This window comes from Hemitrygon akajei, chromosome 4 (assembly GCF_048418815.1).
Source record: "Hemitrygon akajei chromosome 4, sHemAka1.3, whole genome shotgun sequence".
In the NCBI taxonomy this organism is placed as follows: Eukaryota; Metazoa; Chordata; class Chondrichthyes; order Myliobatiformes; family Dasyatidae; genus Hemitrygon; species Hemitrygon akajei.
The window spans coordinates 103,768,569-103,912,747 of record NC_133127.1 but is presented as its reverse complement, the minus strand read 5'-3'; the positions used below and the strand labels follow the sequence as shown (position 1 = coordinate 103,912,747).

Sequence of the window (144,179 nt, the reverse complement as noted above, 5' to 3'; positions counted from 1 at the left end):
TGTGGTGATCGATGGACGTGGGGTGGAGTGGTGATTGATGGGGGTGGAGTGGGGTGGTTTGGTGATCGATGGCGGTGTGTGGGGTAGTGATTGATGGGTGTGGTGTGGTGATCGATGGAGTTGGGCGGGGTGGTTTGGTGATTGATGGGGTGGTTTGATGATTGATGGGGGTGGAGTGGGGTGGTTTGGTGATCGATGGCGGTGGGTGGGGTGGTGATTGATGGGTGTGGTGTGGTGATCGATGGAGTTGGGTGGGGTGGTTTGGTCATTGATGGGGGTGGAGTGGGGTGGTTTGGTGATCGATAGGGTGGTTTGATGATTGATGGGGGTGGAGTGGGGTGGTGATTGATGGGGTGGTGTGGTGATCGATGGAGGTGGGTGGGCTGGTTTAGTGATCGATGGCGGTGGGTGGGGTAGTGATTGATGGGGGTGGAGTGGGGTGGTGATCGATGGGGGTGGAGTGGTGATCGATAGGGGTGATGTGTGGTGATCGATGAGGGTGGAGTGGGGTGGTGATTGATGGGGTGGTGTGGTGATCGATGGACGTGGGGTGGAGTGGTGATCGATGGAGGTGGGTGGGGTGGATTTGTGATCGATGGCGGTGGGTGGGGTGGTGATTGATGGGGGTGGTGTGGTGATCGATGGAGTTGGGTGGGGTGGTTTGGTGATTAATGGGGGTGAAATGGGGTGGTTTGGTGATCGATAGGGTGGTTTGTTGATGATGGGGTGGAGTGGTGATCGATGGAGTTGGCTGGGGTGGTTTGGTGATTGATGGGGGTGGAGTGGGGTGGTTTGGTGATCGATAGGGTGGTTTGTTGATTGATGGGGTGGAGTGGTGATCGATGGAGTTGGGTGGGGTGGTTTGGTGATTGATGGGGGTGGAGTGGGATGGTTTGGTGATCGATAGGGTGGTTTGGTGATCGATGGCGGTGGGTAGGGTAGTGATTGATGGGGGTGGTTTGGTGATCGATGGCGGTGGGTGGGGTGGTGATTGATGGGCGTGGTGTGGTGATCGATGGAGTTGGGTGGGGTGGTTTGGTGATTGATGGGGGTGGAGTGGGGTGGTGATTGATGGGGTGGTGTGGTGATCGATAGGGGTGATGTGTGGTGATCAATGGGGGTGGGTGGGGCGGTTTGGTGATCGATAGCGGTGGGTGGGGTGGTGATCGATGGGGGTGGAGTGGTGATCGATAGGGGTGATGTGTGGTGATCGATGGGGGTGGAGTGGGGTGGTGATTGATGGGGTGGTGTGGTGATCAATGGACGTGGGGTGGAGAGATGATTGATGGAGGTGGGTGGGGCGGTTTGGTGATCGATGGCGGTGGGTGGGGTGGTGATTGATGGGGGTGGAGTGGTGATCGATGGAGTTTGGTGGGGTGGTTTATTGATCGATAGGGTGGTGTGGTGATCGATGGCGGTGGGTGGGGTGGTGATTGATGGGGTTGGAGTGGTTGTCGATGGAGGTGGGTGGGGTGGTTTGGTGATCGATAGGGTGGTGTGGTGATCGATGGCGGTGGGTGGGGTGGTGATTGATGGGGTGGGAGTGGTGATCGATGGCGTTGGGTGGGGTGGTGATTGATGGGTGTGGTGTGTTGATCGATGGCGGTGGGTGGGGTGGTGATTGATGGAGGTGGAGTGGTGATCGATGGAGGTGGGTGGGGTGGTTTGGTGATCGATGGAGGTGGGTGGGGTGGTGATTGTTGGGGGTGGAGTGGTTATCGATGGAGTTGGGTGGGGTGGTTTGGTGATTGATGGGGGTGGAGTCGGGTGGTTTGGTGATCGATGGCGGTGAGTGGTGTAGTGATTGATGGGGGTGGTGTGTTGATCGATGGAGTTGGGTGGGGTGGTTTGGTGATTGATGGGGGTGGAGTGGGTTGGTTTGGTGATCGATAGGGTGGTTTGGTGATTGATGGTGGTGGAGTGGGGTGGTGATTGATGGGGGTGGTGTGGTGATCGATGGACGTGGGCTGGAGTGGTGATCAATGGAGGTGGGTGGGGTGGTTTGGTGATCAATGGGGTTGGGTGGGGTGGTGATTGATGGAGGTGGGTGGGGTGGTGATTGATGGGGGTGGAGTGGTGATCGATGGCGGTGTGTGGGGTGGTGATTGATTGGGGGTGGTGTGGTGATCGATGGAGTTGGGTGGGGTGGTTTGGTGATTGATGGGGGTGGAGTGGGATGGTGATTGATGGGGGTGGTGTGGTGATCGATGGACGTGGGGTGGAGTGGTGATCAATGGAGGTGGGTGGGGTGGTTTGGTGATCAATGGGGTTGGGTGGGGTGGTGATTGATGGAGGTAGGTGGGGTGGTGATTGATGGGGGTGGAGTGGTGATCGATGGCGGAGTGTGGGGTAGTGATTGATGGGGGTGGTGTGGTGATCGATGGTGTTGGGTGGGGTGGTTTGGTGATATATGGGGGTGGAGTGGGTTGGTTTGGTGATCGATAGGGTGGTTTGGTGATTGATGGCGGTGGAGTGGGGTGGTGATTGATGGGGTGGTGTGGTGATCGATGGACGTGGGTTGGAGTGGTGATCGATGGAGTTGGGTGGGGTGGTTTGGTGATCAATGGGTTTGGGTAGGGTGATGATTGATCGGGTGGAGTGGTGATCGATGGCGGTGGCTTGGGTGGTGATTGATGGGGGTGGAGTGGTGATCGATGGAGTTGGGTGGGGTGATTTGGTGATTGATGGGGGTGGAGGGGGGTGGTTTGGTGATCGATGGCGGTGGGTGGGGTAGTGATTGATGGGGGTGGTGTGGTGATCGATGTAGTTGGGTGGGGTGGTTTGGTGATCGATAGGGTAGTTTGGTGATTGATGAGGGTGGAGTGGGGTGGTAATTGATGGGGTGGTGTGGTGATCGATGGACGTGGGTTGGAGTGGTGATCGATGGAGTTGGGTGGGGTGGTTTGGTGATCAATGTGTTTGGGTAGGGTGATGATTGATCGGGTGGAGTGGTGATCGATGGCGGTGGCTTGGGTGGTGATTGATGGGGGTGGAGTGGTGATCGATGGAGTTGGGTGGGGTGGTTTGGTGATTGATGGGGGTGGAGGGGGGTGGTTTGGTGATCGATGGCGGTGGGTGGGGTAGTGATTGATGGGGGTGGTGTGGTGATCGATGTAGTTGGGTGGGGTGGTTTGGTGATTGATGGGGGTGGAGTGGGGTGGTTTGGTGATCTATAGGGTGGTTTGGTGATTGATGAGGGTGGAGTGTGGTGGTAATTGATGGGGTGGTGTGGTGATCGATGGACGTGGGGTGGAGTGGTGATTGATGGAGGTGGGTGGGGTTGTTTGGTGATCAATGGGGTTGGGTTGGGTGGTGATTGATGGGGGTGGAGTGGGGTGGTTTGGTGATCGATGGAGGTGGGTGGGGTTGTTTGGTGATTGATGGGGGTGGAGTGGGGTGGTTTGGTGATCGATGGCGGTGGGTGGCGTAGTGATTGATGGGGGTGGATTGGTGATCGATGTCGGTGGGTGGGGTGGTGATTGATGGGGGTGGTGTGGTGATCGATGTAGTTGGGTGGGGTGGTTTGATTATTGATGGGGGTGGAGTGGGGTGGTTTGGTGATCGATAGGGTGGTTTGGTGATCGATGGTGGTGGGTGGGTTGGTTTGGTGATCGATGGCGGTGGGTGGGGTAGTGATCGATTGGGATGGGGTGGTGTTGTGATCGATGGGGGTGGGTGGGGTAGTAATTGATGGGGGTGGTGTGGGGTGATGTTTGATGGTGGTGGTGTGGTGATCGATGGAGTTGGGTGGGTTGGTTTGGTGATCGATGGCGGTGGGTGGGGTAGTGATCGATTGGGATGGGGTGGTGTTGTGATCGATGGGGGTGCGTGGGGTAGTAATTGATTGGGGTGGTGTGGGGTGATGTTTGATGGTGGTGGTGTGGTGATCGATGGAGTTGGGTGGGGTGGTTTGGTGATTGATGGGGGTGGAGTCGGTTGGTTTGGTGATCGATGGCGGTGGGTGTGGTAGTGATTGATGGGGGTGGTGTGGTGATCGATGGAGTTGGGTGGGGTGGTTTGGTGATTGATGGCGGTGGGTGGGGTGGTGATTGATGGGGGTGGTGTGGTGATCGATGGAGTTGGGTCGGGTGGTTTGGTGATTGATGGAGGTGGAGTGGGGTGGTTTGGTGATCAATGGCGGTGGGCGGCGTAGTGATTGATGGGGGTGGTGTGGTGACCGATGGACGTGGGGTGGAGTGGTGATTGATGGGGGTGGAGTGGGGTGGTTTGGTGATCGATGGCGGTGGGTGGGGTAGTGATTGGGGTGGTGTGGTGATCGATGGAGTTGGGTGGGGTGGTTTGGTGATTGATGGGTGTGGAGTCGGGTGGTTTGGTGATCGATGGGGTGGTTTGGTGATCGATGGCGGTGGGTGGGGTAGTGATTGATGGGAGTGGTGTGGTGATCGATGGAGTTGGGTGGGGTGGTTTGGTGATTGATGGGGGTGGAGTGGGGTGGTTGATGGGGTGGGGTGGTGATTGATTGACGTGGGGTGGAGTGGTGATCGATGGAGTTGGGTGGGGTGGTTTGGTGATCAATGGGGTTGGGTGGGGTGGTGATTGATGGGGGTGGAGTGGGTTGGTTTGGTGATCGATGGTGGTGGGTGGGGTGGTGATTGATGGGGGTGGTGTGGTGATCGATGGAGTTGGGTGGGGTTGTTTGGTGATTGATGGGGGTGGAGTGGGGTGGTTTTGTGATTGATGGCGGTGGGTGGGGTAGTGATTGATGGGGGTGGTGTGGTGAACGATGGAGTTTGGTGTGGTGGTTTGGTGATTGATGGGGGTGGAGTGGGGTGGTGATTGATGGGGTGGGGTGGTGATCGATGGACGTGGGGTGGAGTGGTGATATATGGAGTTGGGTGGGGTGGTTTGGTGATCAATGGGGTTGGGTGAGGTGGTGATTGATGGGGGTGGAATGGGGTGGTTTGGTGATCGATGGTGGTGGGTGGGGTGGTGATTGATGTGGGTGGAATGGGGTGCTTTGGTGATCAATGGCGGTGGGTGGGGTGGTGATTGATGTGGGTGGTGTGGTGATCGATGGAGTTGGGTGGGGTAGTGATTGATGGGGGTGGTGTGGTGATCGATGGACGTGGGGTGGAGTGGTGATTGATGTGGGTGGAGTGGGGAGGTTTGGTGATCGATGGCGGTGTGTGGGGTAGTGATTGATGGGTGTGGTGTGGTGATCGATGGAGTTGGGTGGGGTGGTTTGGTGATTGATGGGGTGGTTTGATGATTGATGGGGGTGGAGTGGGGTAGTGATTGATGGGGGTGGTGTGGTGATCGATGGACGTGGGGTGGTTTGGTGATTGATGGGGGTGGAGTGGGGTGGTTTGGTGATCGATGGCGGTGTGTGGGGTAGTGATTGATGGGTGTGGTGTGGTGATCGATGGAGTTGGGTGGGGTGGTTTGGTGATTGATGGGGTGGTTTGATGATTGATGTGGGTGGAGTGGGGTGGTTTGGTGATCGATGGCGGTGGGTGGGGTGGTGATTGATGGGTGTGGTGTGGTGATCGATGGAGTTGGGTGGGGTGGTTTGGTGATTGATGGGGGTGGAGTGGGGTGGTTTGGTGATCGATAGGGTGGTTTGATGATTGATGGGGGTGGAGTGGGGTGGTGATTGATGGGGTGGTGTGGTGATCGATGGACGTGGGGTGGAGTGGTGATCGATGGAGATGGGTGGGGTGGATTTGTGATCGATGGTGGTGGGTGGGGTGGTGATTGATGGGGGTGGTGTGGTGATCGAATGAGTTGGGTGGGGTGGTTTGGTGATTGATGGGGGTGAAATGGGGTGGTTTGGTGATCGATAGGGTGGTTTGTTGATTGATGGGGTGGAGTGGTGATCGATGGAGTTGGCTGGGGTGGTTTGGTGATTGATGGGGGTGGAGTGGGGTGGTTTGGTGATCGATAGGGTGGTTTGTTGATTGATGGGGTGGAGTGGTGATTGATGGAGTTGGGTGGGGTGGTTTGGTGATTGATGGGGGTGGAGTGGGGTGGATTGGTGATCGATGGCGGTGGGTGGGGTAGTGATTGATGGGGGTGGTTTGGTGATCGATGGCGGTGGGTGGGGTGGTGATTGATGGGCGTGGTGTGGTGATCGATGGAGTTGGGTGGGGTGGTTTGTTGATTGATGGGGGTGGAGTGGGGTGGTTTGGTGATCGATGGCGGTGGGTGGGGTAGTGATTGATGGGGGTGGTGTGGTGATCGATGGAGTTGGGTGGAGTGGTGATATATGGAGTTGGGTGGGGTGGTTTGGTGATCAATGGGGTTGGGTGAGGTGGTGATTGATGGGGGTGGAATGGGGTGGTTTGGTGATCGATGGTGGTGGGTGGTGTGGTGATTGATGTGGGTGGAATGGGGTGCTTTGGTGATCAATGGCGGTGGGTGGGGTGGTGATTGATGTGGGTGGTGCGGTGATTGATGGAGTTGGGTGGGGTAGTGATTGATGGGGGTGGTGTGGTGATCGATGGACGTGGGGTGGAGTGGTGATTGATGGGGGTGGAGTGGGGTGGTTTGGTGATCGATGGCGGTGTGTGGGGTAGTGATTGATGGGTGTGGTGTGGTGATCCATGGAGTTGGGTGGGGTGGTTTGGTGATTGATGGGGTGGTTTGATGATTGATGGGGGTGGAGTGGGGTAGTGATTGATGGGGGTGGTGTGGTGATCGATGGACGTGGGGTGGTTTGGTGATTGTTGGGGGTGGAGTGGGGTGGTTTGGTGCTCGATGGCGGTGTGTGGGGTAGTGATTGATGGGTGTGGTGTGGTGATCGATGGAGTTGGGTGGGGTGGTTTGGTGATTGATGGGGTGGTTTGATGATTGATGTGGGTGGAGTGGGGTGGTTTGGTGATCGATGGCGGTGGGTGGGGTGGTGATTGATGGGTGTGGTGTGGTGATCGATGGATTTGGGTGGGGTGGTTTGGTGATTGATGGGGGTGGAGTGGGGTGGTTTGGTGATCGATAGGGTGGTTTGGTGATTGATGGGGGTGGAGTGGGGTGGTGACTGATGGGGTGGTGTGGTGATCGATGGAGGTGGGTGGGCTGGTTTAGTGATCGATGGCGGTGGGTGGGGTAGTGATTGATGGGGGTGGAGTGGGGTGGTGATCGATGGTGGTGGAGTGGTGTTCGATAGGGGTGATGTGTGGTGATCGATGAGGGTGGAGTGGGGTGGTGATTGATGGGGTGGGGTGGTGATCGATGGACGTGGGGTGGAGTGGTGATCGATGGAGGTGGGTGGGGTGGATTTGTGATCGATGGCGGTGGGTGGGGTGGTGATTGATGGGGGTTGTGTGGTGATCGAATGAGTTGGGTGGGGTGGTTTGGTGATTGATGGGGGTGAAATGGGGTGGTTTGGTGATCGATAGGGTGGTTTGTTGATTGATGGGGTGGAGTGGTGATCGATGGAGTTGGCTGGGGTGGTTTGGTGATTGATGGGGGTGGAGTGGGGTGGTTTGGTGATCGATAGGGTGCTTTGTTGATTGATGGGGTGGAGTGGTGATTGATGGAGTTGGGTGGGGTGGTTTGGTGATTGATGGGGGTGGAGTGGAGTGGATTGGTGATCGATAGGGTGGTTTGGTGATCGATGGCGGTGGGTGGGGTAGTGATTGATGGGGGTGGTTTGGTGATCGATGGCGGTGGGTGGGGTGGTGATTGATGGGCGTGGTGTGGTGATCGATGGAGTTGGGTGGGGTGGTTTGGTGATTGATGGGGGTGGAGTGGGGTGGTTTGGTGATCGATAGGGTGGTTTGGTGATTGATGGGGGTGGAGTGGGGTGGTGATTGATGGGGTGGTGTTGTGATCGATAGGGGTGATGTGTGGTGATCAATGGGGGTGGGTGGGGTGGTTTGGTGATTGATGGGGGTGGAGTGGGGTGGTTTGGTGATCGATAGGGTGGTTTGGTGATTGATGAGGGTGGAGTGGGGTGGTGATTGATGGGGTGGTGTGGTGATCAATGGACGTGGGGTGGAGAGGTGATCGATGGAGGTGGGTGGGGTGGTTTATTGATCGATAGGGTGGTGTGGTGATCGATGGCGGTGGGTGGGGTGGTGATTGATGGGGTTGGAGTGGTTGTCGATGGAAGTGGGTGGGGTTGTTTGGTGATCGATAGGGTGGTGTGGTGATCGATGGCTGTGGGTGGGGTGGTGATTGATGGGGTGGGAGTGGTGATCGATGGCGGTGGGTGGGGGTGGTGATTGATGGGGGTGGTGTGGTGATCGATGGCGGTGGGTGGGGTGGTGATTGATGGAGGTGGGTGGAGTGGTTTGGTGATCTATGGCGGTGGGTGGGGTGGTGATTGTTGGGGGTGGAGTGGTGATCGATGGAGTTGGGTGGGGTGGTTTGGTGATTGATGGGGGTGGAGTGGGGTGGTTTGGTGATCGATGGCGGTGGGTGGGGTGATCAATGGGGGTGGGTGGGGTGGTTTGGTGATTGATGGGGGTGGAGTGGGGTGGTTTGGTGATCGATAGGGTGGTTTGGTGATTGATGAGGGTGGAGTGGGGTGGTGATTGATGGGGTGGTGTGGTGATCAATGGACGTGGGGTGGAGAGGTGATCGATGGAGGTGGGTGGGGTGGTTTATTGATCGATAGGGTGGTGTGGTGATCGATGGCGGTGGGTGGGGTGGTGATTGATGGGGTTGGAGTGGTTGTCGATGGAAGTGGGTGGGGTGGTTTGGTAATCGATAGGGTGGTGTGGTGATCGATGGCTGTGGGTGGGGTGGTGATTGATGGGGTGGGAGTGGTGATCGATGGCGGTGGGTGGGGTGGTGATTGATGGGGGTGGTGTGGTGATCGATGGCGGTGGGTGGGGTGGTGATTGATGGAGGTGGGTGGGGTGGTTTGGTGATCTATGGCGGTGGGTGGGGTGGTGATTGTTGGGGGTGGAGTGGTGATCGATGGAGTTGGGTGGGGTGGTTTGGTGATTGATGGGGGTGGAGTGGGGTGGTTTGGTGATCGATGGCGGTGGGTGGGGTAGTGATTGATGTGGGTGGTGTGGTGATCGATGGAGTTGGGTGGGCTGGTTTGGTGATTGATGGGGGTGGTGTGGGTTGGTTTGGTGATCAATAGGGTGGTTTGGTGATTGATGGTGGTGGAGTGGGGTGGTGATTGATGGGGGTGGTGTGGTGATCGATGGACGTGGGTGGGGTGGTTTGGTGATCAATGGGGTTGGGTGGGGTGGTTTGGTGATCAATGGGGTTGGGTCGGGTGGTGATTGATGGAGGTGGGTGGGATGGTGATTGATGGGGGTGGAGTGGTGATCGATGGCGGTGTGTGGGGTGGTGATTCATTGGGGGTGGTGTGGTGATCGATGGAGTTGGGTGGGGTAGTGATTGATGGGGGTGGTGTGGTGATCGATGGACGTGGGGTGGAGTGGTGATTGATGGGGGTGGAGTGGGGTGGTTTGGTGATCGATGGCGGTGTTTGGGGTAGTGATTGATGGGTGTGGTGTGGTGATCGATGGAGTTGGGCGGGGTGGTTTGGTGATTGATGGGGTGGTTTGATGATTGATGGGGGTGGAGTGGGGTGGTTTGGTGATCGATGGCGGTGGGTGGGGTGGTGATTGATGGGTGTGGTGTGGTGATCGATGGAGTTGGGTGGGGTGGTTTGGTGATTGATGGGGGTGGAGTGGGGTGGTTTGGTGATCGATAGGGTGGTTTGATGATTGATGGGGGTGGAGTGGGGTGGTGATTGATGGGGTGGTGTGGTGATCGATGGAGGTGGGTGGGCTGGTTTAGTGATCGATGGCGGTGGGTGGGGTAGTGATTGATGGGGGTGGAGTGGGGTGGTGATCGATGGGGGTGGAGTGGGGTGGTGATTTATGGGGTGGTATGGTGATCGATGGAGGTGGGTGGGGTGGTTTGATGATCGATGGTGGTGGGTGGGGTAGTGATTGATGGGGGTGGAGTGGGGTGGTGATCGATGGGGGTGGAGTGGTGATCGATAGGGGTGATGTGTGGTGATCGATGAGGGTGGAGTGGGGTGGTGATTGATGGGGTGGTGTGGTGATCGATGGACGTGGGGTGGAGTGGTGATCGATGGAGGTGGGTGGGGTGGATTTGTGATCGATGGCGGTGGGTGGGGTGGTGATTGATGGATGTGGTGTGGTGATCGATGGAGTTGGGTGGGGTGGTTTGGTGATTGATGGGGGTGAAATGGGGTGCTTTGCTGATCGATAGGGTGGTTTGTTGATTGATGGGGTGGAGTGGTGATCGATGGAGTTGGCTGGGGTGGTTTGCTGATTGATGGGGGTGGAGTGGGGTGGTTTGGTGATCGATAGGGTAGTTTGCTGATTGATGGGGTGGAGTGGTGATCGATGGAGTTGGGTGGGGTGGTTTGGTGATTGATGGGGGTGGAGTGGGGTGGATTGGTGATCGATAGGGTGGTTTGGTGATCGATGGCGGTGGGTGGGGTAGTGATTGATGGGGGTGGTTTGGTGATCGATGGCGGTGGGTGGGGTGGTGATTGATGGGCGTGGTGTGGTGATCGATGGAGTTGGGTGGGGTGGTTTGGTGATTGATGGGGGTGGAGTGGGGTGGTTTGGTGATCGATAGGGTGGTTTGGTGATTGATGGGGGTGGAGTGGGGTGGTGATTGATGGGGTGGTGTGGTGATCGATAGGGGTGATGTGTGGTGATCAATGGGGGTGGGTGGGGCGGTTTGGTGATCGATAGCGGTGGGTGGGGTGGTGATCGATGGGGGTGGAGTGGTGATCGATAGGGGTGATGTGTGGTGATCGATGGGGGTGGAGTGGAGAGATGATTGATGGAGGTGGGTGGGGCGGTTTGTTGATCGATGGCGGTGGGTGGGGTGGTGATTGATGGGGGTGGAGTGGTGATCGATGGAGGTTGGTGGGGTGGTTTATTGATCGATAGGGTGGTGTGGTGATCGATGGCGGTGGGTGGGGTGGTGATTGATGGGGGTGGAGTGGTGATCGATGGAGGTTGGTGGGGTGGTTTATTGATCGATAGGGTGGTGTGGTGATCGATGGCGGTGGGTGGGGTGGTGATTGATGGGGTTGGAGTGGTTGTCGATGGAGGTGGGTGGGGTGGTTTGGTGATCGATAGGGTGGTGTGGTGATCGATGGTGGTGGGTGGGGTGGTGATTGATGGGGTGGGAGTGGTGATCGATGGCGTTGGGTGGGGTGGTGATTGATGGGGGTGGTGTGTTGATCGATGGCGGTGGGTGGGGTGGTGATTGATGGAGGTGGGTGGGGTGGTGATTGATGGGGGTGGAGTGGTGATCGATGGAGGTGGGTGGGGTGGTTTGGTGATCGATGGAGGTGGGTGGGGTGGTGATTGTTGGGGGTGGAGTGGTTATCGATGGAGTTGGGTGGGGTGGTTTGGTGATTGATGGGGGTGGAGTCGGGTGGTTTGGTGATCGATGGCGGTGAGTGGGGTAGTGATTGATGGGGGTGGTGTGGTGATCGATGGAGTTGGGTGGGGTGGTTTGGTGATTGATGGGGGTGGAGTGGGTTGGTTTGGTGATCGATAGGGTGGTTTGGTGATTGATGGTGGTGGAGTGGGGTGGTGATTGATGGGGGTGGTGTGGTGATCGATGGACGTGGGCTGGAGTGGTGATCAATGGAGGTGGGTGGGGTGGTTTGGTGATCAATGGGGTTGGGTGGGGTGGTGATTGATGGAGGTGGGTGGGGTGGTGATTGATGGGGGTGGAGTGGTGATCGATTGCGGTGTGTGGGGTGGTGATTGATTGGGGGTGGTGTGGTGATCGATGGAGTTGGGTGGGGTGGTTTGGTGATTGATGGGGGTGGAGTGGGGTGGTGATTGATGGGGGTGGTGTGGTGATCGATGGACGTGGGGTGGAGTGGTGATCAATGGAGGTGGGTCGGGTGGTTTGGTGATCAATGGGGTTGGGTGGGGTGGTGATTGATGGAGGTAGGTGGGGTGGTGATTGATGGGGGTGGAGTGGTGATCGATGGCGGTGTGTGGGGTAGTGATTGATGGGGGTGGTGTGGTGATCGATGGTGTTGGGTGGGGTGGTTTGGTGATTGATGGGGGTGGAGTGGGTTGGTTTGGTGATTGATAGGGTGGTTTGGTGATTGATGGCGGTGGAGTGGGGTGGTGATTGATAGGGTGGTGTGGTGATCGATGGACGTGGGTTGGAGTGGTGATCGATGGAGTTGTGTGGGGTGGTTTGGTGATATTGGGGTTGGGTAGGGTGGTGATTGATGGGGTGGAGTGGTGATCGATGGCGGTGGCTTGGGTGGTGATTGATGGGGGTGGAGTGGTGATCGATGGAGTTGGGTGGGGTGGTTTGGTGATTGATGGGGGTGGAGGGGGGTGGTTTGGTGATCGATGGCGGTGGGTGGGGTAGTGATTGATGGGGGTGGTGTGGTGATCGATGTAGTTGGGTGGGGTGGTTTGGTGATTGATGGGGGTGAAGTGGGGTGGTTTGGTGATCGATAGGGTGGTTTGGTGATTGATGAGGGTGGAGTGGGGTGGTAATTGATGGGGTGGTGTGGTGATCGATGGACGTGGGGTGGAGTGGTGATTGATGGAGGTGGGTGGGGTTGTTTGGTGATCAATGGGGTTGGGTTGGGTGGTGATTGATGGGGGTGGAGTGGGGTGGTTTGGTGATCGATGGCGGTGTGTGGGGTGGTGAATGATGGGGGTGGTGTGGTGATCGATGGAGTTGGGTGGGGTTGTTTGGTGATTGATGGGGGTGGAGTGGGGTGGTTTGGTGATCGATGGCGGTGGGTGGCGTAGTGATTGATGGGGGTGGATTGGTGATCGATGTCGGTGGGTGGGGTGGTGATTGATGGGGGTGGTGTGGTGATCGATGGAGTTGGGTCGGGTGGTTTGGTGATTGATGGAGGTGGAGTGGGGTGGTTTGGTGATCAATGGGGTTGGGTGGGGTGGTGATTGATGGAGGTGGGTGGGGTGGTGATTGATGGGGGTGGAGTGGTGATCGATTGCGGTGTGTGGGGTGGTGATTGATTGGGGGTGGTGTGGTGATCGATGGAGTTGGGTGGGGTGGTTTGGTGATTGATGGGGGTGGAGTGGGGTGGTGATTGATGGGGGTGGTGTGGTGATCGATGGACGTGGGGTGGAGTGGTGATCAATGGAGGTGGGTCGGGTGGTTTGGTGATCAATGGGGTTGGGTGGGGTGGTGATTGATGGAGGTAGTTGGGGTGGTGATTGATGGGGGTGGAGTGGTGATCGATGGCGGTGTGTGGGGTAGTGATTGATGGGGGTGGTGTGGTGATCTATGGTGTTGGGTGGGGTGGTTTGGTGATTGATGGGGGTGGAGTGGGTTGGTTTGGTGATTGATAGGGTGGTTTGGTGATTGATGGCGGTGGAGTGGGGTGGTGATTGATAGGGTGGTGTGGTGATCGATGGACGTGGGTTGGAGTGGTGATCGATGGAGTTGTGTGGGGTGGTTTGGTGATATTGGGGTTGGGTAGGGTGGTGATTGATGGGGTGGAGTGGTGATCGATGGCGGTGGCTTGGGTGGTGATTGATGGGGGTGGAGTGGTGATCGATGGAGTTGGGTGGGGTGGTTTGGTGATTGATGGGGGTGGAGGGGGGTGGTTTGGTGATCGATGGCGGTGGGTGGGGTAGTGATTGATGGGGGTGGTGTGGTGATCGATGTAGTTGGGTGGGGTGGTTTGGTGATTGATGGGGGTGAAGTGGGGTGGTTTGGTGATCGATAGGGTGGTTTGGTGATTGATGAGGGTGGAGTGGGGTGGTAATTGATGGGGTGGTGTGGTGATCGATGGACGTGGGGTGGAGTGGTGATTGATGGAGGTGGGTGGGGTTGTTTGGTGATCAATGGGTTTGGGTTGGGTGGTGATTGATGGGGGTGGAGTGGGGTGGTTTGGTGATCGATGGCGGTGGGTGGGGTGGTGAATGATGGGGGTGGTGTGGTGATCGATGGAGTTGGGTGGGGTTGTTTGGTGATTGATGGGGGTGGAGTGGGGTGGTTTGGTGATCGATGGCGGTGGGTGGCGTAGTGATTGATGGGGGTGGATTGGTGATCGATGTCGGTGGGTGGGGTGGTGATTGATGGGGGTGGTGTGGTGATCGATGGAGTTGGGTCGGGTGGTTTGGTGATTGATGGAGGTGGAGTGGGGTGGTTTGGTGATCAATGGCGGTGGGCGGCGTAGTGATTGATGGGGGTGGTGTGGTGACCGATGGACGTGGGGTGGAGTGGTGATTGATGGGGGTGGAGTGGGGTGGTTTGGTGATCGATGGTGGTGGGTGGGGTAGTGATTGGGGTGGTGTGGTGATCGATGGAGTTGGGTGGGGTGGTTTGGTGATTGATGGGTGTGGAGTCGGGTGGTTTGGTGATCGATGGGGTGGTTTGGTGATCGATGGCGGTGGGTGGGGTAGTGATTGATGGGAGTGGTGTGGTGATCGATGGAGTTGGGTGGGGTGGTTTGGTGATTGATGGGGGTGGAGTGGGGTGGTTGATGGGGTGGGGTGGTGATCGATTGACGTGGGGTGGAGTGGTGATCGATGGAGTTGGGTGGGGTGGTTTGGTGATCAATGGGGTTGGGTGGGGTGGTGATTGATGGGGGTGGAGTGGGTTGGTTTGGTGATCGATGGTGGTGGGTGGGGTGGTGATTGATGGGGGTGGTGTGGTGATCGATGGAGTTGGGTGGGGTTGTTTGGTGATTGATGGGGGTGGAGTGGGGTGGTTTTGTGATCGATGGCGGTGGGTGGGGTAGTGATTGATGGGGGTGGTGTGGTGAACGATGGAGTTTGGTGTGGTGGTTTGGTGATTGATGGGGGTGGAGTGGGGTGGTGATTGATGGGGTGGGGTGGTGATCGATGGACGTGGGGTGGAGTGGTGATATATGGAGTTGGGTGGGGTGGTTTGGTGATCAATGGGGTTGGGTGAGGTGGTGATTGATGGGGGTGGAATGGGGTGGTTTGGTGATCGATGGTGGTGGGTGGGGTGGTGATTGATGTGGGTGGAATGGGGTGCTTTGGTGATCAATGGCGGTGGGTGGGGTGGTGATTGATGTGGGTGGTGTGGTGATCGATGGAGTTGGGTGGGGTAGTGATTGATGGGGGTGGTGTGGTGATCGATGGACGTGGGGTGGAGTGGTGATTGATGGGGGTGGAGTGGGGAGGTTTGGTGATCGATGGCGGTGTGTGGGGTAGTGATTGATGGGTGTGGTGTGGTGATCCATGGAGTTGGGTGGGGTGGTTTGGTGATTGATGGGGTGGTTTGATGATTGATGGGGGTGGAGTGGGGTAGTGATTGATGGGGGTGGTGTGGTGATCGATGGACTTGGGGTGGTTTGGTGATTGATGGGGGTGGAGTGGGGTGGTTTGGTGATCGATGGCGGTGTGTGGGGTAGTGATTGATGGGTGTGGTGTGGTGATCGATGGAGTTGGGTGGGGTGGTTTGGTGATTGATGGGGTTGTTTGATGATTGATGTGGGTGGAGTGGGGTGGTTTGGTGATCGATGGCGGTGGGTGGGGTGGTGATTGATGGGTGTGGTGTGGTGATCGATGGAGTTGGGTGGGGTGGTTTGGTGATTGATGGGGGTGGAGTGGGGTGGTTTGGTGATCGATAGGGTGGTTTGATGATTGATGGGGGTGGAGTGGGGTGGTGATTGATGGGGTGGTGTGGTGATCGATGGACGTGGGGTGGAGTGGTGATCGATGGAGATGGGTGGGGTGGATTTGTGATCGATGGTGGTGGGTGGGGTGGTGATTGATGGGGGTGGTGTGGTGATCGAATGAGTTGGGTGGGGTGGTTTGGTGATTGATGGGGGTGAAATGGGGTGGTTTGGTGATCGATAGGGTGGTTTGTTGATTGATGGGGTGGAGTGGTGATCAATGGAGTTGGCTGGGGTGGTTTGGTGATTGATGGGGGTGGAGTGGGGTGGTTTGGTGATCGATAGGGTGGTTTGTTGATTGATGGGGTGGAGTGGTGATTGATGGCGTTGGGTGGGGTGGTTTGGTGATTGATGGGGGTGGAGTGGGGTGGATTGGTGATCGATGGCGGTGGGTGGGGTGGTGATTGATGGGCGTGGTGTGGTGATCGATGGAGTTGGGTGGGGTGGTTTGTTGATTGATGGGGGTGGAGTGGGGTGGTTTGGTGATCGATAGGGTGGTTTGGTGATTGATGGGGGTGGAGTGGGGTGGTGATTGATGGGGTGGTGTGGTGATCGATAGGGGTGATGTGTGGTGATCAATGGGGGTGGGTGGGGCGGTTTGGTGATCCATAGCGGTGGGTGGGGTGGTGATCGATGGGGGTGGAGTGGTGATCGATAGGGGTGATGTGTGGAGATTGATGGGGGTGGAGTGGGGTGGTGATTGATGGGGTGGTGTGGTGATCAATGGACGTGGGGTGGAGAGGTGATCGATGGAGATGGGTGGGGTGGTTTATTGATCGATAGGGTGGTGTGGTGATCGATGGCGGTGGGTGGGGTGGTGATTGATGGGGTTGGAGTGGTTGTCGATGGAAGTGGGTGGGGTGGTTTGGTGATCGATAGGGTGGTGTGGTGATCGATGGCGGTGGGTGGGGTGGTGATTGATGGGGGTGGTGTGGTGATCGATGGCGGTGGGTGGGGTGGTGATTGATGGAGGTGGGTGGGGTGGTTTGGTGATCTATGGCGATGGGTGGGGTGGTGATTGTTGGGGGTGGAGTGGTGATCGATGCAGTTGGGTGGGGTGGTTTGGTGATTGATGGGGGTGGAGTGGGGTGGTTTGGTGATCGATGGCGGTGGGTGGGGTAGTGATTGATGGGGGTGGTGTGGTGATCGATGGAGTTGGGTGGAGTGGTGATATATGGAGTTGGGTGGGGTGGTTTGGTGATCAATGGGGTTGGGTGAGGTGGTGATTGATGGGGGTGGAATGGGGTGGTTTGGTGATCGATGGTGGTGGGTGGGGTGGTGATTGATGTGGGTGGAATGGGGTGCTTTGGTGATCAATGGCGGTGGGTGGGGTGGTGATTGATGTGGGTGGTGCGGTGATTGATGGAGTTGGGTGGGGTAGTGATTGATGGGGGTGGTGTGGTGATCGATGGACGTGGGGTGGAGTGGTGATTGATGGGGGTGGAGTGGGGTGGTTTGGTGATCGATGGCGGTGTGTGGGGTAGTGATTGATGGGTGTGGTGTGGTGATCCATGGAGTTGGGTGGGGTGGTTTGGTGATTGATGGGGTGGTTTGATGATTGATGGGGGTGGAGTGGGGTAGTGATTGATGGGGGTGGTGTGGTGATCGATGGACGTGGGGTGGTTTGGTGATTGATGGGGGTGGAGTGGGGTGGTTTGGTGATCGATGGCGGTGTGTGGGGTAGTGATTGATGGGTGTGGTGTGGTGATCGATGGAGTTGGGTGGGGTGGTTTGGTGATTGATGGGGTGGTTTGATGATTGATGTGGGTGGAGTGGGGTGGTTTGGTGATCGATGGCGGTGGGTGGGGTGGTGATTGATGGGTGTGGTGTGGTGATCGATGGAGTTGGGTGGGGTGGTTTGGTGATTGATGGGGGTGGAGTGGGGTGGTTTGGTGATCGATAGGGTGGTTTGGTGATTGATGGGGGTGGAGTGGGGTGGTGACTGATGGGGTGGTGTGGTGATCGATGGAGGTGGGTGGGCTGGTTTAGTGATCGATGGCGGTGGGTGGGGTAGTGATTGATGGGGGTGGAGTGGGGTGGTGATCGATGGTGGTGGAGTGGTGTTCGATAGGGGTGATGTGTGGTGATCGATGAGGGTGGAGTGGGGTGGTGATTGATGGGGTGGGGTGGTGATCGATGGACGTGGGGTGGAGTGGTGATCGATGGAGGTGGGTGGGGTGGATTTGTGATCGATGGCGGTGGGTGGGGTGGTGATTGATGGGGGTTGTGTGGTGATCGAATGAGTTGGGTGGGGTGGTTTGGTGATTGATGGGGGTGAAATGGGGTGGTTTGGTGATCGATAGGGTGGTTTGTTGATTGATGGGGTGGAGTGGTGATCGATGGAGTTGGCTGGGGTGGTTTGGTGATTGATGGGGGTGGAGTGGGGTGGTTTGGTGATCGATAGGGTGCTTTGTTGATTGATGGGGTGGAGTGGTGATTGATGGAGTTGGGTGGGGTGGTTTGGTGATTGATGGGGGTGGAGTGGGGTGGATTGGTGATCGATAGGGTGGTTTGGTGATCGATGGCGGTGGGTGGGGTAGTGATTGATGGGGGTGGTTTGGTGATCGATGGCGGTGGGTGGGGTGGTGATTGATGGGTTTGGTGTGGTGATCGATGGAGTTGGGCGGGGTGGTTTGGTGATTGATGGGGTGGTTTGATGATTGATGGGGGTGGAGTGGGGTGGTTTGGTGATCGATGGCGGTGGGTGGGGTGGTGATTGATGGGTGTGGTGTGGTGATCGATGGAGTTGGGTGGGGTGGTTTGGTGATTGATGGGGGTGGAGTGGGGTGGTTTGGTGATCGATAGGGTGGTTTGATGATTGATGGGGGTGGAGTGGGGTGGTGATTGATGGGGTGGTGTGGTGATCGATGGAGGTGGGTGGGCTGGTTTAGTGATCGATGGCGGTGGGTGGGGTAGTGATTGATGGGGGTGGAGTGGGGTGGTGATCGATGGGGGTGGAGTGGTGATCGATAGGGGTGATGTGTGGTGATCGATGAGGGTGGAGTGGGGTGGTGATTGATGGGGTGGTGTGGTGATCGATGGACGTGGGGTGGAGTGGTGATCGATGGAGGTGGGTGGGGTGGATTTGTGATCGATGGCGGTGGGTGGGGTGGTGATTGATGGATGTGGTGTGGTGATCGATGGAGTTGGGTGGGGTGGTTTGGTGATTGAGGGGGGTGAAATGGGGTGGTTTGGTGATCGATAGGGTGGTTTGTTGATTGATGGGGTGGAGTGGTGATCGATGGAGTTGGCTGGGGTGGTGATTGATGGGGTGGGAGTGGTGATCGATGGCGTTGGGTGGGGTGGTGATTGATGGGGGTGGTGTGTTGATCGATGGCGGTGGGTGGGGTGGTGATTGATGGAGGTGGGTGGGGTGGTGATTGATGGGGGTGGAATGGTGATCAATGGAGGTGGGTGGGGTGGTTTGGTGATCGATGGAGTTGGGTGGGGTGGTTTGGTGATTGATGGGGGTGGAGTCGGGTGGTTTGGTGATCGATGGCGGTGAGTGGGGTAGTGATTGATGGGGGTGGTGTGGTGATCGATGGAGTTGGGTGGGGTGGTTTGGTGATTGATGGGGGTGGAGTGGGTTGGTTTGGTGATCGATAGGGTGGTTTGGTGATTGATGGTGGTGGAGTGGGGTGGTGATTGATGGGGGTGGTGTGGTGATCGATGGACGTGGGCTGGAGTGTTGATCAATGGAGGTGGGTGGGGTGGTTTGGTGATCAATGGGGTTGGGTGGGGTGGTGATTGATGGAGGTGGGTGGGGTGGTGATTGATGGGGGTGGAGTGGTGATCGATGGCGGTGTGTGGGGTGGTGATTGATTGGGGGTGGTGTGGTGATCGATGGAGTTGGGTGGGGTGGTTTGGTGATTGATGGGGGTGGAGTGGGGTGGTGATTGATGGGGGTGGTGTGGTGATCGATGGACGTGGGGTGGAGTGGTGATCAATGGAGGTGGGTCGGGTGGTTTGGTGATCAATGGGGTTGGGTGGGGTGGTGATTGATGGAGGTAGGTGGGGTGGTGATTGATGGGGGTGGAGTGGTGATCGATGGCGGTGTGTGGGGTAGTGATTGATGGGGGTGGTGTGGTGATCGATGGTGTTGGGTGGGGTGGTTTGGTGATTGATGGGGGTGGAGTGGGTTGGTTTGGTGATCGATAGGGTGGTTTGGTGATTGATGGCGGTGGAGTGGGGTTGTGATTGATGGGGTGGTGTGGTGATCGATGGACGTGGGTTGGAGTGGTGATCGATGGAGTTGGGTGGGGTGGTTTGGTGATCAATGGGGTTGGGTAGGGTGGTGATTGATGGGGTGGAGTGGTGATCGATGGCGGTGGCTTGAGTGGTGATTGATGGGGGTGGAGTGGTGATCGATGGAGTTGGGTGGGGTGGTTTGGTGATTGATGGGGGTGGAGGGGGGTGGTTTGGTGATCGATGGCGGTGGGTGGGGTAGTGATTGATGGGGGTGGTGTGGTGATCGATGGAGTTGGGTGGGGTGGTTTGGTGATTGATGGGGGTGAAGTGGGGTGGTTTGGTGATCGATAGGGTGGTTTGGTGATTGATGAGGGTGGAGTGGGGTGGTAATTGATGGGGTGGTGTGGTGATCGATGGACGTGGGGTGGAGTGGTGATTGATGGAGGTGGGTGGGGTTGTTTGGTGATCAATGGGGTTGGGTTGGGTGGTGATTGATGGGGGTGGAGTGGGGTGGTTTGGTGATCGATGGCGGTGGGTGGGGTGGTGAATGATGGGGGTGGTGTGGTTATCGATGGAGTTGGGTGGGGTTGTTTGGTGATTGATGGGGGTGGAGTGGGGTGGTTTGGTGATCGATGGCGGTGGGTGGCGTAGTGATTGATGGGGGTGGGTGGGGTAGTGATTGATGGGGGTGGTGTGGTGATCGATGGAGTTTGGTGGGGTGGTTTGATTATTGATGGGGGTGGAGTGGGGTGGTTTGGTGATCGATAGGGTGGTTTGGTGATTGATGGCGGTGGGTGGGGTAGTGATTGATGGGGGTGGAGTGGGGTGGTGATCGATGGGGGTGGAGTGGTGATCGATAGGGGTGATGTGTGGTGATCGATTGGGATGGGGTGGTGTGGTGATCTTTGGGGGTGGGGTGGTGTGTGGTTTGATGGTGGTGGTGTGGTGATCGATGGGGATGGGATGGTGTGTGGTGTGGTGAACGTTGGGGCTGGTGTAATGTGATCAATGGGGGTAGTATGGTGACTGATGGGTGTGCTGTGATTGATGGGTGTGGGTTGGTGATTGAAGGGTGTGGGGTGATGTGATTGATGGGGGTGTGGTGATCGATGGGGGTGGTGTGTGATCGATGGGGATGGGGTGGGGTGGTGATCAATGGGGTGTTGTGTGATCGATGGGGCTGCTTTTGTGATTGATGGGGGTAGGGGGTGATTGTATGGTGATCGATTGGGGTGTGATAATCGATGAAGGTGATGTGGTGATCGAAGGGTGTGGTGTGTTGATTGTTGGGGTGTGGTGATCGATGGGGGTGATATGGTGATCAATGGGGGTAGGTGTGATCAATGGGAAATGGGGTGGGATGGTGTGGTGATCAATGGGGAGATGGGGGCAGTGTGTTGATTGATGGGGTAATGTGGTGATCGATGAGAGTGGTGTGTGATCAATGGGGCTGATTTGGTGATTGATGGGGGTAGGGTGTGATGGTCTGGTGATCGATGGGGGTGGTGTGGTGATCGATGGAAGTGGGTGGGGTAGTGATTGATGGGGGTGGTGTGGTGATCGATGGAGTTGGGTGGGGTGGTTTGGTGATTGATGGGGTTGGAGTGGGGTGGTTTGGTGATCGATGGCGGTGGGTGTGGTAGTGATTGATGGGGGTGGTGTGGTGATCGATGGAGTTGGGTCGGGTGGTTTGGTGATTGATGGCGGTGGGTGGGGTGGTGATTGATGGGGGTGGTGTGGTGATCGATGGAGTTGGGTCGGGTGGTTTGGTGATTGATGGAGGTGGAGTGGGGTGGTTTGGTGATCGATGGCGGTGGGCGGCGTAGTGATTGATGGGGGTGGTGTGGTGACCGATGGACGTGGGGTGGAGTGGTGATTGATGGGGGTGGAGTGGGGTGGTTTGGTGATCGATGGCGGTGGGTGGGGTAGTGATTGGGGTGGTGTGGTGATCGATGGAGTTGGGTGGGGTGGTTTGGTGATCGATAGGGTGGTTTGGTGATAGATGGGTTGGAGTGGGGTGGTGATTGATGGGGTGGTGTGGTGATCGATGGACGTGGGGTGGAGTGGTGATTGTTGTCGGTGGGTGGGGTGGTGATTGATGGGGGTGGAGTGGGGTGGTTTGGTGATTGATGGGGATGGTGTGGTGATCGATGGACGTGGGGTGGAGTGGTGATCGATGTCGGTGGGTGGTGTGGTGATCGATGGAGTTGGGTGGGGTGGTTTGGTTATTGATGGGGGTGCAGTGGGGTGGTTTGGTGATCGATGGCGGTGGGTGGGGTAGTGATCGATTGGGATGGGGTGGTGTGGTGATCGATGGGGGTGGGTGGGGTAGTAATTGATGGGGGTGGTGTGGGGTGATGTTTGATGGTGGTGGTGTGGTGATCGATGGAGTTGGGTGGGGTGGTTTGGTGATTGATGGGGGTGGAGTGGGTTGGTTTGGTGATCGATGGCGGTGGGTGGGGTAGTGATTCATGGGGGTGGAGTGGGGTGTTGATTGATGGGGCTGGTTTGGTGATCGATGGACGTGGGGTGGAGTGGTGATCGATGGAGTTGGGTGGGTTGGTTTGGTGATCTATGGCGGTGGGTGGGGTGGTGATTGATGGGGGTGGAGTGGTGATCGATGGAGTTGGGTGGGGTGGTTTGGTGATTGATTGGGGTGGAGTGGGGTGGTGATTGATGGGGTGGTGTGGTGATCGATGGAGGTGGGTGGGGTGGTTTGGTGATCGATGGCGGTGGGTGGGGTAGTGATTGATGGGGGTGGAGTGGGGTGGTGATCGATAGGGGTGATGTGTGGTGATCGTTTGGGATGGGCTGGTGTGGTGATCTTTGGGGGTGGGGTGGTGTGTGGTTTGATGGTGGTGGTGTGGTGATCGATGGGGATGGGATGGTGTGTGGTGTGGTGAACGTTGGGGCTGGTGTAATGTGATCAATGGGGGTAGTATGGTGACTGATGGGTGTGCTGTGATTGATGGGTGTGGGTTGGTGATTGAAGGGTGTGGGGTGATGTGATTGATGGGGGTGTGGTGATCGATGGGGGTGGTGTGTGATCGATGGGGATGGGGTGGGGTGGTGATCAATGGGGTGTTGTGTGATCGATGGGGCTGATTTTGTGATTGATGGGGGTAGGGGGTGATTGTATGGTGATCGATTGGGGTGTGATGATCGATGAAGGTGATGTGGTGATCGATGGGTGTGGTGTGTTGATTGTTGGGGTGTGGTGATCGATGGGGGTGATATGGTGATAAATGGGGGTAGGTGTGATCAATGGGAAATGGGGTGGGATGGTGTGGTGATCAATGGGGAGATGGGGGCAGTGTGTTGATTGATGGGGTAATGTGGTGATCGATGAGAGTGGTGTGTGATCGATGGGGCTGATTTGGTGATTGATGGGGGTAGGGTGTGATGGTCTGGTGATCGATGGGGTTGGTGTGGTGATCGATGGAAGTGGGTGGGGTAGTGATTGATGGGGGTGGTGTGGTGATCGATGGAGTTGGGTGGGGTGGTTTGGTGATTGATGGGGGTGGAGTGGGGTGGTTTGGTGATCTATGGCGGTGGGTAGGGTGGTGATTGATGGGGGTGGTGTGGTGATCGATGGAGTTGGGTGGGGTGGTTTGGTGATTGATGGAGGTGGAGTGGGGTGGTTTGGTGATCGATGGCGGTGGGTGGCGTAATGATTGATGGGGTGGTGTGGTGACCGATGGACGTGGGGTGGAGTGGTGATCGATGGCGGTGGGTGGGGTAGTGATTGGGGTGGTGTGGTTATCGATGGAGTTGGGTGGGGTGGTTTGGTGATTGATGGGGGTGGAGTGGGGTGGTTTGGTGATCGATAGGGTTGTTTGGTGATTGATGGGGGTGGAGTGGGGTGGTGATTGATGGGGTGGTGTGGTGATCAATGGAGTTGGGTGGAGTGGGGTGGTGATTGATGGGGGTGGAGTAGGGTGGTTTGGTGATCGATATGGTGGTTTGGTGATGGTGTGGTGATCGATGGACGTGGGGTGGAGTGGTGATCGATGGAGGTGGGTGGGGTTGTTTGGTGATCGATGGCAGTGGGTGGGGTGGTGATTGATGGGGTGGTGTGGTGATCGATGGAGTTGTGTGGGGTGGTTTGTTGATTGATGGGTGTGGAGTGGGGTGGTGATTGATGGGGTGGTGTGGTGATCGATGGAGGTGGTTCGGGTGGTTTGGTGATCGATGGCGGTGGGTGGGGTAGTGATTGGGGTGGTGTGGTGATCGATGGAGTTGGGTGGGGTGGTTTGGTGATCGATAGGGTGGTTTGGTGATAGATGGGTTGGAGTGGGGTGGTGATTGATGGGGTGGTGTGGTGATCGATGGACGTGGGGTGGAGTGGTGATTGTTGTCGGTGGGTGGGGTGGTGATTGATGGGGGTGGAGTGGGGTGGTTTGGTGATTGATGGGGATGGTGTGGTGATCGATGGACGTGGGGTGGAGTGGTGATCGATGTCGGTGGGTGGTGTGGTGATCGATGGAGTTGGGTGGGGTGGTTTGGTTATTGATGGGGGTGCAGTGGGGTGGTTTGGTGATCGATGGCGGTGGGTGGGGTAGTGATCGATTGGGATGGGGTGGTGTGGTGATCGATGGGGGTGGGTGGGGTAGTAATTGATGGGGGTGGTGTGGGGTGATGTTTGATGGTGGTGGTGTGGTGATCGATGGAGTTGGGTGGGGTGGTTTGGTGATTGATGGGGGTGGAGTGGGTTGGTTTGGTGATCGATGGCGGTGGGTGGGGTAGTGATTCATGGGGGTGGAGTGGGGTGTTGATTGATGGGGCTGGTTTGGTGATCGATGGACGTGGGGTGGAGTGGTGATCGATGGAGTTGGGTGGGTTGGTTTGGTGATCTATGGCGGTGGGTGGGGTGGTGATTGATGGGGGTGGAGTGGTGATCGATGGAGTTGGGTGGGGTGGTTTGGTGATTGATTGGGGTGGAGTGGGGTGGTGATTGATGGGGTGGTGTGGTGATCGATGGAGGTGGGTGGGGTGGTTTGGTGATCGATGGCGGTGGGTGGGGTAGTGATTGATGGGGGTGGAGTGGGGTGGTGATCGATAGGGGTGATGTGTGGTGATCGTTTGGGATGGGGTGGTGTGGTGATCTTTGGGGGTGGGGTGGTGTGTGGTTTGATGGTGGTGGTGTGGTGATCGATGGGGATGGGATGGTGTGTGGTGTGGTGAACGTTGGGGCTGGTGTAATGTGATCAATGGGGGTAGTATGGTGACTGATGGGTGTGCTGTGATTGATGGGTGTGGGTTGGTGATTGAAGGGTGTGGGGTGATGTGATTGATGGGGGTGTGGTGATCGATGGGGGTGGTGTGTGATCGATGGGGATGGGGTGGGGTGGTGATCAATGGGGTGTTGTGTGATCGATGGGGCTGATTTTGTGATTGATGGGGGTAGGGGGTGATTGTATGGTGATCGATTGGGGTGTGATGATCGATGAAGGTGATGTGGTGATCGATGGGTGTGGTGTGTTGATTGTTGGGGTGTGGTGATCGATGGGGGTGATATGGTGATAAATGGGGGTAGGTGTGATCAATGGGAAATGGGGTGGGATGGTGTGGTGATCAATGGGGAGATGGGGGCAGTGTGTTGATTGATGGGGTAATGTGGTGATCGATGAGAGTGGTGTGTGATCGATGGGGCTGATTTGGTGATTGATGGGGGTAGGGTGTGATGGTCTGGTGATCGATGGGGTTGGTGTGGTGATCGATGGAAGTGGGTGGGGTAGTGATTGATGGGGGTGGTGTGGTGATCGATGGAGTTGGGTGGGGTGGTTTGGTGATTGATGGGGGTGGAGTGGGGTGGTTTGGTGATCTATGGCGGTGGGTAGGGTGGTGATTGATGGGGGTGGTGTGGTGATCGATGGAGTTGGGTGGGGTGGTTTGGTGATTGATGGAGGTGGAGTGGGGTGGTTTGGTGATCGATGGCGGTGGGTGGCGTAATGATTGATGGGGTGGTGTGGTGACCGATGGACGTGGGGTGGAGTGGTGATCGATGGCGGTGGGTGGGGTAGTGATTGGGGTGGTGTGGTGATCGATGGAGTTGGGTGGGGTGGTTTGGTGATTGATGGGGGTGGAGTGGGGTGGTTTGGTGATCGATAGGGTTGTTTGGTGATTGATGGGGGTGGAGTGGGGTGGTGATTGATGGGGTGGTGTGGTGATCAATGGAGTTGGGTGGAGTGGGGTGGTGATTGATGGGGGTGGAGTAGGGTGGTTTGGTGATCGATATGGTGGTTTGGTGATGGTGTGGTGATCGATGGACGTGGGGTGGAGTGGTGATCGATGGAGGTGGGTGGGGTTGTTTGGTGATCGATGGCAGTGGGTGGGGTGGTGATTGATGGGGTGGTGTGGTGATCGATGGAGTTGTGTGGGGTGGTTTGGTGATTGATGGGTGTGGAGTGGGGTGGTGATTGATGAGGTGGTGTGGTGATCGATGGAGGTGGTTCGGGTGGTTTGGTGATCGATGGCGGTGGGTGGGGTAGTGATTGATGGCGGTGGGTGGGGTGGTGATCGATGGGGGTGGGTGGGGTTGTTTGGTGATCGATGGCGGTGGGTGGGGTGGTGATTGATGGGGTGGTGTGGTGATCGATGGAGTTGTGTGGGGTGGTTTGGTGATTGATGGGGTGGTTTGGTGATTGATGGGTGTGGAGTGGGGTGGTGATTGATGGGGTGGTGTGGTGATCGATGGAGGTGGTTCGGGTGGTTTGGTGATCGATGGCGGTGGGTGGGGTAGTGATTGATGGCGGTGGGTGGGGTGGTGATCGATGGGGGTGGAGTGGTGATCGATATGGGTGATGTGTGGTGATCGATTGGGATGGGGTGGTGTGATGATCGATGGGGATGGGATGCTGTTTGGTGTGGTGAACTGTGATCAATGGGGGTAGTATGGTGACTGATGGGTGTGCTGTGATTGATGGGTGTGGGGTGGTGATTGAACGGTGTGTGGTGATGTGATCGATGGGGGTGGTGTGTGATCGATGGGGATGGAGTCGGGTGGTGATCAATGGGGTGTTGTGTGATCGATGGGGCTGATTTGGTGATTGATGGGGGTAGGGGGTGATTGTGTGGTGATCGATTGGGGTGTGATGATCAATGGAGGTGATGTGGTGATCGATGGGGGTGGTGTGTTGATTGTTGGGGTGTGGTGATTGATGGGGGTTATATGGTGATCAATGGGGGTAGGTGTGATCGATGGGAAATCGGGTGGGATGGTGTGGTGATCAATGGGGGAGATGGGGGCAGTGTGTTGATTGATGGGGTAATGTGGTGATCGATGAGAGTGGTGTGTGATCGATGGGGCTGATTTGGTGATTGATGGGGGTAGGGTGTGATGGTCTGGTGATCGATGGGGTTGGTGTGGTGATCGATGGAAGTGGGTGGGGTAGTGATTGATGGGGGTGGTGTGGTGATCGATGGAGTTGGGTGGGGTGGTTTGGTGATTGATGGGGGTGGAGTGGGGTGGTTTGGTGATCTATGGCGGTGGGTAGGGTGGTGATTGATGGGGGTGGTGTGGTGATCGATGGAGTTGGGTGGGGTGGTTTGGTGATTGATGGAGGTGGAGTGGGGTGGTTTGGTGATCGATGGCGGTGGGTGGCGTAATGATTGATGGGGTGGTGTGGTGACCGATGGACGTGGGGTGGAGTGGTGATCGATGGCGGTGGGTGGGGTAGTGATTGGGGTGGTGTGGTGATCGATGGAGTTGGGTGGGGTGGTTTGGTGATTGATGGGGGTGGAGTGGGGTGGTTTGGTGATCGATAGGGTTGTTTGGTGATTGATGGGGGTGGAGTGGGGTGGTGATTGATGGGGTGGTGTGGTGATCAATGGAGTTGGGTGGAGTGGGGTGGTGATTGATGGGGGTGGAGTAGGGTGGTTTGGTGATCGATATGGTGGTTTGGTGATGGTGTGGTGATCGATGGACGTGGGGTGGAGTGGTGATCGATGGAGGTGGGTGGGGTTGTTTGGTGATCGATGGCAGTGGGTGGGGTGGTGATTGATGGGGTGGTGTGGTGATCGATGGAGTTGTGTGGGGTGGTTTGGTGATTGATGGGTGTGGAGTGGGGTGGTGATTGATGAGGTGGTGTGGTGATCGATGGAGGTGGTTCGGGTGGTTTGGTGATCGATGGCGGTGGGTGGGGTAGTGATTGATGGCGGTGGGTGGGGTGGTGATCGATGGGGGTGGGTGGGGTTGTTTGGTGATCGATGGCGGTGGGTGGGGTGGTGATTGATGGGGTGGTGTGGTGATCGATGGAGTTGTGTGGGGTGGTTTGGTGATTGATGGGGTGGTTTGGTGATTGATGGGTGTGGAGTGGGGTGGTGATTGATGGGGTGGTGTGGTGATCGATGGAGGTGGTTCGGGTGGTTTGGTGATCGATGGCGGTGGGTGGGGTAGTGATTGATGGCGGTGGGTGGGGTGGTGATCGATGGGGGTGGAGTGGTGATCGATATGGGTGATGTGTGGTGATCGATTGGGATGGGGTGGTGTGATGATCGATGGGGATGGGATGCTGTTTGGTGTGGTGAACTGTGATCAATGGGGGTAGTATGGTGACTGATGGGTGTGCTGTGATTGATGGGTGTGGGGTGGTGATTGAACGGTGTGTGGTGATGTGATCGATGGGGGTGGTGTGTGATCGATGGGGATGGAGTCGGGTGGTGATCAATGGGGTGTTGTGTGATCGATGGGGCTGATTTGGTGATTGATGGGGGTAGGGGGTGATTGTGTGGTGATCGATTGGGGTGTGATGATCAATGGAGGTGATGTGGTGATCGATGGGGGTGGTGTGTTGATTGTTGGGGTGTGGTGATTGATGGGGGTTATATGGTGATCAATGGGGGTAGGTGTGATCGATGGGAAATCGGGTGGGATGGTGTGGTGATCAATGGGGGAGATGGGGGCAGTGTGTTGATTGATGGGGTAATGTGGTGATCGATGAGAGTGGTGTGTGATCGATGGGGCTGATTTGGTGATTGATGGGGGTAGGGTGTGATGGTCTGGTGATCGATGGAGGTGATGTGTGGTGATCGACTGGGGTGTGATGATCGATGGGGGTGGTGTGGTGATCGATGGGAAATGGGGTGTGGTGGTGTGGTGATCAATGGGGGAATGTGGAGGTGGTGTGTTGTTCGATGTGGTAGTGTGGTTATCAATGGGGTAGTATGGTGGGGTGGGTTGGAGTGGTGATCAATGGGGGTGGTGTGGTGGTGTGGGTTGGAGTGGTGATCAATTGGGGTGATGTGAATGATAGGGTGGTGTGGTGATCGATGGGGTAGTGTGGTTATCAATGGGGTAGTATGATGGGGTGGGTTGGAGTGGTGATCAATGGGGGTGGTGTGGTGGGGTGGGTTGGAGTGGTGATCAATTGGGGTGATGTGAATGATAGGGTGGTGTGGTGATCGATGGGGTAGTGTGGTGGGGTGGGTTGGAGTGGTGATCGATGGGGTAGTGTGGTGGGGTGGTGTGATCAATGGGTGTGGGGTGGAGTGGTGATCATTGGGTGTGGTGTGGTGTGACTGATGGGATGGTGCGCTGATCGAATGGGTTGGGGTGGTGATCAATGTGGGTGGAATGATGTGGTGATTGATGGGTGTGGGGTGGTGATCGATGGGTGTGTACAATGTCCTGTGTATGTTACTAAAAAGGGCTTCTTTGGTTTGTTACGAGTAGGAATGCTTCTTTGTCTGTTAAAAGTTTCTCTTGCCGTTGTTTCGCTTTAGAATGGCTGGTATGGTAATTGTATTCATTTTTTTAATCAATGGGGAATGTTATTGTGTTTGTGAGGCTGGGAACTTGGGGGAGGGGTTGCGCGGGCTTGGGGTGTGAGGGGGGTCCGGACGGAGACGCCGAGGAAGGAGGACGTGCGCTCGGACGACCACCGGGGAGTCCGAAGTGGGAGTTTCGGGAGGACGACCACCGAGGAGTCGAATGGTTCGCTGGATGAGCTCCACCCATGTGCACTAAACTGACTGAACTTTGATAAGTTGGTGCCTTTTGTTTTTTTCTTGTATATATATATATATATATTGTATTGCCTAATACTCTTTTAATTTTAGTAAACTCTTTAAGGTGTATTTAATAACGGAATTTGTTGTGGGTTTGATACTGTTGGCAGGCGCGAGGCATAAACGCGATTCTCACAGCACCTGTGTGTACGGGAGGTGGGTTGGTGTGTGGCTGGATCTCTTTTTCCCCTAGACATACACCAGCCTGTTGGGTAAGTGTTACATTTGTGGGGTGCTGGTCCGGGATTGGATTGTCAGGGGGCTGTGGAATCGCGGAAATTGAGAGAGAGAAAATTGTTCGCTGGTGCGGATTTGAAGGTGTACCGGTACAGTACGCATGCGTAGTGAGCGGAGTGGATTTTCGAGTTTCGGGAGACGCGGTAGTGCGGGGATTAAGTTTGGTGAAGGGTATGGGGCAGGTAGAATTGGTAGCTAGACGGTGTGGTAAAGAGGTGGAGTCTAGCTGGGTGTTGGTTAGTACGAGTGCTGATGTCAGGACGTTGGAACTGCCGGCGACGGTCAGTGTACCGGGGGAGGAGGGGCTGTGGGGACTCCACACTCTCTCCGAGGATGAGGCTGAGGAGACATCGGAGGAGGAGCTAGAGCTAGAGGAAAACCCCGGAGAGGTGGCAGGCGCTAGCAAAGGGAGGAGGGAGGAGGGAGTCGTGACTAGGCCCCGCTCCCCAGGTAGGGTGGAAGCCTCCGAGCTGGCAGCCGCACTTAACTCCCTGGTGGGAGTGGCCGAGAGGCCACGGCTGAAGCTGGGGGTGTTCTCCGGAGCCAAGCCTACTCCAGACGGGGAGGTGGACTATGAGACCTGGATCGAGCATACGTCCTTGATGTTAGAGTGGCCAGGCTCGGAGGAGGAGAAGCGGCAGCAATTGGTGTGAAGTTTGAGGGGTTTAGCAGCCAAAACAGTTCGGGAGTGGAAAGCTGAAAAGTCTGGGGCCTCAGTGGAGGAATGTATAGAAGTTTTGGAGGGAGCGTTTGGGTTGTCAGGGGAACCCTGGCTGCTTTTAGCAGAGTTCCAATGCCTGGAACAATGGAGAGGGTAAAAGCTCTCCGAGTACATATTTAGGATGGAGGGGATGCTCTCGGGGCTGCGGCGCCGGGGGGTAGTGAAGGCGCCTGACGTGGCTAGCGTGAGGATGAGTCAGTTATTCAGTGGCTGTCTGGAGGAGGACAAGGTGGCGTGGACTATTAGGCAGGTTTATAGGAAAGGCCCCCTCCATCGTTCGGGCAACTGATTAGAAAGGTGCGGGAGGAAGAGAGAGCGTTGGGGCGGAAAAGGGGCGCGGACCTACGGGAGCGATCCTCAGTGATACAGGAAGTGGTGGCTGGGTGGAGGAATGACAACCCACCGAGGGGTAGAGAATCCCCTCTGGAGGGGAGGGACAGGGCAGGTACCCACTCTCAGGGGCGACCAGTGCCGTGGGTTGGGAGTGGGAGTCGTCCTGGGAGAGGAGGGGTGGCAGGCAGCGTGTGCTTTAACTGTGGTAAAGAGGGGCATTTCAGGCGGGACTGTGGGTGGCCAAGGGTGTGCTATAGCTGTGGAGAGGAGGGACACTTTAGGTGGGATTGTGAGAGACAAGGAGTTCCGCGGAGGACAAGTCCCCCTGCGACTAAGAAGGGGGAGGTGTCGGGAAACTTAGGAGAGGCTCAGTGAGGGAACGGACTGGAGCCTCTGGAGGAACACGTTCCCAGAGATCAGCCAGGGGACCACCGGGTGCCCACCCCTCTATTCCAGATGGGCTGGTAGGACCCCGTGCCAGTGTGGGTCTACGGATAGAGGGAGTTTACGCAAAGGCCGTTCTGGATACGGGATCGCAGGTGACCTTATTGTACCAGTCTTTCTACCACCAATATCTAAAGCATTTGCCCGTAACCCCATTTGACGCCCTGCAGATTTGGGGTGTGAGCGAGGGTGACTACCCGTACGATGGGTACCTATCGGTGAGATTGGAGTTCTCGGAGGGCGATGTGGGAGTGTCCGAAGCTATTGAGACGTTGGTGTTGGTGTGTCCTGACCCGGTGGAAACTGGTGGTGCTGCCCTCCTGGTGGGGACTAATTCCCCCGTTGTGCGACGGCTCCTGGGAGCTTGTAAGGAGAAAGCGGGGGAAGACTTTCTGGAGACCCTCTCGGTGCATCCAGTGTTTCGAGCAGTGTTCGAAGAAGGGGTTGCCTCACTAGGACTGGACCCGGAGTGTAAACGAGGGACGGTGTGGTGTACGCAGGCGAGGCCCAAGGTGATCCGACCCGGGGAGGTAGCACTAGTGATGGGGACCCCCAGATTCCCAGGAGTGCCGACAGGCGAAGCCCTGTTAGTAGACGCCCCGGACGATCTTGAAGGGGAGACACGATTTCCGGCGGGGGCGCTGGTGAGGCCCGAAGTGCAGAGACCAGGGGCGGTACATGCGAGGCGTATAGCTATAAGAGTCAGGAACACCACGGCAAGAGAAATCACCTTTAAGAGGGGAATGCCGCTGGCACATCTGTTCCCGGTGACGGTAATGTCTTGCGCACTAGTGAGGACCTCTAACGGGGAGGGATCGGAGCATCGAAGGGAGCTGACCGCTGAAGTCTTTAACTTCGGGGATTCCCCTGTGTCGCCGGAGTGGAAACACAGGCTAGTGGAGAAGATGCTGAAGATGGAAGCTGTTTTTTCTCGGGGCGAGTTTGATGTTGGCTGCTCCAAAAGCACTCGCCACACCACCCATGTGACGGAGGACACCCCGTTCCGAGAGAGATCCCGGCGGCTGGCTCCGGCAGATGTTGAGGACGTGCGGCAGCACTTGTGCAAGTTGAAGGAGGCCGGAATCATAGCTGAGTCCCGAAGTCCTTATGCGTCCCCAATAATGGTGGCACGGAAGAAGAATGGACGAATGCGCATGTGTGTTGACTACAGGACATTGGATCGGCGAACTGTCCCTGATCAATATACTGTCCCGAGAGTCGAGGATGCGCTGGCCTGCCTGAGCGGTGCGAAGTGGTTCAGTGTGTTGGATTTAAGAAGTGGGTATTACCAGATCCCAATGAGTGCGGGCGATAAAGAGAAGACCGCTTTTATCTGCCCGCTGGGGTTCTTTCAGTTCGAACGAATGCCCCAAGGCATATTGGGAGCCCCAGCCACCTTCCAGAGGCTCATGGAGAGAACTGTGGGGGATATGAATCTGTTAGAGGTGCTGGTGTACCTGGATGATTTGATAGTGTTTGGATCGACTTTGGAGGAACATGAGGAGAGGCTATTGAAGGTGTTGGGCCGGCTTAATGAAGAAGGGTTGAAGCTTTCCCTGGACAAATGCCAGTTCTGCAAGTCGTCGGTCAGCTACGTTGTCCATATCATTTCGCGAGAGGGAGTGGCTACTGATCCAACCAAGATAGAGGCCGTGACCACCTGGCCGAGACCCCAGAAAGTGGGTGCTCTGCGCTCATTTTTGGGGTTCTTTGGGTATTACTGGCGATTTGTGAAAGGATACGCCAAAGTGTGTCACCCGTTGACTCAGCTGTTGTGTGGCTATCCCCCGGTGGGAAAGAAAAGGACGGGGGACCAGAGGCAGGACGCTGGAGGATTCTGGAACCCGGCGGAACCTTTTGGCTCGAGATGGGATGATCGATGTGAAGAGGCGTTCCAATCCCTGAAGAGGGCACTGACCCAGGCCCCGGTGTTGGCTTTTGCCGATCCCCAGAAGCCATATGTGCTGCACACGGATGCCAGTCGAGAGGGTCTGTACCAGGAGCATGGCAAAGCATTGAGGTCGGTAGCCTTTGTCAGCCGAAGCTTGTCGCCATCTGAGAGAAACTATCCCACTCACAAGTTGGAGTTCCTGGCGCTGAAGTGGGCGGTGGTGGACAAGTTGGGTGATTACCTGTACGGAGCCAAGTTTGAGGTGCGAACGGATAACAATCCGCTCACTTATATTTTGACTCCGGCAAAGCTGGATGCCACAGGACATGGGTGGCTGGCGGCCTTGTCGGTATATGATTTCAGCCTGAGGTACCGGCCCGGAAGCAAGAATGTCGATGCGGATGCTTTGTCTCGTCGGGAGCCGGGGGAACAGGAGAGGGATGAGGAGTGGGAGAGTGTCCCTGCCCCTGGAGTGAAGGCGATGTGCCAGTTTGCTATCACCGTGAAGGTCGAGGGAAGAGGGAGGCTGGAATGAGCCGTGGACCATTTGGGGGGTTTTGACGACGCCATACCCCTAGCTTACTGTGATCTGACTGCACTGCGGACTAAACAGTTGCCGGAACTGAGTCCGGGGGAAATGGCAGCTGCTCAGCAAGATGACCCGGGCATTGGCACAGTGTGGAGAGCGGTCGAGAGGGGGGATGGGGCGTTGGCTGAGAAGGCGAAACACCCATTCGTGCCCCTGTTGTTGAAGGAGTGGTCTCGGTTGAGGTTAAAGAACAAAATCTTGTACCGGGTAACGGCGCCTCCGGACCAACCCCACTGTTGGCAACTGGTCCTGCCGGAGGAGTATCGGCAGGCTGTACTCCAGGCCCTACATGATGATTCTGGACACTTGGGGGTGGAAAAGACCTATGGATTACTCAAAGACCGGTTCTACTGGCTCCGGATGAGGGGGGAAGTCGAAGAATACTGTAGGGGCTGCAGTTGTTGCATCCGGAGGAAGACCCTGCCCGCGTTGGCAGCTCCACTGTCGCACTTGCAGAGTGCGGGACCTCTGGACCTGGTATGTATGGATTTTCTGTCGATTGAACCTGACACCAGCAACTCCGCGAATGTCTTAGTCATCACCGATCATTACACTCGCTATGCTCAGGCATTTCCCACTAAGGATCAGGCGGCGACGACAGTGGCGAAGGTGTTATGGGAGAAGTATTTTGTTCATTACGGCCTTCCCAGGCGAATCCATAGCGATCAGGGGCGGGACTTTGAGAGCCGCCTTATCCATGAATTACTGACTATGCTTGGGGTTGAGAAATCCAGGACTACCCCGTATCACCCACAGGGAGATCCGCAGCCAGAGGTTCAACCGGACCCTGTTGGATATACTCGGGACGCTGGAGATTGGGCAGAAAAGCAGGTGGAGTCGTCATATTGGACAATTGGTTCACTGTTACAATTGTACTCGCAATGATGCTACAGGATATTCGCCCTATTATCTGATGTTCGGGCGGGAAGCGAGGTTGCCCATTGACTTGTGTTTTGGGGGTGAAGTGGGTGAATTACCCGGGAAGTCCCATCTAAAGTATGTGACCGACATGAAGAGGGAGTTACAGCGGGCGTACGAGTTGGCCGAGGCGGCAGCTACCAAACAAAATTGGAGGAATAAGATGCGGTATGATCGGAAGTTGAAGTTTGTTCAATTATTGCCGGGCGACCGGGTCCTTTTACGGAATTTGGGACTCCCTGGTAAGCACAAGTTGGCAGAACGATGGGCGGCCAGCCCCTATGTAATAGAGAGCCAGATGCCGAACCTGCCAGTTTACCGGGTGAAACCTGAGGATGGGAATGGGCCTATCAAGGTACTCCATCGGAATCACCTGCTGCCGCTGGGTCAAGCGGTGCAGGTGGATACGGAGCCAGAGTGGGAGGTTACGCCCAGTACAAGGACTCTGCGAGGGCGCAGAGAAAGGGAAAAGACCGCTGCTGAAGAGCGGGGACGGGTCCCTCGGCCGGAAATGGCTACTGATTCGGAAGAGGACGACTCAGATGAGTGGCCCCTGTTCCCATTCGATGGTGCTCCAGTACCCGGAGAGGAGGCTCCTGGCCCTTCCCATACTGAATTGGGTGAGAGGAGGGAAGGTCTTGAGGGTCAGATGGAGAGGCAGCCAACAGTGGTGGGAGAGAGGGTGGAGCCCGAGCGTGAGCCGGAGAGATCTCAGGTGAGGGAGGACCCCCGTGAGGAAGGGGGTGAGGGTCTGTCAGGAAGACCTGGGGTGTCCGAGACAGTGGGTTCGCAGGTGGAGAGGGAGCCCAGGGGGGCAGAAGGGGTATGGAGATCTCAGAGGATTAGCCCCCCCCCCCCCCCCCAGAGCGGTTGACATATGTGGTACCAGGAGAACCGAGTGTGATTTCTACTGCTCTGGGTAGTTATGTCACTGCTTTCTGCACCTGGGTTGGGTTTTGGGTGTTGCAAGAAGCTTTGGGGAACTCTAGTAATGCCATGAGGGCATGACATTTGCTGGTGGGGAGAGAATGTACAATGTCCTGTGTATGTTATTAAAAATGGCTTCTTTGGTTTGTTAAAAGTTTCTCTTGCCGTTGTTTCACTTTAGAATGGCTGGTATGGTAATTGTATTCATTTGTTAATCAATGGGGAATGTTATTGTGTTTTGTGAGGCTGGGAACTTGGGGGAGGGGTTGCGCGGGCTTGGGGTGTGAGGGGAGTCCGGAGGGAGACGCCGAGGAAGGAGGACGTGCGCTCGGACGACCACCGGGGAGTCCGAAGTGGGAGTTTCTGGAGGACGACCACCGAGGAGTCGAATGGTTCGCTGGATGAGCTCCACCCATGTGCACTAAACTGACTGAACTTTGATAAGTTGGCGCCTTTTGTTTTTTTCTTATATATATATATATATTGTATTGCCTAATACTCTTTTAATTTTAGTAAACTCTTTAAGGTGTATTTCATAACGGTATTTGTTGTGGGTTTGATACTGTTGGCAGGCGCGAGGCATAAACTCGATTCTCACAGCACCTGCGTGTACGGGAGGTGGGTTGGTGTGTGGCTGGATTTCTTTTTCCCCTAGACATATACCAGCCTGTTGGGTAAGTGTTACAGGTGTAAGGTGGTAATTGATAAGGATGGGGTGGGGTGGTGTGTTGATCAATGGGGGGAGGTGGTGATCAATGGGGGTGATGTGATCGATGGGGGTAAGGTGTGATCAATGGGTGCGGGGTGGTGTGTGATCGATGGGGCGGGCTGGTGCAGTGATCAATGGGGGAAGGTGTGATCGATGGGGGTGGTATGTTGATCGATTTCTTTTTAGCCAGGGAGTAGTGAATCTGTGGAATGCTCTGCCAGAGACAGCTGCAAAGGCCAAGACCGTAGATATATTTACAGAGAAATCAGATAGTTTCCCGATTGGTCAGGGCATCAAAAGTTATGGCAAGAAAGATGAAATAGTGGAGCAGACTCGATGGGCTGAATGGCCTGATTCTGCTCTTATGTCTAAGTGGAAAGAGTGGGCAATTTCAAGTTCCTGGGTGTTAATATCTCTGACGATCTAACCTGGTCCCAGTATATCCATGTAACTATAAAGAAGGCAAGACAGTGGCTATATTTCATTAGGAGTTTGAGATTTGGTTTGATATCTAAAACACTTGAAAACTTCTACAGATGTACCATTTTGAGAAAGCATTCTGACAGGCTGCATCACTGTCTTGTGGAAGGGAGGGTGCTATTGCACAGGTTTGAAAGAAGCTACAGAAAGTTGTAAAATCAGTCTGCTTCATCTTGGGTACTAGACTCCGTAGTAACCAAGACATCTTCAAGTAATGGTGCCTCAGAAAGGCGGCATCCATTATTAAGGACCCCATCACCTAGGATATGCCCTCTTCTCATTGTTACTGTCAGGAAGGAGGTACAGAAGCCTGAAGGCACACACTCAACATTAGGGACTCTCATCACTCAGGACGCCCTCTTCTCATTGCTACCATCAAGGTGCTGGTACAGGAACCTGAAGGCACACACTTCAACAACAGCTTCTTCCCCTCTGCCATCAGATTTCTGAATGGACAGAACAACTCAGGAGTAGCTTCCTTCCCTCTGCCATCTGATTCTTAAAATGGGCATTGAAACCATGAACCCTTCCTCACTTTTTATTTCACATTATTTCTGTTTTTGCACTATTTTTAACTATTTAAATACTGTAATTGATTTATTTACTTTTTTCTATATTATCATATATTCTATTATACTGCTGCAGCTAAGTTAACAAATTTCATGACATATGCTGGTGATATTAACCCTGCTTCTTGTACGAATGCCATCATGTTTTCCCCAATTTCAATTCATCTTCTCTCAACATTAGACCATCCAATCCAACCCTCTGAAATGTACTTTTTAGGGAATATGGGTTCCCTTGTACTGTGGTTGACAGAGTGCACTCAAAAATATATTTGTTCTTTACTCTGCCTCCCTTCAGACAAAACAGGGCTACATTTCTCTGAGTCCTCACCTTTCACCCAGTCTCTGCATCCAGCACATCATCCGTCATCATTTCCACTAGCTAGAATTGGTACCCATTACCAGTCACATCATCTCCTCACTACTCCTTTGCATCTTCCACAGGGACCACTAACTCCCTAATCCATCCTAACACCTGGCACTTTTTCCTGCTCCACAGGAGTGGCTGTTCTTCTTTCTCCTCCCTCACAACCAGCTAGGAATTCAACAGCCCTTCCAGGTGAGGCACTTTCATGCATCTCAACCAACCTCATCTACTGCATTTAGTGCTCCCAGCCATAGTAGCTTACAGGTTAGCGCTACACTATTACAGCTCAAGGCAGGGCATCCTCTGTAAGGAGCTAAACGACTGTTTAATCCTTTCAATGGATGTTACCTGGCCTGCTGAGTTCCTCCAGCATCTCTTGTTTTATGTTCTCTGTAAGGAGTTTGTACATCCTGCATGGAATGTCTCGGTTTTCTCTGGGTGCTCCAGTTTCCTCCCACAGTCCAAACACCTACTAATTAAGTAGGTTAATTGGCAATGGTAAATTGTCCTGTGATGAAACTTAGGGTTAAATTGGGGGTCACCGAGCGGCATAGCTTGAAGGGTCAGAAGTGCCTATTTCATGCTGTATCACCAAATAAATAAACCTGGCTTCCTCCAAATGCATAATGATTGAATGATTTGTAGAGCACCTGTACAGTTAACAATGGCCATCCCAATCCAGAGGAACAACTCATTCTGTCTGGGTAGTCTAAACTCAATGGCATGAACATTGAATTTTCCACTTTCAGGTAAGCCTCATCTCAGGGTTCTCACTCTGCTGTTTTCTCCTTTTAATCCTCCTATGGTTCTCACCCCCCCATCTTAGTCCTCTTTCTTGTACCTTCCAACTAGCCTCTCTGATCACTCCACCCCATCTCTCCCACTCCTGGTCCCAACCATTCACACAATTCACTCACTGGCTTTCTCCTAACTCTCTGTTAATTGCTGTTCTATAAACTAGGTGGAATTGATAATAATGTGGGTGGATTAAATGGGAAAGCGTAAATAGGTGCAGACTCAGTGAGGTTAAATCTGTTTCAATGGTGAATCTATGACAAGTTGTAATAGTCTATATAACCAGTAATGGGTATAACTGAATAATGAAAACTTGACTTTCCTAATACATTTCCTCCCCAATATAGAGTAAGTAACAAAACAATGAAATATGATTGGAGGTCTGTAATTCTTCAATTATAGTACTGATACTAATGACATCGCTAATGTATAAGTGTAGATGGACAAAATATAGTTCATAACCTAAAGTTCAAAAAATACAACATTTAGCAATAATTTTCATAAAGATCAGCTGTGCAAACACCAACAGTTCAGAACTTATCCATAAACTATGCTATAAGGTATCAAAATCTTACCTAGAAGATTTAGAGCTGATCAATTACTAAGTTATTTTTTTCTTTAATTTGCAGATTGGTTGTATTTCTGGTGATTCGTGATGCTTTATATTGGACTTTGAGTATAGTGCAGTTGACAAGGTTAGAGTTTAGATCAGCAATAAGGAAGAAATGACAAAATATTTTCAAAGTAATATAGCAGGTGAAAGTGGTGTGTGTTTTGTTAATATACACAACACCCAAATACATTGTCATGGCATAGTTGATAAGGTGATGATTAAGCCTTGTTTTACTTCCTACACCCTAACTGTTAACACTGGCTGGTGGTGCATAGGCATCGGCGCAATGGCATCAGTGCCAGACTCCGAGTGAAGGCTTCCGAGTTCGAATTCAAGTTTGGCTACCCCCGAGCCTGCTAACCATCCGTGCCGGGTTGAGTGTCGAGCTAGCCACCTGGCCTCGTAACCAAAAAAGGGTCGAGTCAGGAATGTTCATATCATGACCTGGTTAATCCGAAAGGAGACCAATCCTGACACTACGCGCCAGACAAGAATGGCTGACTGTCTGGTGTGACATGCTAAACATCTTCCTACATATGCCTCATATGCTATGTCCAGCATTTTCTATTTTTGTTTTTGATGATCAAGAAACTTCCTTACTTGGATAGTGTCAAACATCTTGACAGTTATTGAAAGTGCAAGTGGAGAGAATTCCTTCACATTCTCGATTTTAGCCTTGTAGATTATAGAAAGATATTGTGGAAAATAAACTTATCCCAAGATCCCTTATAATCTTTTCTCACTTTTTAAAAAAATGATTTTGATTTTCTACCTCATTACCTGCTGTCTCGTTATATCACTGTCATTGTCAGATTTGTACAATTTATTATAGGGTGCAATGTATAACCAAGATAAACTAAATTTGAAACATTTCCAGCCAGATGGAAAACAAAACTGCAAGAAATTAAGTTCTTAAAATCTCTTCCTTTTGATGATCTCTGGTTTCCAGTTGACAGGGTGAGTTTCTTCAGTCTAGGATTAAAAAAACAATATTATCCCACCAGATCAAAAAAATATATTCAAGTTAAAACACTGCAAATTTTAAGGCTTTCCTAGCAAAATGAAACATTACAGAATGATTTGCCCAACCCAACAATGACTGATTGAAAATATAAGATTCATGGATTAGTTTATCATGTGATACTCAAATAATTAGAACATAAAACAGTACAGGCCCTTCAGCCCACAATGTTATACCGACTTTTAACGTGCTCTAAGATCAATCACACGCTTTCCTCCAACACAATCCATTTTTAGACTACAAGGCACAGGAGCAGAATTCGGCCACTTGCCCCATCAAGGCTGTTCCACTATTACACATGGCTGATCAAATTTTCCTCTCAGCCCCAATCTCCTGCCTTCTTCCTGTATCCGTTCATGACCTGACCAAACAAGAATCTATCAATCTCTGCCTTAAATATATATAAAGACGGCCTCCATAGCTGCCTGTGGCAAAGAATTCCACAGATTCACTCTCTGGCTGCAGAAATTCCTCCGCATCTCCATTGGAAAAGGACACCCATCTATTTTGAGGCTATGTCCTCTGGTCTTAAGACACCATCATCCTCTCCACATCCACACTATCAAGTCCTTTCACCATTTGATAGGTTTTAATTAGGTCACTCCTCTGTCTTCTAAATTCCAGTGAATACAGGCCCAGCACCATCAAAACTGTGTGCAGTTTTGGTCACCGAATTACAGGAAGGATATTAATAAGGTTGAAAGAGTGCAGAGAAGGTTTACAAGGATGTTGCCGGGACTTGAGAAACTGAGTTACAGAGAAAGGTTGAATAGGTTAGGACTTTATTCCCTGGAGCGTAGAAGAATGAGGGGAGACTTGATAGAGGTATATAAAATTATGATGGGTATAGATAGAGTGAATGCAAGCAGGCTTTTTCCACTGAGGCTAGAGGTGAAAAAAACCAGAGGACGTGGGTTAAGGGTGAAGGGGGAAAAGTTTAAAGGGAACATTATGGGGGGGGGGGCTTCTCCACACAGAGAGTGATGGGAGTGTGGAATGAGCTGCCGGATGAAGTAGTAAATGCGGGCTCACTTTTAACATTTAAGAAAAACTTGGACAGGTACATGGATGGGAGGTGTATGGAGGGATATGGGCCGGGTGCAGGTTAGTGGGACTAGGCAGAAAAATGGTTCGGCATAGCCAAGAAGGGCCAAAAGGTTTGTTTCTGTGCTGTAATGTTCTATTGTTCTAAAGCGCTTCATACAACCTGCCCCTCCTCCTATCTTCATATCGTCTGCAAACTTTGCAACAAAGCCATCAATTCCATCATCCAAATCACTGACATATAATGTAAAAAGAATCGGCCCCAACACAGACCCCTGTGGAACACCACTAGTCACCAGCAGCAAAACAGGAAAGGCTCCCTTTATTCCCACTCGTTGCCTCCTGCCAATCAGCCACTGACTTATCCATGATAGAATCTTTCCTGTAATACCGTGAGCTCGCACTTTGTTAAGCAGCTTCATCTACTGCACCTTGTCAAAGGCATTCTGAAAATCCAAGTGCAGAACATCAACCAATTCTCATTTGTCTACCCTGCTTGCTATTTACTCAAAGAATTCCTACAGATTTGTCAGGCAAGATTTTCCCTTGAGGAAACCATGCTGACTCTGGCCTATTTTATCATGTGCCTTCAAGTACCCCGAAACTAAATCCTTAACAATCAACTCCAAAATGAACCAGATATGTAATTGTAAACCAATTGTGTAATGAACCAGAGGTGATTATAGAAATGGAAGTGAAGGAACCTTTAGGAGGCAGTGATCACAACATCATTGAGTTCACTGTGAAATTTGAGAAAGAGAAGCCGAAATCCGATGTGTCGGTATTTCAGTGGAGTAAAGGAAATTACAGTGGCATGAGAGAGGAACTGGCCAAGGTTGACTGGAAAGGTGCACTAGCGGGAAGGACAGCAAAGCAGCAGTGGCTGGAGTTTATGTGAGAAGTGAGGAAGGTGCAAGACAGATATATTCCAAAGAAGAAGAAATTTTCGAATGGAAAAAGGATGCAACCGTGGCTAACAAGAGAAGACAAAGCCAAAGTAAAAGCAAAGCAGAGGGCATACAAGGAAGGAAAAATTAGTGGGAAGACAGAGGATTGGGAAGTTTTTAAAAGCTTACATAAGGAAACTAAGAAGGTCATTAAGAGGAAAAAGGTGAACTATGAAAGGAAACTACCAAATAATATCAAAGAGGATATTAAAAGCTTTTTCAAGTATATAAAGAGTAAAAGACAAGTGATGGAAAATGATGCTGGAGAAATTGTAATGGGAGATAAGGAGATGGCAGAGGAACTGAATGAGTATTTTGCATCAGTCTTCACTGAGGAAGACATCAGCAATATACCATTCAAGGGTGTCAGTGAAGAGAAATGCGCAGTCACAATTATGACAGAGAAAGTACTCAGGAAGCTGAATAGTCTAAGGGTAGATAAATCTCCTGGACCAGATGGAATGCACCCTCGTGTTCTGAAGGAAGTAGCTGTGGAGATTGTGGAGGCATTAGCAATGATCTTTCAAAAGTCAATAGATTCTGGCCTGGTTCTGGAGGACTGGAAGATTGCAAATGTCACTCTGCTATTTAAGAAGGGGGCAAGGAAGCAAAAAGGAAATTATAGACCTGTTAGCTTGACATCGGTGGTTGGAGTCGATTGTCAAGGATGAGGTTACGGAGTACCTGGAGGCACATGACAAGATAGGCAGAACTCAGCATGATTTCCTTAAAGGAAAATCCTACCTGACAAACCTAATGCAATTTTTTGAGGAAATTACAAGTAGGCTAGATAAGGGAGATGTAGTGGATGTTGTGTATTTGGATTTTCAGAAAGCCTCTGACAAGGTGCCCCACATGAGGCTGCTAAACAAGAGCCCATGGAATTACGGGAAAGTTACATATGTGGATAGAGCGTTGGTTGATCGGCAGGAAACAGAGTGTGGGAATAAAGGGATCCCATTCTAGTTGGCTGCCAGTTACCAGTGGTATTCCACAGGGGTCCGTGTTGGGGCCGCTTCTTTTTACGTTGTATACCAACGATTTGGATTATGGAATAGATGGCTTTGTGGCTAAGTTTGCTGATAATACAAAGATAGGTGGATGGGCCGGTAGTGCTGAGGAAACAGAGTCTGCAGAGAGACTTGGATAGATTGGCAAAGAAATGGCAAATGAATTACAATGTCGGAAAGTGTACGGTCATGCACTTTGGTAGAAGAAATAAACGGGCAGACTATTATTTAAATTATTTTTTAAGTTCTGAGATGCAAAGGGACTTGGGAGTCCTCATGCAGGATACCTTTAAGGTTAACCTTCAGGTTGAATCGGTGGTGAAGAAGGCGAATGCAATGTTGGCATTCATTTCTAGAGGAATAGAGTATAGGAGCAGGGATGTGATGTTGAGGCTCTATAAGGCACTGGTAAGACCTCACTTGGAATACTGTGTGCAATTTTGGGCTCCTTATTTAAGACAGGATGTGCTGACATTGGAGAGGGCTCAGAGAAGATTCACTAGAATGATTCCGGGAATGAGAGGGTTAACATGTGAGGAATGTTTGACTGCTCTTGGACTGTACTCCTTGGAGTTTAGAAAAATGAGGGGGGACCTCATAGAAACATTTTGAATGTTGAAAGGCATGGACAGAGTGGATGTGGCAAAGTTGTTTCCCATGGTGGGGGAGTCTAGTATGAGAGGAAATGACGTGAGGATTACAGGGCGCCCATTCAGAACAGAGATGTGGAAAAAAAATTTTAGCCAGAGGGTGGTGAATCTATGGAATTTGATGCCAAGGGTGGCAGTCATTGGGTGTATTTAAGGCAGAGACTGATAGATATCTGAGTCGTCAGGGCATCAAAGGTTATGGTGAGAAGGCGGGGGAATGGGACTAAAGGGGAGATTGGATCAGTTCATGATGAAATGGCGGAGCAGATTCGATGGGCCGAATGGCCGACTTCTGCTCCTTTGTCTTATGGTCTAAAATCTTCCCAGCCACTGAGGTCAGACTAACTGGCCTATAACTTCCTTTCTTCTGCCTCTCTCCTTTCCTGAAGAGTCGAGTGATACTTGTAATTTTCCAGTCTTCTGAAACCATGTCAGAATTAATTGATTCTTGAAATAGCATTACTAATGCCTCCTCTTTCAGAACCCTGGGGCGTACATCATCTGGTCCAGGTGACTTACCTAACTTCAGACCTTTCAGTTTCCCAAGAACCTTCTTTCCAGTAATTGTAACATCACACACTTCATGACCCCAGACACCTGGAACTTCCACCAAACTGCTAGGATCATCCGCAATGAAGACTGATGCAAAATACTTATTCAATTTGTCCGTCATCTCCTTGTCCCCGTTGCTACCTCTCCAGCAATTTTTACAGCAGTCTAGTATCTCACTCTTCCCTCTCTTTCACAATTAATAATCTGAAGAATCTTTTGGTTTTGTCTTTACTGTTACTGGCTAGCTTACTTTCACATACCATCTTTACCTTCTTAATCACTTTTTAGTTGCTTTCTGCTGGCATTTAAAAGCTCCTCAATAATTTTTGCTTTATTGTATGCCCTCTCTTTGGCTTTTATGTTGGCTAGTTAGCTATGGTTCCTCAATACTCCTTCCTCTTTGGGGTGTATATATCCTGTGCCTTCTGAATAGCTTCCATCCCTGCCAGTGTTCTTTTCTAATCAATCTGGCCAACTGCCTCTAATGCCTCTGTAATTTCCATAAGTCCACTGAGCCTCTGGCAACGATCTTTGCATCATCAATGGGGACAGGAGAGGTTCCGGAGGATTGTAGGGTTGCGGATATTGTTCCTTTATTCAAGAAAGCTAGTAGAGATAGCCCAGGAAATTATAGACCAGTGAGTCTTACCTCAGTAGTTGGTAAGTTGATGGAGAAGATCCCGAGAGGCAGGGTCTATGAACATTTGGAGAGGTATAATATGATTAGGAATAGTCAGCATGGCTTTGTCAAGGGAAGGTCAAGCCTGATTGAATTTTTTCAGGATGTGACTAAGCACATTGATGAAGGAAGAGCAGTAGATGTAGTGTATATGGATTTCAGCAAGGCATTGTGATAAGGTACCCCATGCAAGGCTTATTGAGAAGGTAAAGAGGCATGGGATCCAAGGGGACATTGCTTTGTGGATCCAGAACTGGCTTGCCCACAGAAGGCAAAAGAGTGGCTGTAGACGGGTCATATTCTGCACGGAGGTCGGTCACCAGTGGGGTGCCTCAGGGATCTGTTCTGGGACCCTTACTCTTGGTGATTTTTATAAATGACCTGGATGAGGAAGTGGAGGGATGGGTTAGTAAGTTTGCTGATGACACAAAGGTTGGAGGTGTTGTGGATAGCGTGGCGGGCTGTCAGAGGTTACAGTGGGACATTGATAGGATGCAAAACTGGGCTGAGAAGTGGCAGATGGAGATAACCCAGATAAGTGTGAAATGGTTCATTTTGGTAGGTCAAATATGATGGCAGAATATAGTATTAATGGTAAGACTCTTGGCAGTGTGAGGGATCAGAGGGATCTTGTGGTCGAAGTTCATAGGACGCTCAAAGCAGCTGCGCAGGTTGACTCTGTGGTTGGGAAGGCATATAGTGTATTGGCCTTCATCAATTGTGGAAATGAATTTAGGAACTGAGAGGTAATGTTGCAACGATATAGGACCCTGGTCAGACCACATTTTTAGTACTGTGCTCAGTTCTGGTCGCCTCACTACAAGAAGGATGTGGAACCCATAGAAAGGACGCAGAGGAGATTTACAAGGATGTTGCCTGGATTGGGAAGCTTGCCTTATGAGAATAGGTTGAGTGAACTCCGCCTTTTCTTCTTGGAACGAAGGAGGATGAGAGGTGACCTGATAGAGGTGTATAAGATAATGAGTGGCATTGATCGTGTGGATAGCTTTTTCCCAGGGCTGAAATGGCTGCCACAAGAGGACACAGGTTTAAGGTGCTGGGGAGTAGGTACAGAGGAGATAGAAACATTGAAAACCTACAGCACAATACAGGCCCTTCGGCCCACAAAGTTGTGCTGAACATGTTCCAACCTTAGAAATTACTAGGCTTACCTACAGCTATTATTACTAAGTTCCATGTACCTATCTAAGTGTCTCTTAAAAGACCCTATCATATCCGCCTCCACCGCCGTTGCCGCCGGCTCATTCCACGCACTCACCACTCTCTGAGTAAAAAACTTAACCCCTGACATCTCCTCTGTACCTACTCCCTGGCACCTTAAACCTCTTGGCTCCTAACTTCAATTCCGCAATTGATGAAGGGCAATACACGATTCGCCTTCCTAACCACAGAGTCAACCTGCGCAGCTGCTTTGAGCGTTCTATGAACTTGGACCCCAAGATCTCTCTGATCCTCCACACTGTCAAGAGTCTCACCATTAATACTATATTCTGCCATCATATTTGACGTACCAACATGAACCACCTCACACTTATTTGGGTTGAACTCCATCTGCCACTTCTCAGCCCAGTTTTGCATCCTATCAATGTCCCACTGTAATCTCTGACAGCCCTCCACACTATCCACAACACCTCCAACCTTTGTGTCATCAGTGAACTTAATAACCCATCCCTCCACTTCCTCATCCAGGTCATTTATAAAAATCACGAAGTGTAAGGGTCCCAGAACAGATCCGAGGCATCCTACTGGTGACTGATCCCCGTGCAGAATATGACCCGTCTACAACCACTCTTTGCCTTCTGTGGGCAAGCCAGTTCTGGATCCACAAAGCAATGTCCCCTTGGATCCTATGCCTCTTTACTTCTCAATAAGCCTTTCAAGGGGTACCTTATCAAATGCCTTGCTGAAATCCTTATACACTACATGCTCTTATGCTCTTCCTTCATCAATGTGCTTAGTCACATCCTGAAAAAATTCAATCAGGCTCATAAGGCACGACCTGCCCTTGACAAAGCCACACTGACTACTCTTAATCATATTATATCTCTCCAAATGTTCATAGACCCTGTCTCTCAGGATCTTCTCCATCAACTTACCAACCACTGAGGTAAGACTCACTGGTCTATAATTTCCTGGGCTATCTCTACTCCCTTTCTTGAATACAGGAAGAACATTCGCAACCCTCCAATCCAATGGAACCTCTCCTGTCCCCATTGATGATGCAAAGATCATCGCCACTGACTCAGCAATCTCCTCCCTCACCTCCCACAGTAGCCTGGGGTACCTCTCAACTGGTCCTGGTGACTTATCCAACTTAATGCTTTCCAAATATTCCAGCACATCCTCTTTCTTAATATCTACATGCTCAAGCTTTTCAGTCTGCTGAAAGTCATCACTACAATCACCAAGATCCTTTTCCATTTTGAATACTGAAGTAAAGTATTCATTAAGTACCTCTGCTATTTCCTCAGGTTCCATACACTTTTCTACTGTCACACTTGATAGGTCCTATTCTTTCATGTTTTATTCTCTTGCTCTTCACATACTTATAACCATAACAGTTACAGCACAGGAAACAGGCCATCTTGGCCCTTCTAGTCCGTGCCAAACACTTACTCTCACCTAGTCCCACAGACCCGCACTCAGCCCATAACTCTCCATTCCTTTCCTGTCCATACACCTATCCAATTTTACTTTAAATGACAATACCAAACCTGCCTCTACCACTTCTACTGGAAGCTCGTTCCACACAGCTACCACTCTCCCCTCGTGTTACCCTTAAACTTTTGCCCCCTAACTCTCAACATGTCCTCTTGTTTGAATCTCCCCTACTCTCAATGGAAAAAGCCTATCCATGTCAACTCTATCTATCACCCTCATAATTTTAAATACCTCTATCAAGTCCCCCCTCAACCTTCTACGCTCCAAAGAATAAAGACCTAACTTGTTCAACCTTTCTCTGTAACTTAGGTGCTGAAACTCAGGTAACATTCTAGTAAATCTTCTCTGTACTCTCTCTATTTTGTTGACATCTTTCCTATAATTCGGTGACCAACTGTACACAATAATCCAAATTCGACCTTACCAATGCCTTATACAATTTTAACATTACATCCCAACTCCTATACTCAATGCTCTGATTTATAAAGGCCAACATACCAAAAGCTTTCTTCATCACCCTATCCACATGAGATTCCACCTTCAGGGAACTATGCAACATTATTCCTAGATCTCTCTGTTCTACTGCATTCTTCAATGCCCTACCATTTACCATGTAGAATGCCTTGGGGTTTTCTTTAATCCTGCCTACCACGACCTTCTCATGGCCCCTTCTGGCTCTCCTCATTTCCTCCTTAAGCTCCCATTAGCCTTATAATCTACTGGATCTCTAACATTACCTAGCTCTCTGAACCTTTTGTAAGCTTTTCTTTTCTTCTTGACTAGATTTATTACAGCCTTTATACACCACGGTTCCTGTACCCTACCGTAACTTCTCTGTCACATTGTAACGTACCTATACAGCACTTCACACAAATATTCCCTGAATATTTGCCACATTTTTTCCATACTTTTCCCTGAGAACATGTTTCCAATTTAAGCCTCCAATTTTCTGCCTGATAGCCTCATAATTCCCCTTACTCCAATTAAACGCTTTTCTAACTTGTCTGTTCCTATCTCTCTCCGATGCTATTGTAAAGGAGACAGAATTATGGTCACCATCTCCAAAATGGTCTCCCACTGAGAGATCTGACACCTGACCAGGTTCATTTCCCAATACCAAATCAAGTACAGCCTCTCCTCTTATAGGCCTACCTACATATTTGGTCAAGAAACCTTCCTGAACACACTTAACAAACTCCACCCCTCTAAACCCCTTCTCTAGGGAGATAGACAATAGACAGTAGGTGCAGGAGTAGGCCATTCAGCCCTTCTAGCCAGCATCGCCATTCACTGTGATCATGGCTGATCATACACAATCAGTACTCCGTTCCTGCCCTCTCCCCATATCCCTTGACCCCGCTATCTATAAGAGCTCTATCTAACTCTCTCTTGAATGCATCCAGACTTGGCCTCCACTGCCTTCTGGGGCAGAGCATTCCACATATCCACTACTCTCTGGGTGAAAAAGTTTTTCCGCATCTCTGTTCTAAATGGCCTACCCCTTATTCTTAAACTGTGGCCTCTAGTTCTGGACTCACCCATCAGCAGAAACATGCTTCCTGCCTCCAGTGTGCCCAATCCCTTAATAATTTTATAAGTTTCAATCAGATCCCCTCTCATCCTAAATTCCAGTGTATACAAGCCCAGTCACTCCAATCTTTCAACATATGACAGTCCCACCATTCCAGGAATTAACCTTGTGAACCTACACTGCACTCCCTCAATAGCAAGAATGTCCTTCCTCAAATTTGGAGACCAAAACTGCACACAATACTCCAGGTGGGGTCTCACCAGGGCCCTGTACAGCTGCAGAAGGACCTCTTTACTCCTATACTCAATTCCTCTTGTTATAAAAGCCAGCATGCCATTAGCTTTCTTCACTGCCTGCTGTACCTGCATGCTTGCTTTCATTGACTGATGTACAAGAACACCTAGATCTCGTTGTACTTCCCCTTTTCCTAACTTGACTCCATTTAGATAGTAATCTGCCTTCCTGTTCTTGCCACCAAAGTGGATAACCTCACATTTATCCACATGCCAATTGACATTTGGGAAATTAAAATCTTCCATCATAACAACACTTATTATTACACCTTTCGAGGATCTGTTTCCCTATCTACTCCTCAATATCACTGTTACTATTCAGGGTTAAGTTTTTTTACTCAGAGAGTGGTGATTGTGTGGAATGGGCTGCCGGCAATGGTGGTGGAGGCGGATACGATAGGTTCTTTTGAGACTTTTGGATAGGTACATGGAGGTTAGAAAAACAGAGGGCCATAGGTAAACCTAGTAATTTCTGAGGAGGGGACATGTTCGGCACAACTTTGTGGGCTGAAGGGCCTGTATTATGCTGTAGGTTTTCTATGTTTCTATGTCATACTGATACATCTGACCTTAGCTTCTCTCTCAAATTTCAGAGTGAATTCGATCACTCCAAGGGTTCTTTTGCCTCAAGCTCTCTAATCAATTCTGGTCATTGCACAACACTTAATCCAGAACAGCTGATCCCCTCCTGGGCTCAACCACTGAGCTGTTCTAAAAATCCGTCTCATAGGCATTCTACAAATTCACTCTTTTGGAACTTGCACCAACCTGATTTTTCCAATCTACGCACATATTGAAATCCCCCTTTTCGTACGCATTTTTAATCTCCTGTGGTAACTTGTAGGCCACATTACTACTGTTTGGGGGTCTGTATACAACTCCCATCTGGGTCTTTTTACCCTTTCAGTTCCTTAGCTCTAACAACAATAATTCAACACCTTCCAACCCTCTTTGTAATGATTTAATTTGTTACCAAAAGAGCCTGTCCTTTCAATACAATTTGCATTCTTGGATGTTAATCTCCCAGCTTCTTGCAGCCATGATGCCTACAACATCACACCTGCCAATCTGTAACCGTGCTACAAGTTCATTTCTCTTATTCTATATACTGCACATTCAAATACAACACTTTTAGTTCTGTATTCATCTTTTTGATTTTGTTCACGTTTTTTGATTTTTTCACCTTTTACCTTGTAACTCATCCTGTTGACTGCAAGTTTGCCCTATCATCAACCTCTTCTTGCTAAAACTCTCACTACACAATGCTTATTTGTAAACCAATTATCTCATCTTCCACACTATTACTCTGGTTCCCATCCTCCTGCCAAATTAGTATAAAACCACCTAAACAACTCTAGCCAACCTGGACCCCCTTGGGTTCATGTGTAACACATCCATTTTGTACAGGTCATACCTTCCCCAGAAGAGATTCTAATGATCCATAAATCTGATCCCCTGCCCACTGCATTTCCTCAGCCATACATTCATCTGCCAAATCATCCTATTCTTGCATATGGCACAGGCAGCAATCCAGAGATTACTTTATATTCCTCGAGCACCTCATTTACTCCATGCTGCCTATATTTATTGTCGATCTTCCTCTTTTTCCAAACCAAGTTTCCAATATCCCTTGAAAACCATGGCTCTCTCAAACTTTTAACCTTTCCTTTCAACCTAACAGGAACATAAAGATTCTGTACCCTCAAAATCTCACCTTTAAATGACCTCCATTTCTCTATTATATCCTTTCCATAAAAAAAAAATTGTCCCAATCCACTCCTAAATCCTTTCGCTTTTCCTCAAAGTTAGCCTTTCTCCAATCAAAAATCTCAACCCTGGGTCCAGTCCTATCCTTCTCCATAATTCTATTGAAACTAATGGCATTGGGATCACTGGACCCAAAGTGCTCCCCAACACATACCTCTGTCACCTGACCTATCTTATTCTCTAACAGGAGATCCAACACTGCCCGTTCTCTAGTTGGTACCTCTATGTATTGCTGCAAAAAACTATCCTGCACACATTTTACAAACTCCAAACCATCCAGCCCTTTTACAGAAAGGGCTTCCCAGTCTATGAGTGGAAAATTAAAATCTCCCACAATCACAACCTTGTGCTTACTACAAATATCTGCTATTTCTCTACAAATTTGCTCCTCCAATTCTCGCTCCCCATTAGGTGGTCTATAATACACCACTGTAAGTGTTACTACACCTTTCCCATTCCTCAATTCCACCCAAATAGCCTCCCTAAATGAGCTCTCTAACCTATCCTGCCAAAGCACCGCTGTAATATTTTCTCTGACAAGCAAAGCAACACCTCCTCCTCTTGCCCTTCCGATTCTATCACACCTGAAGCAACGAAATCCAGGAATATTTAGTTGCCAATCACACCCCTCCTGCAACTATATTTCACTAATAGCTACAACATCATATTTCCAGGTATCAATCCATGCTCGAAGCTCATCCACCTTTCTTACAATGCTCCATTAAAATAGATGCATTTAAGAAACTCTCCACCTCTTACTCTCCGTTTATCCTTAACGGTGCAAACAACTTTATTATCTTTTTCTTCCTTCTCCTCTATATCTTTGGTCTGAGCGCTCCCCTTCTCTGTCACCTGCCTATCCTCCCTCACACACTGTCTACTAGCTTTCTCTATTTGTGAACTAACCTCCTCTCTCCTAGTCTCCTCAATTTGATTCCCACCCCCCAACCATTCTAGTTTAAAGTCTCCCCAGTAGCCTTTGCAAATCTCCCTGCCAGGATATTGGTCCCCCTAGGATTCAAGTGCAACCCGTCCTTTTTGTACAGGTCACACCTGCCCCAAAAGAGGTCCCAATGATCCAGAAACTTGAATCCCTGCCCCCTGCTCCATTCCCTCAGCCATGCATTTATCCTCCACCTCATTCCATTCCTACTCTCACTGTCGTGTGGCACAGGCAGTAATCCCGAGATTACTACCTTTGTGGTCTTTCTTCTCAACACCCTTCCTAACGTCCTACATTCTCCTTTCAGGACCTCTTCCCTTTTCCTACCTATGTCATTGGTACCTATATGTACCACGACCTCTGGCTCCTCACCCTCCCATTTCAGGATATCTTGGATGCGATCAGAAACATCCCAGACCCTGGCACCAGGGAGGCAAACTATAATCCGGGTCTCCTGACTGCGTCCACAGAATCGCCTATCTGACCCCCTAACTATCAAGTCCCCTATTACTACTGCCTTCCTCTTCCTTTCCCTACCCTTCTGAGCTACAAGGCTGGACTCTGTGCCGAAGGCACGGCCACTGTTGCTTCCCCCAGGTAGGCTGTTCCCCCCCAACAGTACTCAAACAGGAGTACTTATTGTCAAGGGGTACAGCCACTCTCTAGTGCCTGACTCTTCCCCTTCCCCCTCCTAACCGTGACCCACGTCTGCCTCCCATGGCCCCGATGTGACCACCTGCCTGTAACTCCTCTCTATCACCTCCTCACTCTCCCTGACCAGATGAAGGTCATCAAGCTGCAGCTCCAGTTCCCTAACACGATCCCTTAGGAGCTGCAGCTCGGCGCACCTGGCGCAGATATGGACGTCCGGGAGGCTAGGAGACTCCAGGACCTCCCACATCCGACACCGAGAACAACAAGCTGCCCTCACACTCAGCGCTTCACTGCCTGACGACACACGTCTGCACAGTCCCTCCTGCCTGTCTTAACTCCAATGAGAAGAAGAAAAAATCAAAATGGCTCCCGCAGCACTCCCACTCCGATTCTCAGCCTTCCTTCTCCAAATATGTACTAAGCCTTCTGGATGCTCACCCTTGCCTTTGAAAATGCCACCTGAGACATTTCCAATCCTGGCACCAGGGAGGCAACATACTATCTTCTGGGCGTCTCTATTGTTGCCACAGATGCTCATCTCTGTTCCTTCCTATCAACACTGCAGTCTTCTTCACCTCTCTGCTCGTCTGAGCCACGGCACCAGACTCAGTGCCTGACACTTGGTCACTGTGTCTTCCCAACCCCCCACCACCCCCAGTAGGTCGACCCCTCAACGGCATCTGAAGTTATATACTTATTATTGAGGGGAACAGCCACAGGTGTACTCTGCACTGGCTGTGCAAGTCCTCTCCTCCTCCTGACAGTCACCCAGTTACGTGACTCCTGCAAGTTAGGAGTAGCTTCTTTCTATCACCTCCTCATTCTCCCATGAGTCAAAGGTCATTGAGATGCAGCTCCAGATCCTCAATACATTCGCTCAAGACCTGTAGCTTGGTACACCTGGTGCAGATGTGTTTCCCAGTCTCCAGTCCCCCAGCCTTCCCACACCCCACACACAATACAAAAACACCGGTGCTAAGGCACCGGTGACCCCTGTTTCCATCCAAGGGGTCAGCGTGGACATGGTGGAGGATTACAAATACCTGGGGATACGAATTGACAATAAACTGGACTGGTCAAAGAACAATGAGGCTGTCTACAAGAAGGGTCAGAGCCGTCTCTATTTCCTGAGGAGACTGAGGTCCTTTAACATCTGCCGGAAGATGCTGAGGATGTTCTACAAGGCTGTGGTGGCCAGTGCTAACATGTTTGCTGTTGTGTGCTGGGGCAGCAGGCTGAGGGTAGCAGAATCAACAAACTCATTCGTAAGGCCAGTGATGTTGTGGGGGTGGAACTGGACTCTCTGACGGTGGTGTCTGAAAAAAGGATGCTGTCCAAGTTGCATGCCATCTTGGACAATGACTCCCATCCACTCTATAATGTACTGGTTAGGCACAGGAGTACATTCAGCCAGAGAGTCATTCCACTGAGATGTAACACTGAGCATCATAGGAAGTCATTCCTACCTGTGGCCATCAAACTTTACAACTCCTCCCTCGGACTGTCAGACACCCTGTGCCAATAGGCTGGTCCTGGACTTATTTCCACTTGGCATGATTAACTTATTGTTTAATTATTTATGGTTTTATATTGCTATATTTCTTCACTATTCTTGGTTGGTGTGACTGTAACGAAACCCAATTTCCCTCGGGATCAATAAAGTATGTGGTCTGTCTGCCCCAGCGTCATTCTCACTATACTATGCCAGATAAGGAATGAACAAATACGAACAGAGAGAGTAACTTACAAGACAATCTACCTCACTCAAGCCTGATCTCACCTACACCTGATGAGCCAAAAAGACCGGCACACTCACAGGAATGGCCGCTCTGCTTGCACTTGAATTATTCTTATTGGCCCTCTCTAATGGATCCCTCCTCAAATCAGAAAACTGCTGTGAAACATTGCCTTCAAAATCTTGATTGCCACCCTGATTAAAAAGTAGCTCTTTTCACACACCCCCAGTGTGGATTGTGCAGCTCAGTGAAAACTAGCTGAAAGCTCTGCTTTTTAAAAATCTTGAATGTTTCTATTATCCATGGGCTTATCTAAGAGTTTTGGAAATGTCCTAAAGTACTACGCACCTGGCAAGGCATTCCATGCACCCACCTGACATCCCCCCCCAATCATCTTAAAAACACACTGATTTTACTTTTTCCGCTCTGGAGGAGAGATTGCCTCACCCCACCCTGATTGACAGCTACAACCCTGCAAGTCCCGATAAAAGGTGGGCTGCCAAGGCGCACCAAGGAGACACACTAAGAAGACACGATAGCGCTTCCCGTTGGAGCGGGAAGCCATTTTGAAGGAAGCCACGTGCGTTAGATTCCGGATCGGGAGTCTGTGGCTGAAACCAAAGGAAAAACCGTTTTTAACTAACAACAGGGATTTGCTTCGCAAAGACAACGGGCAAGTGTTCCTTTCTCTCACCAATCCCTCTCTCCAACACGTGAAATGCCAGCGGTTCCCAAACGGAAAAGCCTGCAGACTTCTGAGTGACTTTTATATTTCCATTGGACTCAGTATTATCCCCTAGACCATATATGTCAAACTCAAGGCCCGCGGTGGAATTATCTTTGGCCCGCGAGATAATATCTAATTACTATTAAAGCTGGCCCCAGTAATCGAAGCGCCTATGGCGTATGATATGGCTAATGCTGAGTTTATTCAGGTACCAGGTTTTCAGGGTTTTTAGTGTTTATTCGGCAGTCTTCTTCATAAGAAACGGAATTTGTAAAGTGAAACACTTTGTAGTTATAGCAGAGACTGAGACACATGAGAGCAGGCTGAAAAAACGGAGGCAACGAAAGCTGCGTTCGCACGCGTCCGACTGATCCGGCCCGCATGAAGCTGCATTTTGCTCAATCCGGCCCGTGACCTAAAATGAGTTTGACACCCCTGCCCTAGACAACGATAGAGCTTATTTCTGATTGATTATTACTATACCTGTGCTTTAGATTGAGTATTGATGACGTATATGATCTGAATGTTTTGTATTAACCATACGTTTGTGCCCCTTTATAAATAGAAAACGTTTGAAAATAGTACCATCAGACTTCAGCGGACCTCTCTATCTTTGCTGGTAAGCCACCCAGTTACGGGGTACGTAACAAGTGGGGTACTCGTCTCGGGATTTGAAACCAAAGGGGAGGGTCAGTGAATCGGGCTGTAAGTCCAAACTTGAATCTGGGTACGCAGGTAGCCAGACAGAAAACCAGCAAAGATGGATGTGGATGAATTTATGAGAAACCCGACTCCGGGGGCGCTAGAGAAGGGTACCAAATTAGACTTGGTAAATCTGGCGAAGGGGTTAGACCTCACAGAGGTGAGGTCATCAATGAAAAAGCGGGAAGTGCGAAGGGTCATAACTCAGTGTTATATTGGGAAGAAGGTGTTTGCAGCTGAGGATTTGGAAAATATCCCCAAAAAGATATTAGCGAGTGGGACAGATCAGTTAGAGTTGGAGAAAGTAAGGTTGGAACATGAATTTAAAGTAAAGCAGCTGGAAGCAGCTGAGAAAGAAAAGGTACGGGCTGAGAAGGAAAAGGAATGGGCTGACAGAGAAAGGGAGCAGGCGTTCAAACTAAAGGAATTAGAGGTGAAACGGGTTCATGAGCTCCAGTTAAAAGAGCTAGAAGCAGCTGAGAAAGAGAAACAAAGGAGCCATGAGTTGGAGCTGGACAGGCGAAGGCAAGAGCGAAGAGAGAAAGGGGTAGAGAGAGAGGAGGGGTTTGATGTTAGTCGGGCGTTGAGGTTGGTCCCCCCGTTCGAGGAGACGGATGTTGATAATTATTTCTTGCTTTTTGAAAAGGTGGCAGTGAATCAGAAGTGGCCCAGAGAGCAGTGGGAGGCGTTGTTACAAAGTGTGTTACGAGGGAAAGCACAGCGGGCATATGCAGCGTTGCCCCCGGAAGGGGAAGGGAATTATGACCAAGTAAAGGAGGCCATTCTCCAGGGTTACGAGTTAGTACCTGAAGCGTACAAAGGTTCAGAAATTTAAGGAAAGGGTGGAATCAAACGTATACCGAGCTAGCCCATGAGAAGGGTGTGCTCTTGGACCATTGGTGCACCGCAGAAAAGGTGGCCGAGAATTATGGGCGTCTCAGGGAGTTATTCTTGATTGCGGAATTTAAAGGTTGTGTTCCAGAAGAGATCCGGATGTATTTGAATGAGAGGACGAATCAGTCCATCTCAGAAATTGCTAGGTTTGCAGATGAATATACTCTAACCCACAAGACAAAGTTTTCCTCGCCAAAAAGTTCCCAGAGAGACCATGGGAACGATCGAGGAAGTCCGCCAAGTGAGGCAGAGGTCCCGCCGGGAGCTAGTGGTAAGGTTGAGGGGGAAAGGCAAGAAAGCTGGAGATTTCCTGGTTTAACCTGTTTTAATTGTGGAAAGGTGGGACATATTGCATCAAAATGCTTTGCTCCGAGAAAGGAGCCAGAGAGAGGGAAAGCAGCGGTCCCTATCGGGTGTGCAGTGGTAATCAGAAAATCGGCAAGAGGGTCCCAGGTAAGCAGAGAGCGCGAGGGGTCGGAGATTTATCTGTCACACGGAACCATGTCTGTGAGGGAGGGGGACCCACCAATTCCCGTACGGATTTGGAGACACATGGGGGCGGAGCTATCATTAATTAGCCGTAACGTATTACAATTCGGACCTCCGACGGGCGAGGTAGCCCTGAGAGGAATAGGAAAATGGACAGAAAGGGTGTCTTTACGTAGGGTCATTTTGGATTGTGAGCTGGTGTATGGATCAGTTGAAATGGGGGTGCCATCAGAATTCCCGAGAACTGACGTGGACGTCCTCCTTGGAAATGATTTAGCAGGAGGAAAAGTTTGGTCGGCCATGACTATGACCCGCCAACCGGTGCGTGTTGAGGCCCCGCCCATAGCGTCCCCGAGCTATCCTGCATGCGCGGTCACTCGCAGCCTGTCGAGAGCGGCAGCTGAGCAAGCGAGCAGTTTAAATCTGGCCAGTATTGATTTGGCCGAGACGGTCCTACCAACCCTGTACCACGAGGGTTCTGAGGGTGGTAAACCGAAGAGTAGTAAAGTAAAATGGGTTAAGGGAGAGGAGCGAGATCTTCCCTTAGCGAAGAGAAAGGTCCTAGAGGTAGGAAATAAAGATGAGAGACGGGAAAAGCTGTTAAAAGGTCCAGAGTTGGACATGGATGATCTGTCGGGGGTGGCAGCCCTGTTTGAAGAAGTTGAGAGTTATCAAGGTGTTCCCGATAATGAAATGAGGGCAGTCCTAGATGAAAAGGATGCCATTACCTTGGTGAGGTCCGCTGGGTTGGCAGACGAGGTTGTTTCAGCCCGCGGGGTTGAGTTTACTCCGGAAGGGAGTTTCCCAGAGAGAAACTGGGAGGATCAGGGGAATTTAGAATCTGAAAAGGGTACGGGTATTGAAAGCCTGGGAGAGGCAGATGTCCCATTTGAGTGTGTCCAAGATGTGGATGCACGTGGTACTGAACCTAGTATGTCCTCTTGTTTGAATCTCCCCTACTCTCAATGGGAAAAGCCTATCCACGTCAACTCTATCTATCCCCCTCATAATTTTAAATACCTCTATCGTCCCCCCTCAACCTTCTATGCTCCAAAGAATAAAGACCTAACTTGTTCAACCTTTCTCTGTAACTTAGGTGCTGAAACCCAGGTAATATTCTAGTAAATCTCCTCTGTACTCTCTCTATTCTGTTGACATCTTTCCTATAACTTGGTGACAGAACTGCAGGGACTTGAGGTTTTCTGTTGACTAATATAATACATGGTGTGTAGACCTCGCTGGCAATTCTGGTGTTGTGACCCGAATCGAGACAAACACCACGCTGCCCACTCCACCAACAACACGGCACAGCCGGACACATAACAGGGGACTTTACATCTCACAACACTGGATTCAATGATGAAACCCGTGATTAATGTTGCTGTCCCACTGAAATCGTAAGAAACGCCCATTAAGGTGTACCCTGCCAATGTCCTCAATGCAACCTATAACAACCCTCCGTACTATTCACAACTCTGCCATTAGCATGGGTCCAGAACAGATCCCTGTGGAACACCACTGGTCATTGACCTCCAGGCAGAACGTTCTCCACCTACAACCACACTCTGCTTCTATTGACAAGCCAATTCTGCATTCACACAGCCAAAATTCCCTGGATCCCATACCTCCATACTTTCTGAATGAGTTTACCATGGAGAACTTTATCAAACACCACATCCAGGGCTCTACCTTGTTTAATATAATTGTCAATCATAGAAAAGCACAGCACAGGCCCTTCTGCCCATCTAAGTCCATACCAAATCAATTAAACTGCTTATTCCCATCGACTTGCATCAGGGCCTACATTCCTCCATATACCTACATTCCATGAACCTATCCAAACTTCTGTTAAATACTGAAATACAGCTTGCATGACAGCTCATTCCACTCTCACGCCCCTCTTTGACTGAAAGTTTCCCCTCATGTTCTCCTTAAACTTTTCCTTTCACCCATAACCCATGACCTCTGGCTGTAGTCCCACCCAACCTGAGTGGAAAAAGTCAGCTTGCATTTACCCATCTATACCTTGTAATTTTGAACATCTCTATCAATATATCATTTTATGCCACACTGTTGACCAAGTTAGAAATTATCCAACTCTTTACAAGTATTATTCTAAACTTTGCCTTTTTTTCTTTCTGCACATTACAAATTGCATTAAGTTTCTGGCACATTTTTAGACAGGTGATAAGGCAGTTTCTATTCCAGTAGCTTGATTAAATTGGACAAAGATGCTATTCACATCTGGTCATAAAAACATGATGAAATCCAGTCACAAAAAATTGATATTGCTATTCCTTATAGAACAAGAATATGTTAATACATACAGCCATGTCATCTTCCTTGTAGACTTTGATTGTTTTATCAGCTTCTGCTGTAAGTAACCTGCTTTCTGACTGGTCAAAGGTGCATGCAAAAATCCCAGATTCACTATCCAAGGAGCCTGGCTGCACAGCAGCATGTATTCTTTGGAAGTTATACCCAGTTCTCCAGTCCCAAAGATGCATAGTGCCATTGTCAGCTGTTGATATAAATTTAAAATAACAATGTATTAAGCATGCAAATACATGTAACAACATAAGAACGTGCAATATTTTTGTTGTGACTTACACTATCTTGTTGAGTGTGGTACAATTCCTGTGTGGTAGCTGATAAACACCATGCATCATTGTGCTCTTGGAAAACTAACATTCTTAAAATATTGCAATGCCAACGTTTTGCTTAACAGTTATTTAAATAGACATAGCTTTAAATTAATACAGACAGTGGAAAAGATCTACTCAAGTTAATTTTACAGCGCAGGTAATCAGCAATTTCTATATACAGGCAACCACTGGGTTGCACAAAGGTTGGTTTCCTGATTGTTGTCTGTAAGCAAATTATTCTGTATTATCAGAAACATATGTTTATCCATAACTGTATCATTCTGGAAACACTTAATATTTCTTTAATTTCACTGCATATTCACCTTAATACTAAACTGATAAGACTACTTTATTAGTGTACTGCCCTATGCAGTGAGCTTAACACCTTCTCAAAAATCCATCGACGACTTAAAGCCTTTAAGATCCAGATGGTGCCATTGCTCATGTTTCTCTCTTGGAAGTGGGACGTCCTGTCCACAAGTGTCTGAGGTCAGATTTCTGAACATGAAGTGCCCCTGGATACTGACAGGAGCAGCAAATTCAAGAGGATCAAATAAGCTGCTGATAGTCGAGAACATATCATATTGTCAGTGACCAGGGAAGTAAAGGTGTTCATAATGAGGTCCCATCCAAGGTCCAGACTGCACTTCATAGGAGGGAAATCCTGTACAAGATCAAAATTCTGTAGACCTTGGGCCAGATCTTCAGATGGGAAATGTTGCATGATTGCTGGATGCAATTTTAGAAGTCAGATTAAACTGTGCCAACATGTTTTGTGCTGTGTTCAGCATGTTGATTGCTCCTTCTGCACTAGAAAGTGATTTAAGACCATCATCAATATAAACATGTCCCTACGTGCCTCTGTGCTTCAGTACTGAATACATTCTCTCCCTCGATAGCTGTCTTCTTATTGTCACAGCTGGTGAGGGCCAGCTACCAAGTACATGAAGTCCCATGTGGTATTCCACAATCTCCTTGCCCAGTTGATGATCAAAAAAACCACAAGAATCTGAGGTAGTCTCGATGATCCTGTCTCACTCAGAAATTGGGGAACATTTATTCAGTGTTTGCTATCACTGCGATGGACTCAGTTCTGAAGCACATGAGGACTCTGAGCAGACTGCTATTGAGGTCTGGCGTCACAAGAGCACGTCATTCAGAAAAATGGTTTTGACATTTCTTATTTGTGCAGGTTTTTGGAGGAGGGAAACATCAATGTTGGGCAAATACCACTTTTCTTTGTTAAATCTTGTGGAGGAGCTGGTTCAGCATGAATGTTCTTGAAGAATCTCCCAATGAAAGAATTTTTTTCTTTCATTTAGGATTTCCTTCTGACTAAGGGACATGAGACATGCTCTGTTGTTAGGTAGGAGTTGTTGTGGAGAGCAGCTGTGTGATTCCAAGATGGCGGCACGACGCAGCTTGCAGCGGCCACTCCGGAGCTGATTATCTGTTTTTTGTGAAGTGGGGTGCCGTGCGCAATCATAATCGATTGAAAACAGACGTGGGAGCACAGACGAACATCAGGAAATCTCCAGAAAGACCTTCTTCGTTGCTGCTGCTGTGAGGTCCGGGACTCTGCTGGGAAGAACAGGCCCCAGTCCTCAGGGTCGCATTGCCGATGGCGGGGCTGTCTTAATACGCTCGGCAGAGGATGGTGCTCGGAGCAGCTGTGCCGGAGGGGATGGTCGTTGGCTCGGAGTTCGCTGCGGTCAGGTCACTTTCGGTGTGTGCTGCGTTTGCGAGGCTGGTTTCGATGGAGCTTTCATAGTGTGCTGCGTCTGCGAGGCTGAATCGGGCGGCGCCATGGGAGTCCATAGCGGGGGTATTCCCTCCTGCCGCTGGCATGGGATGGCGAGTCTGTCGGGACCCTCGGGACTTGTGGAAACTGTGTGGTGATTTCTTTTGAACTTACAGTCCTTTAACATCTTTGGACTATTTTTACTGTGCTCATGGTCTGTTTTTTTTTATCAATTATGCTATTGTTTGCACTGTTGTAACTATGTGGTTTTGTGCAGGTCTTGTGGCTTTAGTTTTTGGTCTTGTTTGTCTGGTGGATTTGGAGCTCCTTTCTGGGGAACACGCTAAGATGGTAGTGCGATATTAATACGCAGCAGTCTCTCCGGACTCTGAACTGGGGATTGCCAAACGTTATGTGGATTTTCTGGTGTAGTCTGTTTTGTCGTATGCTTTTGTGATATCATTCTGGAGGAACGTTGTCTCACTTTTTAACTGCATTGCATTTGTGGTTTCTAAATGACAATAAACTGAATCTGAATTCAAAGGAAGATCTCAACTTCAATGGAAGGGGCCAGCTTATAATCATGCTGTAAGTGACAGAAGATCAGCTTGCCTAAATCTGGTAGAGCAAAAGTATATCATGGTATTTGGTTTGCTTACCTACAAGCTACACTTACATACAATACCAGAAAGTATATTGTGCCGAAGAGGGGCGTTGCCAAGTATGGAAGTGCTTTTGGGGAGCATTGGCAAGTATGGAAGCGTTTCAGGGCTAAGAAAGGTTGGAAAACACTGCTCTAGAGTCATTTGATGGTATATGGTTGAAATATATCGATTGCTTCTTTAGAAAGTGTGGCCAATCTGCAAGTGTTTTTCTGAATCCTCTGCATTTCCTTAAGGAGTCAGATTTCTTATGGATAGGGCATCATCTATTGGAGAGTTTTCTACAAACCCCATTTCCAGAAAAGTTGGGATATTTTCCAAAATGCAATAAAAACAAAAATCTGTGATATGTTAATTCACGTGAACCTTTATTTAACTGACAAAAGTACAAAGAAAAGATTTTCAATAGTTTTACTGACCAACTTAATTGTATTTTGTAAATATACACAAATTTAGAATTTGATGGCTGCAACACACTCAACAAAAGTTGGGACAGAGTTAAAATAAGATTGAAAAGTGCACAGAATATTCAAGTAACACCGGTTTGGAAGACTCCACATTAATCAGGCTAATTGGTAGCAGGTGAGGTATCACGACTGGGTATAAAAGTACCGTCCATCAAAGGCTCAGTCTTTGCAAGCAAGGATGGGTCATGGCTCACCCCTTTGTGCCAAAATTCGTGAGAGAATTGTTAGTTAGTTCAAAAGGAACATTTCCCAACGCAAGATTGCAGAGAATTTAGGTCTTTCAACATCTACAGTACATAATATTGTGAAAAGATTCAGAGAATTCAGAGACATCTCAGTGCATAAAGGGTAAGGTCGGAAACCACTGTTGAATGCGCGTGATCTTCGAGCCCTCAGGCGGCACTGCCTAAGAAACCGTCATGCTACTGTGACAATTAAAGCCACCTGGGCTCGGGAGTACTTCGGAAAACCACTGTCACTTAACACAGTCCGTCGCTGCATCCAGAAATGCAACTTGAAACTGTATTACACAAGGAGGAAGCCATACATCAACTCTATGCAGAAACGCCGGCGAGTTTTCTGGGCCCGAGCTCATCTCAGATGGACCGAAAGACTGTGGAACCGTGTACTGTGATCAGCTGAGTCCACATTTCAGCTAGTTTTCAGAAAAAACGGGCGTCGAGTTCTCCGTGCCAAAGATGAAAACGACCATCCTGATTGTTATCAGCAAAAGGTGCAAAAGCCAGCATCTGTGATGGTATGGGGGTGCATCAGTGCTCATGGCATGGGTGAGTTGCATGTATGTGAAGGTACCATTGACCCTGAGGTGTATATTAGGATTTTAGAGAGACATAAGTTGCCATCAAGGTGACGTCTCTTCCCGGGACGTCCATGCTTATTTCAGCAGGACAATGCCAGACCACATTCTGCACGGGCTACAACAGCGTGGCTTTGTAGACACAGAGTGCGTGTGCTTGACTGGCCTGCTGTCAGTCCAGATCTATCCCCTATTGAAAATGTATGGTGCATCATGAAGAGGAGAATCAGACAACGGAGACCACGGACTGTTGAGCAGCTGAAGTCTTATATCAAGGGGTTTGTACTTCAGTTATGTTGTCTGTGATAGGGGTTCTGGTTTCCCATATTTTTGCTGGAGACCTCTCTTTGAATGACATGTTACCAGAAGTTGAGAGCATAAAACTAGCGACATTTCACATTTCTGCTTGGTGACAGACGAATTCACCAGGAATGAAAATGGCGGATAGTTGGCACGATGCTTTGTTCTCTACTTGACTATTTCTCCACTACAGGGTTTATTCTTCTTGCTGTCAGTCCGAGTACGTAATCATTGCTTTTCGTGACTTGTAGTTGAGAGGGAGGTCTGGAAAATTACCAAGTCTACTGACGAGAGATTCTTTGACTGCCTCTGGACAGCCATAGCATTTGTTCAGCCTCCAGCTAAACACCTTCTTAAAAAACACCCAAGACAGAAGCTTTCTTCAGGGTTTTTAATGAGATCTTACTAGTGAAACTGCAGCAAATAAGTACAATACAGAATGTTGCGTAGCTGAATATACTGAATAAAACTGTTTATTATTCTTGATATCAGTGTTAACCAAAGTAATACACATATGGAACACTCCATAACCATGCTGTGTAGAGAACTTGTGGTGCAACGATAACAATAATAAACATAGTACTCCCTTCAAAATATATTTATAATGTTTACCGTTATTAACAAAACTTAAAACCTACAGAATTTGCTATTCCGAGGGCAAATAAATGATAAATTGAATCCAAATGAACAGTGCAGGAAATGATAAAATACAGCTTACACACAGGAAGCGATGTTCATACAAATTGAGCTGCCCCGCTAGGTAAACCTGTACATCTCCTCGTTAATGAGATATATAATCAGTCGATCACGTGGCAACAACTCAATGCAATAAAGCATGCAGACATTATTATTCAGACCAAACATTAGAACGTGGAAAAAAATCTGATCTTAGTGCTTTTGACTGTGGAATGATTGATGCCATACAGGCTGGTTGGAGTATCTCAGAAACCACTGATCTCCTGAAATTTTCACGCACAACATTCTCTAGAGTTTACAGAGAATGGTGCAAAACCAGAAACCATTCGGTGAGTGGCAGTAGGTGAAAATACCTTGTAATAAGCTCTCATTCAGGCTGACAAGAAGGTGTGCAGAATAGCACCTCTGAACACACGTGTCAAACCTTGAAGTGGATACAGCAGAAGACCTCACTGAGTGTATATTGTATCCAGTCATTAGTGAAAACCACAAAATATATTATTTCTATCTTGAAAAGTGCTTTAAAAAGTGTACAAGAGAACTTGAGTAAAACTAGATTCCCTTAAGTCAGGTCATTTGTCACCATGGGAGCTCCTGTAATTGATCACCATTACACATTTCACAAGATTATTTTGTGCACTTTACCACATTATCAAAGTTTAATTTATAGAGATCTAGTGAGGTGTCATAGTATAGAACACAGACACAGGCCCTTTAACCCATCGAGTCTCTACTAATCATCAACCACCCATTACACTAATCCAACATTAATCCCAAATTTTCATTTTCACCAGATTTTGCCATTCATCTAGACTAGGTGTAATTAACCCAACAACTCATAAATCTTTGGGATGTGCAAGGAAACCAGAGCACCCAAACTGAAATCCAAAAGATGCCATGAAGAATACACAAACACCACAGACACAGTAATCAAAGTCAGCATTGAAACCGTGCCTCTGGGACTGTGAGGTAGCAGTACTACCAACTGCATCACTGCCACTCTGAAGTTTAATTAAACCTGCCCTAATATGGGCAAAAAATGTGGTTTTGGCCTAAAGAAGATAATTCCCTTTTTTTTTGATACTTTCTACCTCTATGGCTTACCTCCAGATACTAACACGCCATCTGAGTTGACAGCAAGTGTGTTGATGATAGCATTGTGACCGGGTAGATTCTGAATAAAAATACCATCTGGACACTTCCACTGCTTTATATTATCTGGAGAACCAGAAGCAAAAGTATACCTATAATAAAATAAATACATTGATCACATAACACATGGTTGATAAACTTTTGTGAATAAATAAAACAAAGTAAAATTCACAATGCCCAATTTTAATCAAAGTAACCACCTCATTAATTGTTCAATCAGACCAAAAATATTAACACAATATAGAAACAATATAGAATAAGACGTACTGTCTTGGATGGAGAATGAGAGAACGAACAGACTTCTTATGATTGGTTAAAGTGACTCTAGTTTTCCCTGCTACCAAATCCCACAGTCGTATAGTTGTGTCGTGGCTTCCTACAAGAAATAAACAGATTTACTCGAGCATTCAGTTTACACAATTTCATTAACGATTAAGCAGTTAAGGGTCAGTGCTAATGCAGCAGTTATTGATGTCACTGCAAGATATGCTACTAGGTTAATTGATTTTTTTTGTAATTTATTTTTTTACTGAAGTTCATCAAGCAAACATTTCCATAAGATGTATTTCAGACATTGTATATATCATATAATCATATATATCACAAAATCTCTACAAAGTATTTATCTGGGGTATACACTTATAGAAAAGAATGGAAAGAAAAAAACAAGCAAAAGGAAAGAACTATGTACAAGTAGGGAGTGATCTTTTTTTTTTACAACAGATTCATTGATTTGTGAGAATAAAATCAGACCTATGAGGCATTATGTAGTTAAACCATTTTTCCCAGTATGAATCAAATTGTTCCAGCTTATGATTAACAGATGCTGTTATCTTCTCCATTTTGTAAATGTCCATTGTAATTTCCATCCATGTACTTAAAGTTCGGCTCTTCTGTGATAACCATTTCCTAGTAAGAGTCTTTTTACCAGCCACCAACAATATATTCATAAATATTTATCTCTTTTCAACCATTCTTGAGGTATATATCCAAAATACCGTAGATTCCGGATTATAAGCCGCTACTTTTTTCCCACATTTTGAACAGCTTTGAACTCTGCGGCCTTTAATCCAGAGCGGCTAATACATTGTTTTTTTTCATGCCGCCTCGTAAACATTTTGCCTCGTAACAGTAGACCAATAAAATTGTTGAGTAGTTCACAGAGGTCCAATGAAATTGTACGATAAATCAAGCGCACTTTCACAATTAAATTATTGTAAATCAGTCATTTGTACTCACCCTCATCAACATGGAAAACACTCGAAGAAAAGCATTGTGCTGCCTTTATGGCAGTTACTTAGTTTATAATATTTTCGCTTAGTAATTCATTTGTTAGTTAAAGTTAGAAGTGTTTTAACTATATTTGTTTTCTGTACTACATCCCGGGATGCTATGACGTCACACCCGGTTTCGCCGCGTCTTGTGGGAAATACCGGTTTGCGATAAACGGGAAGGTGGGGGCATTACGCGAGCTCATCAGACCCGAGCACATTAGACCCGAGCACATCAGACCCGAGCACATTAGACCCGATTAGACCCGATCGCGTTACGCGAGCTCATCAGACCCGAGCACATCAGACCCAATTAGACCCGATCGCGTTACGCGAGCTCATCAGACCCGAGCACATTAGACCCGATCGCGTTACGCGAGTTCATCAGACCCGAGCACATTAGACCCGATCGCGTTACGCGAGCACATCAGACCCGAGCACATTAGACCCGATTAGACCCGATCGCGTTACGCGAGCTCATCAGACCCGAGCACATTAGACCCGATCGCGTTACACGAGCTCATCAGACCCGAGCACATCAGACCCGAGCACATTAGACCCGATCGCGTTACGCGAGCTCATCAGACCCGAGCACATCAGACCCGAGCACATTAGACCCGATCGCGTTACGCGAGCTCATCAGACCCGAGCACATTAGACCCGATCGCGTTACGCGAGCTCATCAGACCCGAGCACATTAGACCCGATTAGACCCGATCGCGTTACGCGAGCTCATCAGACCCGAGCACATTAGACCCGATTAGACCCGATCGCGTTACGCGAGCTCATTAGACCCGAGCACATCAGACCCGAGCGAAAACGCTGCTTTTAAGTTAAAGGCGATCAATAACTTTTCCTGGTAGGCTGCAGTATATATATTTTTACCAGTCGCTAGGAGATATTGGAATGTTGTTCGTGCTGTTCAGTAAAAAAGTATATGCAACGTAATTTGTGTTACCGATACGTATGTATATTTAAAAGTAGCCGTATTACAGGCACGGTTCGAAAAAAAGCATTTGCAATATATATTTGTTTGTTACCATATGGATTTAATTAAAAGTTAAAAAATCCTCACGTGTAATATCTTTCTGTGTAAATATCTCATATTACAACGTGGGACACCTGCGGCCGAAAATCCGGTGCGGCCTGTACAAGTAAAAAATTGATTTTATTTCTAAAATTAGAGCCAGCGGCTTTTAATCAGGTGCGCTCTGTAGTCCGGAATCTACGGTATATGGTCTTACTCTCCAAGGGCATTTCACATTTAAAGATGTCTTGTAGGGCATTGTGTATCCCCCTCCAATAGTTTTTGATAACAGGGAAGTCCCAAAAAATATGATAGTGATTTGCATTTTGATTTCCACAATTTCTCCAGCTAACAGGGAGGTTACTATCATAATGGGATTTCTGAGAGGGTGTAATAAAATATCTTATCAAGTTTTTCCATCCAAACTCCCTCCATTTCTGTGAACTGGTACACTTCCATTGATATCTCCATATTATTGTCCATTCTTCCTCAGATATAATTATCCCTCCTTCCTTCTCCCAGTTTGTTTTAATGTATGAAGTCGAATGTGTTTTAAGATTTGACAACCCCTTATACATGCTTGAAATGATTCTACTACCATTTTCTGAATTATATGCTTTTCTAAGGAGCTCTATCAAGCATGTATTTGCCTTAGTTACATTTTTAAGCGTCTTATTAACATATTGTCGCATCTGTAAATACCAATAAAAATCTTGTTTTTCTAATAAGTGTTTCTCTTCAAGCATTTCAAAACTGAATAGTGTTCCTTCTTTCATTATGTTGCAAAGAACTGTTATTCCTTTAGCTGTCCAGTCCTTAAATCTAGCATCCAATTTATTTGGCGTAAAATCCCAGTCATATGCACACCATTTAAGAATTGCAATATCTCCCTCTAGATTATATTCTTTTATAGTAGTTTTCCATATTTTAAGAGTCAATTTCACCCATGGGTTATCAATAGTATTTATGTACCTTTGCAGGTTGTCATCAGTCAAAATTCCTTGTATGGGGATGGGAAGTACCTGCTCCTCAATGTTTTTCCATTGAGCGTCATATGATGGGATGCACCAACATATCACAGCTCTCAACTGTGCTGCAAAATAATAATCTCTAAGAGAAGGTAAGCCCCATCCCCCCTTTTCCTTTGCTAATTGCAAAGTTTTGAGACGAACTCTAGGCCTTTTACCCTGCCAAATATACCTTGATAGCATCTTGTTCCATTCATTGAATTGATTTTGATTAATCTCTATTGGTAGGGTCTGAAAGAGATATAACAGTCTGGGCAGTATATTCATTTCAACAGACTCAATCCTTGAACTGAGACTGAAAAAAGGAATCAGGTTCCATCTTGCCACATCTTCCTTAATTTTTTTATATAAAGGCTGGTAATTACATTCTGATAATTTTGCCAAATCTTTTGGCATAATGATGCCCAAATATTTGAAAGACTCTGTGTGCTATGCCCAGGGGTATTGACTTTCAATTTCTCTTGGTGGGCTATAGTAATATGAAAGTAATTGGGTTTTATATATGTTGATCTTATATCCTGATAATTGACCATATTGTTCAAAGGACTGCATCAATTTAGGTTAAGAGTATGTTGGTTGCCCCAGATAGATCAAAATGTCATCCGCATAACAAGCCAATTTATGCTCTGTCCCTTCAATAGTAATTCCCCTGATACCTTCATTTTGTCAGATGTATTGAGCTAATGGTTCCAGATATAACGCGAAGAGTAGCGGTGACCATGCACAACCCTGTCTCGTGCCCCTTTCTCGGGTAAGACTATTTGATAAATATCCATTGATTTTAATCCTAGCAGTAGGATTGTCATATAGTGTCTGTATAGTTTTAATAATTGTCTTGGAAACGAAATCCATGTACAACTCTGTAAAGGAAATTCCAATTAACCGAATCAAATGCTTTTTCAGCGTCCATGCTTATCACTATTACTTCGATTTTATTTTTTTGTATATGATCCATAATGTGAAGTGTCCTTCGTATATTGTCTTGTGTCTGGCGTTGTATCAAACCTGTCTGATCATTATGTATCAGTATGGGTAGAAACTCCTCTAATCGTTTGGCCATGATGGAGGTAAATAAACTATAACCTACATTAAGAACGGATATTGGTCTAAATGACCCGCATTCCATTTTATCCTTGCCTTCTTTCGGTATAGCTGAGATGATCGCTTCCTTCCAACTGGGTGGCATTTGTGCCTTTTTTTAGAGCCCAGTTCAATGTGGGGAGTAAAATAGGAATTAACATTTTTAAATTCTTTGTACCACTCTGCCGTATACCCATCTGATCCTGGTGACTTGCTTAATTTAAGCCTACTAATTGCAGATTTTAATTCAACTTCAGTTATGTCAGCAGTCATCGTTCTATTTTGTTCTTCGCTTAAAGTGGGTAACTCTAGAGAATTCAAGAAGGTGTCAATTTGGGTTATGCTTCCCCCTGGAACTTTGCAATATAGAGTTTTGTAAAACACTTTTCAAAAGCTTCTTGAATTTCACTTAGCTTATTTTTTATCATTTTCGTTCTTGGGTCCCTAATTCTATGAATTGTATTTTCTGCTAGCTTTTTTACCAGTTTCCACGCCAGTATTTTCATAGATTTCAATCCACTTTCATAATGTCTCTGTTTCAGAAACATTAAGTTTTTCTTGATTTCTTGCGTAGCCAAATTATTTATTTCATTCCTAATTCTTTTAATTTCCCCTAATGTATCCTGTGCCAAATTCAATTTGTGTTTTTTCTCTAGTTCCTTCAACCTATTTTGTAATCTCTAATGTTTTATTCCTTATATGAAGATATCGCTATAATTTTCCCTCTTAAAACCACCTTCAGAGTATCCCATAAAATGGGAGGTGAAACCTCTCCATTATCATTAAATTCTAAGTAGAGACCAATTTCTTTTTTAATTTGTTCCTTAAAATACGGATCATTGAGTAGACTTGAATTTAGTTTCCAAGTAGTATTCTTTGGTTGCAGGTCAAAATCAACAGATAAATATATAGGTGCATGGTCACTTACGTCTATTGTCCCAATTCCACAGGTTTTTATTTTGGCTTTGTCTTTTCCAAATGTTATGAAATAGTCTATTCTTGTATATACAGAATGGGGAGCAGAATAATGAGTGTAATCCCTTCTGTCAGGGAAAAGGTCCCTCCAGATATCAATTAAACCAACATCCTCAAAAAGTGTATTAACTTTCTTATGTAAAGATTTTGTTTCATAGGTTTTTCTATTGGAAGAGTCTAAGTTTGGTTGTAATTGTAAATTTAAGTCTCCCCTGCATATCAGGAGACCTTCTGTTTCCGTTACCATAATATCAGTAATTTTCTGAAAGAAACCAATATCACTTCCTGGGGGTGCGTACATATTCAATAGAGTAACTGAATTGCCTTCTATATTCTCCCTTACCAGAATATATCTGCCCTCTTTATCTCCCATTTCGAATACTTTTTCAAAATTTAGCTTACTTGAGATAAGAATAGCAACTCCTCTCCTATGTCCTGATTTATATGAGGAGAAAATTGTTTACAATTGTAAACAATATATATTAATGATTTAGACGAGGGAATTAAATGCAGCATCTCCAAGTTTGCGGATGACACGAAGCTGGGCGGTGGTGTTAGCTGTGAGGTGGATGCTAAGAGGATGCAGGGTGACTTGGATAGGTTAGGTGAGTGGGCAAATTCATGGCAGATGCAATTTAATGTGGATAAATGTGAGGTTATCCACTTTGGTTGCAAGAACAGGAAAACAGATTATTATCTGAACAGTGGCCGATTAGGAAAAGGGGAAATGCAACAAGACCTGGGTGTCATTGTACACTAGTCATTGAAGGTGGGCATGCAGGTACAGCAGGCGGTGAAAAAGGCAAATGGTATGTTGGCATTCATTGCAAAAGGATTTGAATACAGGAGCAGGGAGGTTCTACTGCAGTTGTACAAGGCCTTGGTGAGACCACACCTAGAATATTGTGTGCAGTTTTGGTCCCCTAATCTGAGGAAAGACATTCTTGCCATAGAGGGAGTACAGAGAAGGTTCACCAGATTGATTCCTGGGATGGCAGGACTTTCATATGAAGAAAGACTGGATCGACTAGGCTTATACTCACTGGAATTTAGAAGACTGAGGGGGGGATCTTATTGAAACGTATAAAATTCTAAAGGAATTGGACAGGCTAGATGCAGGAAGATTGTTTCCGATGTTGGGGAAGCCCAGAATGAGGGGTCACAGTTTAAGGATAAAGGGGAAGCCTTTTAGGACCGAGATGAGGAAAAACTTCTTCACACAGAGAGTGGTGAATCTGTGGAATTCTCTGCCACAGGAAACAGTTGAGGCCAGTTCATTGGCTATAGTTAAGAGCAAGTTAGATATGGCCCTTGTGGCTAATGGGATCAGGGGGTATGGAGAGAAAGCAGGTACAGGGTTCTGAATTGGATGATCAGCCATGATCATACTGAACGGCGGTGCAGGCTCGAAGGGCCGAATGGCCTACTCCTGCACCTATTTTCTATGTTTCTATGAAAAACAGATTAGTGAAGCTCATTCTCTTTAGTTTTTTATGCTCATTATCACTTAAATGAGTTTCCTGGAAATATACTACATGGGCTTGTTCCTTTTTTCTTTTTGGATAAAATTCTCTTACGTTTGATTGGATTTAATAGCCCATTGACATTAAAAGAAATGAATTTTATCTTGTCCTTAGCCATCTGTATTTATCTGTCACTGTATCATTGAAATTAAAATAAAACATAATCGATCAAATAAGAACCAAGAGACGCAAATAATAACAAAAATGGCAACGAACGTGTGATTCCCAAGGCTGAGGTCTCTGGTAGATGACCCTGCGTTGAGCTAGAGGAAATGTCTAGCTGTGGGGGATAACCCTTCCTACTTGTGAGTTGAGGGCCCCCATTGCAGTATTCATAAAAGTCAGTGAACAAATCCATTACACAGAAAAGATTTCCCTGTGTACTTCTCCTATATACACACACACACACACACATACATATATATTCTCATTTTGGTGGGGAAAAAGGAGTAAGTGAGCGAATAAAGAATAACAACTAAGTAATATAAAATCCACATTATAATAAGTATTTCTCGAGATAGGTATATCACCGTGTACTTTTCCTTCCGTTTAGCTTCTCAACATTTTTAAAGTTAGCCAAACCTTATGGCTCTTCTGAAGGGGGTGAGGACTGTCTTTGGGAAACTCCCGGTCTCTTCCTGATATATTTCTCTTGGCCTCCTCCCGTCTCCTGCCTTCTCGATTCTTGCACTATTTCCCAAGCGGAGCGGGTTAATTCCTCAGCCAGGCTTTCCTTCGTTTTGGTCACGCTGACGGGCAACCCTCTGGCCTTCATGTCTGTAATCGCCTCTTCCACTGTCTGGTACAACTGCGTCCCGTTGTCATAAAACGCTCAAAGTTTAGCAGGGTATGGAGTTTGAAATCTAATCTTATTTTGCTTTAGTACTCGCTTTACCGGAGTATTCTTTGCGTTTCTGGAGGACCGCAGGGGGGTAATCTTGGTTGAAATATATTAATTTATCCTCTAAAAACACTCTCTTCTTACCCCAGGCCCTTCGTAGAATCTCCGCCTTGGTGCTGTACCGAAGGAACTTAATTATTACTGAGCGTGGCTTTCTATCCTGGGTAGGTTTCGGGACTAATGCGCGGTAGGTTCTTTCGACTTCCAGCTTCATAGCCGGGGGAAGATCCAGCGCGTCCTGCAGTAACTTTGCGACAAACTCCGTCATAGACGAGCCCTCCACTCCTTCAGAAACGTTGTAGATTCTGATATTTTTCCGCCGTGATCTTCCCTCCAGGTCAAGCAGCTTACCTTCTTGGTGATTTAATATTTTTATTGTCTTACTCAGTATCCGTTCCACATTTTGAACGCGATCTTCCACCTTCTCAATTCGAGTCTCTGCCACCGCTATTTTTTGATTGACGCTGGCGAGCTCTGACTTAATATCACGGAGCTGCTGCTTTATATCTTTCTGGACCTCCATTATTTCTTTCAGGATTTCAAAGATATTTGCCGCTTCGCCTGAATGAGGCCCAGCGTCCGCCTCACTAGCACGCGGTCGGGTAGGAGAGCCGCTCGCTGCGCTCCTCTCAGACGCAGGCTCCGCAGTGTCGCTTTTTTTTATCTCCATTCTTTTTCCCCATTCTTGCCCCTCGTTTCAGTTCAAATATTTTTTGAAAAATATTATATTTGATGGGTTAACGCGTTTTTCCGGAGGAGCTAGTAACTTAAGCTGCCATTCTCGACGATGATGTCACTGGAAATTGGTTAATTGATTTCTATAAATAATTATTTAGAGTAATACAAAAAGAAACCATATAACAATTACAGCACGGAAACAGGTCATCTCGGCCCTTCCAATCCGTGCCGAACGCTTATTCTCACCTAGTCCCACTGACCTGCACTCAGCCCATAACCCTCCATTCCTTTCCTGTCCATATACCTATCTAATTATTTTTTAAACGTCAAAATTGAACCTACCTCTACCACTTCTACTGGAAGCTTGTTCCACACAGCTACCACTAAAGAAGTTCCCCCTCGTGTTACCCCCAAATTTTTGCCCCTTAATTCTCAACTCATGTCCTCTTCTTTGAATCTCCCCTACTCTCAATGGAAAAAGCCTATCCACGTTAACTCAATCTATCCCCCTCATAATTTTAAATACCTCTATCAAGCTCCCCCCTCAACCTTCTACGCGCCAAAGAATAAAGACCTAACTTGTTCAACCTTTCTCTGTAACTTGGATGCTGAAACCCAGGTAACATTCTAGTAAATTTCCTCTGTACTCTCTCTAATTTGCCGACATCTTTCCTATAATTTGGTGACCAGAACTCCAAATTTGGCCTCACCAATGCCTTGTACAATTTTAACATTACATCCCAACTCCTACACTCAATGCTCTGATTTATAAAGGCCAGCATACCAAAAGCTTTCTTCACCACCCTATCCACATGTTATTCCACCTTCAGGGAACTATGTACCATTTTTCCTAGATCACTCTGTTCTACTGCAATCCTCAATGCCGTACCATTTACCATGTACAGTCGGCCCTCCTTATCCGCGAATTCAACCAACCGCGAATCTTCTTGTTCGAACACATAGACTTATTTTCTTGTCATTATTCCCTAAACAATGCAGTATAACAACTATTTACACAGCATTTACTTTGTATTAATTATTATAAGTAATCTAGAGATGATTTAAAGTATACGGGAGGATGTGCGTGGCTTATTGTGGATCGGGATCGAAAAAATCCTAAGTTCTCTTACTAAGTAAGTCGGAACAGGTACATCTAGTATTATTTAGCTTCAGTCAAACATTTGCATTCATATATAGTATGTATTTAACCTTTCTATGCATATAAAACACTGCAGAACGCATGTTTCAGCGCCGGGCTCGGGAAGTTCGCGAGTTCGATCCAGTGGCAGACCGCTATCAAGTGCGCTCTCCACCGTGCCGGGTTGATGGGAGGATCAAAAACCCAAAACCCCCAAATCCAATAACTGAACCACTGCGTTGCTTAGTAATAATTGTAGCTTTCATCGGGGCACAGCCTTTCTCACTTCATGCTTTAAAACTGTTCCGATTGTTGACCAATGTAGCCTAACGCTTTTCTAATGACAGATGGCGTTTCACCTCTTTTTGATCGCTTTATTATTTCCACTTTGTCTTCAATCGTTATCGTGATTATTTTCGTGAACAGAAACACTGTGGATTCAGATCTCTGCCGCTGGGTCCTAATGACCACTGCACTGAGACAGGTTAAATAAGGTCTTGGGTTCTGCAGGGTCCTAAAGTCCACCGCATTGAGACAGGCTGAATAAAAGGGACTTGAGCATCTGCGAATTTTGGTATCCGCGAAGGGTCCCATAACCAATCCCTCGTGGATAAGGAGGGCCGACTGTCCTATTTTGATTATTCCTACCAAAATGTAGCACCTCACACTTATCAGCATTAAACTCCATCTGCCATCGTTCAGCCCACTCTTCTAACTGGCCTAAATCTCTCTGCAAGCTTTGAAAACCTACTTCATTATCCACAACACCACCTATCTTAGTATCATCTGCATACTTATTAATCCAATTTACCACCCCATCATCCAGATCATTAATGTATATAACAAACAACAATGGACCCAGTACAGATCCCTGAGGCACACCACTAGTCACCGGCCTCCAACCTGACAAACAGTTATCCACCACTACTCTCTGGCATCTCCCATCCAGCCACTGTTGAATCCATTTCATTACTTCGATATTAATACCTAACGACTGAACCTTCCTAACTAACCTTCCGTGTGGAACCTTGTCAAAGGCCTTACTGAAGTCCATATAGACAACATCCACTGCTTTACCCTCGTCAACTTTCCTCGTAATCTCTTCAAAAAATTCAATAAGATTTGTCAAACATGACATTCCACGCACAAATCCATGTTGACTGCTCCTAATCAGACCGTGTCTATCCAGATAATTATATATACCATCTCTAAGAATTCTTTCCAATAATTTACCCACCACTGACGTCAAACTTACAGGTCGATAATTGTTAGGTTTACTCTTAGAACCCTTTTTAAACAATGGAACCACATGAGCAATACTCCAATCCTCCGGCACCATCCCCGTTTCTAATGACATTTGAAATATTTCTGTCAGAGCCTCTACTATTTCTATACTAACTTCCCTCAAGGTCCTAGGGAATATCCTGTCTGGACCCGGAGACTTATCCACTTTTATATTCTTTAAAAGCGCCAGTCCTTCCTCTTCTTTAATCATCATAGTTTCCATAACTACCCTACTTGTTTCCCTTACCTTACACAATTCAATATCCTTCTCCTTAGTGAATACCGATGAAAAGAAATTGTTCAAAATCTCCCCCATCCCTTTTGGCTCCACACATAGCTGTCCACTCTGATTCTCTAAGGGACCAATTTTATCCCTCACTATCCTTTTGCTATTAATATAACTGTAGAAACCCTTTGGATTTATTTTCATCCTACTTGTCAAAGCAACCTCATATCAAAGGAGAATTGATAGGTATGTGTGGGAGATGTGCAGGGAGTTGAGACTGATGGGATTATTCTGCTAGGAACTGGCATAAACCTACTTCATTGCAAGAATATATTTAAAATTCACATACAGTGCCATTACCTGTAATAATCTGTGGTTCTCCAGCCTGGCACTTCACAGTTGCTACTGTATTTGTGTGCCCTGTTAACGTGTGTACATTTGCTTTTGTTCGAATGTCCCATACCTGCACCAAAAATACCAGTATAAGAACGTGCTGCTTTTGAAGGGCATTGTAACGATATTTATTGTTTGGCCAAAGCTATAAATCAGATTGTTGCTGCCTTGTTCATCATTCATAAAGGAAACATTGAATATCATCTTGAAGAATTCCTTGGTTTTAAATCTGACTAAATGTGTAAAGTCAATAATATATTACAATAAAGTTGGAAACAATGAAATTGAAGACTAGATTAATAGGAATATACAGTGGAAGCTACATTGCCCATATTCCATTTTTTGGTACCATTGAGATTTGGTGCTGGGCTGGCAGCTTTTCTGAACTATTTATCTTATTTGGTCCAATCCACCAAATGCCTCTGATTTAGAAAAAAAAGTCATACAATGGTGTAATGTTGTAAATTCTCCCACAAACCCATTTTGTTTAAAAAGTGCAGGAAACAGGGTCCCAGAAAGTAGAGTACAGTACCAGTGAGCCAGGTTCAATTCCTGCCACTGTCTGTATGATCATTCTCCCCATGACCGTATGGATATTCTCCGGGTGCTCCGGTTTCCTCCTACAATCCAAAGATGTACGAGCTAGTAGGTTAATTGGTCATTGTAAATCGTCCCATGATTAGACTATGATTAAATCTAGGGATTGCTGAGTAACGCAGCTGGAAGGGCCTATTCTGCACTATATCCCAATAAATAAATAAATGTAGTTTCATTTCGATAAATGCTAATAAGGTAGATTGGACAAACATGATTAATAATCCACTTCACTGAGGTGTGGACTTTTAGAAAACAACTTACCCTTGCTGTTGAATCTCTTCCACATGTTATCAAGACATCAATAGTAGGATGCAAATCAAGCCCATACACTGCACTTAAATGACCGTGGTAATGACGAATAACCTGAATAAGCAGCAAAAGAATGTTCAAATATTCAGGAATTAATACAATAGGCATTCAGTATTAACAGTTAAATTCAAACTGAAAACTGCAGCATTTTTACCTTGTTATATTCCAGATCCCAGCATTTCACTTGCTTATCTTCTCCACAGGAAAAAAGATATGGGCTACGCGAACTGACTGCCACTCCACGTACAGTGCTGATGTGCCCAGTCAAGGACAGCTTCAATTTACCACTAGCTAGATCCCAGATCTAAGCAACAAAAACACTATTATTTTTCTTACTATAAAATAAAGCTACTTTATATAAGTCAGCCATGGTCCCTGATAATACCTGATTCTGTATCTTGTAAAAAAAAATGACAAACTCCAGAACAGTCTTGTTTGTTCTGCAATTTAATCTAATGAGGTAAAATTAGGGAAACATACCCTCTCGTTACAAAATTACAATTTCGGCTACAAAAGTTGTGGGAATAACTCAAAATAAATTGAGTTAATTTGGAGAAAAATTGAAATAAAAATGCTGGGAACATGACTAGGGATGACTTGACCCATACTTGTCCCTAATCAGACCATGCTCCCAAAATAATAATAAATCCTATCGTTAAGAATCCTCTTCATTAGTTTCCGCTACCATTGATATGAGACTCACCTGTATTTAGTTATCTGGATTATCCCCAATCCTCTTATTGATCAAAAGAATATCATTACTCACCAGTCCTCCAGGGTCTCAATTGTGGCCAGAGGATGTAAAAATCTTGGTCAAAATCTCATCTCTTGCCTCTCTCAGTAACCTATGGTGCATTCCATCAGGCTCTGGGGACTTATTTATTTCAAAGTTATTTAAAATGACCTAACACTACTCCTTTCTTAATTTTGAAATGCCCTGGCATTTTAACACACTCCATGTCCTCCTACTTACTAAATACTGATACAATTTACAATCTCATCTACATCCTCTGCCTCTAAGCACATGTTGCCTTAATTTTTAAATGGTCCTACCCTTTCTTTAGCTGCCTACTTGCTCTTGATTTATGTGTATCTCTTCAATTCTGTTCGATAGGTACTTTTCATGACCCCTTCTAGCTTTCCCAAGTCCCTTCTGGAGTTTCCATCTGGCTCCTTTAGAGTCCTCAAGCACCCTAAATACTCCCTGCTTCTTCTTGACTAAATTAACTACCCCTCTCATCATACCTTGCCTTTCCTCTAACTGGGACATACCTGACCTGTGCACATACCAGATGTGGATTTGCCCTTGAACAATTTTCCCAGCTCCTATCTGAAGCCCTTGCACATTTTAATACTTTCCTGCAAGATCCAGTCATCCTTATTCATGGCTAAAGGAGGTCACTGTCCCATGGACAGGCCAATCACCTGCCCAGACCCTAGAATAAGGGTCTGCTTTCTGGTTGGACTATCCATATACTTCATTAAGAAACCCTTTTGGACACACCCATCTAAACCTTCGGCACTGAGGAGTTCCCAGTCTACACTGTGGGAGTTGATGTCACCCACAAAGATAACCCTGTTGTTAATGCTCCCATCCATAATCTATCTGCATATCTGTTCTTCACTGTCCCTATAGGCAAGGTATGTTCTTATTTTTGAGTTTTACTCATATTAACTCCATTAACGTGCTCTCTGACTTATTTGTGCCGTTTTCTCTGATTTCTAATGCAACCCCTTCCACCTCTTTTACACCCCCTCACTACCTTTTCTAAACCATTGAAACCCTGGAGCGTGCTAAGGACGTCATTATATCATTACTTAAAGAAATGCATTACCAACAGTGCTACTATGCCGGAAAACTGGTGTAAATTGTAGCCCTATATGGTATGGTGCCAATGCTTGATGGCTACTGATTCTGTTAACAAAGAGAAAGATCTGAAAAATAATTCAGTCCCAAATTGCCACAATATTTTTAAATTATAATTTCACCTTAATAGTTCTATCAGCTGAGCCAGTAACAAACCATTGATTGCCAGGTTCCACTGCAAGACACCTCACCCAGCCCAAATGTCCACTGATTACCTGCAGGATAACAAAATATTCACAATTAGAAACACTGGGCATTATACTTGTTTGTGCATGTACAAGTAAAGGATCTTTATACAAATATTCAGAATCATCTGTCTCATATCACCTTAATATTACAGGTTTACAGCTGAGATCATTTTTAGAAACCTTTTTATCAATTACACTTCCATGTAATATACAATGATCCAGTTTCTTTGTTTATTTTTGTTTGTGTCCCATCAAACTCTTGTCACAATTATTTTTTACTTCAGCACTATAGGGTATCTGACAGCATTGAATGACTTCACATTTAAACGTTTAGCTATGCTTGCAATTGACAAGGCATAACCTTCTGCTTTGAAGTTAGCTCATTACTCATGCAAACATAGCAACTTCATGACATTCACACTCAAGACACAGCACAATATTTTTGTAAACCTAGCAGCATGTTTTTTTTAAATCTGAGAAACAGCTATCAACAGCATAATATTTTCCTTCAAGTCTATCTGCTTTTCATTTATAAGACCATAAGACTTAGGAACAGAACTAGGCCATTAAGCCCACTGAGTCCGCTCCGCCATTGCATCATGGCTCATCCCGGATCCCATACACCTACCCTCTCACCAAATCCTTTGATGCCCCAACCAATCAGGAATATACCAACTTCTGCTTTAAATATACCCACGGACTTGGCCTCTACCACAGTCTGAGGCAGAGCATTCCACAGATTCACCACTCTTTGGCTAAAAAATATCCTCCTTACTTCTATTCTAAAAGGTCGTCCTTCAATTTTGAGGCTGCGTCCTCTAGTTCTGGATACCTCCACCAAAGGAAACATTCCCTCCACATCCACCTCATCTACATTTGATAGGTTTCCATGAGATCCCCAAGCATTCTTCTAAATTCCAGTGAGCACAGGCCCAAAGCTGCCAAACACTCTTTATATGTTAACCCCTTCATTCCTGGAATCATCCTTGTGAACCTCCTCTGGACTCTCTCCAATGACAACACATCCTGAGATATATAGCCCAAAACTGTTGACAATACTCCCAAGTACAGCCTGACTAGCATCATATAAAGCCTCAGCATCATTTCTTGCTTTTATATTCTATTCTCCTTGAAATAAATGCCAACATTAAATTTACCTCCTTTACTACAGACTCAACCTGTGAATTAACCTTCTAGGAGTCTTGTACGAGGACTCATAAAGCCTGATTTATACTTCTGCGTTGCATCTACGCCGTAGGGTGACATGCACCTCCCTAAAAAAGTAATTCACGCGTTGCGGCGACACAGACCAAATAACTATGATTGGTCTGCTTGGTAGCATCGCATTTCCTCCTACACATTTCAAGTTGCTTCTTCTCCACCATGTCTGCAGACCGATGCAAAACAGATGAACCAAATCGTCAAATCTACCTGCCGATATGCAAAAATGTTTGAAACGCATTTCCTCGTCCATGTCTCTAACAAGAAACTGAACACAGTGGCAACGAAACCCCATCGCTAATAAGTGTTTTGGCACAGACCAACACATGCTTGTTGTGGTGTAGAGCCTATACGCATAAGTATAAATCAGCCCCTTTGTTTAAATGGTCCCTTTGCACCTCTGATGTTTGAACTTCCTCCCCATTTAGATAATAGTCTACACTACTGTTCTTTTTACCAAAATACATCATACGGTTCCCAACACTGTACTCCATCTGCCATCTTTTTGCCCATTCTTCCAATTTGTCCAAGTCCTACTGCAATCGCATTGCTTCCTCAGCACTACCTACCCCTCCATCAATCTTCATATCGTCCACAAACTTTGCCACAAAGCCATCAATTCCATTATCTAAATCACTGACAATGTGAAAAGTAGCAGTCCCAATACTGACCCCTGAGGAACCCCACTAGTCACTGGCAGCCAACCAGAAAAGCCCTCTTTTTATTCCCACTCACTGACTCCTGTCTGTCAGCCATTCCTCTATCCATGTCAGTATCTTTCCAGTAACACCATAGGATTTTATCTTGTTAAACAGCCTCATCAAACGCTTTCTGAAAATCGAAGTAAATGACATCCACTGCCTCTTCTTTGTCCACCCTACTTGTTATTTCCTCGATGAGCTCAAACAGATTTGTTAGGCAACATTTCCCTTTATAGAAACCATGCTGACTTTTGACTTGTATATCATTAGTCTCTAAGACATAACTTAGCTTTCACTAACAAAGTTCAGACAATGGACAAGGGTAGGTGGGACTAGGTGGGGTAGGTGGGACTAGGTGAGATTAAGAGTTCGGCACGGACTAGGAGGGCCGGAATGGCCTGTTTCCGTGCTGTGATTGTTATATGTTATATGGTAATGGATTAATATTGGTCAGCTCCTGTCATTATGCCATTTTTCCCTGAAAGCTACAAAAGCAAATTATTGCAGACGCTGCAAGTCTGAAATAACGAAAACAAAAAAAATGCACTTAACAGGTCAAGCTACTTTCGTGATGAGAGAAAGTGTTAACATTTCTATAAATGCTGAGTATTTCCAGCACTTTTTTTTCCCACTTAAAATATCTGAATTTGCCCAAAATTGAATATTTTCTTTTTTCATCTTTCCCTCCCTATAAAGTGGCAGCTCTCTGGCCAATTTCTAGTTCCTACTACAATTTTAAACTGAAGAATGATAGTGCCCAGTGAATTTCCCACCAGGTTCATTTTTTCATGTAAATTTGTAAAGTATTTCCATTTGGTTAGGCAATATGTAAAAAAGGAAAGCACTGAAACCATTTGCTTGCCATGCATACTGAACAAATTCTGAGGACAGCTGGAAATGGTTCTTTTATCCAAAAAAAATCACACAATAATTTTCTCACTCTGTATAGTTTCCAAGGCGGATGCCATTGTGGTTTTGGCATTGTAGGAAGTTTTCTTGCTACTTGTGAGGAATTCTTTGTGCTTCCAGCTTCCAACACAGCCTGTAACATGAATCAAAAATAAATAAAGGCAAACTTGTACATTTTTCTTTGAAAATTAAATGAATTTATTTTTCCCATTAGAAATAATGCATTTTAGTATTTACAATTTATTAACTCCAAAGAAGCCATACCATGGATGACACTGGAGGCTGTGAACGTTCAGCAATGCCTGCATGTCTGTGGATGTCAGCAACACTGGCAGCGGTATGATTAACTTCGTGCCTTAAAGTGAAATAATGAATCAAACTGAGTAATAGTCAATTGTAGTGTTATTAAAAAGCTTACGTTATCTGTTTCCACTTTTTGCACCACTAAAATATTTAATTAATAAATGCCTGGCCTTTATAACAAGAAGAATTGAGTATAGGAGTAAAGAGGTCCTTCTGCAGCTGTACAGGGCCCTGGTGAGACCCCACCTGGAGTATTGTGTGCAGATTTGGTCTCCAAATTTGAGGAAGGACATTCTTGCTATTGAGGGAGTGCAGCGTAGGTTCACAAGGTTAATTCCTGGAATGGCGGGACTGTCATATGTTGAAAGATTGGAGCGACTGGGCTTGTATACACTGGAATTTAGAAGGATGAGAGGGGATCTGATTGAAACATATAATATTATTAAGGGATTGGACACGCTGGAGGCAGGAAGCATACTCATACGCTGATGAGTGAATCCAGAACTAGAGGCCACAGTTTAAGAATAAGGGGTAAGCCATTTAGAACAGAGATGCGGAAAAACTTTTTCACCCAGAGAGTGGTGGATATGTGGAATGCTCTGCCCCAGAAGGCAGTGGAGGCCAAGTCTCTGGATGCATTCAAGAGAGAGTTAGATAGAGCTCTTATAGATAGCGGGGTCAAGGGATATGGGGAGAGGGCAGGAACAGGGTACTGATTGTGTATGATCAGCCATGATCACAGTGAATGGTGGTGCTGGCTAGAAGGGCCAAATGGCCTACTCCTGCACCTACTGTCTATTGTTTATTGCCTGTAAATTGTGAAAATAAGCACCATAACCTCCATCTTGGATTCAGCAGGCAATCACTAGCTACGAGTGTGACGATGTATGGACTCTGATCTACAAAATCCACTGTCAAACTATTGATTAAAGCATCTTTCTAAGTCTCCCAAGTTTTGGACCCGAATCAAAATGGGAAAAATGTTACAGATCAAGCAAAACCATGTATAACAAGCCAATTTAAATTTATTGGGAAAAATTAGCTTCTATAGAAAATTATGTAAACTTTCATTTATTTTAGGTTAAGTGTTGCAACATGCATGCAGATATTTATTATTTAACCACAGAACCACAGAACATTACAGCACAGAAACAGGCCTTTTGGCCCTTCTTGGCTGGGCCGAACCATTTGTCTGTCTAGTCCCACTAACCTGCACCTGGCACATATTCCTCCATACACCTCTCATCCATGTACCTGTCCAAGTTTTTCTTAAATGTTAAAAGTGAGCACGCATTTACAACTTCATCTGGCAGCTCATTCCACACTCCCACCACTCTCTGTGTGAAGAAACCCCTCTTCATGTTCCCTTTAAACTTTCCCCTTCACCCTTAACCCATGTCCTCTGGTTTTTTTTCTCCCCTAGCCTCAGTGGAAAAAGCCTGCTTGCATTCACTGTATCTATGCCCATCATAATTTTATATACCTCTGTCAAGTCTCCCCTCATTCTTCTACGCTCCAGGGAATAAAGTCCTAACCTATTCAACCTTTCACTGTAACTCAGTTTCTCAAGTCCCAGCAACATCCTTGTAAACCTTCTCTGCACTCTTTCAACCTTATTAATATCCTTCCTGTAATTCGGTGACCAAAACTGCATACAATACTCCAAATTCAGCCTTACCAATGCCTTATGCCTTAATTGTTGACACGTGGCCTAGTGGATAAGGCATCGGTCTAGTGATCTGAAGGTCACTAGTTCGAGCCTCAGCTGAGGCAGAGTGTTGTGTCCTTGAGCAAGGCACTTAACAACACATTGCTCTACGATGACAACGGTGCCAAGCTGCTTGGGTGCTAGTGCCCTTCCCTTGGACAACATCGGTGGTGTGGAGAGGGGAAGGCTTGTAGCTTGGGCAACTGCCAGTCTCCCATACAACCCTGCCCAGGCCTGCACCCTGGAAACCTTACAAGGCGCAAATCCATGGTCTCATGAGACTAATGGATGCCTATATACAAACATTTGTAAATGCCTTATACAACCTCACCATAACATTCCATTTCAACATAACATTTGATGGTTCCTTAATTAAGGTGAATGTTTGTAAATGTCAAAGGCATTCACAAATGTTCAATTTAAACAACAGGTCTGAAAGCCATCAAGTTGGGAGCAGAGCACCATCAACACTCAACTTCCAGCGGGCTACTTGCATCAGAAGTGATACTGGCTTACTGGGCTGCTGGTGGAAGGAAATGCAAAAATGGAAAAACTTCAGAATACTAAATGTAAAATATTTTTTATCCCGCCACCAAGCACATCTTTCCCTCCCCCTCACTTTCTGTAGGGATTGCTCCCTATGCGACTCCCTTGTCCATTCGTCCCTCCCCACTGATCTTGCTCCTTGCAAGCGGAACAAGTGCTACACCTCCTCTCTCACTACTACTCAGGGCCCCAAACAGTCCTTCCAGGTGAGGAGACACTTCACCTGTGAGTCTGTTGGTGTCATAATTATGTTTGATGCTCTCAATGTGGTCTCCTGTATATCAGGGAGACACAACGTAGATTGAGAGACTGCTTCACCAAGCACCTATACTCCACTCCACAGAAGAAGCAGGATCTCCCAGTGGCAACCCATTTTAATTCCACTTCCCATTCCAATGTTAATCCATGGCCTCCTCTACGGTTGCGATGAGGCCACACTCAGGTTGGAGGAACATCATCTTATATTCTGTCGAGGTAGCCTCCAACCTGATGGTATGAACATCGATTTCTCAAACTTCCAGTAATACCAACACCCCCCCCCTCCTTTTCTCTCTTTCACCTTGCCTGCCCATTGCCTCTCTCTGGTGCTCCTCTCCTCTTCTCCAGCCCTGTACCTCTTTCACCAATCAACTTCCCAGCTCTTTACTTCACTCCTCCTGACTCCCGGTTTCACCTATCACCTTGCATTTCTGCCACCCCCCCCACCCCCACCTTTTAAAATCTACTCTTCATCTATTTTTCTTCACTCCTGATGAAGGGTCTCAGGCCAAAATGTCCACTGCTTACTCTTTTCCACAGATGCTGCCTGGCCTGCTAGGTTCCTCCAGCATTTTATGTGTATTGATTTTTTTTAAATTCCTACTGCTTTTCAATAAAATATCTAAATAAATGTAACAAATTTGTAAAAGCAGCAAATTTACGGTTACATGTCATCTTTATTACTCTTCTGCTTTGCAGAACCTTAATACAGAACATCAGTGCCCATTTAAACTCACCAAATTATTTAACATACTTATTTTAAGAGAAAGTGAATTAGAAGCACATCAAACGAATAATTGGAATAGCATCCAACTGTCTACCAGTCTAGTTCGACTGAAGTCCCAAGTTTGCTACCAGATTTACTGCACAAGTACAAGTACTTTGCAATTACCTGGATTTCTGCATTAATTAGTCGTAACATGTGATCTGATCTTCATCTTAGTCACAATAATAGACAAACACAATTTGCCTAAACTAATACACACAATCGTACCTCTTCTCAATACTGAGTATACCATTTAAACAATCAGTCTAAGTTCAAAAAAGTATGTGAACCTCTGGGGTACTGCCTTCTACCAAAGCTAATTGGAGTCAGGGGTTTCACTCAATCAGATGAGATTGGAGGTGTGGGTTGTGGAGATGCCCTGCCCTATTTTAAAAAAAAAGGGTGACAGAGCCTCCTGCCCTTCTCAAGAAAGATCTGTTTATGTAGAAGAATGTAGAGAAGCATGAAGCTGGAAAAGGCTACAAAATAATTTCTAAAGACCTGAGACTTTATCAATCCACAGTAAGTGAAATTGTTTACAAATGGAGGAAATTCTGTACTGTTGCTGCTCTCCTTCGGAGTGGATGTCTTGCAAAGATTACACCAAGAGCACAACGTGCAATGCCGTAGGAGGTGAAAAAGAACCCAAGGGCAACAGCAAAAGTCCTGCAGAAACCTCTAGAACTTGCTAAGGTCTTTGTTCATATGTCCACTATAAGAAAAACACTGACAAAAATGGTGTTCATGGAAAGGCACCACAGTGGAAACCACTGTTCTCCAAAAATAACATTGCTGCACGTCTCAAGTTTACAAAAGACGACCCGGATCATTGTTCTGTGGTCAGATGAGACAAAAGTTTAACTTTTTGGCAGAAATGCACACCGCTATATTTGGATGAAATGGCACACCAATACCAAAACCTTATCCCAACTGTGAAGCATGGCGGAAGGAGCATCATGGTTTGGGGCTGCTTTGCTGCCACTGGGCCTGAAAAGCTTGCAATCATTGAGGAAACAATGAATTCAAAATTGTATCAAGACATATTGCAGAGAACGTCAGGGTAGCAATCTGTCACCTGAGGCTAAATAGAAGTTGGATGCTGCACTAGAAAATGATCCAAAATACAAGAGTAAATCAACAATGGAATGGCTTAATAAGAAGTAAATTTGTGTTTTGGGAAGGCCAATGCTGTGGCATGACCTGAAGAAGGCTGTTCATGCAAGGTATTCCAGAAATATTGATGAACTGAAACAGTTTTGTATGAAGGAATGGTCTGAAATTCCTCCTTGCAGTTGTGCAAGCCTGATCAGCAGCTACAGGAAGCATTTGATGGAGGTTATTGCTGCTAAAGGAGGTTCTACCAGTTATTAAATACAAGAGGGCACATACTTTTTCTAGCCTGGACTGTGAATGATTAAACAAAGTGTTCAGTAAAGACATGAAAAGTATAATTGTTTGTGAGTTATTTCTTTAAGCAGATTGTGCTTGCCTACCAAAGCTCTGAGAAAATAACAGGCAGGATAGACAAAGGAGAGTTAGTGTAAGCTGCTTATTTGGAGTTTCAGAAGGCTTTTTTACAAGGTGCCACACACAAGAGCCCAGACTATTACAGTTAAGATGTTAGCATAGATAGAAAATCAGCACTTGGCAGGAGGCAAAGATTCAGAATAAAGTGGGCCTATTCTGGTTGGCTGCCAGTGACAAGAGGTGCCCCGTAGGGGGTCAGTATTGGGACCAAGTTTGTAGATGTTAAAAAGATAATCGGAGAGGCAGGTAACCTTGAGGAAGTAGGAAGTCAACTTGGACAGACTGGGAGAATGGGAACCGAAATGGCAGATGGAATGTTGTGTAGAGAAATGTAAGTTAGAAGGAATAAAGATATAGACAATTTTCTAAACTGGGAGAAATTTCAAAAATCTGAGGTCCAAAGGGACTTGGGAGTCCTTGTGCAGGATTCCCTAAAGGTAAATCTGCAGGCTGAATACAGGTAAAGAAGGCAAATGCAATGTAAGAGTAAGGATGTAATGCAGAGGCTTTATAAGGCACTGGTCAGACATTGTAAGCAGTTTTGCACCCTTTATCTAAAATACACACACAAAATGCTGGAGGAACTCAGCAGGCCAGGCAGCACCTATGGAAAAGAGTACAGTCGACGTTACGGGCCAAGACCCTTCAGTAGGACCTTATCTAAAAGATGTGCTGGTGTTGGAGACTCCGGGATGTTCTTGAGAATGATTCTGGGAATGTAAGGATAATATATGAGGAGTGTTTGATGACTCTGGACCTAAACCCGCTGGAGTTTAGAAGAATAAGGGAGGCATGGGGGGGGGGGGGGGGGGTATCTCATTGATTCCTTTTGAATATTGAAAGCAATATACAGAGTGGATGTTTCCTATAGTGCACCAGAGGGCACAGCCTCAGAATAGAGGGATATCCTTTTACAAGTTCTTGGTTAGGCAGAGCATCACAGATTAATGGAATAAGTGGCAATTGTGTTCCTATGCCTTATGGTCTTAAATACAGTGGTCCCCAACCACCGGGCCGCGGACTGGTACTGGGCCGCTAAGAGACGATATGAAACGATATGAGTCAGCTGCACCTTTCCTCGTTCCGTCACGCCCACTGTTGAACTTGAACGCATGCGAGGTCATTACGCACGTGAAGTCATTACCCACGTGAGGTCATCAGTTGCCTAAATGCAGTGATACCCTCACACCAGGGAACACTGGTTGGCCTCAGGTGGCCGGTGAGAAGTGCCGTTGGTATTGGCCTGGAGCACGGACAGATGGGTGCCGCCTCTAAACCTGTTCACCACACCGAATGTTCGTGGGGAAGCCGGTGCTAAAATATTCGCAGACAACCTAAATCGGTCTCAGGGTTTCGTAAGTAGCAGAGCAGCTACCTCGCTGCGATCTACTGAAAGTCATCCCTCGAGACAAACCTTTGTCGGCCGATAGATCCTACCAGGAGGGCGGAGACGCACCCTGTCGCACTCCTAGCTTGGTTGGCCACTCTTTCTGCCACAGCCCTGGCACAGGGATCTCTGGCTCTTACTTTGTCCTCTCACCCCACCCACGATCAGCCGCACCTGGCCAAGGCATCTGGCGGCAGGCGGGCGGGAGGCTAGAGTTTGGGCCCGGAGGCTGTCTAATGAGGCAATGAAGCCCTCAAAACTGCTTCGGTACCTTGAGTTGAAGCACCCTGCACTTAAAGACAAACCCGTTGAGTATTTTGAGCGGAAAAAACGTGAGCAAGAGGGACAGAAGCAAGTGCTGAGAGCCACGTAAACTAAATTGCGGTGGGGAAAGTAAGCTTCTGACTCTGGACTTTGGATGCTCCGCAGCCTACTCCCTGATGGGAGTGGGATAAACAATCCATGAGCAGAGTGGGTGGGATCCTTCACGATGCTGTTGGCCTTTTACTAGCACCTTTCTATATATACATGTCCTTGCCGGTGATGCACTGGGCAGTTTTGACTCCCCGTTGTAGAGCCTTCCCAACCACTGCTGCGCAGTTACCATACCATTCAGTGATTCTCTCCACTGCACATCTGTAAAAGGATATGAGTATTGATGTGCAGCTCTCTTCAGACAGTAAAGGCGTTGGTGACCTATATTGATTGAAAGAGACTGATAAACCTCTAAAAAAAACTCAATCAAATTCATCTCACATGATCTCCCACGCATAAAGCCCTGCCAAGTATTCCTAACCCTGCCCTTTCTTTTCAAATCCATGTATATCTTTCAGAATCTCCCTGCAGTAACTTACCTGGTATATAGTTCAAAAGGGCTTCGCAGCCCTTGTTAAATGAGTAACTTAGCGACTCACCCACCACCCCCCCCCCCCCCCCCCCGTCTTCCAATACTTGATCTACTGTTAATAGTGATGCATATACACAGCCAGATCTCCCGTAATTGCTTCTACAGCTGCCAACAGCTTCGATATATCTGATCATGCCCTGGAGATTTAACTTGGAGTACTGTGTCCAGTTCTGGTCGCCTCAGTATAGGAAGGATGTGGAAGCACTGGAAAGGGTACAGAGGAGATTTACCAGGATGCTGCCTGGTTTAGAGAGTATGGATTATGATCAGAGATTAAGGGAGCTAGGGCTTTACTCTTTGGAGAGGAGGAGGATGAGAGGAGACATGATAGAGGTGTACAAGATATTAAGAGGAATAGACAGAGTGGATAGCCAGCGCCTCTTCCCCAGGGCACCACTGCTCAGTACAAGAGGACATGGCTTTAAGGTAAGGGATATTAGAAACTTGGTTCGAAAAAAGAGGGATGTCTACAATAGATATAGGCAGCATGGAGTAAAGGAATTGCTCGAGGAATATAAAGAATGTAAAAGGAAACTTAAGAAAGAGATTAGAAAAGCTAAAAGAAGTTACGAGTTTGGTTTGGCAAATAAGGTGGAAGTAAATCCGAAAGGCTTCTACAGTTATATTAAAAGCAAGAGGATAGTGAGGGATAAAATTGGTCCCTTAGAGAATCAGGGTGGTCAGCTATGTGTGGAGCCGAGGGAGATGGGAGAGATTTTGAACGATTTCTTCTCTTCGGTATTCACTAAGGAGAAGGATATTGAATGGTGTAAGGTGTGGGAAACAAGTAAGGAAGTTATGGAACCTATGACAATTAAAGAGGTGGAAGTACTGGCGCTTTTAAGAAATTTAAAAGTGGATAAATCTCCGGGTCCTGACCGGATATTCCCCAGGACCTTGAGGGAAGTTTGTGTAGAGATAGCAGGAGCTCTGACGGAGATCTTTCAGATGTCATTAGAAACAGGGATTGTGCCGGAGGATTGGCGTATTGCTCATGTGGTTCCATTGTTTAAAAAGGGTTCTAGAAGTAAGCCTGGCAATTATAGACCTGTCAGTTTGACATCAGTGGTGGGTAAATTAATGGAAAGTATTCTTAGAGATAGTATTTATAATTATCTGGATAGACAGGATCTGATTAGGAGTAGCCAGCATGGATTTGTGCGTGGAAGGTCATGTTTGACAAACCTTATTGAATTTTTTGAAGTAGTTACGAGGAATGTTGACGAGGGTAAGGCAGTGGATGTAGTCTATATGGACTTCAGCAAGGCCTTTGACAAAGTTCCACATGGAAGGTTAGTTAAGAAGGTTCAGTCGTTAGGTATTAATGCTGGAGTAATAAAATGGATTCAACAGTGGCTAGATGGGAGATGCCAGAGAGTAGTGGTGGATAATTGTTTATCGGGATGGAGGCCGGTGACTAGCGGGGTGCCTCAGGGATCTGTTTTGGGCCCAATGTTGTTTGTAATATACATAAATGATCTGGATGATGGGGTGGTAAATTGGATTAGTAAGTATGCTGATGATACTAAGGTAGGAGGTGTTGTGGATAATGAGGTGGGTTTTCAAAGCTTGCAGGGAGATTTATGCCGGTTAGAAGAATGGGCTGAACGTTGGCAGATGGAGTTTAATGCTGAGAAGTGTGAGGTTCTACATTTTGGCAGGAATAATCCAAATAGAACATACAGGGTAAATGGTAGGGCATTGAGGAATGCAGTGGAACAGAGAGATCTAGGAATAACAGTGCATAGTTCCCTGAAGGTGGAGTCTCATGTAGATAGGGTGGTGAAGAAGGCTTTTGAAACGCTGGCCTTTATAAATCAGAGCATTGAGTATAGAAGTTGGGATGTAATGTTAAAATTGTACAAGGCATTGGTAAGGCCAAATTTGGAATATTGTGTACAGTTCTGGTCACCGAATTATAGGAAAGATATCAATAAATTAGAGAGAGTGCAGAGACGATTTACTAGGATGTTACCTGGGTTTCAGCACTTAAGTTACAGAGAAAGGTTGAACAAGTTAGGTCTCTATTCATTGGAGCGTAGAAGGTTGAGGGGGGATTTGATCGAGGTATTTAAAATGTTGAGAGGGATAGATAGAGTTGACGTGAATAGGCTGTTTCCATTGAGAGTAGGGGAGATTCAAACGAGAGGACATGATTTGAGAGTTAGGGGGCAAAAGTTTAAGGGAAACACGAGGGGGTATTTCTTTACTCAGAGAGTGATAGCTGTGTGGAATGAGCTTCCTGTAGAAGTAGTAGAGGCCAGTTCAGTTGTGTCATTTAAGGTAAAATTGGATAGGTATATGGATAGGAAAGGAGTGGAGGGTTATGGGCTGAGTGCGGGTAGGTGGGACTAGGTGAGATTAAGAGTTCGGCACGGACTAGGAGGGCCGGAATGGCCTGTTTCCGTGCTGTGATTGTTATATGGTTATATGGGTGGGAAGTTCAAGGAGGACATTAGAGGAAGGTTTTTTACTCACAGAGTGGTTGGTGCATGGAATGCACTGCCTGAGTCAGTGGTGGAGGCAGATACACTAGTGAAATTTAAGAGACTACTAGACAGGTATATGGAGGAATTTAAGGTGGGGGGATATATGACAGGCAGGGTTTAAGGGATGGCACAACATTGTGGGCCAAAGGGCCTGTACTGTGCTGTACTATTCTATGTTCTATTAACTACATTGCTATGTTTGAAGACATCTAGTGCCTCCTTTGCTATACAGGCAGTCTCCAGGTTACGAACGAGTTCCGTTCCTGAGTCCGTCTTTAAGTCAGATTTGAACGTAAGTCGGAACAAGTACTTCTGGTATTATTTAGCGTCAGTTAGTCAAACATTTGTCTTAGTATATAGTATATATATTACCTTTCTATGCATATAAAACACTTAAGAAATGTATGTATTCCAATAATGAAACCACTGCGTTGCTTAGTAATACTTGTAGCTTTCATTGGGGCAGGGCCTTTCACATGCTCCATTATTCTCACTTTATCCTTTAAAATTGTTCCATTTGTTGACCGACTGTAGCCTAACGCTTTTCCAATGACCGATGACGTTTCACCTCTTTCCAAATGCTTTATTATTTCCATTTTATTTTTAAACGTGATCACTTCCCGTCAACAGAACAGAAACACTGCGGGCGGCGGGTCCTAAGGACCACCGCACTGATACAGGTTAAATGGGACAAGTGGGGTCTGTGCTGAGTTTGGGTATTTGATCCTCCACAATATTCCACGTGGGAATTTGAACTGGAGGTGGCAGTGTTTTTTTTACAAGGTCGCGTTGCAAGCTCAACATCAACCCGGCACGCTCGGGAGCGGTCTGTCACTGGATCGAACTCGGGAACCTCCATTCTCAAGCCCGGTGGTGATCTCACTGTGCCACCAGCCAGCCGGAAGGGGGGGGGGGGGGGGGTGGTCAGGGTGAATCTTGCTAAGAAAACTTTAAGCCAAATACAAAGTTACACACTCAACACAGTGTCAACGGCAACAACTTAAAATTGCGGAAGGTGGCTCAATCTGACTTAAAATGGCGGATGGCGTCATAATCCGACTTAAAATGGATTTCGTTAGCTTCTTTATTCGGAGCTTACCTTCCTTTTTCACTCTCCAGAGTAGGTAGACAAGCTCTCAACCCTATTGTTACACATACTTTAAAAATTTGGTTTCAATTTTGTAGATTTTTTGAATTAAATGATTTTCTACTTTCTAGTAACAGTTATTCTAATTTCTTTTTTAAACCATCAACTTTGGATAAGGCTTTTTTAGCTGGGCCTCGTTCAGGCAAAGTGGCGAATATCGTCGAAATCCTGAAAGAAATAATGGAGTTCCAGAAAGATATAAAACAGCAGCTCCGTGATATTAAGTCAGAGCTCGCCAGCATCAATCAAAAAATAGCTGTGGCAGAGACTCGAATTGAGAAGGTGGAAGATCGTGTTCAAAACGTGGAACGGATACTGAGTAAGACAATAAAAAGATTACATCACCAAGAAGGTAAACTGCTTGACCTGGAGGGAAGATCACGGCAGAAAAATATCAGAATCTACAACGCTCCCGAAGGAGCAGAGGGCTCGTCTATGATGGAGTTTGTCGGAAAGTTACTGCGGGACGTGCTGGATCTTCCCTCGGCTACGAAGCTGGAAGTCGAAAGACCCCATCGCGCGTTAGTCCCAAAACCTACCCAGGATAGAAAGCCACGCTAGATAATAATTAAATTCCTTCGGTACAGCACCAAGGCAGAGATTCTACAAAGGGCCTGGGGTAAGAAGAGAGTGTTTTTCGACGATAAATTAATATATTTCGACCAAGATTACACCCCCGCAGCCCTGCAGAAATGCAAAGAATACTCTGAGGTAAAGCGAGTACTAAAGCAAAAAAAGATTAGATTTCAAACTCCGTACCCTGCTAAACTTCGAGTGTTTTATGATAACGGGACGCAGTTGTACCAGACAGTGGAAGAGGCGACTACAGACATGAAGGCCAGAGGGTTGCCCATCAGCATGACCAAAACGAAGGAAAGCCTGGCTGAGGAATTATCCCGCTCCGCTTGGGAAATAGTGAGAGAATCAAGAAGGCAGGAGATGGGAGGAGGCCAAGAGAAATAGATCAGGAAGAGACCGCGGGAGTTTCCCAAAGACAGTCCTCATCCCCTTCAGAAGAGCCATAAGGTTTGGCTAACTTTAAAGATGTTGAGAAGCTAAACGGAAGCAAAAGTACACGGTGACATACCTATCTCGAGAAATACTTATTATAATGTGGATTTTATATTACTTTGTTATTCTTTATTCGCTCACTTACTCCTTTTTCCCCACCAAAATGAGAATATGTATGTATGTGTGTGCGTGTGTGTGCGTGCGTGTGCGTGTGTGTCTGTGTGTGTTGTTACGTACCCGTGACACGTGACAGTGGTACCCTTGTCACGTGACTGGGGTTGAAGTTATACTGGACATGAGGTAATGGTGGAGTGATGTCATTTTCCCGCCAGTAGAGGTCATGTGACAGGTTTTTTCTACAGGGTATAAAAGGGAGACCCACCCTGTCAGGTGGGGCAGTTCATGGCTGGATTTGCCAAGCTGACTTCATGTTACTGTGTGATTTAATGTGATGACGCAGTTTAGTTAAAAATGAAGTTTTATATAATGCCTAAAGTTTAAAAGGTCAGAGCCAACGGTTTCTTTGCCAAGGGAGAGTGAAGCTTGGAAGACAAATTGAGAAGAATCGATTTTCGATGGATTGACTTCGACCTTGTGTGATCCTCATTCGGAAGGATTTCGTTTACTATTCTCACGATAGTCTCCGCTGGAAAAAGCGGGAGATTGAGAATATTGTGGACGGAAGGTCAGTCACTTTAAGTTGTTATATTTAATAAAATTCGACGTGGGAGTTCGACGCTGGGAATCGAAGGACATCGACGTGGAAGAGAATTTACATCGCTTTAAAAAGTCTCTCCTTTTAAAAGTACCGTGAGCTTTTGAACTGTCGGCATATCGTTCTTTGAACTGTTTTCATTCGGCAATTCGCTTTGGAGAACTGTTTCTTTTCAATACCATTTTAAAGACTGTTTGGGACTGCAACGCTATTAAGGACTGTCTGACCAGCTGTCAGCAGCTGAGCTCGGATCATTGTTTGGGTTTGTTTACTTTTGAAGGGGGTTTGTTATCTGTGTTTAATAAACGTGTTATTCGTTATAAAACCCCTTGCCTAACTCATCCATATTATTGTTGCCCGAATACGTAACATAATTATGGGGGCTACGTTCGGAATTGAATTATTTGAGTTTAAAAAGTTTTTTGAATTTTGAATCGGTGTTTTGGTAACGGGGATTGCTCGATTTTTTTTTTGTTTGATTGGCTTGTGAGTGGTATTCGGCAACGATGAATATTGATGAGTTTCTGGATTTGCCAGACGCGGATTTGTTAGCGAAGGCGAAAAAAACTGAAGTGTCTGAGATCGCTAATCGGTTGCATCTTAAAGGGATTTTGCCAACTACATCAAAAGCTGTAATACAGAGAAAGATCGCATCACATTTTGTGGCTTCGGGTGATTTTGAAGAATCGATTTTAGAATCGTTTCCAATAAGTAATCTGGAGATGCAGTTGCAAATTGAACAGATGATGTTAGAAAGGTGTAAATTGGAAGCTGAGCAAAAGCAGAGAGATTTTGAATATGCAATGGAGAAATTAAGGTCTGTAGAACAGTCTGCTGATTCTAAAAAACCGTTTGTTGCTAGCCAAGAAGTTAAATTGGTCCCTCCATTTAGTGAAACAGAAGTGGAGAGATATTTTCAACATTTTGAAACTATTGCTCGGATGTCAGAGTGGCCGAAAGATAAATGGTCAGTGTTGTTACAGAGTGTGATTAAAGGCAAGGCAAGACACGTTTACACAGCTTTAACTGCTGCGCAAGCATTAGATTATGATATTGTGAAAGAAAATATTCTCAAATCGTATGAATTGGTCCCAGGAGCGTACAGGGAAAGATTCAGGAGTTTGAAAAAGTCTGTGGAAAAGACTTATGTGGAATTTGCCTATGATAAAGCTATGTGTTTTGAGAGATGGGTTTCTTCTAAAAATGTAAATGAGGACTATGATACATTGAAAGAGCTGATTTTGATGGAGGAATTTAAAAGAAGCATTCCTGTTGAAGTAAGGACCTACTTAAATGAGAGGGATACTGATAAATTGCAGGACTGTGCTAGATTAGCTGATGAGTATGTTTTAATCCATAAGAATAAATTTCCTCAGGGTAGAATTTTTAAGAGGAAAAATAATATGGAGACTCAAGGTAAATCAGAAATTAAATTAGAGGTTAATGAGAGAGGTAAGGAGGAAGGAAAACCTGTGAAGGAAAAACAGTTTGGTCTTATTTGTAACTATTGTAAGAAGCCTGGCCATGTAATAGCTAACTGTTTCAAATTGAAAAAGAAAGAGAAGGAAGCAGTTCCAGATGCTTGTGTGCAACATACTGAAGCACCTGTAAAGTTACAGGGTTTGGTAAACACAAATGAGGATTTGTTAGAGTCTGACAAAGTTAGAAAGGGATATGATCATTTTATAACTGAAGGGTTTGTATCCTTGAAAGAAGGATCTACTCTGGTGCCAATAAAGATTCTTAGGGATACTGGAGCTTCTCAATCACTGATGTTAGATAGTGTGTTGAAGTTTAATGAAGAGAGTGATACTGGTGAGGTAAATTACATAAGAGGTGTTGGAAGTGATTTTATGCCTGTACGTTTACATGAAGTAAATTTAAAGTCAGGGTTAGTTACAGGATTTGTTAAGGTAGGATTACAGCATAGCTTACCTGTGAAGGGTATTTCTTTATTGTTAGGTAATGACTTGGCAGGTGGACAAGTTTTTCCTGAAGTGCATTTGACAATGGAATCAGAGGAACCAGAGGTGAATTCTAACACAGATTCTTCTTGTGTTGTGACTAGAGCAATGGCTAAAAAGATTGATGTGCAGAATGAGGTTGTTACTCATGACTGTTCAACTCAGGATTTGAGTTTTGAGGATGTGTCAGAGACTTTCTTACCTTCGTTGTTTGAACAAGGTTCTGGGAGTAAGTCTGACTATGAAGATTTATCTCTGTCTCGGAAGGAGATGATAGCAGAGCAGAATAGAGATCCTGAGATTATAAAATTAAGGGAACAAGCTTTACTAGGTAGTGAAATTGAGAAGGTGTCAGTAGGGTATTACTTGGAAAAAGGAGTGTTGATGAGGAAGTGGAGGTCGCCTACAATTCCTGCAAGTGAGGAATGGAATGTTGTTTACCAGGTAGTTGTTCCTAAAGTTTATCGGAATGAGATTTTGACTTTAGCTCATAGTGTGCCTTTAGGTGGACATCAAGGGGTAAGGAAAACTGTGGACAAGATTTTAAAACATTTTTACTGGCCTGGTTTAAGAAAAGATGTGGCGATGTTTTGTAAAACGTGCCATACTTGTCAAATTGTGGGTAAACCAAATCAGGTTACACCAGTAGCTCCATTACAACCTATTCCAGCATTCGGTGAACCGTTTTCTAAAGTTATTGTAGATTGTGTTGGTCCATTACCAAAGACAAAAACTGGTTATCAGTATTTGTTGACTATCATGTGTACTTCGTCTAGGTTTCCAGAGGCAGTACCACTTAGGAATATAAAAGCTAAAACTGTGACGAAGGCTCTTATAAAATTCTTTACTTATTTTGGATTGCCTAAGGAAATACAAACTGATCAAGGTAGTAATTTTATGTCTGGATTGTTTCAACAGATAGTTTATAAATTGGGAGCTAAGCAAATTACTTCGTCTGCATACCATCCAGAATCGCAAGGTGCCTTGGAGAGGTTTCATTCTACTCTCAAGAATATGATTAGGACATATTGTGTGGAGAATGAAAGTGACTGGGATGAGAGTATAAACTTACTTTTATTTGTAGTAAGGGAATCGGTACAGGAATCTATAGGTTTTAGTCCATTTGAACTTGTGTTTGGACATAGAGTTAGAGGACCTTTAGCTTTATTGAAGGAACAGTGGATTAGTAAGGAAGTGCATACTAATTTGTTGGACTATGTTTTGAAATTTAAGGACAGGTTACATAAAGCTTGTAGCTTAGCCAAGGAAAATTTGAAGTTGGCTCAGGAGAAAATGAAGACTTGGTATGATAAGGAAGCTAGGATGAGGATGTTTAAGCCTGGAGATAAGGTGTTGGTTTTTTTCCCAGTGCAGACAAATCCTTTACAAGCTAGATTTCATGGACCTTATGAAATTGTGTCTAGAGTTAATGATGTGGATTATGTAATAAAAACTCCAGATCGTAGAAGGTCAACACAACTTTGCCACATAAATATGATTAAACCATATTTTGAGAAACAATCTGATACTGTGACTGTTGTGGTTAGTGAGAATGAGTTTGATTTAACTGGGAACATGATAGATGATTCATCTGACTTTCATTCTAAATCTAACATTGTTTCTGTTAGGTTACCTAATTCGACTATTTTGGAAAATATGGATGAGAAATTAGCACATTTACAGCTAGAGCAGAAACAACAGATGAAGGAATTGATTTTTAAGTATAAGGATTTGTTTCCAGATGTTCCGAGAAGGACTACTATAGCTTCACATGATGTAGATGTTGGAGATGCCAAACCTATTAAACAACATCCATATAGGATGAACATGGAAAAATGTGAACTTGCTGAGAAGGAAATTGAATACATGTTAGAGAATGATATTATTAGACATTCTAACTCGAATTGGAGTTCGCCATGTGTAATGGTGCCAAAACCTGATGGTAGTATTAGGTTTTGTACGGACTATAGGAAGGTGAATGCTGTAACGAAGACAGATGCATATCCAATTCCTAGAGTAGATGATTGTGTAGATAAGGTTGGAAAAGCAAAGTTCCTTACAAAGATTGATTTATTGAAAGGGTATTGGTGTGTTCCATTAACGGACAGAGGTAGAGAGATTTCTGCATTTGTAACTCCATTTGGGTTATATGAGTATAATGTTCTTCCATTTGGGATGAAGAATGCCCCAGGTACTTTTCAGAGGATGATTAATTCTGTGATTCAGGGTTTGAAAGATACTGATGCTTATATTGATGATTTAGTGACAGGAAATGATACTTGGGAAGCACACATTATTGCGGTGGAGAAATTGTTTGAAAAGCTTTCAAAAGCTAACTTGACTATTAATTTAGCCAAGAGTGAATTTGGACATGCCACTGTGACTTACCTTGGTTATGTTGTAGGTCAAGGTAAGGTAGCTCCTGTTCAGGCAAAAGTTCAGGCAATTTTAGAAATTCCCACTCCAACGGGGAAAAAAACTCTCAGAAGGTTTTTGGGAATGGTAGGATATTATCGAAAATTTTGTAAGAATTTTGCTAATGTTGCCCTTCCATTAACTAATCTTCTGCAGAAGAATGTAAAGTTTGTGTGGACAGTGTTTTGTCAGGAAGCATTTGAAAAATTGAAAACAATGGTATGTGAACAACCTGTGCTTAAGGCACCTGACTTTGAAAAACCTTTTTCATTAGCTGTGGATGCTAGTGATGAAGCTGCGGGAGCAGTATTGATGCAAAGGAATGAGGGTGATGAGGTTGATCATCCAGTAGCATACTTTTCTAAGAAATTTAATAAGCATCAAAGAAACTATTCAACAATAGAGAAAGAATTGTTATCTCTTGTTTTGGCTTTGGAATATTTTGAGGTATATGTTGGTACAACTCAAAAACCTCTTATTGTTTACACTGATCATAATCCGTTAGTTTTTCTGAGTAAGATGAAAAACAAAAACAGAAGATTGTTAAATTGGAGTTTGATGTTACAAGAGTACAATATTGTGATAACTCATATTAAAGGTAAAGATAATGTGGTTGCTGATTGTCTATCTCGATGTTGAATGTGCAATGTTTTTTTTTGGAGTGGTTTTTTTTTATTGTAACACTCCTACTGTATTGTATATTGTGTATGTTATATAATTTATACATTTGTTTTTCTTGTAAGTAATTGTTAAAAATTTTTGTTCTTGACAGACCAAAAATGTTTTTTTTTGGAGGGAGGTGTTACGTACTCGTGACACGTGACAGTGGTACCCTTGTCACGTGACTGGGGTTGAAGTTATACTGGACATGAGGTAATGGTGGAGTGATGTCATTTTCCCGCCAGTAGAGGTCATGTGACAGGTTTTTTCTACAGGGTATAAAAGGGAGACCCACCCTGTCAGGTGGGGCAGTTCATGGCTGGATTTGCCAAGCTGACTTCATGTTACTGTGTGATTTAATGTGATGACGCAGTTTAGTTAAAAATGAAGTTTTATATAATGCCTAAAGTTTAAAAGGTCAGAGCCAACGGTTTCTTTGCCAAGGGAGAGTGAAGCTTGGAAGACAAATTGAGAAGAATCGATTTTCGATGGATTGACTTCGACCTTGTGTGATCCTCATTCGGAAGGATTTCGTTTACTATTCTCACGATAGTCTCCGCTGGAAAAAGCGGGAGATTGAGAATATTGTGGACGGAAGGTCAGTCACTTTAAGTTGTTATATTTAATAAAATTCGACGTGGGAGTTCGACGCTGGGAATCGAAGGACATCGACGTGGAAGAGAATTTACATCGCTTTAAAAAGTCTCTCCTTTTAAAAGTACCGTGAGCTTTTGAACTGTCGGCATATCGTTCTTTGAACTGTTTTCATTCGGCAATTCGCTTTGGAGAACTGTTTCTTTTCAATACCATTTTAAAGACTGTTTGGGACTGCAACGCTATTAAGGACTGTCTGACCAGCTGTCAGCAGCTGAGCTCGGATCATTGTTTGGGTTTGTTTACTTTTGAAGGGGGTTTGTTATCTGTGTTTAATAAACGTGTTATTCGTTATAAAACCCCTTGCCTAACTCATCCATATTATTGTTGCCCGAATACGTAACAGTGTGTGTATATATATATATATAAAATCTGTGTGTGCATATATGTATATATAGGAGTACACAGGGAAATCTTTTCTGTGTAACGGATTTGTTCACTGACCTTTATGAATACTGCAATGGGGGCCCTCAACTCACAAGTAGGAGAGGTTATCCCCCACAGCTAGACATTTCCTCTAGCTCAACGCAGGATCATCTACTAGAGAGCTCAGCCTTGGGAATCACACGTTTGTTACCATTTTTGTTATTATTTGCGTTTCTTGGTTCTTATTTGATCGATTAAGTTTTATTCTAATTTCAATGATACTTTGACAGATAAATACAGATGGCTAAGGACAAGGTAAAATTCATTTCTTTTAATGTCAATGGGCTATTAAATCCAATCAAAAGTAAAAGAATTTTATCCAATTTGGAACAATTTGATTCATACTGGGAAAAATAGTTTAACTACATAACGCCTCATAGGTCTGATTTTATTCTCACAAATCAATGAATCTGTGTAAAAAAAAGATCACTCCCTACTTGTACACAGTTCTTTCCTTTCGCTTGTTTTTGCTTTCCACTCTTTTCTATAAGTGTGTACCTCAGATAAATACTTTGTGGAGATTTGTGATATATATGATTATATGATAGATATGTACAATGTCTGAAATACATCTTATGAAAACGTTTGTTTGATGATGAACTTCAATAAAAAAATAAATTACAAAGAACAAAAAGGGCTGCACAGATTGATTAGGGTTGTGAAGATGACATATAGCATACTTACCTTTCTTAATCAAAGCACAGTTCAAGAATAAGTAAGTTATATTGTAGCATCATAGAAATTCGGGTTAGGCCACATCCGGAATATTCTTATCTGGTTGTCCCTTTATATAAAGAATGTGGGGTGTCTGAACAGGATGCAGAAGAGATTTTCCGGGAAACTGCCTGAATTAGAGGACATTTTCTACAAGGAGAGGATAGACAAACCTGGGTTCTTTCCTCTGGAGCAGCAGAGGCTGAGGAGAAATCTGATAGAAGTTTATAACATGAGAAACATAGATAGGTAGTCAGTAACTTTTTCCCACAAGGTTGAAATGGCTAATGCTAGAGGGCATGAATTTAAGGTGAGCAGAATAAGTTCAAAGGAAATGCAAGGGGCAAGTTTTTCTTTCAATGGAGAGTTTTGGGTGGCTGCAACGTGCTGGCAGATGTGATTCCTGTCTAATGTCATCAAAATTAGCCTCTCCCAATTCAGGATATTTACTTGTGGACCAGTCTGTTTTCTACTACTGTTTTAAGGATTTGCTTTGCTTGTCACATCGAAACACGTAGTGAAATGTGTAATTTGCATCAAATCAAATAATTGAGGTTTATGCTAGGCAGCCCACAAGTGTCGTCACACTTCCTGCGCCAATGTAACATGCTCGCAACTTCCGAACCCTAAACCTAACTGTACATCTTCGGAATGTGGGAGGAAACCAGAGGACCTGGAGAAAACCCACATAGTCTTGGGGAGTACCTCCAAACTCGTTACAGACAATGACAGTGGCAGGAATCTTACAGTCATCTTACAGTCAATATGATAAAGCATTGTAGTAATTGCTACACTATTGTGCCACCTATGAAAATTAATAGAATGGTTACTAGTTCCAAAGTGTCAAAATTCAGTTCTGAGGTTCCTTAAAAGAGCTTACCTGGATTTTGAAGATGGAATTGCCATAGCCAATGCATGAGAGCTTGCTTCACTAGGCATTTTTTGCAGCTGTGTATCACCTGCCAATGCTACTCCTACAATTTAGAAAGGCAATAAATAAATATTTTATATTAAGCCAGGAGATGCTCATGTTCAGTATTACTCTGAAATAATGCATTGTTCATAATTCTAAAGTTTTATATTTAAAAATTCCAACTTGCTTTGCTAAGCAGTCCCCAGGTTAAAACTGGGTTCCATTCAAGAGAGTGAATGGCTACAGGAAGATTGGCTACCAGCTGGGTTCACTGACTCAGTGAGTTTGCTCAGCACTCCCATTTTGTTTACTTTGAATAAGTCCCAATTTTTGCGGCACAGGGGTAAGAAGAAAAGGCACAGAAAGGTTCTGTGTTTCTCAAGAGTACAAATGAATTCAACTCCATGCATTCCATCAGTCTCCCAAACTGTTTGTTGGTGTGGATGAGATGCCCATAAGCTGTGCATTTATTTATAAGCCAGAGAGCTGATAAGGCAATTTAACTTGCAAATGGAAAATAAACCAACCTTTGCAGAGTGCAAGTTAATCCAAAACATTTCTAATCTCAAAGTTCACAATAACACCCTCCACCCCCCCCAAGAAATCTGCTAACCTGGACCTGATGGGTATGGATGAGTACCAGTTATAACATATTCAGGTTCTTGATCTATAACAGAATAGAAACAAAATACAAGGTTTTAGGTTAGGTACTGAAGTAAATTTTACAATACAATTGTAATAACCAGCATTCAAATGAAAGTACACAGATGACATTGAATGTTTGCTTACAAAATTGTCTTTCAAATGTAAAGTTATTTGGAAAAAATGGCATTTGCTAAAACCAGCCACTTATGCTATCCTTATTATGGTTTTCAGAGATCTTTTTCAGGGATGATGCCTGGGCAAGTCTAGTCTGGAATATAGGGATATAAATACCACTAGACTAGACTTGCCCAAGCACCATCCCTGAAAATCATAAGAGTTTGTCATCGAAATATTGGTTATAGTCGATACTTGTACCAGGCTTGAAGCCTGAAAAGAGTTTATTCATCATATACTCTGGGAAAGCACTAGTTCCTTTTGCATCCAGGTTGTCATGTGTAAACTTGAAATGTGCAGCAATGTTTTTTTTGGAAAGCAGTGGTTTCCTCTGTGGTGTCCTTCCATGAACACCGTTCTTATACAATGCTTTTCTTATAGTGGACACATGAACAGAGACTTCAGCGAGTTCCAGAGATTTCTCTGTCTTTTGCTGTTACTCTTGGGTTCTTTCTCACCTCCTTCAGCACTGCACAGTGTGCTCTTGCTGTGACTTTTACAGGACAGCCACTCAGAGGGAGATTAGCAACAATACTGAATTTCCTCCATCTGGAGACAATTTCTCTTACTGTGGACTCAGGTCTTTAGAAATGCTTTTATAGCCTTATGCAGCTTAATGCATCTCTACAATTCTTCTTCTAAGGTCCTCCGAAAGTTGTTTTGATCAAGGCATGATGCACATAAACAAATCTTTCTTGAGAAGATTGGAACACCAGACTCCAAATAGTTTTTGTAGATGGCATTACCCTGGAGGTTCACATACAGTCAGCCCTCCTATCTGTGGATTCCGCGTGTGCGGATTCAATCAACCGCGGATCGGGAAAACCCGGAAGTTCTCTCCAGCACTCATTATTTGAGCATGTGCAGACTATTTTTTCTTGTCATTATCCCCTAAACAATACAGTATAAACAACTATTTACATAGCATTTACATTGTATTAGGTATTATAAGTAATCTAGAAATGACTTAAAAGTACAAGCAGTCCCTGGGTTATGAATGAGTTCCATTCCTGAGTCTGTCTTTAAGTCAGATTTGAAGTCGGAACAGGTACATCCGGTATTACTTAGCGTCAGTTAGTCAAACGTTTTTCTTAGTATATAGTACATATTTCACCTTTCTATGCATATAAAACACTTAAGAAACATATGTATTTCAATAATTAAACCACTGCATTGCTTAGTAATAATAGTAGTTTTCATCAGGGCAGGGCCTTTCACATGATCCATTAAAATTGTTCCGATCGTTGACCAAACTATAGTCTAATGCTTTTCCAATGACCGATGGCGTTTCACCTCTTTCCGATCGCTTTATTACTTCCACCTTATTTTCAATCACGATCATGATTACTTTCGTGAACAGAAACACCACGGATTCAGAGCTACGCCGGGTCCTAAAGACCACCGTATTGATTCAGGTTAAATAAGGGACTTGAGCATCCGCGGTTTTTGGTATCTGCGGGGGGGGGGGTGTCTCGGAACCAATCCCCTGTGGATAAGGAGGGCCGACTGTACTTTTATGAACTTAGACTGTGATGTTTAAATGATGTACTCAGTGTTGATGAGAAGTACAATTGTTTGTGTTATTAGCTTAGGCAGATTGTGTTTCTCTATTATTGTGACTTATGTGAAGATCAACCACATTTTATGAGTAATTAATGCAGAAAACTAGGTAAGTGCAAATAGTTCACAAACTCTTGCTACTGTAAATAGGAAGCTTGGCATAGTACATGAGTGAGAACTTCAGAGTTTTGTGGTACTGGGGCAATTCTAGGATGGGAGGCACTTAATGAACAATCACACCAGGGAATTTCTCTCTGGTCCAAGAAGAACTCAGCAGAGAATCCTGGCAACACAATGAGGCACAGCTAAAAAGGACTACATGCATTGAAGTAAAAATACAGTAGCAGCTATTTAGTTGCTAAATACAGTAGATTTAGTTCCAAGATTTGATTGAACTCAGTTCAGTGTAAACCAGAATCTGTGGCATTTTGCAATATTAGCAGAGTTAAACCAGAGGACATGGGTTAATGGTGAAGGGGGAAAAGTTTAAAGGGAACATTGGGGGGGCTTCTTCACATAGAGGATGGTGGGAATGTGGAAATGAGCTACCAGATGAAGTGGTAAATGCCGGCTCACGTTTAACATTTAGAATAACTTGGAGAGGTACATGGATGAGAGGTGCATGAAGGGATATGGGCCGGGTGTAGGTCAGTGGGACTAGGCAGAAAAATGGTTCAGCACAGCCAAGAAGGGCCAAAAGGCCTGTTTCTGTGCTGTAATGTTCTATGCTTCCTCTAGTAAAATCAGAAATTTATAAATTAACACTCCTGAAAGGACAAGTCGAAATATAAAATACAGCTGATTCCAGTTAATTTGGGCATCAGTTAATGGAATCAGTCGTTGATTTGGGACAACTCTTAAACAACAAAACCCAAATGAGAAAACAGCCAGGTTTCCTTTATTTACTTGAGCAGTAACTGGGACAGGATACTGTTGCCAAACAAGTTCTGATGAGCATCAGTCACGCACACTTGTGTGGCCATTAGACATTATACCCTGCTTAGAGCAAACAGTTTTTAAATAGTGTCAGTTGTCTATGTTTGTTCAAAGCTCAAGGTAAATTTATTATCAAAGTACATATATATCACCAGATACAACCATGGGTTTCATTTTCTTGCGGGCAATCACAAAACAGTAGGAAAATAACCATAATAGAATCAATGGAAGACTGCACCAACTTGGGTATTCAACCAGTGTACAGAAGACAACAAACTGGGCAAATTCAAAAGAAATAATAATAATAATAATAATAATAATAATAATAATAAATAAATAGCATAAATATGAGAACATGAGATGAAGAGTCCTTGAAAGTGAGTCCAAGGGTTGTGGGAATATTTCAATGATGGAGCAGGTAAGGTTGTTCTCTTTGGGTCAAGAGCCTGAGGGTTGGGGGGGTAATAACTGTTCTTGAACCTGGTGGTGAGAGTCCTGAGGCTCCAAATCAACTTTCTGATAGCAGCAGTGAGAAGACAACAAGACCTGGTTGTGGTGGGGGTGGGGAAGGAGGGGGTCCCTGATGATGGATGCTGTTTTCCTGCAACAACACTCTGTGTAGATGTGCTCAGTGGTGGGGAGGAGGGCTTTACCTGTGAAGGATTGGGCCATATCCACTATTTTTTTTGTAGGATTTTCCCTTCATTTGTATTTCCATATCAGTCTGTGATGAAGTCGTCAATATATGTTACACTACCATCTATAGAAGTTTGTCCAAGTTTTAGATGTCATGTCGAATCTTCACAAACTCCCAAGTACAGGCATTGCTTTGCTTCCTTTGTAATTGCACTTACGTGCTGAGCTCAGGACAGGTCCTCAAAATAATAGCACCAAAGAACTTAAAGTTGCCGACCTGATCCTCTAATGAGGACTGGCTCATGGACCTGTTTCCTCCTCATGAAGCTCTTGGTCTTGCTGACATTGAGTAAGAGGTTTTTGTTATGGCACCACTCAGCCAGATTTTCAATCTCCTTTCTATAAGCTGTTCGTCACCTTTGATTCGGCCCATGACAGTGGTGTCATCTGCAAACTTGAATATGACATTATAGTTGCAGTAAGCCACAGTGTCAATAAGTGTAAAGCTAGTAGAGCAGGGGACTAAGCACACAGCGTGGTGGTGCAACTGTGCTAATGGAAATTGTGGAGAGGGTGCTGTTGCCCGAGAAGAATTGATGATCCAATTGTACAAGAAGGCATTGAGGTCAAGGTGTCCAAAAAGCAGTGATTTTTTTCACTGATTGTTGGTGAGAAATAAGCAGTAAGACAATTCAGAACTGTATTACTCACTGTGGTTTCAAGCATTCAGGGTTGGAGATGCCAGAAATGATCAGGTACAAAAATGAAATTACTTCATTACTTCAACAAGTTAGAAACTATATAGAATTTAGAGCATAAGATTTAGGTGCAAAATCAAATGATCAGATGATGATTCAATCTGATCATCAGCCATGATGATCAGATTGAATCTGGTCATCATGGCTCTTAGCCCCAATCCCTTGCCTTCTCCTTGTATCCCTCCATGCCCTGAACAATCAAGAATCTATCAACCTCTGTCTTAAATATACACACAAAGACTTGGCCTCCACAGGTGTCTGTGGCAAAGAATTCCACAGATTCACCACTCTCTGGCTAAAGAAATTCTTAACCATCTTCATTCTAAAAGCATTTCCCTCTAAACTGAGGATGTGCCCTCTGGTCTTAAGACTCTCCCACCACAGGAAACATCCACTCTATCAAGGCCTTTCAACATTTGATAGATCTCACCTCTCATTCTTCTGAATTCCAGTGAATACCAGCCCAGAGCCATCTAATGCACTTCATATGACAAGCCATTCTATCCTGGAATCATTTGTGAAACTCCTTTGAACTCACTCCAGTTTCAGAACATCCTTTCCAAGTTAAGGGGCTCAGAATACTCCAAGTGAGGCTTCACCAGTGTCTTATAAAGTTACAACATGACAGCTTTGCATTTATATAGCAGTCCTCTTGAAATGAATGCTAACATTGCATTTGTCTTATTCATTAGACTCAACCTGCAAATTAACCTTTAGAGAATTCTGCACAAGGAATCCCAAGTCTCTTTGAAGTTTTTTGTATTTTCTGTCCAATTAGAAAATAGTCAACTCTTTAATTTCTTCTACCAAAGTGCATGACCATACACTTCCCAACACTGTATTCCACCTGCCCATTTTCCTAATCCAAGTCCTTCTAAGTAGCCTACTTCCTCAAAACTACTTGCCCCTTCACCTATCTTCATATTGTCTGCAAACTTTGCAACAAAGCCATTAATTCCATCACCCAAATCATTGACATCTAATGTAAAAAGAATCAGTCTCAACACAAACCCCTGTGGAACACCACTAGGCCAGCAACCACCAGTAAAGGCTCCATTCATTTCCTCTTTGCCTCCTGCCAATCAGCCACTGCTTTTTCCATGCTACAATCTTTCCTGTAATACCATGGGCTTATAGCGTGTTAAGCAGCCTCATGTGTGGCATCTTGTCAAAGGCCTTCTGAAAATCTGAGTACACAAAATGACGTGATGCTCCTTCGTCTGTCCTGCTTGTTACTTCTTCAAAGAATTCCAACAGGTTTGTCAGGCAAGAATTTTCCCTTGAAGAGACCACACTGACCAGGGCATATTTTATCATGTGCCTCCAAGTACACTGAGACCTCATCCACAATAATCGACTCCAACATCTTCCCAACCATTGAAGCTTCCTTTCTTTTGCCCGCTCCCTTCTTGAACAGTGGAGTGACATTTGGATTTTCCGTTCTTCCGAAACCACGCCAGAATCTTGTGATTCTTGAAAATCATTACTAATGCCTCTACAATCTCTTCATCCACCACTTTCAGAACTCTGGGGTGTACACCATCTGGTCCAGATGACTTATCTACATTGAGACTTCTCAGCTTTCCAAAAACCTTCTCTCTAGTAATAGTAACTTCACACACTTCATGCACGATATCCAGAACTTCCACATACTGCTAGTGTCTTCCACAGTGAAAACTGATGCACAATTATTCAATTCGTCTACCATTTCCTTGTTCCTATTACTACCTCTCCAGCACAGTTTTCCAGCAGTCCAATATCCACTCTCACCTCTTTTTCACACTTTATGCATCTGAAGAAACTTTTGGTATTCTATTTCGTATTAGTGGCTGGCTTACTTTCATATTCCATTTTTGCCTTCTTAATGACTTTCTTTTAGTTATCTGTTCGTTTTTAAAAGCTTCCCAATACCCTAACCACCTATTAATTTTTTCTCTATTATATGCTCTCACTTTGGCTTTTGTGTTGGCATTGACTTCTCTTGTTAACCACAATTTTGTCGTCTTTCCTTCACAATACTTCTTCCTCTTTCAAAAGTATATATCCTGTGTCTTCTAGAAAGATAGAAAACCTACAGCACAGTACAGGCCCTTCGGCCCACAAAATTGTGCCGAACATGTCCTTACCTTAAAATTACTAGGCTTACCTACAGCCCTCTATTTTGCTAGGCTCCATGTACCTATCTAAAAGCCTCTTAAAAGACTTTATCGTATCCACCTCCATCACCGTTGCCGGCAACCCATTCCACGTACCCACCACTCTCTGAGTAAAAAACTTAACCCTAACATCTCCTCTGTACCTAATCCCCAGCACCTTAAACCTGGTCCTCAAGTCTCTATTTCCTGAGGAGACTGAGGTCCTTTAACATCTGCCGGAAGATGCTGAGGATGTTCTACGAGGCTGTGGTGGCCAGTGCTATCATGTTTGCTGTTGTGCGCTGGGGTAGCAGGCTGAGGGTAGCAGACACCAACAGAATCAACAAACTCATTCGTAAGGCCAGTGATGTTGTGGGGTTGGAACTGGACTCTCTGACGGTGGTGTCTGAAAAGAGGATGCTGTCCAAGTTGCATGCCATCTTGGACAATGACTCCCATCCACTCCATAATGTACTGGTTAGGCACAGGAGTACATTCAGCCAGAGACTTATTCCACCGAGATGTAACACTGAGCATCATAGGAAGTCATTCCTACCTGTGGCCATCAAACTTTACAACTCCTCCCTTGGAGTGTCAGATACCCTGAGCCAATAGGCTGGTCCTGGACTTATTTCCACTTGGCATGCATGATTAACTTATTATTATTTAATTATTTATGGTTTTATTTTGCTATATTTCTTGGTTGGTGCAGCTGTAACAAAACCCAATTTCCCCTTGGGATCAATAAAGTATGTCTGTCTGTAACCACTTCAGCCCAGGGAAAAAGCCTCTAACGATACACACGATCAATGCCTCTCATCATCTTATACACCTCTATCAGGTCACCTCTCATCCTCCGTCACTCCAAAGAGAAAAGGCCGAATTCACTCAACATATTCTCATAAGGCATGCTCTCCAATCCAGGCAACATCCTTGTAAATCTCCTCTGCACACTTTCTATGGCTTCCACATCATTCTTGTAGTGAGGCGACCAGAACTGAGCACAGTACTCCAAGTGGGGTCTGACCAGGGTCCTATATAGCTGGAACATTACCTCTCGACTCTCAAATTCAATTCCACGATTGATGAAGGCCAATACACCATACGCCTTCTTAACCACAGAGTCAAACTGTGCAGCTGCTTTGAAAGTCCTATGGACTTGGACCCCAAGATCCCACTGATCCTCCACGCTGCCAAGAGTCTTACCATTAATACTATATATATTGTCATCGTATTTGACCTACCAAAATGAACCACTTCACACTTATCAGGGTTGAACTCCCATCTGCCACTTCTCAGCCCTATCAATATCCTGCTGTAACCTCTGACAGCCCTCCGCACTATCCACAACACCTCCAACCTTTGTGTCATCAGCAAACTTACTAACCCATCCCTCCACTTCCTCATCCAGGTCATTTATAAAAATCACGAAGAATAAGGGTCCCAGAACAGATCCCTGAGGCACTCCACCGGTGACCGACCTCCATGCAGAATATGACGCGTCTACAACCACTCTTTGCCTTCTGTGAACAAGCAAGGTCTCCTTGGATTCTATGCCTCCTTACTTTCTCAATAAGCCTTGCGTGGGGTAGCTTATCAAATGCTTTGCTGAAATCCATATACACTTCATCTACTGCTCTTCCTTCATCAACATGTTTAGTCACATCCTCAAAAAATTCAATCAGGTTCTTTGCCCTTAACAAAGCCATGCTGACTACTCCTAAGCATATTATACCTCTCCAAATGTTCATAAATCCTGCCTCTCAGGATCTTCTCCATCAACTTACCAACCACTAAGGTAAGACTCACTGGTCTATAATTTCCTGGGCTATCTCTACTCCCTTTCTTGAATAAAGGAACAACATCTGCAACCCTCCAATCCTCCGGAACCTCTCCCGTCCCTAGTGATGATGCAGAGATCCTCGCCAGAGGCTCTGCAATCTCCTCCCTCACCTCCCACAGTAGCCTGGGGTACATTTTGTCCTGTCCCAGTGACTTATCCAACTTGATGCTTTCCAATAGCTCCAGCACATCCTCTTTCTTAATATCCATATGTTCAAGCTTTTCATTCTGCTGCAAGTCATCACTATAATCACCAAGATCCTTTTCCACAGAGAATACTGCAGTGAAGTATTCATTAAGTACCTCTGCTATTTCCTCCGGTTCCATGCACACTTTCCCACTGTCACACTTGATAGGTCCCATTGTTTCACATCTTATCCCCTTGCTCTTCACATACTTGTAGATTGCCTTGGGGTTTTCCTTAACCTTGCCCACCGAGGCCTTCTCATGGCCCCTTCTGGCTCTCCTAATTTCCTTCTTAAGCTCCTTCCTAGTAGCCTTATAATCTTCTAGATCTCTAACATTACCTAGCTCTCTGAACCTTTTGTAAGCTTTTCTTTTCTTCTTGACTAGATTTATTACAGCCTTTATACACCACGGTTTCTGTACCCTACCATAACTTCCCTGTCTCACTGGAACGTACCTATGCAGAACTCCACACAAATATCCCCTGGATATTTGCCACATTTCTTCTGTACTTTTCTGTGAGAACATCTGTTTCTAATTTAAGCCTCCACTTTCCTGCCCGATAGCCTCATAATTCCCCTTACTCCAATTAAACGCTTTTCTAACTTGTCTCTTCCTATCTCTCTCCGATGCTATTGTAAAGGAGATAGAATTATGATCACTATCTCCAAAATGCTCTTTCACTGAGAGATCTGACACCTGACTAGGTTCATTTCCCAATACCAAATCAAGTACAGCTTCTCCTCTTGTAGGCCTACCTACATATTGTGTCAAGAATCCTTCCTGAACACACCTAACAAACTCCACCCCATCTAAACCCCTTGCTCCAGGGAGATGCCAATTGATATCTGGGAAATTAAAATCTCCCATCATGACAACTCTGTTATTATTACACCTTTCCAGGATCTGTTTCCCTATCTGCTCCTCGATATCCCTGTTACTATTGGGCGGCCTATAAAAAACACCCAGTAAAATTATTGACCCCTTCCTGTTCCTAATCTCCAGCCACAGAGACTCCATAGACAATCCTTCCATGGCGTCCACCTTTTCTGCAGCCATGACACTATCTCTGAACAATAATGTCACGCCCCCACCTCTTTTGCCTCCCTCCCTGTCCTTTCTGAAACATTTAAAACCTGGCACTTTAAATAACCAATCCTGTCCCTGAGCCTTCTAAGTCTCTGTAATGGCCACCACATCATATCTCCAAGTACTGATCCACGTTCTAAGCTCATCCGCTTTGTTCACAACACTCCTTGCACTAAAATAGACAAATCTCAATCCTTTGGTCTGAGCGCACCTGCCTATCCTCCCTCTCACACTGTCTACAAGCTTTCTCTATTTGTGAGCTAACCTCCTTTTCCCCAGTCTCTTCAGTTCGGTTCCCACCCCCCAACAATTCTAATTTAAACTCTCCCCAGTAGCCTTAGCAAACCTCCCTGCCAGGATATTGGTTCCCCTGGGATTCAAGTGTAACCCATCCTTTTTGTACAGGTCACTCCTGCCCCAAAAGAGGTCCCAATTATCCAGAAATCTGAATCCCTGCACCTTGCTCCAATCGCTCACCTCATCCTATTCCTATTCTCACTGTCACGTGGCACAGGCAGTAATCCCGAGATTACTACCTTTGTGGTCCTGCTTCTCAATTTCCTTCCCAATTCCCTGTAGTCTTTTTTCAGGACCTCTCCCCTTATCCTACCAATTTTCATTGGTCATTGATACCAATATATACCACAACCTCTGGCTGTTCTCCCTCTTACTGCAGGATATCTTGGACACGATCTGAAACATGCCAAGGTTGCACCTGGGAGGCAAACTACCATCCTAGTTTCTTTTCTGCGTCCACAGAATCGCATTCTGAATTGCTTCCAGAAGTTCTACCATTGCTGCTCTGCTGTCATCTCTGCCAAAGTTCTTTTCTAATCAATGTTGGCCAACTCCTCTCTCATGCCCCTATAATTCCCTTCAATCCGCTGCAATACTGGTACATCTGACTTTAGCTCCTCCTTCTCAAATTTCAGGGTAAATTCGATCATATTATGATCATTTTCCCCTAAGGGTTCTTTTACCTTAAGCTCTCTAATCAATTAGGGTTCATTGCACAACACCCAATCCAGAATAGCTGATCCTCTAGTGGGCTTTTACCAACAGAGCAAGGCCACCCCCTTTGCCTTTCTGCATATCCTTTTGATATATGTATCCCTGGACATTCAGCTCCCAGCTATAATCTCTTAGCCATGATTCAGTGATGCCTACAACATCATATATGGCAATCTGCAACTATGCTGCAAGTTCATCTGCCTTATTCTGTATTCCGCATGCACTCAGATATAACATCTTCAGTCCTGTATTCACCCTTTAGATTTTGCCTCACTATGCTCAACCTTTTGATCTCTAACTTTGTCTGAGATCTTACAAGCATCTGCCTCCACAACCTCTCAACTAACTGTTCCCATCCCCCTGCAACTCTAGCTTAAACCCCACTGTGCACTTTTAACAAACCTTCCCCTAGGATATTAGTTCCCCTCCAGATCAGGTGCAAATAGTCCCCCTTTCTGGAAGAACGCCCAATGATCCAAAAATCTTATGCCTTTCCTCCTACGCCAACTCCTTAGACAAGAATGAAACTGTATAATGTTCCTAGTTCTAGCTTTGCTAGCACATGGCATGGGTAGCACTCCTGAGATCACAACTGTGGAGGTCCTGCCCTTTAACTTAGCACCTAACTCCCTGAACACCCTATGCAGAAACTCATCACTCATCCTACCCATGTCATTGGTACCTGCATGGATCATGGCTCCTGGCTGTTCACCCTCCCACTTAAAAAGGCTGAGGACTTGATCTGAGATATACCAGTCCCAAGCACCTGGGAGGCAACATACCATATAACAATTACAGCATGGAAACAGGCCATCTCGGCCATTCTAGTCCGTGCCGACGCTTACACTCACCTAGTCTCACTGGCCCGCACTCAGCCCATAACCCTCCATTCTTTTCCTGCCCATATACCTATCCAATTTTACTTTAAATGACAATACCGAACCTGCCTCTACCAGTTCTACTGGAAGTTCATTCCACACAGCTACCACTCTCTGAGTAAAGAAATTCCCCCTCATGTTACCCCCAAACTTTTGCCCCCTAACTCTCAAATCATGTCCTCAATTCCCTTCTGGAAATCTCGTTCTCGCCCACAGAATCTCCTGTCCGTTCACCGAACTAATGAATCCCCTATCACCACAGCGAGTCTCTTCTTCCCACTTTTCTTTCTGAGTCACAGAGGCAGACTCAGTGCCAGAGACCCACCAGTGACTTTCCTGTTAGGTCATTCCCCCCTCCCCAGCAGTATCCAAAGTAATATACCTATTGTTGAGGGGGGCGTGGACAAAGGGTATTCTTCACTGGCTCCTTAACCCCTTTTCCCTTCCTGACTGTCACCCAGTTGTCTGTGTCTTGCACCTTGGGTGTAACTACCTCGCTGTATGTCTATCACTCCTCAGCCTCCCAAACGATCCAGACTTCATCCAGTTCCAGCTCCACGTCCTTATTGCAGTTTGTGAGAAGCTGCAGCTGGATGCACTTCTCGCAGTTGTAGTTGTATATTTTGAATGTATCTACAATCATTTTGAATGTTGCAATGAAAATGAAGATTAAGAGGATGCAATTATCAGCAGCATTGTATGAAGGCAGTCCATTATCTGCACCACATATCTGCACTGATTTTATTCATTTACAGTCAATCAGAAAACATGACAGCATACACTGGGTGAATTGCTCCATCAGTAACTATTGGGAACTAATATGCTGTTTTATCACATTGTAGTAGTATTAGTAGAGTTCTAATTTGTTCCGTATTTCATTTAAATACATAATTTGTGACTCCGTTTTACGGCAGTTTGTCTTTTTGTACCTTATGGAATTGCCATTGACAATCATATGCATATTCTTTAATGTGTATAAGTCACTGATGTTGTTTAGTGTATATTTGCAGATTGTGAACATCACTGGCAAGGGTGATATTTACTTCTCCCACATGATAAGAGATCACTTTACGTTATCACAATATGTTGGTACTTCCACTCTGTTGCCGCATACTGTTGTAACAGGACTTTTAACCCAACATATTTACACTCATCTACCAAATGTTGCTGTTATTGTTGCATAATGATTGGCATACTAGTGTAGCCAGTTTCAGAACTACAATTTGAACACAAAATCCAAAACTTATTGGCCAAGTTTCATTAGCCATCTTTTGATTGTGCTCTGCACTGGACACTCTATGGAAGAAGTTGTTGAAATCCCCACACAAGGGAATCTATCCAATCCACCAACTCAGTGATTTCACTGAGTACTGGAGGTCCACTGGGGGAGCAGGTTGAGAAGAAGAAATGATAATGTTGAGGTTTCTTTAATCATTTGTGGTTTACGAGGGGTATTTTTTAAAATTGTCGGATCACTAGACATTTTAAATATCGGTTTGTTTTAATTTTCAAATATCTTTTAAAATTTACCAAAGTATGCCAAAATTAAAGATCTAAAATCAATAACATGGAATCTTAAAAATCACCAGAGATTACACAAGAGAACCTGGATTCAACAGGTAAAGACACTTGTATGATTTAATTACATAAACAAGTGAAAATAATAGGAGGAACATGAAACAATGCAGATTATCTTTTGGTGTGAATACTTACCTTGACTTAGGCTATAATGTCCATGGTTATAGGAATCAGACTGAGAACTTTTTTCTCTGATTTCTTTAAGTACAGGCATGTGAAGCACAGGACTGTACTCTGTTTGCAACTTCACATTCATCTTGAGCTTGTAACTGATCAATTACAAAAGAAACAAAACAGCAAAATCATACAAATTTCATCAGTCTCCATAGCACTTATACAATAGCATATCAGCAATGGCTTTGAATAAACAGAATGCAATTTACAGTAAGTCATGAAATTCCCATTTTCTTTTACGATAATGCAGATACCATTTTACATCTAAGCTACATGAATTTTGGGGTGTGCAGGGAGGGGTAGCACCTCTGGTGAAGCTCACTCATCTTTGGTCCCCACCGGACACTCAGCTCTCACCTGTAGCTGCAAGTAGCTGTTTACATGCGACAGTGACCACACCCCAGTACACTGCTTCGACAGCTGGGCTGAAAAAGGTGAGGGTAGCCGGCAACCTCATACCCCAATGAAGCAGGGACATGCCTGCCGTAGCATGCAACGTCAGCTCTGGCAGACTGGGTGGATGAGATCTACAGTGAGATCCAATGGCTAGAAGTGATATGACAATGCTCCGTGGAGAGCAAAGGGCACAGAAGACATCATCATGGTCATCACTGCTACCAAGGAAGACCCCAGTTTGTGATGCTTATTCGTACCACTCCACCCAGACTTCTGAGGTTGAGAGAGCAAAAATGCCCAAGTACAACAGCTTTTCCACTTTAAAAACCTCATTGTTGAGACATGATGAATTCTGGCTTAAATTGTGATAAGCCAAATTTCCAATTTTTTCCCAATCAGGGGAAGGGGGAAGAGAACCTTAATCCTCTCCTGCCTGTAACCCACCTACTCCCTTCACTGAATTTTACTCAAACTCCTTTTCCTTAATTATCCTTTTAGTCTATGTAAAATATTCCAATTATATTTAACAAAGAAATTAAAGACCAAAAAATATTTTAACGACACATTTAACTGTGATTATTTTTATATTACCTGAATTAAAATGTTAAAAATACTAAAGCACTGAAGAAATACTTTGCATCAATCTTCACTGCAGAAGACACAAGCAGTATGCTGGAAGTTCTGAAGTCATGGAGTGTGAAGTTAACCATTACCAGACAGAAGGTTCTTGGGAAACTTGGGAAGGTAGATAAGTCACCTGGACCAGATGGTGTACACCCCAAGGTACTGAAAGAGGTGGCTGAAGAGATTGAGGAGGCATTAGTAATAATATTTCAAAAATGACTAGATTCTGGAATGGCTGCGGAAGAATGGAAAATTGCAAATGTCACTCCATTCAAGAAGGGAGAGAGGTAGAAGAAAGGAAATTAAAGGTTTTTAGTCTGACCTCAGCGGCTGGGAAGATGTTAAAGTTGATTAATAAGGATGAGGTCAAATGATAAAATAGGTATAGTCAGCATGGTTTCCTCAAGGGAAAATCTGACCTGACAAATATGTTAAAATACAAACCCCATTTCCAGAAAAGTCAGGATATTTTCCAAAATGCAATCAAAACAAATATCTGTGATATGTTAATTCACGTGAACCCTTATTTAACTGACAAAAGTACAAAGATTTTCAATAGTTTTACTGACCAACTTAATTGTATTTTGTAAATATACACAAATTTAGAATTTGATGGCTGCAACACACTCAACAAAAGTTGGGACTGAGTTAAAATAAGATTGAAAAGTACACAGAATATTCAAGTAACACCGGTTTGGAAGACTCCACATTAAGCAGGCTAATTGGTAGCAGGTGAGGTATCATGACTGGGTATAAAAGTAGCGTCCATCAAAGGCTCAGTCTTTGCAAGCAAGGATGGGTCGTGGCTCACCCCTTTGTGCCAAAATTCGTGAGAGAATTGTTAGTCAGCTCAAAAGGAACATTTCCCAACGCAAGATTGCAGGGAGTTTAGGTATTTCAACATCTACAGTACATAATATTGTGAAAAGATTCAGAGAATTCAGAGACATCTCAGTGCATAAAGGGTAAGGTCGGAAACCACTGTTGAATGCGCGTGATCTTTGAGCACTCAGGCGGCACTGCCTAAGAAACCGTCATGCTACTGTGACAATTATAGCCACCTGGGTTCGGGAGTACTTCGGAAAACCATTGTCACTTAAAACAGTCCGTCGCTGCATCCAGAAATGCAACTTGAAACTGTATTACTCAAGGAGGAAGCCATACATCAACTCTATGCAGAAACGCCGGCGAGTTCTCTGGGCCCGAGCTCATCTCAGATGGACCGAAAGACTATGGAACCATGTGCTGTGGTCAGATGAGTCCACATATCAGCTAGTTTTTGGAAAAAACAGGCATCGAGTTCTCCGTGCCAAAGATGAAAATGACCATCCTGATTGTTATCAGCGAAAGGTGCAAAAGCCAGCATCTGTGATGGTATGGGGGTGCATCAGTGCCCACGGCATGGGTGAGTTGCATGTATGTGAAGGTACCATTGACTCTGAGGCGTATATTAGGATTTCAGAGAGACATATGTTGCCATCAAGGCGACGTCTCTTTCTGGGACGTCCATGCTTATTTCAGCAGGACAATGCCAGACCACATTCTGCACGGGCTACAACAGCGTGGCTTTGTAGACACAGAGTGCGTGTGCTTGACTGGCCTGCTGTCAGTCTAGATCTATCTCCTATTGAAAATGTATGGCACATCATGAAGAGGAGAATCAGACAACGGAGACCACGGACTGTTGAGCAGCTGAAGTCTTACATCAAGCAAGAATGGACAAAATTTCCAATTGCAAATCTACTACAATTAGTCTCCTCAGTTCCAAAACGATTAAAAAGTGTTATTAAAAGGAAAGGTGATGTAACACAATGGTAAACATGCCTCTGTTCCAACTTCTGTTGAGTGTGTTGCAGCCATCAAATTCTAAATTTGTGTATATTTACAAAATACAATTAAGTTGGTCAGTAAAACTATTGAAAATCTTTTCTTTGTACTTTTGTCAGTTAAATAAGGATTCACGTGAATTAACATATCACAGATTTTTGTCTTTATTGCATTTTAGAAAATATCCCAACTTTTCTGGAAATGGGGTTTGTACTTTGAAAAATTAACAAGCAGGATAGACAATGGAGAATCAGTTGATGTTGTGAACTTTGATTTTCAGCAGACCTTTGACAAGGTGCCACACATGAGGCTGCTTAACAAGCTGTAATGGTATTACAGGAAAGATTCTAGCATGGATAAAGCAGTGGCTGATTGGCAGGAGGCAAAGAGCGGGAATAAATGGTGCCTTTTCTGGTTGGCTGCCAGTGATTACTGGTGTTCCACAGGGGTCTGAGTTGGGACAGATTCTTTTTACATTACGTCAATGATTTGGATGATGGAATTTATGGCTTTGTTGCAAAGTTTGCGAAGATAGGTGGAGGGGTAGGTAGTTTTGAGGAAGTGGAGAGGCTACAGTAACATTTAGACAGATTAGGAGAGCCTTTAAAGAAGTGGCAGATGGAATAGTGTTGGGAAGTGTATGGTCATGCACTTTGGTAAAAGAAAGGGTTGACTACTTTCTAAATGGAGAGAAAATACAAGAAACTGAGATGCAAAGGTATTGCTGAGTTCTGATCATTTGCACTATGTAAGTATTTATTATGCATGCGCACTCTCCCAGCTATGTGCGTGCGCGTGGGAGGTGAAAGCTGAAATTGTGGGATGCAAAGGTCCTCAGGTAGTGAAGGTAGACGTTGATAGTAAAGTTGCTTAAACAGAAGAATAATGTGTCCTTGTTGTTTGGCCATTAACAGTGGTAGCAGAGGATGGTTGTCACTTTCAGGAAGAATGAGAGACTGCGATGGGAATTTCAGTGGAAGACTTAAACAAAGATGATGGCATGAATACGCTAATAAATACACGTGACTCAGTTTTCCTGAAGGAAGAATAGGATCAGATTTATGAGGTATATTCACACTTTGACAAAATTTATAGAGACAGACCTAAAAAATATGGCTGATTATGTTATTGATTTTGAACAAAAGTAGTTGCATGTGTAAATACAAAATGGAATTTACGAATTGTTGGATATTATGTGTCTAGACATAAAGGACAGGCAACTAGTGTTAACTGCATGCACAAAACTTACACTTGCATCTATGAAATCAGTACTGAAGAGGATTTTTGGAGAAAAGGCCACTAAGACAACAGTCAGAATTAACCTGAGTCAGGAAATGGCATACTTCACCGAGCAGAAACAAAAGTATAGCAGGTGTAGATCCCAGAGGGACTAGACAAGGGTATCATTACCTGGCACAAATCCAATAAACAAGTACAGTAGGAGATCGAAACATTGTGGTATGTCATTTTTACTCAGAGAATGGTGAGTGCGTGGAATCGGCTGCCGGCAACAGTGGTGGAGGCGGATACAATAGGGTCTTTTAAGAGACTTTTGGATAGGTACATGGAGCTTAGTAAAATAGAAGGCTATGGGTAAGCCTAGTAATTTCTAAGGTAGGGACACGTTCGGCACAACTTTGTGGGCCGAAGGGCCTGTATTGTGCTGTAGGTTTTCTATGTTTCTATGTATTTACCACTGGGCCAGAAACTGTCCTTGGAGAACCAAACAAGTGAGGCTAACTGAGGAAATAACAAATCTGAAGATGTAGAAGAGTGCCATATCACATTATTTGTGAAGGAATCACTTACTAATGTAGAGAATTTGATGACAGAATCTCTAGGAACTGTTATTGATACAGCATGTACACATACAGTGCGTAGAGAAAAATAGCTTAAAAGCTGTGTAAGTGAACAAAACCAGAATGAAGTGCAGAAGCTGATGAACATAGATACATCCAGTAACAAAGCACTCAAACTTGGAGATGGGAAGATTGTACATTCCACCCGGAGTGAAAATTCCCATACAAATAGGGCAGACAAAATGTTACATTGAAACAGAGATGGTACTAGTGAACATTCCATTACTCTCGAGTAAACCTCTCTAAAGAAAGCAGAAGCTGTACTGGATATGGAGAATGACCAGACAACAATGATTCAATACCAGTGTCTCTGGAGCTCACCAGCTCAGGACATTACTGTGAACAGTCTAGATAAAGCCACTACTGAGAACCGATGTGAGAATGTAGTACTAACTGTCCTCCAAGCCCAGCTGACTGAATCAAAGAAGTGCCAAAATGCTGGCATTGCATCACTGGAATATGCAAAGGAGGCTACGAAGAAGCAACAGAAAGACATGGAGCTCTTAACTCAACACTTTGAATAGAAGGCATCAGCCTATGGTAAACTGGAAAAGACGAAGAACCGTCTGAAGCAACAGTTGGACAATGTAATTGTGGGCCTGAGCTACCTATGGCAGATTGTTTCTGATCTTGAAAAGAAACAGAAGAAACGATCAGTTGCTGGCTAAGGAAAAAAAAACACTTCCTTAAAGAACACAGAGGAGCAGGAGCAGGCACAGGCTGAAGCACGCAAGAACAGACTAAGACCTTGACACTAATTTGTGCCCTAGAGAAGGCAATGGAACAGAAGGAAGAGAATCAATAAGCTGCTGTGTGCAAAGATGGAAGACCTCATCAGCTCTGAGAATGATGAAGAAAAATCATTTCTCTGACATTAAATGTACATTTGAAACCTCTGAAAGAGTGTACATGAGCTGGAAAAGCTGGAGGCTGAGTTCCAGGCCACTGAAGATGTTAAGCCATGTCTGGAAGTAAATCTGCAAGCCATGAAAGCTCAATTTGATTGGGATCTGCTGGACAAGCATGAACAAAGTGAGGAAAAGAGGAGACAAGTGATTAAACAGGTTTGTGAAATGGAGGCAGAGCTGGAAGATGGGCAAAAGCAATGTTCTTTATCTGTTACTGCCAACAAAAAGTTGGAGATGAATTTCAAGGATCTGGAGGGACAGACTGAAGCTCCAAACAAAAGAGATGAAGCCATAAAGCAGCTCTGCAAACCGCAGACTCAACTGAAAGACTACCTCCACGAACTGGATGATGACCGCAGCTCTCAAGAGGAAATCCTGACCCAGTCCAAAGAAACTGAGAAAAAACTGGAGGCAGAAACAATTCAGTAACAGGAGGAGCTTGCTGTTGCTGAGCAAACAAAATGTCAGAAACAACGTGAAAGAGATGAACTAGCTGAACAGATTGCAAGCAAAAGTTTTGGAAAATCATCGGCTCTGGATTAGAAAAGATGCCTTGAGACTAGGATTGCTCAACTGGAAGAGGAGATAGAAGAGCAAATGAATTCCAAAATGGCTAACGATAGACTCAAGAAAGCTAACCTGCAGGTTGATCAATTAAATGCTGATCTTTCTGCCTTTTCCAGCTGTCTTTGCAATCTCAACCACACATCTTGGCTACTATTTAGAGGCTTATATATGACTCCCATAATGCGTTTTTTTATCCTTGCAGTTTCTTACCTCCACCCACAAAGATTCAACATTCTCTGACCCCGTGTCACCTCTTTTTTATAAATATGTTAGGGAGTTTAGAGGTCGAGGAAAAAGAAGTGTTGGACTTCGTAAAGAGTATTAAGGTGGATGTCCCCAAAGGCCTGATAGGATTGACCTCAGGTTATTGAAAGAGACCATAAGTTATAGGAGAGAATTAAGACCATTTGGCCCACTGAATCTGCTCCACTATTTTATCATTGTTGATCCAATTTTCCTGTCAGTCCCAATCTCCAGCCTTGTATCTCTTCATGCCATGACCAATCAAGAATCTATGAACCTCTGCCTTCCTCTTAACATCCACTCTATAAGGCCTTTCACTATGACGTCACCCCTTATTCTTCTGAATTCTAGTGAATACAGGCCCAGAGCCATCAAATGCTCTTCATATGACAAGCCAGTCAATCCTGGAATCATTTTCGTGAACCTCCTTTGAATCCTCTCCAGTTTCAGCACATCCTTTTTAAGATAAGGGGCCCAAACGTGCTCACAATACTCCAAGTGAGGCCTCACTAGTGTTTGGTTGTCATTTACTTGTATTTTCAGAAGCATTTGATAACGTGCCACACACGAGTCTGCTTAACAAGATAAAATCCTATGGCGGTACAGGAAAGATACTGGCATGGATAGGAGAATGGCAGGCAGGAGGCAGTGAGTGGGAATAAAGGGGCCTTTTCTGGTTGGCTGCCAGTGACTAGTGGTGTTCCTCAGGGGTCAGTAATGGGACCACTACTTTTCACATTGTTTGTCAATGATTTAGATAATGGAATTGATGGTTTTGTGGCAAAGTTTGCGGATGATACGCAGAGAGGTGGAGTGTTAGGTAATGATGTGGAAGCAAATTGAATGCAGCAGGATTTAGACAAACTGGAAGAATGGGCAAAAAAGTTGCAGATGGAATAACTGCATTTTGGTAAAAGGATCAACAGTTGTCTAAATGGGGAAAAGATTCAATCATCAGAGGTGCAGAGAAACTTAGGAGTCCTCGTACAAGATTCCAAGGAAGTTAATTTGCATGTTGAGTCTGTGGTAAAGAAGGAAATGCAATGCTGGCATTTATTTCAAGGGAAATAGAATATAAAAACAAGGAGATAATGCTGAGCCTTTATAAGACACTAGTCAGGCCGCACTTTGAGTATTGTCAACAGTTTTGGGCTCCATATCTCAGAAAGAATGTGTTGTCATTAGAGAGAGTAGAGAGGAAGTTCATGAGGATGATTTCGAGAATGAACGGGTTAACATTTGAGGAACGTTTGGCAGCTTTGGGCCATAACTTGCTGAAATTTAGAAAAATGCATGGAGATTTCATTGAAACCTACTGAATGTTGAAAGGACAAGCTAAGGTGGATGTGGAGAGGATGTTTCCTATGGCAGGGGTATCCAGAACTGGAGGACACAGCCTCAAAACTGAGGGGCAACCATTTAGAACAGAGGTAAGGAGGATTTGTTTTAGCCAGAGTAGTGAATCTGTGGAATGCTCTGCCACAGACTGTGGTGGAGGCCAAGTCCGTGGGTATTATTAAAGACAGAAGTTGATCGTTTCCTGATTGGTCAGGCTATCAAAGGATATGCAAGAAGGCAAGTGTATGGGGTTAAGTGTGATCCAAGATCAACCATGATGGAATGGTGGAGCACACACCATGGGCTGAATGGCCTAATTCTGCTCCTATGTCTTATGGTCTTGTACACTCAGCACTGATCTCGTTTTCCATATCCTTTTCCTCGGTAAACACCGACAGAAAGTACTCATTAAGTACATCACTCACATTCTACGCATCCAAGCAAATGTTCCACCCTTTATCATTGAATTGCCCTACCCGCTCCCTAGTTATCCTCTTATTGTGGATGTATGTACAGAATGCCTTGAGATTCAACTTAATCCTACTTGTTAAGGACTTTCCATGGTCCCTCCTGGCTTTTATAATTCTCTTACTTATTTTTTGGCTTCTTTATACTCTTGTGCTTTGCTTGATCCCAACTTCTGAAGCTTTACATAATTTTCTTGACTAAATTCATTTCCTCTCTGGACATTTAAGGTTCTCTTATCTTTCCATTCCCGTCCTTCCTTCTAACAGGAACATCTTTCCTGTACCCTGTTCAATTGATCTTTAAACGCCCTCCATGTGTCTGTTGTGGACTTATCAGAGGAAAGGTGTTCCCAATTAACGCTTCTCAGTTCCTGCCTACTGCCCTCGAAATTTGCCCTATTCCAATTTAAAACTCTTGTGCAAGAACCATACCTATCCTTATCGAAAACTATCCTGAAGGTTAAGGTGTTGTGGTCACTGCTCCCCAAGTTCATCTGCCATTTCTTTGCCTCCAATTACTACCTCACTAGCATAATTTTCCAGTGGTCCAATATCAACTTTCACCTTCCTATTACTGATTATATAACTGAAAAAACTTCTGGTACCTTGCTTTATATTACTGGCTAGTCTGCCCTCATATCATCTTTTCCCTTCTTATTGTTTTTTTGTAGTTGTTTTTCATTAGAATTTAAATGTTTCCCAATCATCTAACTACTTTCCACTCACTTTTGCTACCTTATTTGCCCTTTCCCAGGCTTTTATGCAGTCCTTAACTTCCTTGCCATCTTGGACAATGTCTCCCACCCACTCCATAATGTACTGGTTAGGCACAGGAGTACATTCAGCCAGAGACTCATTCCACTGAGATGCAACACTGAGCGTCATAGGAAGTCATTCCTGCCCTTGGCCATCAAACTTTACAACTCCTCTCTTGGAGTGTCAGACACTCTGAGCCAATAGGCTGGTCCTGGACTTATTTCCACTTGGCATAATTTACTTATTATTATTTAATTATTTCTGGTTTTATTTTGCTATATTTCTACTCTATTCTTGGTTGGTGCAACTGTAACAAAACCCAATTTCCCTCGGGATCAATAAAGTATGTCTGACTGTCTGGCTTTATCAGCCATGGCTGCCTACCCCTGCCATCTGAGAACTTCTTCCTCTGTGGGACATACCAATCTTGTGCCTTGTTAACAATTCCTAGAAACTTCAGCCATCTCTGCTCTGCGGTCATCCCTGCCAGTATCCTCCTCCAATCCACCTGGGCTCCTCTCTCATGCCTCTGTAATTCCCTTTATTCCATTTTGCAATATGCTTAAAAACTTGACCTCCATGTGAGGTCCCTTTGCGTCTTAGATTTTTGAATTTTCACTCCATTTAGAAAATTGTCTGCACTTTTATTTATTCTACCAAAGTGCCTGTCCATACACTTCATAACACTGTATTCCATTTGTCACTTCGCTGCCCATTCTCCTAACCTGTCTACGTCCTTCAGTAGCCTCTCTACTTTCTCAAAACTACCTGCCTCTCCACCTATCTTCATATAATCCACAAACTTTGGTACAAAGCTTTCAATTCCATCATCCCAAATCACTGACATATAACGTAAAAGTGGTCCCAACACAGACCACTAGTCACCGGCAGCCAAGCAGAAAAAGCTCCCTTTATTCCCATTCTTTGTTTCCTGCCAATCAGCCACTGCTTTATCCATACTAGTATCTTTCCTGTAATACCATGGACTCTTGTTAAGCAGACTCAAGTGTGGCACCTTGTGAAAGGCCTTCAGAAAATCCAATTCTCCTTTTTGCTGTCGAATATCGAAAGGTCAAGGTAGGGAAGGCGTGAAGAGGACATTTCCTATAGTGGGGAGTCGAGAACCAGAGGACACAGCCTCTGAATAGAGGGGACAGAGATTAAGAGCAACTTCTTTAGCCAGTGGGTGGTTAATCTGTGGAGTTCATTGCCACAGTTGGTTCTGGAGACTAAGTCATCGGGTATACTTAAAACAGAAGGTGATAGGTCGATTAGTAAGGGCGTCAAAAATTATGGGGAAAAAACAGGAGAATAGGGTTGAAAGGGTTAATAAACCAGCCACGGTGGAATGAGAGTAGAATTGATGGGCCGAATGACCTTATTTTTTTCTATTATCTTATGAGTTTATTTACAGATGCTAGAAAGTCTGTGAACCCTTTTGGAGGTGTGGGCTATAGAGGTGTTCTGCCCTATATTAAAGAACACAAAGTATGTGACAGAGCTTGCTCTTCTCAAGAAAGATCTGATTAAGTGCTCCTTGCCTCAATCAAAACAACTTTCAGAAAACCTTAGAAGAATTGTAGAGATGTACAGGAGGAGAAATTGTCTACAACTGGAGGAAATTCAGTACCATTGCTACTCTCCCTGGAATGAGCACAACATGCACTGCTGAAGGAGGTGAAAAAGTACCCAAGAGTAACAGCAAAAGACCTGCAAAAATCTCTAGAACCAGCTAAAGTCTCTGTTCATGTGTCCATTATAAGAAAAACACTGAACAAGAATCACAAACATGAGAAAATCTGCAGACGCTGGAGATCGAAGCAAAACACACAAAATGCTGGAGGAATTCAGCAGGTCAGGCAGCATCTATAGAAAAGTGTACAGTCGATGTTTCAGGCCGAGACCCTTCAGCAGGATAAGAGACAAGAATGGTGTTCATGGAGGAAACCACTGCTCTCCAAAAAAAACATATTGCTGCATGTCTCAAGTTTGCAAAAGACTTTTGTCTCGGCGATGTTCCACAACGTTTTGGGGACAACATTCTGTGGACAGATGAAACAAAAGTTGAACTTTTTGGCAGAAACACTCACTGCTATGTTTGGAGGAAAAAGGGTACTACACACCAACACCTAAACCTCATCTCAACTGTGAAGCATGGTGGAAGGAGCATCATGGTTTGGGGCTGCTTTGCTGCCTCAGGGCCTGGACAGCTTGCAATTGCCGAGAGAACAATGAATTCAAAATTGTATCAAGACATTTTACAAAAAAATGTCAGGGTAGTGGTCTGTCACCTGAAGCTTAATAGAAGTTGGATGATGCCACAAAACAATGATCTGAAACACACGAGTAAATCAACAACAGAATGATTGAAGAACAAAAGTTGTGTTTTGGAATGGCCAAGTCAGAGTCCAGACCTTAACCCAATTGAGATGCTGTGGCATGACCTGAAGAAGGCTGTTTATGCAAGGTATCCCAGAAATATTAAAACAGTTGTGCATGGAGGAATGGTCTAATTTTTTTTCCTTACTGATGTGCAAGCCTGATCAGCAGATACAGGAAATGCTTGGTGGTTATTGCTGTTAAAGGAGATTCTACCAGTTATTAAAGTTCATATCCTTTTTCCAGCCTGACTGTGAATGATTCAACAATGTGTTCAATAAAGACATATAAAGTACAAACCCCATTTCCAGAAAAGTTGGGATATTTTCCAAAATGCAATAAAAACAAAAATCTGTGATATGTTAATTCACGTGAACCTTTATTTAACTGACAAAAGTACAAAGAAAAGATTTTCAATAGTTTTACTGACCAACAATTGTATTTTGTAAATATACACAAATTTAGAATTTGATGGCTCCAACACACTCAACAAAAGTTAGGACAGAGGCATGTTTACCATTGTGTTACATCACCTTTCCTTTTAATAACACTTTTTAATCGTTTTGGAACTGAGGATACTAAGTGTAGTAGATTTGCAATTGGAAATTTTGTCCATTCTTGCTTGATATAAGACTTCAGCTGCTCAACAGTCCGTGGTCTCCATTGTCTGATTCTCCTCTTCATGATGCGCCATACATTTTCAATAGGAGATAGATCTGGACTGGCAGCAGGCCAGTCAAGCACACGCACTCTGTGGCTACAAAGCCATGCTGTCATACCCCGTGCAGAATGTGGTCTGGCATTGTCCTGCTGAAATAAGCATGGACGTCCCAGAAAGAGACGTCGCCTTCATGGCAACTTATGTCTCTCTAAAGTCTTAATATATGCCTGAGTCAATGGTACCTTCACATACATGCAACTCACCCATGCCGTGGGCACTGATGCACCCCCATACCATCACAGATGCTGGCTTTTGCACCTTTCGCTGATAACAATCAGGAAAGGTTTTCATCTTTGGCACAGAGAACTCAACGCCCGTTTTTTCCAAAAACTAGCTGAAATGTGGACTCATCTGACCACAGCACATGGTTCCACAGTCTTTTGGTCCATCTGAGATGAGCTCGGGCCCAGAGAACTCGCCGGTGTTTCTGCATAGAGTTGATGTATGGCTTCCTCCTTGTGTAATACAGTTTCAAGTTGCATTTCTGGATGCAGCGACAGACTGTGTTAAGTGACAATGCTTTCCCGAAGTACTCCCGAGCCCAGGTGGCTATAATTGTCACAGTAGCATGACAGCTTCTTAGGCAGTGCCGCCTGAGGGCTCAAAGATCACGCACATTCAACAGTGGTTTCCGACCTTGCCCTTTACGCACTGAGATGTCTCTGAATTCTCTGAATCTTTTCACAATATTATGTACTGTAGATGTTGAAAGACCTAAATTCGCTGCAATCTTGCGTTGGGAAATGTTCCTTTTGAACTGACTAACAATTCTCTCATGAATTTTGGCACAAAGGGGTGAGCCACGACCCATCCTTGCTTGCAAAGACTGAGCCTTTAATGGATGCTATTTTTATACCCAGTCATGATAACTCACCTGCTACCAATTAGCCTGATTAATGTGGAGTCTTCCAAACCGGTGTTACTTGAATATTCTGTGCACTTTTCAATCTTATTTTAACTCTGTCCCAACTTCTGTTGAGTGTGTTGCAGCCATCAAATTCTAAATTTGTGTATATTTACAAAATACAATTAAGTTGGTCAGTAATACTATTGAAAATCTTTTCTTTGTACTTTTGTCAGTTAAATAAAGGTTCACGTGAATTAACTTATCACAGATTTTTGTTTTTATTGCATTTTGGAAAATATCCCAACTTTTCTGGAAATGGGGTTTGTACAATTGTGTTATTAGTTTAGGCAGATTGTGTTTTTCTATTTTTGTGTCTCAATGACAATCAGACCACATGTTATGAGACATTAATGCAGAAAACCAGGTAATTGCAAAGGGTTTACAAACTTTTTCTTGAAATTGTAAATGTTTCTCCAGGACATTAATGTCTCTGTATATGGGCTGAGCTCAGAAAGGGTTCAGGCTTGGTGTATATGACAATATAATCTGCCACATCAAATTGAATATGGCTTGCACAGATGTACGTATTAACTTCAGCAACCTAGATTACCGTAGATTCCGGATTTTAAGCCGCTACTTTTTTCCCACATTTTGAACAGCTTTGAACTTTGCGGCCAATAATCCGAAGCGGCTAATGCATGATTTTTTTCATGCCGCCTCGTAAACATTTTGCCTCGTAACAGTAGACCAATAAAATTGATGAGTAGTTCACAGAGGTCCAATGAAATTGTATGATAAATCAAGCGCACTTTCACAATTAAATTATTGTAAATCAGTCATTTGTACTCACCCTCATCAACATGGAAAACACTCGAAGCATTGTGCTGCCTACTTAGTTTAAACTATATTTGTTTTCTGTACTACATCGCGGGATGCTATGACGTCACACCCGGTTTCGCGGTGTCTTGTGGGAAAATGCCGGTTTGCGATGAAACGGGACGGAGGGAGGGAGCGCATTACGCGAGCGGCTTTGGATCTGAGCGAACTCTGCTTTTAAGTTAAAGGTATCAATAACTTTTCCTGGTAGGCTGCAATATATATATTTTTTTACCAGTCGTTAGGAGATATTGGAATGTTGTTCAGTAAAGAAGTATACGCAACGTATATTTAAAAGTAGCCGCGTACGGGCACGGTTCGAAAAAAAGCATTTGCAATATGTATTTGTTTTTGTTACCATATGGATTTAATTAAAAGTTAAAAAAATCCTCACGTGTAATATCTTTCTGTGTAAATATCTCATATTACAACGTGGGACACCTGCGGCCGAAAATCCGGTGCGGCCTAAAATCCGGTGCGGCCTAAAATCCGATGCGGCCTTTACAATTAAAAAAATGATTTTATTTCTAAAATTAGAGCCAGCGGCTTTTAATCAGGTGCGCTCTGTAGTCCGGAATCTACGGTAACCCATGGTAAAGGGAAACAATGTTGCTCCAATTGTGAAAAATTTCCATATTTTAAACACCAGTGATAAAAAGTTTTTAACATGACAGCAATACAGTCAAGGGATCATAGAAAGTGCATCATAGAAATGCACTCAAGATCCGTCTATATGACACTCCTACAGAGAATGCACTTACCTTTTCTCATCAACCGCAATAGGCTTTGCATGATCACTAACAAACATGTCATGAGTTCGCTTCAGTGATCTGAACACCAGTGTGTGTACTGAGTGTTTCTGCACTTCCTAACAAATAAGAAAAATAAATTCATTTAATTGAAATTTATGAATCAACACTGAACAATGTCTTTTGCAAATTTAAGTGCAGTGAAATCCTTGAACAAAGATATTAAATTTACATACAAGTACACCATTCAAAAATGTGTCTTATAAATACAATGCATTATTAACATTGATGGTATGGGTTTAAATGAAGTGATGAATTCAAACAATGGTATCTCCTTTTAGGATCCATTATCAAATACTCCCCAGCGCCCTGCCACTCACTGGTTTAACTTCCAAAAATGCATCACTTCACACTTGTAAATTTCTATTTGCCATTCCCTTGCTCACTTTTCCAGTTAGCCCATGATATAGGAGCTGAATTATGCCATTTGGCCCAACAATTATGTTTCACCATTCAATCAGGCCTGATTTTTTGGACTCCATTCTGCTGCCTTCTCCCTGTAACCCCTTAGCAATCAAAAACCTATCTATCTCTACCTTAGACATAGCCCTAACTTGGCCTCGATAGCCGTCTATGGCAACAAATTCCACTGATTCACCACCATCTGGTGGAAGAAATTTCTTATCATCTCAGAAATATTCTCCCTATGTTCACTCTATCCAGGTCTATCAGGATCCGATAGATTTTAATGAGAAACAACCCTTGCCCCCACCTTTTGTTTGTTCTTTGCTTTTGTAACACTTAAAATGATTGTAGCCACATTTTATGCCTCATTCTTGACTTCAGAAGAACCCCGGATCAAAATAACAGTGCGTTATCACTCTATTATTTGGTGGCATCCGTTAGTCTCGCGAGACCATGGATCTGCGCCTGAAATGGTTTCCAGGGCGCAGGCCTGGGCAAGGTTGTATGGAAGACCAGCAGTTGCCCATGCAACAAGTCTCCCCTCTCCACACCACTGATGTTGTCTAAGGGAAGGGTAAGGGCCAATACAGCTTGGTACCAGGGTCATCGCAGGAGTTGCCAGAACGAGGTTGAAGGCAATGTCGGACTGCCTTAGGGACTCCAGCTCCAGATTTGTCCTGAGGACTCTTATTTATGACTCTAAGAAACAGTGGGTCGAGGAGGAATTGTAGACATTTCAGGTTATGACTGCAAAATCACTTGTTTTTTGATTCCCATTCTACATTTCAAAGCCTTACCCCTGCAATCTCACTAAGACTGAGTCTTCTCTGGATGAACCAAGAGATCTGCAATCTGCTGAGGCCGGGGGGGGGTTAAGTACACCTGAAATGCAGGACCCTAAGACATCCCACCCCCTCCCCTGTCTTCATCCTGGCTAATGTACAGATACTGGAAAATAAAATTGCAAACCTCAGTACTAGAGAGACATCACAGAAACATGGTTCAACCCCACATTCCAACCTGAGGGCTTCACTTTCCATGCACAGATTGAACAGTGGCATTTATTACATGGTTAATTCTTGTGGTGTAGTCCTGTTCCCCTCAACCTGGAACACCAGCGGTTAAATGTTGTTTGTTCTCCCTGTCAAGGGGGTTCTCCTCCCTGTCCTGGTAGCAATGCACATTCCCACCCTTGGCTGACAGCAAGCTGGGACTGGAGCTGAGCAATGTGATCAACAATCACAAGGAAGCACGTCCATCATCATGGGGGACCATAATCATGCTAGCTTGAAACAGTACCCTGACCAACTGACACCAACAATTCACCTGTGGGACCAGAGAATCCAAGATCACTGTTACACCTCCAACACGCCAATCCAGTCCCACACTTTGGCAAGCTTGATCACCTCCTCCCAGCACATATGCAAAGACTAAGGGCCACAATACCAATGGTGAGGAGGGCAAAAGTATATTCAAGGAAGACAGAGAAGCATTTACAGGATTGGTGGACTGGATCATATTCAGGGATTTATCTTTGAATCTAAATGAATATGCTACAGCCATCGCTAACTTCATCAAGAACTGTGAGGATGAGTATGCACCTTCCAAAAATACGAAATCTTCCCAAACCAGAGAAGCCTTGGAAGAACTGGGAAATTTACAATCTGTGATGTTGAATGCTGACAATACAAAATCTACAAGAACTGCAGGTATGACATCGTGAGAGTGAAGAGGTAAGCCCAAGTGAATCTAGATACAGAATTGAATGTGTGGTTGGGTTGACACACCATTTCTTCAGTAAGGCAAAACTCCAGTCACCAATATGCTCAACAGCTTTTATGCACACTTTGAATAAATGCAGTATTTGAATAATACTACATCTGGTGACATTATAATTCCTGTCTTAGAGGCCAATGTTAGAACATCCTTTGAAAAATGGAACCCTCACAAGTCATCAAGCCCAGCTACTGAAAAGCTGTGCTAAGCAACTAGCTGCAGTGTTCGAAGCTACCTTCAATTTCTCAATGCTTTCGCCTGAGATTCCCACCTGATGAAGGCCAGTATGCTAACCCACTTTCTTCACCAACCTATCTACTTGTGTAGTCACTTCCAGCCAAATGTGCATTCTTCCTCCCAGTTCCCTCTGCTCTACACTTATCAGTGCCCTATCATTCACTCCATGGGTCCTACATTGGTTTGACTGCCCAAAAGGCCACACCTTGTACTTATCTAAGCTGAAATTCATTTGCCATTCTTCAACCCATCTCCTTAACTGATCGAGATCTCTTTGCAAGTTTTTGTAACCTGCTTCACTATCAACAGGTCATGCTAATTTAGTACATCAGAAAAATTGATAATTATGCCACATCCATCTAAATCATTTACATAAAAAGTGAATAACAAAGATCCCAACCATGTCTCCCAGGGTGTTCCACTAACCACAGGCCTCCAGTTGGAGAATCAACCTTCAACTATCATCCTCTGCTTTCTATCAAGACAATTCTGAACCCATCTCACTAGCTTCTTCTGAATTCCATGTGACCTAACCTTCCAGATCAGCCTGCCACATGGGACCTTGTCAAAGGCCTTACTAAAGTCCACTGTCCCACCTTCATCTAGATTCTTTGACATCTCTTCGAAAAACCCCAAGATTCGAAAGACTTCACCAACCATGCATAAATACTGACTATTTCTGTTCAGGTCTTGACTATCCAAGTGAAGTACATCTTCTCCCTCAAAATCACCTCCAGTATCTTCCCTACAACTGAAGTCAGGCTTTCCTACAACTGAAGCCAGTAATGCCCAGTTCTTTCTTCACTACCATCATTAAACAGTGGGACACTAGCCTGCCTGCAGATTACTTCACCAGTGACTAACAATGAAGCATTGGTGCCAGTGACAGAGGTAGGAAGTGACAAGGTTCTGCAAAGTGAGTTCAGGGAGTTAGGTGCAAAGTTAAAGAGCAGGGCCTCCAGAATTATGATCTCAGGATAGCTAGCTGAGCCACACGCTAGACCAGATTATACAGTTTAACACATGGATAAGGAATTGGTGAAAGAGGGAGGGTATCAGATTTTTGGATCTCTTCTAGGGAAAGTTCCAGAAGAGATTATTTGCACCTCAATGAGAGGGACCTTCCTAGTGAGAAGGTTTGCTAGTGCTGCACAGTGGGGTTAAACTAGAGTTGAAGGGGAATGGGAACTAGAGTGCCAAAACAGATATTGGAGAGGTTGTGGAGAAAGATGTTAAGACCACAAAGTCAGGAATCAAAAGGTTCAGCATGGTGCGACTAATATCCTGAGCTGCATATAGTTTAATGCAAGTAGTATTGTTAGAGACAAATGAGCTCAGGGCATGGATCAACATATAGAATTACGTTATCGTAGCCATTAGTGAGACTTGGCTGCAGGAGCGGCAGGACTCCTGACGCAAAAGAGCAGGAGAGATGAAAGGAGGATGGTTGACTTTACTAGTCAGGGAAAATGTCACGGCAGTGCTCAGTCAGAAATGGAAAAGTGTGTCTTCATGGGTGGAACTGAGTAATAAAAAAGGTATGACCATGTTAATGGGCTATATTATAGATCACCCAACAATACAAGGGATTTAGAGGAACAATTTTCCAGAGAGATCACAGAGTGCGGAGGAAACAAGATTATAGTACATAATTTTAACTTTCCACATATTGACGGGGACTCCCATACTGTAAAAGGACTAGATTGGATGGAGCTTGTCAAATGCATTCAGGAAAGTTTCCTTAATCAATACATTGAGGTCCCAGTGAGAGTGTGCAATATTTCATCTCCTATTAAGGAATGAGACAGGACAGGTGACAGAAGTTTGTGCAGGGGAACACTCTGCATTTACTGATCACTATTCCATTAATTTCGAGGTAAATATGCAAAAAGATAGATCTGATCCATGGGTTGAGATTCTTAATTGGAGGAAGGCTGCTTTCTGGTAAAAGTGTACTCGGTAAGTGGGAGGCCTTCAAAAGTGAAATTTTGAGAGTACAAAACTTGTATGTGCCTGTCAAAATAAAAGGTAAAGATAACAAGTTTAGGGAGCCTTGATTTTCAAGAGTCATTGAGGTCCTGATTAAGAAGAAGACAGAGGTGCTTATAGGCAGGTAGGAACAAATAGGTACTTATGAAGTATAAGAAATGTAAGAGAACACTTAAGAAATCAGGAGGGCTAAAAGAAATCATGTTTCCCTAACAAACATGGTGAATCCTCAGGGATTCTACAGTTATGCTAGAGCAAAAGGATTGCAAGGGACAAAATTGGTCCTCTGGAAGATCAGAATAGTAATCCCTGTGTGGAGCCAAAATAGTTGGGGAAGATCACAAGTGGACTTTTTCCATCTGCATTTACTGGAATACAGACACAGACTGTATAGAAGTGAAGCACAGCAGCAGCGAGGTCATGAACCCTATACAGACTACAGAGGAGGAGGGGTTTGCTGGCTTGAGGCAAATTAGGATGGACAAATCCACAGGGCCTGACAAAGTGTTCCCTCAGTCCCTGTGAGTAGCAAGTGCAGAAATTGCAGGGTCCTAGTATAGATATTTAAATCATCCATAGTGACAGGTGAGGCAACGGAGGACTGGAGGATAACTAATGCTGTCTAAGGAAGGCTCATAAAAGTAAACCAGCAATTATTGGTCAGTGAGGCTGTCATTAGCAGTAGGAAAGTTATTAAAAGTATTCTAAGTGACTGGACATATGACTATTTGGATAGATATGGAATGATTAGTGATGGTCAGCATGCCTTTGTGTACAGTAGGTCATGTCCGTACAATCTGTTAAGTTTTTCGAGGAAGTTACCAAGAAAGTTGATGAAGGCAAAGCAGTGGATGTTGTCTACATGGACTTTAGTATGGCATTTAACCAAGTCTCACATGGGAGTTGGTCAAGAAGGTTAAGTCGCTTGGCATTCAAGATGAAATAGTAAACTGGATTAGATATTAGCTTTAAGGGAGAAGCCAGACAGTGGTTGTACAAACCCCATTTCCAGAAAAGTTGGGATATTTTCCAAAGTGCAATAAAGACAAAAATCTGTGATATGTTAATTCACGTGAAACTTTATTTAACTGACAAAAGTACAAAGAAAAGATTTTCAATAGTTTTACTGACCAACTTAATTGTATTTTGTAAATATATACAAATTTAGAATTTGATGGCTCCAACACACTCAACAAAAGTTAGGACAGAGGCATGTTTACCATTGTGTTACATCACCTTTCCTTTTAATAACACTTTTTAATCGTTTTGGAACTGAGGATACTAATTGTAGTAGATTTGCAATTGGAAATTTTGTCCATTCTTGCTTGATATAAGACTTCAGCTGCTCAACAGTCCGTGGTCTCCATTGTCTGATTCTCCTCTTCATGATGCGCCATACATTTTCAATAGGAGATAGATCTGGACTGGCAACAGGCCAGTCAAGCACACGCACTCTAGGTCTACAAAGCCACGCCGTCATACCCCGTGCAGAATGTGGTCTGGCATTGTCCTGCTGAAATAAGCATGGACGTCCCGGGAAGAGACGTCGCCTTCATGGCAACATATGTCTCTCTAAAGTCTTAATATATGCCTGAGTCAATGGTACCTTCACATACATGCAACTCACCCATGCCGTGGGCACTGATGCACCCCCATACCATCACAGATGCTGGCTTTTGCACCTTCGCTGATAACAATCAGGATGGTCGTTTTCATCTTTGGCACGGAGAACTCGACGCCCGTTTTTTCCAAAAACTAGCTGAAATGTGGACTCATCTGACCACAGCACATGGTTCCACAGTCTTTTGGTCCATCTGAGATGAGCTCGGGCCCAGAGAACTCGCCGGCATTTCTGCATAGAGTTGATGTATGGCTTCCTCCTTGCGTAATACAGTTTTAAGTTGCATTTCCGGATGCAGTGACGGACTGCGTTAAGTGACAACGTTTTTCCGAAGTACTCCCGAGCCCAGGTGGCTATAATTGTCGCAGTAGCATGACAGCTTCTTAGGCAGTGCCGCCTGAGGGCTCGAAGATCACGCACATTCAACAGTGGTTCCCGACCTTGCCCTTTACGCACTGAGATGTCTCTGAATCTTTTCACAATATTATGTACTGTAGATGCTGAAATACCTAAATTCCCTGCAATCTTGCGTTGGGAAATGTTCCTTTTGAACTGACTAACAATTCTCTCACGAATTTTGGCACAAAGGGGTGAGCCACGACCCATCCTTGCTTGCAAAGACTGAGCCTTTGATGAACGCTACTTTTATACCCAGTCATGATACCTCACCTGCTACCAATTAGCCTGATTAATGTGGAGTCTTCCAAACCGGTGTTACTTGAATATTCTGTGCACTTTTCAATCTCATTTTAACTCTGTACCAACTCTTGTTGAGTGTGTTGCAGCCATCAAATTCTAAATTTGTGTATATTTACAAAATACAATTGTTGGTCAGTAAAACTATTGAAAATCTTTTCTTTGTACTTTTGTCAGTTAAATAAAGGTTCACATGAATTAACGTATCACAGATTTTTGTTTTTATTGCATTTTGGAAAATATTCCAACTTTTCTGGAAATGGGGTTTGTAGATGGTTGCCTCTCTGAGTGGAGGTCTGTGACGGAGTGATGCAGGGGTCAATGTTATGTCATTGTCATTTGTCATCTATATCAATGATCTGGATGACAATGTGATTAACTTACTTCCATTAAACAGAATTCATCCAGACTATGAAGGGTTAAGTTCACCCTTACGTGTTATTTTGTACGTTATTATGTTTTGGGGGTGGGTTTTTTTCTGATATTATATATATAATAAACGCACACACATGATGTCACCATTTGTTTGCGGGGTAATAAAGTGTACATTAGAAGTAATTACACTGGTGTCGATTTTTGCCAACACTGCTGCAATCAGCAAATTTGTAGATGATACCAAGATTGGGGGGTGTAGGCGACAGTGAGGAAGACTTTCTTGGCTTGCAGCAGGATCTGGACCAGCTGAAAAAAATGACAGATGAAATTTAATGCAGACAAGTGCAAGGAGTTGAACTTCAGTAGGTCCAACCAGGGCAGGTCTTTACACAGTGAACAGTAGGGCACTGAGTAGTGTGGTAGAACAAAGGGATCTGGGAATACAGGTCCACAATTCATTGAAAGTGGTGGCACTGGAAGATAGGGTTGTAAAGAAAGCTTCTGGCACATTGGCCTTTATAACTCAAAGAGCTGAGTACAGGAGATGGGATGCTATGTTGAAGTTGTAGAAGACATTTGTGAGGCCTAGTTTGGATAACTGAATGCAGTTTTGGTCCACTTATCCACAGGAAAGATGTAAATAAGCTTGAAAGAGTGCAGAGAAAATTTGCAAGGATATCACCCAGTCTGGAGCACCTGACTTATGAGGCAACATTAAATAGACCAGGACTTCATTTTTTGTAACGTAAAATTAGAGGTTATTTAGAGGTATATAAAATTATGAGTAGTAGGGTAAATTCAAGCAGCCTTTTTCCCACTGAGTTTGGGTGGGACTACAACTCGAGGTCATGGAACGTTTATGGGGAACATGAGGGGAAAACTACTTATCTCAGAGGGTGGTGAAAGTGCCAGCTCAAGCAGTTCCCCTCCACCACCACTCTCCTCTGTCTGCTGGGACTTGTCCTCACTCTCAATAATTCACCCTTTGATTCCTCCCACTTCCTTCAAACAAAACGTGTAGCCATGGGCACTCACATGGGTGCTAGCTAAACCTGCCTGTTTGTTGGCTACATGGACAGTCTATGTTCCAAGCCTACACTGGTGTCCGTCCCCTACTTTTCCTACGCAACAGCGATGACTGCACTGGTGCTGCTCCCTGCAACCTTGATGAATTCGTCAACTTCATCCACTTTGCCTCCAACATCCATCCTGCTCTCAAATTCACCTGGTCATTTCCAACACCTCCACCCTCTCCCTTCTCGACCTCACTGTCTCTATCTCCGGAGACACCTTATCCACTGATGTCTATTACAAATGCCATGGATTCTCACAGCTACCTGGGCTACACCTCTTCCCACCCTGTTACTTGTAAAATCCCCTTCACTCAATTCCTCCATCTCCACTGCATCTGCTGTCAGGATGAGGCTTTTCATTCCAGATAGAAAGGAGATGGCCCCCTTTTTCAAAGAAAGAGGCTTCCCTTCCTTCACTATCAATGCTATCTTCAACCACACCTCTTCCATTTCACGCACGTCTGGTCTTACTACATCCTACCATCCTCCTGGTAAGATGTAGCAGGATAGGGTTCCTCTTGTCCTCCCTTACCACCCCGCATCCGTGTCCAGCACGTAATTCTCTGAAACTTCCGCCACCACCAAGCACACCCCTCCCCCCCCCACTTTCTGCTGGGATCACTCCCTAAGTGACACCCTTGTCCATTCGTCCCTCCCCATTGACCTCCCTCCTGGCACTTATTCTTGCAAGCAGAACAAGTGCTACACCTCCTCCATCACTACCGTTCAGGCTCCTGAACAGTCCTTCCAGATAAGGTGACACCTCAGCTGTGAGTCTGTGAGGTCATTTACTGTGTGCAATGCTCCCAGTGTGGCCTCCTGTATACTGGTGAAATTGCTTTGCTGAGCAAAGTCTGCCAGAACCAGCAGGATCTCCCAATGGCCACCCATTCCAATATGTCCATCCATGGTCTCCTCCACCGTCATGATAAGGCTACACACAGGTTGCAGGAACAACATCCTATATTCTATTTGGATATCCTCCACCAGGAACATCGATTTCTCAAGCTTCCAATAATACCCCTCCAATCCCTCCTTCACCATTTCCCATCCCCTTTTCCCTCTCTCACATCTGGTCTGCCTATCGCCTCCCTCTAGTGCTCCTCCCCTCCTTTCTTTCTTCCATAGCTTTCTGTCTCTTCCACCAATCAACTTTCCAGTTCTCTCCATTCCTCCCTCCCCGCCCCCTTTTAACTCTACTCCACTTTTTTTCTCTAACCCTTCCAAAGGGTTTCCGTCCGATCTACTCCACTTTTCCCCTCTAGCCCTTCCGAAGCGTTTCGGCCCGAAATGTCGACTATACTTTTTTTCCCGTGGATGCTGCCTGGCCTGCTGAGTTCCTCCAGCATTTTGTTGATCAAGTGGTGCATGCAAGCTCTGTTTCAACGTTTAAGAGAATTTTGGATGGTATGGGTGCAGGTGGACGGGAGTTGAAATGATTCGGCACAGACTAGGACCTGTTTTTGTGTTGCACTTTTCTATGACTCAATTATTTCTGTGAGGGAAACCTAGTTTCGCATTTTCTTCCCTGGCCTCCCATAAGGGGAACTTGGTCAGGGGATTATAGTAACATACTTCAAGACTGCAAATACCGCCTTCCACGTAATATGTATGCAACACACACAAAATGCTGGTGGAACACAGCAGGCCAGGCAGCGTCTATAAGGAGAAGCACTGTCAACGCCTCGGGCCGAGACCCTTCGTCAGGACATAATATGTATGTTTGAAGACCACACTACTGCCGCACACTCCACCCCTTATACAACGGATGCAATGCTACAAACGGCAGAAACTGACCAAAAATCGGGAAGTCACGGTGTAAAAGCCAACCAACCGCCCCACTCTGATTTTCTATCAATGGGTTACAAAGTTTTTCATAACGCCAGGTTCCGAGACGCCTGGGCGCCAAATGAATCCGACCAACCCCTCACCCAAACCAAAGCAGCTGCCCAGACCCGGAGATGTTCAACAACAATCTCACCTCCACCATGGTGCCACTTGCTGACAACCGCCAAAACTCCAGCCGCTTTTGAAAACTGCAGGAAATCCAACCAACGCCGTAAGCTTCCTGAGCGAAACTCCGCAAATATCAGCGAGGACCAGAGCTCAGGCCTGAAGCAAGATTCCGCTCGCGTCTCTTCCGCGCCGCACTCCGCCGACAGCGACACTCCCGGCCAGCGGCTGCACGCTACACGTACAGCTCGGAGGCGAACAACAACGTTGTTGTCTATCAGGCTGAGGCGACAGGCGGTTAGGTCCTGTTGAAGTCTCTCAGCCCAGAACGTCGACTGTACTCTTTTCTTTGTACTCATTGCTGCCTCCAGCAATTTGTGTTGTTTCAATTCCCAGTATCTGCATATTTTCTCTTGTTAGGGCCAATCAAAGGGGATTTAATAAGTAAAAGAATCAACATAAAACTGATTTTTAGCAAACACCCAAGAGTCTTCATACTGAAACGTTATTTCTACTTTCCCTTTCCATGGATGTCACCTGATCCACTGAGTTTCTGTCAGATCAACCACTTATCTATCATAATTTGCCAGAAATATCCAGTTCATTGAATATTTAATTGACAATATCTGATTACCACTGAGCAAATACATTCAATTTCCATTGTCGCATTGACACTCATTAGTTGATGATATTGGCCTCAAATCATACTACAACACCAAAACCATGCACTCATTAGCTGTGCTGAACATAATGTCAAGTTAAATTAATCCCATCAACCAGTACATCCTTCTCAACCACAAGGTACACTGCAGATGGCTGGGGTCAAAGCAACACGTACAACATGCTGGAGGAACTCAGCAGGTCGGGCAGCATCGGTGGAAATGAGCAGTCAACGTTTTGGGCCAAGACCCTTCGTCAGGACTGAAGAGGAAGGGGGCAGTGGCTCTATAAAGAAGGTGAGAGGAGTGTGGGAAAGAGAAGGCCTGGTGAAAAAGCAGTAAGGGGAAAGTTCAAGGGGTGAGGGAGGGGATAGGCAGGAAAGGTGAAGAAGGAATGTAAGGGGAGCGGTAGGACCCAGCGGCAGTAATAACGGTCCCAGTCTGGAGAGGGTCAGGATCTCGGTCCGAGCTGGATCTAGAGCTGGGGGTGTCGGAGCCTGTGGCCTTCAAGGCACCAGAACTGAGGTCTGAGTCACATCCTTCTAACCTATGACTGCCTAAATCCCTGTTTAGCATTGATATAATCTGTTTCTACACTACCCTTGCTTTTGTGTTCCAGGCCCTATCACTGTGTGCATTAAAAAATACCTCTTAAATCTCCTATATTTTTTACCTCTCACCTTAAACATATGCCTCTAGCATAGGACTTGGGCAATATGAAAGCTCAAAAAAAATTAACAGCTGATCAAGGGGGGAAGTGATTGAGTTTATTCATACTGAAAATAATTCAGAGCCATTACCATTTTTACGTACCTGTAGATTGGAGATACAATGATAAAGAAAGAATTACTTTCAGTAATTTCTTCCCCTTTTTGCTATCTTCCCACTTTAAATTAGGATATTAAAGTATTTCATTATTTTCATTGTCACTATTTTGAAGTTATTGTATATTTCTGTAAAGTGTCTGAAAGTGTGCTTGTCTATCTTATTCCTGACTATTTGGTGATCTAAAATATAAACAGGTCATCTGTTGATTCTTAATTTGATTCTGTTTTGAACTCATTTGCTTCTCATTATGCAACAAGTTAGTTGTTCAGTATTGTGGCAACATGATCATTTAGGCATTGCTACTAAGAAGAAGGAAATGACAAAAATGTAGCTCCAATCCATTGTATTATATCTTTAT

At 45.5% G+C, this 144,179-nt stretch overlaps 2 protein-coding genes across 4 annotated transcripts in view; both read right to left on the bottom strand.

Annotated features, from left to right (window-relative positions):
• Positions 1–39,119: 39,119 nt before the first annotated feature.
• On the bottom strand, positions 39,120–142,525 carry plrg1 (pleiotropic regulator 1). 3 transcript variants are annotated; one of them, XM_073043146.1, is made up of 15 exons: positions 142,363–142,525; positions 132,162–132,268; positions 117,554–117,687; positions 104,604–104,657; positions 103,958–104,051; positions 83,745–83,835; positions 83,512–83,613; positions 80,584–80,676; positions 78,749–78,898; positions 78,547–78,648; positions 77,656–77,758; positions 66,432–66,540; positions 66,117–66,256; positions 60,012–60,205; positions 39,120–40,335 (listed from the first exon to the last, which is right to left on the bottom strand). In XM_073043146.1, exons 1-15 carry the CDS (start codon positions 142,369–142,371, stop codon positions 40,276–40,278), a joined length of 1,542 nt encoding a protein of 513 aa, XP_072899247.1. In that variant the 5' UTR covers positions 142,372–142,525; the 3' UTR covers positions 39,120–40,275. The 3 variants fall into 3 exon arrangements, with proteins under 3 accessions (XP_072899247.1, XP_072899248.1, XP_072899249.1); XM_073043147.1 differs by lacking the exon at positions 132,162–132,268 and having other exon boundaries at positions 142,363–142,524; XM_073043148.1 differs by lacking the exons at positions 117,554–117,687; positions 142,363–142,525.
• Positions 142,526–144,158: 1,633 nt separating this feature from the next.
• LOC140726579 (uncharacterized) overlaps positions 144,159–144,179 on the bottom strand; it is a 7,205-nt gene continuing 7,184 nt past the window's right edge. Inside the window, exon 6 of the mRNA XM_073043145.1 lies at positions 144,159–144,179. This exon is cut by the window's right edge and continues 88 nt beyond it. The gene's annotated coding sequence lies outside the window, so the exon portion shown is untranslated.

Coding starts and splice junctions, on each gene's coding strand:
- plrg1 (XM_073043146.1), bottom strand. Junction 83,836..103,957: donor ATTCCATCTTCAAAATCCAG/GTAAGCTCTTTT, acceptor TTTCACTTTAAG/GCACGAAGTTAATCATACCG. Junction 66,541..77,655: donor AGAACCACAGATTATTACAG/GTAATGGCACTG, acceptor TATTTCTTGTAG/GAAGCCACGACACAACTATA.